This window comes from Chelmon rostratus, chromosome 2 (assembly GCF_017976325.1).
Source record: "Chelmon rostratus isolate fCheRos1 chromosome 2, fCheRos1.pri, whole genome shotgun sequence".
Lineage (NCBI taxonomy): Eukaryota > Metazoa > Chordata > Actinopteri > Chaetodontiformes > Chaetodontidae > Chelmon > Chelmon rostratus.
Genome location: NC_055659.1, coordinates 27,940,350 through 28,084,528, shown reverse-complemented (window position 1 = coordinate 28,084,528; position 144,179 = coordinate 27,940,350). Strand labels below are relative to the sequence as shown.

General features: G+C 42.4%; 1 protein-coding gene and 2 non-coding genes across 3 annotated transcripts; all 3 read right to left on the bottom strand.

Annotated features, from left to right (window-relative positions):
- Window positions 1–10,665: 10,665 nt before the first annotated feature.
- Window positions 10,666–10,738, bottom strand: trnar-ucg. The gene has a single exon. It is a non-coding gene; the product is annotated as a tRNA-Arg (tRNA).
- A 2,054-nt stretch (window positions 10,739–12,792) lies between these two features.
- trnar-ucg lies at window positions 12,793–12,865 on the bottom strand. The gene has a single exon. It is a non-coding gene; the product is annotated as a tRNA-Arg (tRNA).
- Window positions 12,866–41,513: 28,648 nt separating this feature from the next.
- epha8 (eph receptor A8) lies at window positions 41,514–139,696 on the bottom strand. Its single transcript, XM_041956049.1, has 20 exons — window positions 139,609–139,696; window positions 115,671–115,735; window positions 94,443–94,496; window positions 92,743–92,886; window positions 89,919–90,068; window positions 87,138–87,453; window positions 64,062–64,217; window positions 63,454–63,873; window positions 61,205–61,329; window positions 57,426–57,588; window positions 54,268–54,400; window positions 51,868–51,935; window positions 51,424–51,549; window positions 50,681–50,866; window positions 49,638–49,699; window positions 48,204–48,413; window positions 44,326–44,475; window positions 44,049–44,239; window positions 43,006–43,164; window positions 41,514–41,628 (listed from the first exon to the last, which is right to left on the bottom strand). Exons 1-20 carry the CDS (start codon window positions 139,694–139,696, stop codon window positions 41,514–41,516), a joined length of 3,081 nt encoding a protein of 1,026 aa, XP_041811983.1.
- Between the last annotated feature and the right edge of the window lie 4,483 nt (window positions 139,697–144,179).

Here is a 144,179-nt window from a genome sequence, read left to right as displayed (position 1 = left end):
CCGCTCTGACTGCAATGGACGCTCCGGTCCCTCCAAATTGGTTTTTTGTGGTAATCCGTGCCCTTGGCTGCAGCGAGCCCAGGCAGAGGGGGGTTTGTGTGGATTGGTATGATTATGGCTATCGGTAGCCCTAAACACTGGCTCCAGCCAAGGTGAATGACAAGCCCTTCGCTCGTCCCCTATTCGCATGAATGACCCCCTCCCCACCCCCCCAGTGCCAACCATTTTGCCACAGCCATGACAAAAAGGAGGAGGATGCAGAGGCCTAGCATTTAAGTGAGACAACTATTTGTTTGGTTGAGGAAGCATCACTTTTATTGTTGTAAACTGCTGTCATTTTTTTCTCTTTTTTCTTTTACTGTTGGGCTACATATTCAACTTTTTCCAAGCAGGTAAGTCACATTCAAAGCCATTTTCCAGAAAACTACTAATATTAATCTAAAGCAGTACTTCGACAGGTTGGGAAATTTCTCCCGAGAGGGACGTGAGACATTTAATATCAATCCCATGTCTGTGCATACAGAGCTGGAGCCAGGGAACGGCTGGAGGGACTGGAAACAGCTCGCCTGGGTCTGTCCTGACTCTTTGTTTGTCCAAAAAAACTTCCAGCACATCATGTTGTTACACTTCTGTTCATATGGACTAAACAAACAGTAAACATTGTGTAAATTAGACAGTCATCGGATGTAGGTGTCCATTTTTTAAATGTATATTTGGACAGAGGCAGGCGTTACGCCTATTAGCATATTAACTAATAAACTGGCAGACTACAGCTCCCAGTTTGACACACAGACAGGAGATTCTTATAAGGAAAGAAAATCAGTATATCCCCCACATGTTGGACCATTTCTTTAATGTGCTAATCAAAAACCATTACTCTTTCCTAGCTGAAAAATACACGATGTGGTGCCACAGCATGACTTTGCCTGCTTTAATGACAGCTGACCTAAATTTTTCATGCTTTAGTCGGCCGTGGTTGCAGGTGTAATTCAGAACTTTTATTGGATCTGATTCCCTGAATTCGTTTGACCTTGCAGCTGGCCTGTCGCTGGTCTGTGTTTCATTACAGACGACAGGTTCAGCCCAGCACATTGGAACAATATCGGACCGTTATTGAAAGTTGGTTATCGTCCAGTCACATCACAGGTGTCATCTGAAGTCATCTGATGGAGGTCCCTCCCTGACCACAGCTGGTCATATCCTTTTTAAGCGTTTGTAATTATGTTTCTACCAAAGGTCTGAGCGGAGAAATTAATCCAGTGTGGCGACGGTAAGCTTTTCTTCAGTCGGTAACAGCCTGTCAGTGTCAGCCACACCCTTCTGAAAGGCCCTGGCACGTGTTTGAATGAAACATTTGATGGTTAAACCTGTACAATTATAGGTGTCTGCTTCACATGTGTCATTTTACTAAACGTCTGATACAGAAAGAGCTGTCGCATGAAAAGTAATAGAATAGTTGAGCGCTGAATGTTGGAAACAGCCTTCAGAAACAATATATAAGATAAGTCTTTATCAGTGGAAGCCCATTGTCTCAAGAGGTTAAAAATTCAAAACAGAATGAATGCAAGGAGACAAAGAAGACTGTGAAGCAGCCTTCAAGAGGTTGAAAAAAATAAATGAATTCGACACTGAGAATTAAATGAGCTCTGAAGCTTGACGCAACAACAGCAATACTGCAGCAGACTGGGCGTGTGACAGACACAGTCCAGGGTTAGGAGTCTCTGCAGGGCTCTTAATGTCCCACTAGAAGAGGCTTCAGCTACATTATGCTCCAACAGGTGACGTGACAACACACCTCAAGCCTTATTTACTGTATGTTGCCTTTGTACAAACATTGCTCGTGGAGCTGTATCCTGCCACAACATTAAGCTTCATATCTTTACACTCAGCTTTGTCTTACATAAAAGTAGCTCACATGAATTTCAGAAGGATTCTCTCTGTCTGTCCGTCTTTTCATTGTATTTTACAACAAATCATAAATCATTTTTGCTCAAGAATGGTGATGTAGGTTGACCTGTCGAACAGCTTGGTTCAGAATATACTACAATAATTACAGGGGAAATTGCAGGGAAAATTCATGTTTCCCAGAAGATGTTTCTAATGATTTCTGTGACCCCATGACCTTTCCTCCTCTACATATCAGAATCTAGCGGAAAGATTGCCCATGAAGTTGGGGTCATTTATTCTCCACCAGTGGATAAACCTTTTCTGGTTTGGAAATGAGCTTCCCCTTCACATGACCATACCTGCCTCATGTCACCCGAACTGTCATCCTGTTTTCTACAATATCTGCACATCTGGCGGCTGTACAGTTAAGGTATAAGGTTAGGTTAAAACATTTGGTTAAGGTTAGGAAAAAATAGTGGTTTGTCGTAGGAAGTGAATTGTAGTCTTCCATATGAAAGTCATTTCACTTTTGCTTCCCACATTGGCACTGAATGTTCCCACTGGACGTAAATCCTGAGCTGAAGAATTGTCCAAATTGGAGGGACACTGTGCAGCAGCTCACTCCACCACTGTACAGCTTCATGGTAAACAAGTGCACATCCAGAGTGGAGTGATCTGTTTCCATGTGTTGTTTTTGTTGTTTAAACCCCAGCAGCCTGTTGAAGTTTTATCAGCTTTTCCTCCAGTGCATTTTGTTTTGTTTTTTTTCCGACAATGTACTCAAAAAGTGTCAACTGGGCACCACACACCACTGACTCTGCACAGAGGCTTTGAGTATTGGTGGTATCAACATCTGTACAAAGCTTCATCAACATTAAATTATCTCCTTTCACGTGTCCAGTTTTTCAGTTTGTCCGTGTTAAGAGGACATTATTCAATAAGCTCAACTTTGCACACCAGCTTATCTCATCGTTTAAAGCAGGCATCTCAAACCGGTTCCATAAAGGGCCGCGTGGCTGCAAGTTTTCATTCCAACCAAGGAGGAACACACCTGGCTGGAATCAATTAATCAGCTGATCTCAGTCTTCAGCTAATAACTAAGTGATCCCTTGATGTTGATTGGTCGGCCTGATGTGCTCCTCCTGGGTTGGAATGAAAACCTGCAGCCACGCGGCCCTTTATGGAACCGGTTTGAGATGCCTGGTTTAAAGGGTTTATTGCCATGAAGGTTGTGTAACACTGTGAAGGCTGCAACTGCTGCCACACAGCTGATATCAATGTCGTCAACCCTCCTACACTCACCTGAGTTTTCTTTACATTTAATTATTCATTTAGTTTACCTTTTTGACCTCATGACATCCACATTGCACATACAGACAGCAAATACATTAAGGATTACACATTTGGTTTCATACAACACATACATATTTATTTAGCATAAGTTGACAGTACAGTGGTTTCTATTTGTAGCACGCACATTTAGTTAGCTTCTGTACAGTCACATTGCGCTTTGTCTTTTTAGTTTGTCTTAAGTTCTAATGGTTTATTTCTTGGAGTTACCAGTGTTAAGGGTCTCACTGCTGCTGGAGGGACATCGGGCCAGACCTGAGCAAAAGGCACGACTGTGGGAGCAGAGCTGTTAAATGCAGGAAGTGGCCAATTGGGCTACACCAAGTGCCTGCAGCATCCGGGTGTGATTTTCGAATGTTTAGTTTAGGATTTTCTTTGTTTCTTCAATTTATAGTAGAGTCTTTGGTGATTTTGTTAAGATTAATTATCAAAATATCCTTACTGACAGACAAGTTGTCCTGTTGTGTTTTATTTGTAGTCTAGTTGGTAATGTCTTATCCCCTTCGTTTCACAATGGTCTGATCAGCCACTATATATGTTCCCCTTTGTGTGCAGCTCGTGAGGTCTATTACGTGTGTCAGGTCTGTTCTTGTGTTGGTTAGGTCAGTTAGGTCTATTTTGTCTTTATTTTGTTAGTTTGGTCTGTTCAGTTCTATTCAGTTAAGTTCTGTTCAGTTGACCTCTTTTATGGGCCCAGAACTTTATATATTGACATTTTCTTGTAAATAAATAATTTTTTCTTGGAAATCCACCTATGTCTCCTCATGCTTGCCTGCTTGGTCTCTCACAAACGCATTCACTCTTCCAAGGCGACAAACACCTTTCCAGTGTTGCCACTCTCAAAATCACACACTGTATACCTGTAGCTCCACTACTGTTAAGGTTCTTTAATGCTCATTAAGCATGTGATTCTTAACGTCACACTATAACCGTAAAAAGAAGTGCATCACTTTTGAGAGGCCAAGCTGCAGCTCTGCAGAGGTCAGACGTCCGTTCTCTCACCCTCCAGCCTTTTCCTGTAGTCACGGTCCCGAAGCCCCCTGCAGTACCTACCCAATCCCAATTCAACCCCTGGTTACTCCCCAATCCTGCCTGCAATATGGTATGGATCTCCTGGTGCAGTAATGTTATGCTACAATATGGCAGTTAGCTGGATGAACTCCCCATCAACCCTGTGTGTGTGTGTGTGTGTGCGCGCGTGTGCGTCTACCTTTCTGCGGCACTTTCAGGGGTGTCTGCCTGCCTTCGCCTCATCTCCGTCCCTCGCTCTGAGGAGACTTTGAATTAGTCTAATTATCATCGCCTGTGTCACGGAAACATGAGGAGGAAGGTGTCGTCCCCAGGAGGCCTTCTTAGATTTAACACCGTATGTGTGTGTGTGCGTGTGTATATTTTTATGATAATGTGTGTGTGTGCCAGAGTATCTTTTATGAATTGCCACAGCTGTGTTAGACAGCTGCTAGAGGGGCTGCATTCAGCGAGGGCGCCTCCCCTTTCGTTGCTGCTGAAAACATGCCCCCTCTTCCCATACACAAACAATTATAGGAACAGTCTATCGCACACACTCAGGGCTTCACATAATTACAGAGTTCAGCGCTTACATTTAAGAATATATGCAAATTCTTCCTGATCACCCTCGAGAACAGTTTGAGTAGATGATGGCAACTGGCGTTTGAGCACTTTCAAGTTTGTGTGTGTGTGTTTTCTTGTTGATGCTGGCTGACGTTATGAAGATCATTTCATCTTTAGCCTTGGGACATACAGTTCTGACAGGAGCCGGAGCGGGTGCGGAAGTGAAAATCCTCCCTCCCTTGTAGCAGTTGTGTGACATTAGCTGTGGGCAATGGTGGCTGCTGCACGTCAACACCAAAGGAGTTTTTCCCTCCCCGCTGTGATCTGTGTGCTGCAGACTCAGCAGATTGCTCTGTCATCTCATGACCCGTGAAAAGTTCATAATGCTCACAGTTCACAATACCCCAGCCGCTCGCACTGGACCCCATATGAAGGATAGAAGAGATAAACTCTCTCCCCGCGGTGGAGGTTTGCAGCTCTCTCGGTCTATGTGTTGCCGTTGAAGTGGATCGGCTGACAGCTACATTTAAGCTCCATTTAGAAGATAGTAGCGCGGGTAAGGGGCTGATGAAAAGGGCTTTTCATGTTTATGTGTGATTCAGTACTTTTAAACCAAGACCACGCCAATTTAAATAAGTCCTGAAAAGTACAAAAGCAGCATCCCATGTGCTACATTAACTTATAACATGCAAATGTGCTGAATGCAATATATCTTTCATTCGAGTGGTGTTTTGTGTGTCCAGGCCTGCATCTTCCTGCTGTACTGAAATGCTCTTCTCACTGATATATGGGATAATTGTTCGTTGTGGGCATCGCATGCTGGTGTGGCCTGAGAGTGACTTGGTCATGACATGAAATGCTACCAGCCACTGAGCAGGGACATTGTCAGCTTATGAAGTTGTTGTCAAACTGCATATTTGCACATCCTGCAGAAGTGGAGCAGCGTTAGTATTCATATGAGGTTGTGTTTCTAGGCATGTAAGTCCAACATTCACCTTTCTCCTCTCTGTCCACCACTTCTACAGAAACACATCTCACTCCAAAAATGTTCAAAAACAAGTTTCTTGCTTTGCCTGTTTGCTGCGGGTTTATTGAGTTTTTTTTTCTTTTTTTGTGAAAAGTTGCCTGCTAGAGATGAGGGAAATGAGAGTCTGCATGTTGTAAAACCAAGACAATGAGATACAAAGGGCTTAATTGCTCGGTAGAGCTGGGTATGATTCTCTGTTGGTTCAACCTGTTCTCATTCCCAGAGTGTCACATAACGATGCTTTATCAGATCACCCATACAGACACTGAAGGGTACGGTGTGCATGGCAGAGCATCTGTATTTGACATCCTGGGAATGAGACTAGGCTGGTTGGCTTATCACTGTGAATGAACCCTTTCATATTACGAGTATTCATTTCATCCATTGTTGACAAAGGCTAGAGAGTTAGACCGAACCTGAACCTTCTGCCTAAATGATAGAGAACCTGAAATGAGTTGTGATATTGTACTTGGGATAGGATCCAGGACCTGAATTTGTACAGAGCATATGTTCACCTCACAACAGGTAAGCCATTTTTCTAAAAATTGTCATTTGACTATAAAACAGTATTGCTGTCTTTTGGTCTAATGTAGAGCATGAGACCATGGATGTCATCATTTCCTGTGTTTCTGCATCTATTATATATCCCATCAGCCTGTGATCTCATTCTGTCTTGATCTGCTCTTTTACTAAACTTCTGGCATCCTTCTTCAACATTGTTCCCATTATCTTGCATAGAATCCTTAGGAAAAATGGATATATATTTTTGATCTGTATGGCTTTATTTCAACCCCCTTTTAAGTTCAGCTTTGAGAAGAAGCTTTTTTCTATAGCAGGCTGCTATTGTAGTAACAGCTGTTACAGCTATTTAAACCTGCCCTGATGGGTGGGAGGTGAAGTCGTCCCTGCTGCCCATCTCCACCCACAACCCATTTTGATGCCCTAATGATTTCCTCCATTGCAATAGTGAATGCTAGAGGGGAGATGTGCACCCTGCCATGATACCAATTTCCAGGTACTGCCATGCTGTGGTGAATTACATAGCTGTGAAGCATATCTGTATGTTTTGGAAACAGACTTTAACTAGATTTTTACTCTGAGGAAATCAATTGCAGGTCACTGGATTGTGTGAACTAAATGTGTTTTCCAGGTCCACATGTTAAATTTCAAATCTCTCCTCAGCTTCTTCAGTTGAATTTAAATTTCATGTCTGTCTGTTTTAAGCACAAAGAGAGGACTTTTTGCCTTTTCAACATTCTGTCAGTTAGTTAAGTACTTTAGATTTCATCTGTCATCACGCAGCACCTATCATTGTATGAACTGCCTGCATTAAAGCGTCGGGTTGTCCGTGTGTCACATGCTTCTTTCACGAGCTTCTATAAAGTGTCAAACATCTGGTGTGTTTGTGTATGAGCGAGACCTCCACTGCGCCCCGAGGCTGACCATGCTGTTGCACAGTTTCAGTTTTTGCTTTGGTTTTCGAGCATGTCTTCCAGGAGTCGTATGTCTCTGTGCTTTCACTCTGTATCTCTTGGTGATTTTCTGCTTTGTTGCTTGCAGAGTAGCACTTGTCCTTGGTGAAGAGTAGTTTGACAAATGTAAAAGGATGCCTGTAAAAATCCTTGCTCAGCCAATCATTTCTCATTGCTACCTGAAGTTTTCTGTCCTCTGCAGAACACAAGAATAATTCAGTTTACCTTTGGTACAGTGACACCTACTTCTCACTTTCTGTTATCTTCATCTGCTGTTTTTTTAGCACCGTGACCCTCAAAGTGTTCATGTAACTGCAAATCTTGATCATAGCCACTGCTGAATATCTGAATATCCAACAAGTCCAACTTTACTGCCAAACGGTTGTTTGCATTTGCAGGATTTGGGCAGATTTATGGAAGAGGACCCGCCTGGTAAATGTTAGAGAATGATTGAAGGCATGGTTAAGGTTTTATGGGAAAAGATGGCTGGCCGGGTTAAACGGTAGTCTGTAGTGTCTGTCACATTCTTTGTACTCCCAAACGTCCACTGTGACCATGTAATATACTGTCATCCTACATCTACCATTGCTGCGTATTTGGAGACTTTATTATACAAAAGATCAGCTGCGAGAAAAGGTCGTTTTGTGCATCTGAACAAATGAACAGTGCTGTCATCTTTTTGGCGAGGATGCCCTCAAAGTTCAGCTAAGTGCTAAGCTGCCAGAGGGTCTGCTCATCCCAACTCCTGCTTTGCTCATTGTTTGCTCTTTTTTTTTATTTTACAGAGAATTAAAACCTTTGTCCAGCTGTCATACAGCATGTAAATCACAAAGTGTGACTATAGAAGACTCATAATTCTACATAATTGAGACACCAAAAGTAAGTACTTTATTCTGTTGGTGTCACAGAATATGGCCAGCAATGGCCAGAAATTATGCAAGTGTTTAGGAGTTTTCAAATCATAACTGACAAGTTTAGCACTAATTTATCCAACATTTAGTGAATAAACTCCCAATGCAGAGAGAGAACTTACAAACCACAAAGGAACCTCATGTTTATCAGTCACGAAGAAGACCAGCCCTCGTTCATCAGCTCAGAGACGGCGCCCACGCACAAGGAACGGACAGTCTGACAGGGGCCATTTTGTTTACCGCACATAGATTTTATTAAATGTATAATTAACATTATCATGTTTTATAAACTATGACAGAGGGATACTGTCACCTGCACACAGGCATGCACAATCTCACACACATGCAACTATGTCCACAAACCACAGGTTGCAGTGCATTCAATACTTTACTGCAAGAGACAGTTCTATATAAAAAAATAAACCAATATACTGGGCCACCTTCACAGCTTACACAGCAAATAAAAGGATAAACAACATCCTTTCAGCCACATAAACAACTGATATGCATGATTACAAGCATATGCATGCTCATCCAGATCCACATCCATATCCACAATTACAAAAGTGCTAACTATGCCACTCATAAGGAGCATGGTGTGCAAAGCAGGAGAGACATTTTCTCAAGGTGCATAAATGGATTCATGAGCTCACCACCAGAACAGCTGGAGTTGTTGACTGTAAGGGCAGAATCTCCTCAACACAGCTACTTTCCATTGGTTTCACATTTTTCAGGTGAGATCCAGCCCAAAAGCTAGCTGCACAAGCTGACTCCTGTGACTGTGAGACATTGTACGTCTGTGATTGGTGATGTTCTTTGAGTTTGAGTTTTTGCTGGTTGAGACACTAAATGTGACTCAAGGTTTCAGAACCAACAGCTCACTCAGCATGGCCCTGAGTGCTGTGTGCTGTTCTGACAGGAGCCTTTCAAAGAGTCCACTTTTCTTGACAGTTATTGTTTCTGGGTTAGGGTGGATTTGGATGTTTATAATCAGAGAAGAGTAGAGGTTGTTGCACATAATAGCTATACATTGGACTGTACAGTCTTACAGTGGAGGAATGAATGAATGACCTGTGGTATCGCTACAATAGGAAGAACAAGAACAATAGAGGTGCAAATAAAGGTGCAAATAAGAACAAACGGAGCAATAAATTACAACTGTGAAAGTTTAAAGTGTCTTTTGTCCAGCAGTAGTGGATTTGGATGTTTGGATGTTTGTAATCAGAGGAAGAACAAAGGTTATTGCACATAGTAACTATACATTGGAGTTGTACAGTCTGACAGTGGTGGAAATGAAGGACCTGCGGTAGCGCTCCTTCCTGCACTGAGGGTGTCACAGTCGGCCACTGAAGGAGCTGCTCAGCTCCTCTACAGTGGGTGAGAGTTGTTGTCAATGATGGCTGTGAGCTTGGCCAACAGCCTCCTCTCACCCACCTCCTCCACAGAGTCCAGTGGGCAGCCCAGGACAGAGCTGGCCCTCCTGACCAGCTTGTTCAGTTTCTTCCTGTCCCGTTCTGTGCTGCCCGGGGCCCAGCAGACGACAGCTTCGAGGACAGCAGAGGCTACCACAGAGTCCACCACACTCCGAAGGACCTCAGTCTGCTCAGGAGGTGGAGGTGACTCTGGTCCCTCTTGTACAGGGCGTCTGTGTTGTGGGACCAGTCCAATTTATTGTTAATGTGAACGCCCAAGTACTTCAAACCATCCACCGTCTCAATGTCCTCCCCCTGGATGTTCACTGGTGAGTGTGGTAGTGTCCTCTTTCTGAAGTCAACCACCATCTCCTTTGATTTACTGGTGTTCAAGCACAGGTGGTTGCGCTCACACTAGTCCACAAAGTCCATAATGACTGACCGGTACTCCGGCTCCTTCCCTTCTGACACACAGCCCACGATGGCTGAGTCATCAGAGAACTTCTGAAGATGGCAGCTGACTGTGTTGTAGGTGAAGTCCGAGGTGTAGAAGCCCGAGAGGAAAGGTGAGAGGACGGTGCCCTGGGCTGCACCTGTGCTGCAGACTACCACCTCTGACTCACAGCTGCGCAGTCGCACCGACTGTGGACGGTCAGTGAGGTAGTCGATGGTCCAGGCAGCAACATGTCCATCTACTTCCCCCTCAGCAGTGCTGGTCTTATGGTGTTGAAAGCGCTGGAGAAGTCATAACCCTCACAACGCAGCTTATGGTCTCCAGATGGGTGAGCGCCCGTTGCAGCAGGTAGATGACGGCGTCCACTACCCTGATGTAGGCAAACTGCAGCGGGTCCAGGGTGGAACTCAGGTGGCTGAGGAGGAGCCTCTCCATGGTCTTCATGAGGTGGGAGGTGTTTTAGGAGAAGTTCAGAGGTCTTCCACAGGACGGGGACCTTCTCCAGGCTGAGTTTCAGGTTAAAGATTTGGTCCGCCAGTTGCCACAGCTGTCTCCTCACCTGGTCTGATGTGAAAACTCTCAACCACGAAGGGACTCGAACCCTCAATCTTCTGATCCGAAGTCAGACGCCTTATCCATTAGGCCACGCGGTCAGACAAACCCTTTCAAATGTGGTCTAGACCCTTTCAGCTGTTACAGCTTTTTATGGTGTTCTTTATTAATTTGCTGTGTACTGTGAATGAAATGCATGAATTGTTTGTTGTATTTATGAGTTGATTTGATGGCAAATGAGTTTCCCCAAATGGGATCAATAAAGCTGTTTAATCTGCTTTGTTGTTGGCCTTGGATGCGGTTGTTTCTATAACTACATGGAAATCAAAGCGTATACTGACTTGGTGTCTGTTTCGTTGGAATCGTTTTCAGGTGAGATCCAGCCCAAAAGCTAGCTGCACAAGCTGACTCCTGTGACTGTGAGACATTGTACGTCTGTGATTGGTGATGTTCTTTGAGTTGGTTTTTGCTGGTAGAGACACTAAATGTGACACAAGGTTTCAGAACCAACAGCTCACTCAGCATGGCCCTGAGTGCTGTGTGCTGTTCTGACAGGAGCCTTTCAAAGAGTCCACTTTTCTTGACAGTTATTGTTTCTGGGTTTGAAAATGTTCTGTTTCACAACAATAAATTCTGATTCCATAACTGCAGTGTTTGTCAAGTCCATGATTGGCTTAATGCCATTGCATCCAAAACTGTCTCTCCCTCTGGATCAAGCCCTTTAAGAGCAGTGGTCAGCGCAGTGTTGGAGGTGTGACTGCATCGTCACAAGTACGTTATCTAAGGTACTGAAACACAGTCACTTGCTCCAGCAGTGGTCAAGTTTTTTAATTAAGATTAGTTTAGATCAGACTTTATTGATCTCACAATGGAGGGGGGGGGGGGGGGGGGGGGGGGGGGGGGGGTATAAGAACAATAATGTTGCTAATAAGAACAATAGGAAAAACAAGAACAAGGTGCAAATAAGCAACAACGGAGTGTCACAGTCGGCCACTGAAGGAGCTGCTCAGCTCCTCTACAGTGGGTGAGAGTTGTTGTCCACGATGGCTGTGAGCTGGGGCCAACAGCCTCCTCTCACCCACCTCCTCCACAGAGTCCAGTGGGCAGCCCAGGACAGAGCTGGCCCTCCTGACCAGCTTGTTCAGTCTCTTCCTGTCCTGTTCTGTGCTGCCCGGGGCCCAGCAGACGACAGCTTCGAGGACAGCAGAGGCTACCACAGAGTCCACCACACTCCGAAGGACCTCAGTCTGCTCAGGAGGTGGAGGTGACTCTGGTCCCTCTTGTACAGGGCGTCTGTGTTGTGGGACCAGTCCAGTTTATTGTTAATGTGAACACCCAGGTACTTCAAACCATCCACCGTCTCAATGTCCACCCCCTGGATGTTCACTGGTGAGTGTGGTAGTGTCCTCTTTCTGAAGTCAACCACCATCTCCTTTGTTTTACTGTTGTTCAGGCACAGGTGGTTGCGCTCACACCAGTCCACAAAGTCCATAATGACTGACCGGTACTCCAGCTCCTTCCCCTCTGACACACAGCCCACGATGGCGGAGTCATCAGAGAACTTCTGAAGATGGCAGCTGTCCATGTTGTAGGTGAAGTCCGAGGTGTAGATGGTGAAGAGGAAAGGTGAGAGGACGGTGCCCTGGGCTGCACCTGTGCTGCAGACTACCACCTCTGACTCACAGCTGCGCAGTCGCACCTACTGTGGACGGTCAGTGAGGTAGTCGATGGTCCAGGCAGCAAAATGTCCATCTACTTCCCCCTCAGCAGTGCTGGTCTTATGGTGTTGAAAGCGCTGGAGAAGTCAAAGAACATAACCCTCAGAATGCAGCCGGCAGTCTCCAGATGGGTGAGCGCCCGTTCAGCAGGTAAATGACGGCGTCCTCTACCCCGATGTTGGGCCTGTAGGCAAACTGCAGTGGGTCCAGGGTGGAGCTCATCACGGAGCGGAGGTGGCTCAGGAGGCACCTCTCCATGGTCTTCATGAGGTGGGAGTTCAGGGCGTGTGTTGTTTTAGGAACCGGGACAAGAGGTCTTCCACAGGACGGGGACCTTCTCCAGGTTAAAGAGTTGGTCCTCAGCAGCCTGCAAGCCAAGATTTCCTCTGCTTCAGTTGCCACAGCTGTCTCCTCACCTGGTCTGATGTGAAAACTCTCAACCACGAAGGGACTCAAACCCTCAATCTTCTGATCCGAAGTCAGATGCCTTATCCATTAGGCCACGCGGTCAGACAAACCCTTTCAGATGTGGTCTAGATTCTTTCAGCTGATACAGCTTTTTATGGTGTTCTTTATTAATTTGCTGTGTACTGTGAATGAAATGCATGAATTGTTTGTTGTATTTATGAGTTGATTTGATGGCAAATGAGTTTCCCCAAATGGGATTAATAAAGCTGTTTAATCTGCTTTGTTGTTGGCCTTTGATCTGGTTGTTTCTTTAACTACAAGTAAATCAAAGCTTTTACTGACTTGGTGTCTGTTTCGTTGGAATCGTGGTCGATGTGGCAGTGTCACTGACTTTAGGTGTGTCCCAGAGCATGCAGAATCCTTCCTCCTCCTGCAGTTTGCCCACACGACCCACAGCAATTGACCCAAGTGTAAGCCCTGTTTAAAGCTCTACCTCTTCTCCTAGTAGCAACTTGTTAGCGTGGTCCAGCAGCATAAGCACCATAACACACGTTTTATTTACAAGGGAAATACAGACAGAAAACAAAGGGCTCAAACTATACCACAAATACTTGCAGCTAAGACATAATTTTACTGGAGATCCCCAGCACATATCTTGTGAACTGGATGAACAATGAACGCTAACCTTTGCTCTGACACCATCTGCAACAGCCCACTAGCCTCCGTGAGTAATTGTGCTCCGTGGCTCCCTGTAGCATCACTATGTGCAAAGAGTGATTTCATGTCCTCAACTGAACCATGAATGACAGCAACAGTTGCTGGATGCCCGGTCTACCTCTGGTCCAGCAAATGAACAAACATGAATGTCCTCTTTATAGTTGCAACGGGACGTGATGGGTACTCCTCAAGTCTCAACTTGAACGCTGACATTACCTTCACTGCCGCAGCTTGTGTGTCAGGATCAGGTGCAGTAGGAACTGAGCTAATACTCCCTGAATCATTAGCTTTGACTTGATTGTCACTGCTTTGTCTTAATGCCAATGTTGGTGCTGTTTCAAACCACTTTCTTATGTCCATATAATTAATTATAATTAAATGATGGCTAAGTTTTGCATCACTTTTTGCAGTAGTCTTTGTTTAGCTTCAAGAAAATGTCCACATCAACTTGTCATAGCATGGAGGTCATATAATGTGGACATTGTAGTTGTTTAAACTGTATAGAACGTGGCTTCCTAAGTTCCATTCAATGTGCGAAATAAACTAGTCATAGTCATAGTTGAAAGAAGTGGGAAGATGTTTTAATGGACATATCTTACATGCTCATTTAGGATTTTACCAACTGAGAGCATTACTGGAAGCGTAGTTTCAAGCATGGACTTCCTCAGCTGGGACTCAGATAAGCTCCCAGTCATGGAGTCATGGTATGATTCAGTGACAAACAACAAGCCGGCCGGCACAGAGCAGCTGCAGCACTGCTTTAGTCTCAGTTCTCTAATAGAAATGCTGACCAGCAATCTAAACAAACTGTGCAACTGCTGATCAATTAAATCAATTATCAGTGTCCTGAGCCAGCTATTAGAAATGACACTCACAGGGGATCTACATTCATTGCACTGTAATGGTAGAATAATGTCATTCATGATCAATATATTTGACTATATTGCAAAAACATATCAGTGAAGAGGTTTCATGCCAGTTACAATCGACCTTACAGTCTTATCAATCAGCTTCTGCACACAATGTATAACAGACAAACAGTGATTGGTGCATTGGTCAAGAGGCATTGTTGCAGTTCAATTAATAAGTGCTGAATTTAAGTTATATGCATAGCTATTACAAGAAATTAGCCCCAATCAAGTCTTGTCCCACATTCAGAGACCAGCAGTTATTTTTCTTCACACAAGAAAACATTCTGCCAGTGGGGTAATTAGATATTTCTCGTGCCTCCTTCACGTAAAGCTTTCACAGTGGGAAAATTGATTTTGTGCACAGAGCTCCTATTTGCATTTATAGACACCCTGTTAATTTCACAACATTTCAGGCCTGAATCAAACTGAATTTCAGAACAAAAGTCTAAAGTTTTACGCATGCAACATATGGCGAGGCTGCCACCACCTGACCTGCCTTTATGTCTGACATTTCTGTGTTCCATCACACTCTGCGGGTGAAAGGTGGGAGGGGAATTGGGAAAACTCCGACAGGAGGTTAGATGAGATCTGGAAGCTGCATGTCCACGTTGGCTGTGTACTTTTTCTCTCTGGCCTCACACTGTCTATTGTTTGAGTGGCAATATACTCAATTTGGTCCACTTTACTTATGTTTCACACAGACATACACACAGACGCCACTCCCACCCACGCGCCGACGCTGGCACACACACATACAGATGAGGCCGAGTCTCCTTTCCCTGCCTGCTCTCAAAGCCCTTGGCGCTGCTTGTTTACCCTTCACTGTGACAGCTGTGTGTGTGTGTGTGTGTGTCGATCTGAGGAAGGAGATATTGCGTGTCAAGTGCTCTCCAGGGCTAAACTATCATTTCTGAGTGTTATCACACCATCCTACTTCCCAGGGGCTGGCTGTCTTTCTCTCTGTCTCTCTCTATAATACACACACACACTCTCTCTCTCACACACACACAGGAGGAGCTCCAGACAGTGTTAGCCCAGTGAGGCGTGCAGTCAGAGAGGAGAAAAGAGACTGGAGTAACTTGACCAGTTGGTGAGCACACACACACACACTTCTTCAGACTGGAAAATCAGTCATGCAATGGTCCCATTCAGACACACAGTGCCGCAAGACCTTTCTGACCTGCAACTACCACAAAGAGTACAAGTTCAACTGTTAGACCCCTGAAGTCTGTGGACCAGTAATGTGTAGTATTCACTGCTGGTGACTCAAGAAACTGATGAGGACAAGAGAAAAACCAACACTAGGCGTTATGTTATTTTACATTAGTCGGCTACTTTCTCATCTCCAATGAAATGACATATGACATAATTTTATTCAATCCTGTTTCCAGATTTATACCATTTATGCCGAATGGAGAAGAAATAGTATTTATAAAGGTGTAGGTATTCAGGCATATCATGTAGATTACAACAAACTAACAACATACTAACATACTGTACATTTACCTGCCAGTTCATATATCAGCACTTCAACATTTATGAGACTCTGTGTTGCTGCTGTTGCTGTACTGACACAAATAGGGTCTCTATATAAGACTCTATATGACAAATGCAAAGCAGTCAATATTTGAATTATTGCACAGCTGTTGAATTATGCTGCATGAGATTTAGTGAGGTATACCTCGTAAACTGGTAACTGAGTGACAGCAAGAGAAAACACTTTGTTCAGCACAAAGAAGACATCCCACACACTCCTCAAACAGTCATTAGTTCACTTCAACCAATCATGCTCAATGGCGTTGTTGACTTCCTGGATGAACAGCTGCAGTTTCATGACCAGTGTGGCAGCATGTGCATCCTCCTCGGCGCATCCTTCTGCACACACATCACACATCTCATCAAAACCATCATCCAGGAATTTGGAGACCCATTTGGCTGCTTCACTCCTTCACAAGTGCAAGAAGCTGCATAGAGTTCAGTCAGACTCTTCTGCTGCTGCGCGGTGTGTGTCATCATGACCCAGAGGGATTTTTTAATGTCTACAGCTTTAAAGGAGAGAAGTAAAGTGAACATCCTACATGCTGTGCATCCCATGCAGCAGCCCATCGGCCATACTGGGATCCAGCTCTGGGTAAGTGAAGTGTAGCGGCAAGTTCGGCCGCCGCACGCCGCCAGCTCAGACAGCTGAGGCTGTGAGGCCTGAGGCTGCGCCAGCAGAGCAGAGCTCTCCATCCGTTCTCTGGTGGCGTCCTGCCGCTGCTGTGCACCCCAGACCAAATCCATTCTCGCTGTTAGCTTCAACAAGCTAACTGTTGCGTTGGTTAATGCAAGTAGCTACTGCTTGATAACAAAACATGACCTAAATAAAATGTACACTTTTTAGTGATAGGTTTAAATGTAGTTTGCTAGTTATAATATCTTTTTCTAACATCCTACAGTATGAAATGTATCTACCGCCAGTTCCATCATACTCATGTACAACACAATGGTAGAGAACTGAAGATGAAATCGGTAAATCATTGGGCCAATGACTGTCAATATTGTATTTTGGTTGTTGATTGGTTTGATAGGATATCCTCCAATGAAGCATCATTTTACATGTTTCAGCCAATAACAGATTAGCACGAAACAAATGAAAACTGAAAATCAGCCATTTCCCCTCTTCCCTGCCCTGCAGGTGTCGCTGTTGACCCAGAATTTTAATCACAATTTTAATAATCTACTTTTCCAAAGAAGAGATAAAAGTTTTTTTTTTTTTGATTTAGTAATAAGTTATTTCATCTAACTGGTCTTTTTTATACTTTCATCTCCCTCTGGCCTCTCAGAAACAGAGGAACAACTTGCTCTGCGTCTATGGACCAGCCTCCTCTGCTTCATACATAGGATGAAGTCGAGGAACTCAGCAAGAGTTCAGCTGAAGTTCTGAAGGCACATACTGATACCTTGTCAAATCGTTTTGCATTGTTACCCATTTTCTTTCTCCCATATTACACTGACCAATTCCCGGAACTACAGTCCTTATCACTGCTAACGTCCTTTGTTGACATGCTGAAGGACAACACACATCAGTTGACTGTCCTCCCAAGAAAAAATGACAGCAGCAGTCATTTCAGGAAATACCCCCAAACAACATATTTTTACAAGTGACAAGAAGTGGTGACTCTTCCCTCAGGAGTAGAGGAGAAAGCTGTACCATGTTGTTTCAGAGGCACAGAATCTCTCCAGGGAGGAAGTTTGAGTCAAGAGAATGTCGGCAGTCACTGGTTTCTTTCATCCATGACCACCATACCCTACCTTAACCCAGAGTTTATTACTATAACCATGACACTGAGGGTCACCCAACAGAGTCATTTCAACCCAGATAATGCAAAATAAATAAACTTAACCGTAGAGGTGTGGGATCAGAAAAAGGTTTCTTTTTGAAACACTCACGTGTGATGGCTTTGGAAGGATCAGATCAGTGATGTCGCCCTGTCTGCAGTGGCATCAGAAAAGAAAATGCTCACAGTATATGTGTTGTATTTTATTTAATTTGGAGGACTTGTTGATGTGTTGACGTGGGTCGTAGCGTCAGGATACGCCGCTGTCCCATTTCCCAGCTTTCCTGTGCACCCACTCTTTGCAGAAGCATCAATTGAATCAAGCTCCCTTCCTGTTCTGGAACATTTTTTTGTACACTTAAGACCCTGCACACTCATTTTATACCCATGCAGGTGATTTCATTTATTTTTGCTGATGAGCCCTCTTCTCTGGACTGTGTGGGCGTGTGCAGACTGTGATTGACTGATATTTTCCTCACTCCCCTCTTGGCTTTGTTGAATTGCAGGGGTGGGAAAAGTTACTCCTTTATCATTCGTATTGGTACATGGAGCACAGTGACCTCACATCCCATCCCATCAGCCCATCTGAGCAGAGACCTACTGAGCCAGAATAACTGAACACCTGTCTGTTTCGAATTTGACGCCTGTCAGAAGACTCAACAGCCTGCGATGACCCCTGTTATGTGTTGCTCTTGAAGATGTCAACTCCCCCGTGGAGTCACCAGCTTCTTTTTCACCTGTCAGCTTGGCGTTTCACAAGTCGAGGTTCAGGTCACTGTGATCCCACGACAGCTTCCCATCAGCAAACCAGCTGTCTTCAAATCTTTAAATTGGGAATAAACCCAGCTCTGCTCTTTTGTGGAGGGTGAGTGGTTGTGCAAATGCCACCAAAGCATGGCATGCTTAATGCAAAGAAAGAAAGAAAAGAAAAGCTTTCCATAAACGTTGGATAAGCAGTATTCATACTTGTGCATTAAGAAGTAATGGCGTAAATCTGAAGCACGACATCTATATATGTATATTTTCCTTCTGTCGCTCTCTATAACAAAGTAAATGAAATAATGTAAACACACTGCTGTTAGTGAGTAAAATGAATCTTGGACTATAAGTCAGTTCCAACAGGACCACCATGAAGCAGAAGTATAATTTTGGTTATATTCTTGGTTGAGAGGAAAAACCTCTTCAGCAGAGGAGATTCAAAACCGTCCTCTGAGTGTCATGCACGCCGACCTTTTGTTAAGTTTCCCATTGTGTGCTGTCTTTGTCTGGGTCGTCCTGTTTTATTTTGAAGGTTCATGTTATGTGTCTTTGGTTACTTTACTTCCTGTGTTTTCCCTCCCCTGTGATTGTCTGATTGTTTCCACCTGTGTGTCATTAGTGATCCCTCCTTGTGTATATAAGTCCATGTCTTCCCCCCTGTCTTTGTTGGGTCGTTGTCTGTGCTTCCATGCTGTCTGCGGTCCCTTGCCATAGCCGAATTTCAGTTCTTTATTAGACTGTTCTTTGGTTTTGTTTTATTTATTAGTAGTGTTATTTTCCTCTGAGTTTTCAGGAGTGATTTTTGTTTCTGTTTTGTTAAATTCTTAAGGTCTTTCATAGCCGTTTGTGTCTTCCTCCTTCGGGAGCGTTTTCTGTTCTTAATTTTATACATTGATAGTTGTTCTTAGTCTTGTCCCTAGCTCCGTTGTGTTGCGTGATTGTGTTATTCTACGTTCCTCGGTGTTGTCTTCATTCTCTGTGTGTGAACCCATTTACCCTAGTGTGTCTTATTCATAGTTCCCTGAGTTTTGGTTTACCCTGGTTTTCCTTGTGTTAAATAAAATTGTTAATCTATATCTACATCCCTTGTGTCTGAGTTTGGGTTCAACCCCTTAGTTTCCCTAAGTCCCCACTCTCCTGACACTGAGGCACAATAATAATTAAAAAATTGTTTCATACCCACCGAGGCCAACACAAATCTAATTCGCCCCTTCAATTCCTGTGTGTTTCAATGAAGAACTAAAGGAGTGGATGGTCCTCTGGAGCCTCCTGGCCTTACCATCTGTTAGTACATCACATCATTAGATGATGCCATGGACATTGCTTGTGTTTCTCAAACAGTTAACAGCAAGCGTGAAGCCCATGCCAACAGACGAAGGGGAGAGAAAGCATTACTGATTAACATTACGTTATCAGCATAACAGTCCACCCATTGTTCTGTGGTAAGAAGGCCTAATCCTGCTCTTAGCAGTCTGGAGGAGAGATGGAGGCTTTTGTGTTTTTCTATCCTGCCGGGTTTCTGGGCCTGATGAGTTTGCCCTTCGCATGTCTGCAACTTTCCCTTTCGCTGACAGTGACTCATCTGTGGCGTGCAGGATTGGAGTAATGCGAACACACACACGCGTGGGCCCAGACACCCATATGAAGTCACCGTCTAAACAGATAAAGTCACGGCGAGTGTGGGATCCCGACTGAAAGATGGTGTAGCTCGTTGTGGAAAACAACCAGGCATTCTGCTCAGCCTCGGACTGCCGCTGAGAAGCACAGATGCCACTGTTTGTCCAGGGATTGTGCGTGTGTGTGAGTGTTTGTTTGCAATTGCTCAGGAGTGCGGCTCTGTTTGAGATGTCCTTGAAATGTGTCCATGACCGCCAATTAGCACTGCCTTATTTGCCCATTGCAATGCCGACCCAATTAGCATCAAACCGATACCTGTTACAACCTGCCGTGAACCACTATGAGCCGCCGCCACACCTCTGCTCCGCCACTTAAGGCATCAAGACCCCAGGTCATTGCTGTTAAATGGCTGTCACCAGGCATTTAATTATACTGCTGCTACAGCTAATGGAATGGCTGCTACTCTGATTTGTAGAAAATAAAGTGGCATGGTTTCAGTTTTTTTTAATTTATCTCACCACGGTAATGGGGGGGCTCACCTTCCATTCATTTGTTAGTTTGGCCATCCACCCAACAGTGTCTCACATTGCACTGATCAGATTGTGAGGAAACTTGGAAAAATGATGCATCTCAGAGATTTGAAAAGTGACGGTGATTGATTGAAGGTGGACTGGCTGAAGAAAGCTGCGCTCACACACTCATTACTGGGAACTTGTGTATGTAGGTGTGTGTGTGTGTGTGTGTGTGTGTGTGTGTGTGTATGGTGAGGGTCAAGGCAAATGTTGGGGAAGGCATTTAGTTGTGATAGTTAAGGCTAGGGCCAGGGACTAGCAAATTCATTATGTCATTGGTGTCCTTATGGGGGTAGACTAGTCTGTGTGTGTGTGTGTGTGTGTTTATGTGTGTAATATTTCAACTGTCAGACACGACATGGAAGTCAGTCTAATCTGGGTTGATGCTGGGTTAAAGAGTGCTGCACGCAAGCTCAAGCCCAGATGTGTGCCTTTGTGTGTGTGTGTGTGTGTGTGCCCTTAAAACATGACATCATGACATGGAAGCCTGCCTCGGGGGTGACACAGGGTTAATGAACTATTTAGGAACACACACAAATACACACACACAGGCTCATCTTGACACATGGATGATCACGTCTTGCTCCGCACCTCTTCCTCTACTGCAACGTTCTTCGCTACTTCCTCAGCCTCCCGTCTATTCATCGATTAAAAATGCATGTATTCAAATTCTAGTGTGTGCACGTGTGTGTGTGTCGGGGGGGTATGACTCATTCCGTGACTGGGGCATGCTTTTGACCAGCAGAGAAAGGAGAGGAATGTTCATGAATGAAATATATTCCCCTATACAGAGGAGGTGAATGGAGGAACTTCACACTCAGACAGTGGCACGCTCACATGAGTCGTAGATACACGCAGACACAAGCAGCACAGCAGCGGAGCAATATGGGACATGACAATACTATATTATTATTAATTCAAAACAGAGCAGGATTGTTTTCATTCAGAGGACTAATCAGAAACAGACTGATATACATTTTTTAGATCTTTGTATCGCTCATTTTGTCATTTCTAAAAACAATAACAAAAAAAGTCAGATAATCAATGATATTAAAGTCTGACTTTGAAAGTTTGGTTTTGATAGCATCTTAATTCAGTGCTTTAATTGCTCAGATTTGAATATATGGCCAAGAAAAACGTGAACAAGACATGCAAAATCCAGTTGCCAGATGTCCACACAGGTCATGAAAGGAAAAACAAAGGCAATACGTAAAATTATTGCTCAGTGTGTCTGTTGTAAAGGTAAGGCCAGTCAGACCCACGGTTAGAAACACAGACACTGGCAGCAGCATGACGCACCAACAACCAAAGAGCAAAAAGACAAAAAAGAGCAACACATGTCACTTCACACTCTGCACACGACTGAGAAACAGAACTCATACTGTTCTCTGTGATGATTATGATGCACCATGTGATCAGAGCTGTCAGTTCTCAGTGACCTAGGAATGGGGTTTACCATAATGACCTCTGTTACACACACACACACACACACACACACACACACACTTGTACTTCTATCCTTGTATATTCCTTTTTTATTGTCTATTTGTTCTTTTTCTATGTCTCCTTTGTCTCCTTCTTTATTGTTGCTATTATTGCTATTTATTGTAACAAAGTTATTTTCAATTTCCCCAGGGTGGGATTGATAAAGTTCCATCTTATCTTATCTTATCTGAAGACCCATCTTAACCACCATTGTGTTGTTTGGTTTTACTTGTTCTTTCTTTGCTGCATTAAATAAGCAATTGCTCTGTTTGTGAACATTTCAAATGAATTCAAACATCTAACTGATATTATAAAACTCCCTGTTGAATCAGAGGGCAATCAGCTGGAATCGATTTGTGCTGTCTCTCTGACAGCGTGTCAGCAGAGCAGCCGAGGCAGCTTCAGTCCTCCATCTGCGCAGGATGCGTTCAGGCGCAGGGCTGAGTGTAGGTCAGCCACCTTTCGCAGCACTCAGGACCCAATGCACACTCACTGCAGTTGTGCACTTAAAACAGAAGAAAATTTGACTTGAAATGTGAAAATATGCAGACATTTCTATGCTGATAAGACGAGCGAGTGAAATGCAAGCCGTTATGTGGCGAGGTGTACAACTTACACTTGGTCACTTGACCCAGTGTTCACTTAAAACTATTAATCAGTGCTGCTTTAACCTTTTCTGTGAATGTCTGCTTGGCCCCAGGCAACTGTTTGAGGTTTTGTACAAGCAGCAGCGGATGTTAAAGTCATCCAATACAAGCACAAGCTACTGGCCATCAGCAGTTACACCGCTAAATAACTGGTATTGGCCTTCAAAGGCCCGTGTTGGTTGAACTCTAGTGAAGGCAGGAATCCTGCTGATGTTGGTCATTTTTATTTTGGGAGCGATTAGTCTCACCATTTGCATATTGGTAGCGCCTGATCTCCCTGGCACTCGTTCATTCATCCATATGCAATATATCTGGAGAGGAATAATTTTCCTTCTCTAGCTTCAGGCTGTTCAAAAAAAACACAACACCTCAAGAATGGTGTGGTGCTTCTGTTTAATGTATGAATTATATGCATGAAGCCTTTTTCTTTTTCTTTTTTTTTTTTTTTACAGTTGATTTGAATTCCAAATTAACTCAAGGATATGAAAGGAATGGGTCAACAAGGTCTGTGCTTTAAGAAAAGAGAGGCTTTAATGTGTTTCTTATTGATCTCCTGGGGTTCACTGTGGAAGAGAAGGTTAAAAAATACACACGATCAAACGGATCATGTGATCAACAGATGACTTGATAGCCTGCTACAGTTCATTGCCTGATATATGAAACGAAGTGGAGCCCAAGTTTAGGAAAGTATGTGTAAAACCCTGGGTTCCTTGCGCTGGTTCGCCAAATGCTTTGAATTATATGCCGCCTTGTTGCTTTTCTTTAATTTGATCAGAGTGAGTAAAGGGGTGAAAGACATACGAAACCTGTGCTAACCTTAGCTGTACTAGTGGTTAGTACTGTGGCAGTCCAATCATACGTGCACAGGAAACACGACATTGCTCATGCTCAAGTCTTCAGAGTCAGATATAGACACAGCTACATGCAGAGATAGTAGGCTCTACCACTTTTGGAAATTTTGACTTTCTCTAATAGTTTGACTTGCTTTCTCTTTCGGCTTAGTGTCCCATGATAGTGAACTGGTAATTAAAACACATTTGATTTAAAACAATGTGATTTTGAGTTGTATGAGAATTTTTATTTTATAATTCATAACTTCACATATTTTTTCCAACGTAAATAAAAGATGCTTAAAATTTGTAAATGAAATTCCAGTGTAGAGTTCGCTGAATAAATATTCAGCGCTAACATTTTAAAATTTTTCCTAAGAAACTTTCAAAATATACAAGTTGTTGAAAACCACTCATTCAGAATGAAACTGTTGAATCTGATTCCCTGCTCATCTGCCTTACAACAACGCTTTACTTTTGTGTGGTAAACTTTTTTCCTCATACTTGCACAACACAAAATCTGTCAGTTTAAAGAGAGTGTGATAATACAAACATAACTTGAAGAGGGTTAGAATACATAAAACATTTAAACTGTCAGCCCGTGTTTGAAAATGTGAATCAATCAATGTGAGAGTGAAGGAAAATCACTTCAATTTAATGGATCAAAAACCAACCAAAGCCACTGGTGGATAACAGTGTTTCAGCCTGCTCTAATACTGCAGTTCACCCTATAATAACTATTTACACGGAACAGGCCATTTTCTGTTATTCCCCTTAAATCACCCAAGTCTATACAAGCTTATTGATGTACTGTATCGCGTCCGTGCTCCGGCTCTGTGTGTCTGGGATGCTGCTCCACTTGGCGTGCTCGCTCTCTCCTCACTCTCTTCTCAGATAACAGCAGGGGTGCAGTCGCACACTGTGAACACAAACCATTGGCAAGATCTCTGGTTAAACTGGGACATTCCACACACTGCCATGCCAGACAAACACACACGCACACACACACACGCTACAGAGGCATGCTGATGCACATTCAAACATTCATACACCCGCAAACCTGCATGCGAGCTTGCATACATGACATGTTGAATGCTGACACAGGCACACTCCTTCGCTCTGCATCAAGTTTTCTTCTTCTGTGGTTGTTTGTTTGTATGGTATAGAGACTGTCTACCTGCCTCCAGAAAGAACATGAAACACACTTTGCATTGTATTTCCTCCTTTATTCCTCTTCATACTTAGTGTGTAAGAGTCTCTGTGTGTGCATTTTGATATGTGTGAGCAAACTGCTTTGTGTTTTCTGGTTTCAGTGCTCACCCACATGAAAAACCTTTTATCTTCAGTTGCAACATGGCCTGCTTTTATTTAAGCCTTTTATTGGATTCCAGCCCTTCTCTGCCTCCTTCTTTTCCTGTCTGTGCTCAGTCAGACTTCTGATGGAGATACATTACTTCACATGAGCCACAACTGATGGATATTTGGGTCATATTCCTATACTTTGATAGGTTTGATTACACACATATATTCTGCTAATAGTTAGATTACATGCATATGCTTACATTAATGATAGTTGGATCCTGATATGTTGATCTTATTCATATTTTCTGCTGATGGATTGTGTGACTGAATTATTAACAGAAATTCTACTTCTCCCGGTTAAGTTTTTCCTTTATTATTCATAGAAGTGATTTAGACGAGGAGTGATTCTTTGTGTGCAAAATATATCTAAGGCCAGTGTGACCTAGAACAGGAGGTTTTGAGATAGAAGCCTGGCATGGGAGACATCTTGGAGCCCTCGACTTAAGATAGAACAGGTTGGCGTAAGGGATAGGTGTGTCTCTAGATTTGTCCTTGCAAACAGGTTGCTGGGCTGGTGACATGGGATTCTCGAAGATGACCAAGCAGAGGAGAGAGAGCGCCCAGAGCCAATGAGAAGGAGCCGACGACTGTTTCAGCATTTCCTCATGTTCTGTCTATAAAAATACTGGGTCAGGGAGAGATAGTGTGTCAGACTTCATGAACTGACCCAACTCTGTTGTGGATCAGGGAGAGGTTAAGTCGAGACCAAGAGCTCTGTAACCTTGCACATTCTATTGATGTTAGAATAAAACTAAAAAAAGAAATTTTTTTGGGACTCAACAGCTTCTCCTATTGCTTCATTAAAAGGACCCAGAGGACCAGAGAGATTTTAGAGACTGTCCTCGACACTACCCCAAATCATTTATTAAATGTGCCTTGAAAATGCATGTGATGCCCACATTTATTTTGTGAGTAAAATTGAATAAAGCTTGTACTCCAATCAATTAACTTTCAAGACAAGTTTTAAGTAGAAGGATGGAAGCTCAAAAGTGCGTGCTAAACTGAATTATGCAGCATAAGCAACTGAGTAGCTTGCTGTTAAATTTGTGTGTGAAGTCTAAAAACCACAACTAACAAACCAAAAAACAAACTGAAATTGCTCAACTTTAAATGGCCTTCAGGAAATTAAAGAAAAGGGAGCTCAAACCACATGAATTTAGATGAAAAGCAAATATCACTGATCTATCAAAGCAAAAGAGATCAATGATATCAAATTTGTGGAATTGTGGAAAACAACATTAAGTATTCAGTAGTGATTAAATGTCACAATTAAGAACAAAATGTGGTCAATCCGGACAGCCCCCGCCCCCCCAAAAAAGAGAACAGCAATAGTAATTAGCAGCGATACATCCTCCATCTGTTCAAAAGCATATCTTTCGGCTGTGGTCAGTATGATGCACCACGTTCTCAGAGCTGATACAGAGTGCATTCAGCTCCACTCAGGTATTGGACCGATTGCCATAGGGAGCAATACAACAGGATCTGACCAAGTCCTGACCAAGCCCTGTGAAGACCACAAGACCATCAAAATGCTCTCACAGTCTAAGACGATGTGATGTTTACAGATAGCACTTCAGTGTGACCAAAGCCACTCTCAAACTGCTGTGCAGCGAACCAGGGCCAGTTGTAGAACCTGCCTTATTTTATTTAACACAACCTCTGATATGATTTAGTACATAAAGTTTCTCCTTTAAGCGAGCATCAAAGATTTTGTGATATTGTCTGCTTGCTCTGCAACTCCTCCACACTACATAACAAATCAGCTTGTTTTCCTCTACTCCAGCGCTAAATATGAAACATGCCATTCATTTCAATTCTGACCTAGAAATCCTCCTAAACTCGTCTTCGTATTCATTAGCCCCGTGCGTTCTTGCTGAGATCTTGTATTCCGCATTTGCATTCATTCCTCCTTCTCTGAGCTCCTTCTCTATCCTCTCCTCACCCTTCCTGTTTTTCCCCCCACTGGAAAGAGTTAGTTTAGTCAGGGCGACATGCCTTTGGCACTGCTTGAAAATCAGGTTTCCCATTAAGCCTTGGAAAGTTGAATCTGGGGGCAGGGTGTGTGAGTGTGTGTGTGTGTGTGTGTGTGAGTGTGTGTGTGTGTGCGGCGGTGGACTTTGTATTTTGGAGGTTCTTGGCAGAGAGAACCAGTTTAACGCCAGTAGCCTTTGAGCTGCTGTTTAACATATTGTTCACGGTCAAACATGATGTGCTCAGGTCTAGCAGAATTAAATGTATGTGTGTAATATACGAATAAACATGCCATCTTTGCTGATTTTAGTGTCTTTTTGTGACCACATTTGACAAAAAGTAGTGTAACAAACTGTCAAAGTGCATCATCAGGAACATAAAAACAGATCTCTTGAATAGGAGAACGCACAGACCACACATACTATATCCTTCGTGCATTATCTTTCACTGTAATAATGCTGAATTAACATCATTTAAAAGGTAAATTCAGGCAAAGTAGCTCTTTATCTTCACACAGAAGGCGCAAGTATTAAGATTTAACATTTCACCCTCTGGCAGTTTGAACCGATAAATGCTGTTATCAGCTCCTCCACGTCCAGCCTTTTAAATCTCTGCCGAGTTAAAATGACTGCAAGCACTGGCAGTCATAGATGACGCATTGTGAAATGACAGACAAGAGCAAGCCGTCTTCTCAATCCATCTCCCAGCTTTTCATTGCAATATTACGTCCCGGTTTATTGCATCGATTTTTGTTGCAGCTTAATCTTTCTGCCGGGTTGTGCCAACTTTTCACGTTTTTGAAGGTGTCCCCCCCTCCTTGTGTGCTTTCTACAATCCCCAAAGCAATCCCCTGTAACCTTTCCTCAAAATGCAAAAGAAAGGTTACGTCAGTGCGACTCTCTGGGTGTAATATACTTGCCATCTCACTTCAGTGCCAGTGTTTGCTGGACATTTTTGCTGTTCATTTAGCAAAACAACTTTGAAAGTCACCCCTTGTATTTTTTTTATTTTCCTCTCTTATTTTCCTTCCGCTGGCTTTGGGCATCTGAACTTCTCATCACACTAAGTGTGCTGTCAAGTTGGATTAGTCCATGAAGTTTAACTTGTGGGTATTTTTTATTACAGGAAAGGCACTCCAGGCTTACGTCTGACAAATAAACCTTGCTGAGTTGCAAGTTCAAAGTTTATCCATTTATTTTCTGCAGGCCGTTTCGCCCCCCGATTATTTCTCCTGAGTCTAAAGTTTTCTGCTGCAGCTTAACGATACACGTGTGGCATCGTCAATGGCAAGGCAACAGGAAAAGAAGGGTGAGGAAAGAGTGGGGTGACTGGGAGGTCGGCTCCTGCCGCTGCCTTGACGGGGGGAATGAAGAGAGAATGAGCAGGAAACAGGCAAACAACAACAAGGGGCCAGTTGTTTAACAAAATTAAGGACATCTTGTGAACTCACGGTGCCCAAGGCGCTGTTTGAAATAACGCTGCTATTGTTGCTTTGCTTTGGTACGTACCGAGCCTGTACGTCTAAATGTATTAAAAAATCAATAATTTTATGCTGGGCAATGCTGTACGATTTATTGATCTCATACGTCGCATTTTAATCGCCCTCTTCTGCATGGTCAAAACATCTGGCCTCTGTGCTCGAACTCTTTGATTGTGTGGGCGGGTGCTCACATAAACAGCAAAAGGAAACAACATAAAGAGTCTACAGCCATGCTAGCGGCTCTGTGAGGCTGTAACTCAGCCCAACAGGGCTTTGAGCCAAATGCTAACATTGGCATGCTGACATGTTCACAATGATAGTGCTCACATGCTGATGTTTAGGAAGTATAATATTCACCATGTCCACCTTAGTTAAGTGGGTCAGCATGCTAACACTTGCTAATTAGCACTGATATTAATCAGCACTACAGCTGAGGCCGTTGGGAATGTCATTAGTTTTGCAGGTATTTGGTGAGAAACCAAAGGCTTAGGAAAACAAAAATTTAGACCTGATGATGGAGTTAAATGAACAATAAGGGATCACCAAAGTTTATCTTGAGGATCCAAATTCTATGTAAATCCAATAGTTGTCAAGGCAGTTTGGACCAAAATGGTTAACAGACAGACCGACACAGCTGTTCCCAGAGGCTGAAAGCAAAGAATATTGACCTGCAGATGGCTGAAGGTGATGTGCTTTGCAGTGTTGTTCAGTTTAATTCACAGCAGAGTCTCAGTCAAGACTAAAGTTAGCCTCAACATGTAAATAATTGGAAATCACAGCAGAAATCCATCTGACTGTCCGACGGCTTGATGACTGACTGTTTGGTCAGTCAACCAGGTGTTGCTGCTTCTGTCAAACTGAACCTCAAATAAAAGAAAGTATGGCCCCACTTTACCGATCAATTTGGGAATAAAATTAGGCTTAATCCCCACATTATAGCCCATCTTTAGTTGTTGTGCACCTTTTATGCCAGAAGAGGGCAATGGATGCTAACAGGTTACGCTAGTACTGAGTGGAAGTAAAGATGAGAGCTCTGATCATGGTGGACAAGGTTGTAGAATTTTTAGGTGTACTTCGAAAAGAACTCAGCATACACAGCCCAAAGGTCCTGTTTGCTATTTTGCCGACACCAGTTTGAGTGTGAAATACTCAAACTTCACCGCTGTATGTATATATGTGTGTGTCTGTGTGTCACCACCCTATCTTCAAAACTCCCTCTTTCTGCAGCTCCTCTCCATGAACCTGCCCTCGTACCCTGCTGCGTCTCCACTTCCTGTTATCACTCCTTAACTTTTTCTACGCATCCTCTCTGCCCTTGACTCGGCCCCTATCTCCTCACCTCCAAACGCATTTGTCTCCTTCCCCCCTCCCTGGTTCAGCACTGCGCCTTTGGCTGCGTCGCAGGAAGACGAGTTTATCATCATCATTATCACCATGTTAATTCCAAAACCTTATCTTCCTAAATAAAGTGTGTGGTTTTGTCTCTTTGTGCTGACATCCTCAGGCTGCGCTTGAATGTAGCTTATTCCTATCTTGCTCCACTTAGCATTGAAATAAACTGGTTTTTGGGGACTAGCGCTAGCGTAGCTTGCATCAGCCCCGTGCAAGCTAATAGGGGTATCAGCACTTGCCTGCATCGGAGAACATCAAAGCGAGCAATTCCCTCTGAACACAGATTTTGAGTGCACACAGCGGGCACGCATGCAAAGCACACACTCAGGCGTGCACGTGCACACACAGGCTCGTGCACAGACGGGTGCATACAGCGGGCATGAGGGAAAGGGAAGCTTCTTGTTTTCACACGGCATTTCCATATATGTTAATAACAGTCTTGTTATTGTGCAGAAACAGCCGGTGGTGTGATGAAGTGATGAGCTGTCCTGGCTGCAGGGAGGAGGACAGACGGGGTTAGAAAACACTACAGTCTGTGCTTTTTTTTTTTTTTTTTTTCTTCAGGTGTTGATTTTGCTCCAAAGCGCACACACACACACACACGCAAACTGTACACACACACACAAACACACACAATTGATTTCCCGCCATTGTCCGTGTTAGTGCTGATATGAATGATGCGTTTGATGTGGAGCACGTTGAGGCGAATCATTGATGTTTCGGCTAACACCACATGATTACCCTGTGAATGGCTTCATTTGATGGCGCCTCCGAACAACCTGCATGGGAACTGGGTCACGAAATTTCAGACGTTCAAACAATCATACTCCAAAGCTAGATGAATTCGGTTTATTTGGAGCAAGCACAGCTTTTGACTGGCTAACTGATGTACTATCGTGTGTGACTGGAGCAATCGCTGCTCCTTTATCTGCACACCGCCGTGACAAACAAAACACATTAGGGCTATCAAAGTACTGTAATCGTGTTTGGTGAAGGAGCTTTTTTTTGCCCATTTGTTGTATAATTTGATTTGCTCGGTGAGTGGCCACGGAGTGCCGCTCATTATCCGCGGAATAATTCATAATGAATGATGTTTGTAATTTCTGCTTGGTTATAAAATCTCTTTGATGTCATGAAACAAATGGATTGAACAGACCGAGGTTAATATCTTTAACATGTATGTTTCTCTGCTGGTAGTGGCCCAGTCTCATCATGATTTAACACTAAACAATTTAAATCATGGCTGTCCAAGCCTGCCTTTGACTGGAGTGGATGCTCCAACAGGAAATCGCTTCAGCCAATTGAACCTTGGATTGGTGAATGTGGCTTTTGTCCTGGTTCAGGAACTGTGGCTTTTTCTTGGATTATGGAGGGTTTCATTGGAGCGTCTTTTAAGCATTTGTTCTTTCCAAAACTGGATAGAATTGCATCTGTATCCTCTGTGCTGGCAGAGACAAAACATCATGATTGCCGATTATCAATTTGATTTCAGCGTGCTGACAGATTGGACCAAGTTGGACCAGGTCTTGTTCAGTCTGGGTCAGGCGGTGCTGACAGTCGGGAGATAAAATATGGTGTTGAAGATTCTACTGTTTTGTCTTATTATCTCGTCTCTGCCTGCCGTTCTCGCAGGTTTCTCAACATGTATGTAATTTTAGGCAGTAATCAGGGCCACTGGCAACTGCGAGTGGAGACATAATGATAAAAACAAAATAGCAAATGACAGTGTGCTGTTCGTGAGGGAGTAGCTGTTATTTTCTTATTTGATGATCAGGTTCATCAGGTTTTAGGGCAGAGCCACAGATCACCTGAAAGTCAGCTCATTTCAATGAAAACCTCTCTCTGTGTGCACAGCTTACACCTTGCTGCCCTCATCTCTCCATCCACTACCTCGTCCAACCTTTGCCTTCTCCCTGTTTTCTGTACTACTAAGTCTAAGTCCTGTCTGAAACATAGTCATATTGTGTGCGTTGCTTGAAGTTTTTATCATGTGTGGGGTGTAGATTTCAATAATCCTAAAGTGTGTTACCAGTTTTAAGATTTTAATGGATAGAAATTAGATTAGAGGTTGCAGGTGTGAAGTTTGGCTGGTTGGCATTAGTCTGTTTCTTCTCCAAGTGAGTGACTATCATGTGGTATTGCTCACAGGTGGAACGACAGTGGGGCCCTGGACTCCACCGGCAGTAGATGGTGCAGGAAAGTATGTTGTAGGTTGTGCAGCTGTTGTGAGGGGCTGAGTTTGGAGGAAAAGCCAGTTGATCTTGACAGCTTAAACCCCAAACAGATGATTTGAAGTTCTTCTTACAGTATTATTCTGGTGTAGAACTGCTGTGAAGGTATCCAGCCTGATTGAGTCTCCGAACAAGCTGGGGGGATCAGACTGTATCCTCCAGCTGACCTGGGAACGCCTCGGGAGCCCCCAGGAGGAGTTGGAGGCTGTGACTGGAGAAGACGTCTGGACTCCGCTAATTAGTCTGCTGTCACTGCAACTTGGATAACAGCATGGATGGATGGATGAGTGGGTAGAAGGTGGTCAGATAAATGGCTGAACAAAGACAAACATACATACATACAGGATAAGGTATACACATCTCAAGGCAGTACAAAATAAGTGGAGAGCACAGCAACATAATGAATAGTGTGAACAACTGTGCTGCTGTATGATAGTGGTTATATCGTATATTTCATCCGTTGTGAATACACAGTGTTAAACTGGTGCAGCTTTAATTCTTGCATCGGTGTAGTTTTTATTCTGTGAATATCACAGCGCTGAAACTTCCCCTCTCAAGTTTGCTAAAGATCTTTTGATGAGTGCAGAGCTTCACATCTTCTCCTTGTTACTGCTACATGACATGAGCACAACCCAAACAACTCAGCAGGCGTCCTCTTTTTTTTTTTTTTACTGATTTAGAAATTGGGCTAGCTTCTCTGGGACGGTCAAGAGTTTATTCTCTCTGTTAAGGATTCTGTTTCTTATGTTTTATTGATTATCTACATTGACTGGTGTGCATCAAAGCTCAGTTTAGATAGATAGATAGATAGATAGATAGATAGATAGATAGATAGATAGATACTGTTTAAGTCATCTCTCAGAGATAGAAACAGTCTCTGACTTATATTTTGCACTGATCTGTAGTATACCAAATGTCATGGACTAATCATACTGTCATGGATGGACAGGTGCTTTCAGAGAAAACTGCTTTAAGTAAAGGCATTTTCCAATATTACCCACTTTAGCAACAGGAGTCAAGCACATCTGACATGTATGATGACGATCTTGAAGTCGATTTAACGACTTAATGATTCACTCTTAAAAGGTTCTCGGTAATTGAACTTGTGTTTCAGCTCAAGACTGCCAGGCAAACATGTCGTGTTTATTCAGTGAGAGAAATACTGTCCAGCAGCCGAGTCCGATTAAAATCTTTATGTCAATATAATGACTTAATGCAATTCATTCTGAGCAAACGCGTGAATAATTGGACTTGCAGCTTTAAATCTGTTACCATGTGGCAAACATTTACACAGTGATTATTATTCATTCGTCGGCACACATGCGTTACGTGGTAAACACTTATGCTGACACTTAGAGCTTTGGCCGAACGCGGTGATGAACAAAGCTGGTTTTGAGAGCGAGGAGAAGCTGCTGTGCCTGACCGGGCTCCATCCACATCCCTGTGACACAGCAACACAATCCAAACGGACGATGTGGAGTTTAAGTATCGTTTGAATTTATATATTTATATTTATTTTGTCAGTCTGTGTGTACCTCATGAATTATATATGGACTATTTAAAGAGCAGCACCATTAAGCCATGAATATATGCATACTATAATAGTGTTTGCACAAAACAGTGTGTAGAAAACTTACTGTTAGACTCACTGTCTGCTGTGATGACTGCTGAGAATGTGGCATCTTTGCTGGAGGATATACCAAATGAATTAAATTACTAGGGTCCTGACTATTATTATTATTATTGTTATTATTATTATTGTCTCATCCAGTAATATTTAGTTTAGTTCATGCATTGCTTGTTATATAAAACCAGTGTTCATTATTCCTCTGTTCATTTGTGCCATCTGACCCCTTTTATTCTCTATCAATATACACTTTTTCCATGTTTATTTAAAACTATTATTTTAATTATTCCTCTTTCAAATTATTGTTTATTGTTGATTATTATTCTTTCAAATAAACTAAAAGATGCACTTTGGAAGGTTTAAAAAAAATCGTCTATGTGCAAAATATATGCATTAGATTATTTTAAAAGACATGCCGCTTTTCTGATTTCATCAAAAATCTCATGAGGGAGTTGTCAGGTCACTGTACAGACCTGCTCCATATGGAAAGTGTCCTGAGACAACTTCAGTTGTGACTTGGAGCTATATGAATAAAACTGAATAGAATTAAATTGAATTGAATTTTAATGTTATTTCAAAGACTACACTGGATCTTAATATAAAGCAAGTGCAAAGTACACAATGAAATATAGTCACTGACATGCTGCTGAAGCGACGGTTACATGTGACACAGATATGTTTTCACCCAAACCCAGTTTAATGAGACATTAACTCTCAAAACCACGGCTAATGGAAACAGTGACAGTCTAAGCTGTACACTGTTAGTAACAGTAGCAGTGTTTGCTTCTCTGTCTTCTTTCTTGTCTCCATGCTGTCTGTTGTAATGAATTAGACGTCACCTCTTGTGTGGCAGTCCGCTGTGTTATCGTCTTGTTTTACTGGGCAGGATGTTGCTCAAAGGGAACAAACAGGCTGCGTCAGTCTTGATGAATCATGGCTGAAACCTCCTCATCACTTCACCGAGCAGTCACTCAGTACTGTAAGTTCACATGCACACGAGAAACCAGGCTACTCTGCGAGACGCTGTTGTGACCTGCTTAGTAAAATCCAGGTATACATACAACATTATATCAGAATTCAGATTCTGCCCACGTCTCTCACCTTATTTTGAAAGAATTACTTATTTTAAGAGCATTTCATAGGTACGAGAAGTTGTACCGAAATTTATATTATATATATATATATATTGTATTTTGATGGTGTGTGTGTGTATCATGCAGTGAGAGGACAGGCTCTGTAATGACACACAGTTTTCTCATTGCATGAACATGTCTGAATTTTGGAAATAATCTGTCAAATGAAGCTGAACTTTTGAAACTTTTTTAGACTTCCAAAGACTTCTTTATGAAAGAAATGTCAGACTGAATGAATGAATAATGAATAATTTTTGACAACATGGCTGTAACGCCAAGCGTAATGATCTTTCCTTTCATTCCACCACACCGCTGTCTCAATGAAGATTTTGACACCCTCGTCATGCACAGGCTCACTTGGAAAACCTGATTAGAAACCTGCTTTTACATCACTAAGAGATCTGTTTTCTCCTGGAGAAATCTGGTCTGGTCGTCACGTTTTTCTTATCTACTGATTACACCAAGCAGATTTCTTTTAGCAGGTTTATATTAATGTTGTCGATACAACGCTCGTTACAAAAAAAAAAAAAAAAAGATATGGAGTAATAAGTAAAAGTAGGGGCTGTACAAAGTAGATTCAGTAGTTCAAAAATAAAAATAATGAATAATGAAGGACAACACAGTCGTCAAACACACAAGTAAACAGAATAAAAACTAAACAGAAAGCAAAGCCGTGTTACAGGACAGTGCTTCTGAAATGACTGTGGTTTCTCACAGCTTCTTATTGACTGACTCGGTTTAGAGGGTGGGAACCACAACTGCAAAAGCTCGGTCACCTTTGGCCGGAAGCCTAGATTCTGGGACAGCCCGACGTTTTTGGTCAGAAGACCTCAGTGATGTCCCCGGGGACAGGGGACACGGTCACTCAGAAATATAAGGTGGGGCCAGAGCGTGGAGCGCTTTTTAGGTAATTAAAAGAATTTTAAAATCAGTTCTGCATTCTGTGGGTAACCAGTGCAGACTGGCCACCACTGGTGTAATGTGTGACCAAAGCTGTTTATTCACTGGAAGTCTAGCAGCCGAGGCACAGAAGAGCGACTCAGGGTGGAAAACAGTGAATACAGTAATTAAGATGGGAAATACCCCTTATACCCCACTACCCCTTTACATACCACGGCAAAAAGAAAAAAACCCACAGGAGCACAAATAGGGCCACTTTTTTATTCACAACAGATTTGAAATATGTTAATAGTAATGTCAGTCATTTTAATCATGTTGAATAAATAAAAGCATCTAAGCATCAACACTTTTGACAGCCTCAGTTTGCATGACACTGAGGAAATCTGCAGAAAGCAGACAGTAATGACTGGTAATCTGACCCAGGCCTAACCCCTGAGGGGAAAGTCTCGTTCTCTCTGGCACATCTCCATTAGTCATTTATTTTCCCGAGGAGGAAGCACAAAACACGCTGCACAAAATTCACTGCTTCCAATTTTTGTTGGTTTTTCGAGAAGGCAGGGTGGCCCCACACTGAACCGAGAGCTTTAGGCTTACTCACCAGTTTGCTTTTGAATGCGGAGTGTTCCCTTCCTCTTATAGCGCATAAATCACATTTTGTGTAGAACAGTGGCAGGTCAATCCAATAAAACCCAGCCAGTGATGAATTTGTACACCTTTTTTCCCATTGTGTCAAATGAAGTGTTCTAAAATAGTGAAGCTGAAAGATATTTTGTGTTTTGTTTTGGGAAAAGTCCCCTCACAGCAGTGTAAAAATAATAAAGCCCAAACTAAAAGCACCCGTAGCGGCAGGCAGCGTGAACTGACAGGGCGATCCCCAGCGACTGCTCCGTGCTCAGCTCTCTTGATTGTTTACTTGATGTAATACACTGGTGGAATTATAGCACTGCGAGCTACACGCATGCATTGTTCCAAGGTTGTTCACAGAGACTTCATTATGGCCGTGCAGAGATTTACGCCGATTTGAAAACTGGTTAATGAATTTGTATTGTCGCTATTTTACGATAGAAGCAAACTTGACAATAAATGCTTGAGCGTTTAAATCCTTGTGCATTGTCTGCCGCTCCCGCGTGATGCGGACCTGCTGCCAGGCGATAAGAAGCCGCCGCTGTCGTGATCAGCTCGGCCCTCGGTTCGCCCTAAACCGCGGGACATCCGGGGGACACAAACGCAGGCTCGCAGGGTGTCTGATTTCAGATACAAAGAGCAATTGCCGCCGCTCTCTGTGAAGTCAATCAGGGGACAGTGTAGATGGTCGTTAGTGATGGGCGGAACTCTGCATCGTCGTGGGGACAGGGCTGCGGCTGATAATTGGGCGTGGGATTCGGTGGCAACAAAGCAACACGGCCTTCGTAATGAGATTAATGATGTTGTGTTAGGTCTTGTTTCACCAAGGAGAGGATTATCTCCTAACAGCCCTCCTAAGGTGAAGGAAAGGACAATTACTCAGACACAGATTCATCAGGCCCATTCCCTATTCAGCCTGAGCTCCAAATGATGTTTCAGAGCTGGGTCAGGGCTCATTCCCACAGAAAAAAAAGCAATTTACTCAAAAACTCAGCAGTGAGCATTAAGGAAGTCAAAGTCAATTGTTTTCAACCTGAGTGTTGCAGAGTGAGTGTTATGGTGCTGCGGGGTTCAGATCGACTGCTGATCAAACACCTCAGGGTGAATATAAATATGCTTCTTGTATGTGACCAGGCAGACCGGCTAACGATGGATTTCTTTGTCAGAGATGAGTCCTGGATGAATTTCTTGAGCTCTGCTCTGTGTGAACACAGGAAAAATATTCATTACAAATGATCTTTGGAGCATGTGAGGCGATTGCTAAAATGATGCACCGCTCCTCAGGCAGGCCTGTCAGACGCCTTCAGGAAAGAAATTCCCATGCAGGCAGGTGTGGTGCATCAGCAGGTGAATGCAGGCTTTTTTTTTTTTTTTTTTGATAAACGGACATTATTCATTCACAGTTGACTTCTGGGTATGGTTGCAGTCTCAGCCCTGAACACATCAAGTGCTAAAGCTCTGCCACTGGTTTAAGAGTGGTTTAACTAGTTTCTGCCCCACTTTGTGAAAGACGCAGCACAGGTACTTTCAACAGTATCAATATTCTAAATGGTTCCTGCTAATGTATGACATAAAAAACAAAATGACATTTCTTGCTTTACCTGATTTTATTTGGCCTCCTGTCAGCAGAAGAGCTCCACGTCATTATGGTGAACACGCAATTCTCCACTCGCTCATCCAGCAGCAGCACGTTTGCATCCTCCTCACAAATATTCTCTCTTCTTTCAGAAAGATTTTAAGCTTGTTTGCTACTGCGTTCAGCTTACTGTGCTGACTGGTTGCTACCGTTGCATGTCTGCCATTTTGGTGCTTAGTAGAGAAGAGTTTTTTTTCTCCTGAAATCAGCAGCCTGCTGTTTCTAGATGCTGATTAGAACAGATCTTCCGGACCAAAAAACATCCAGCTTCAGAGTTAGATGGTTTGTCACCTTTCACATTACATGCAATCATTTGATCCTTGTTAACATAAAAAAGCATGAATTAGTGCAGGATTAATCAAACAAGGATTATTTGGTTTGTATCTCCCGTGAGGTCTGGAGTGTGCATACATCAAGAACAAAAAGCCAGTGGAAGCGCGGTGCAGCTCGTTCTTCTTTTAGAAACAGTCGGAAAATCACAGTTGCAGTCACACACAGACAAACGTTCCTTTATTGTGTATTTATGGACAGTTTGCACATTTATCATTAGCAACAAGGATGATTCATCAACTGTAATAAAACCTCTCAGAGTTGTATTATTTGGAAAACAAATGAATATGAATAAATAATGAACTGTGAATAAATCCGGTTGTTGTTTTTTTTTTCTTCCTTCCAGTGACTGAACTCGCTGTATACATTATAAATCAATTCATCTAGCAAAAACATATCCTAACTTTATAAAATATGGGTTTTCAGTTCAAGTCCAGTGTCTTCAAAAGCATCCTAAAGAAAAAAAAAAGAAATCGTTTGAGACCAGTCGTGAAATGCCACTATGATACATATTCAAGAAATCTCATGAGGTTCTTCTCTAATAGAAACTGACATCAATCATCTAGAGGAAAACCTACTGAGGTGCACAAGAAAAAGACATTCTCTTGATGGCACAGAGGGGGGTATAAATTAGGGCTGATTACGTACTTTTGAGAGCGTTTAGATATAAACATTCTACTTACACGTTCTCCTTCACCTTTTCATCAACACTGAGGCAAACAGTGCAATCACATTTAATCAGAAGTAACACTTTATTTTACAGTCTGTGTAGCTTATGTGCACCATGTTCCAGCATTCACACACACGACGTGTTCAGATATGCACTCGGGGGTACAGAATTATTGCACTGAATAGTATTAGTGCTGACGTTGATCCCAAAACATCCACTGAATTAAACAGGCTTCTGCCCTATTTCCCTCATAAATGCCAAGAGGATAAGAGGGCTTTAAGTGTAACACACCCTCCAAGCAGAATACTCAGAAGATGTTGAGACGACAACTTGGGTATAGTGGACTGTCCACCCTAATACAGGTATAATTTTGGTTGAAAGCTAAAAAGATGTACAGTATATATTTATATTGGGTTAATATCTAAGGAATTTTAAGGATTAATGTTCAAGGGGAAATTTAAGGAAATATAAAAATGTTGTACAACATTTTGCACATTTGGCAGTCATGGGCTACTTTAGGATAAAGTTTGCTCGGACTTCCTGGACCACATTGATATTAAGCAAACACCGGCCGCCATGTTACAGGACAGTCATTGTAAACAGGTGTTGTTTAGTGTTCAAACACATATTTTCTGCTGCCCTCTGACTGATTTCCCATTTATTTATAACCATATTTAGATATTTTAGCAGAGGTTAGCTGACAAATCAATCTGCTTAGCTAATTAGCATACTCCTGTTGTGCACCTAGCTTGCACACTCTATAATGTAGCAGAAGCTAGAGTTAGCATCTAGTCATCAGTTAACATTAAAACCAGCTGCGTGGCTTAAATGAGCTTGCTGCGGCTCCTTAACTAACAAACAAAGCAAAACCAAATGTTAGCTGATGTCAGTGTTGGCCGTCATACATGTCATGCCATTTTCAATATATATGGGATCTTCCAAATGCATTTCAAACAGGCCTTTAAGCTACATGAATATTTCTGTATCTGAAACGTATACATTAAAAGCATGTAGCCTGACATGCCTTGAGGCATATTTGTTGCAATATATTAAAAAAATATTTTTTTATGTAGATTTTTTTTTTTTTTGCAGTTTCGAATATATGTGATCTGGAGAAACACTACAACTGAAAAAGTTCACCAAAATAATCTAAACTCAAGGTCCACTTACTATCTTTTTCTTGACATTTCAACCACCTCTCATTCTTCACCAGCTCTTGAAGTTAGGTCACATGATGACAAATATACACCACCAAGTGGTAGTAAGTTAGCCTTTAGCTAAGATTAATTTATCAAACTACTTTTCCCAAGATAAAAAAAGGCTCTCACATCCAGAACTGAAATTGGTTGAAGTGTTGAAGTGCATTTAAAATATATTTGCTATACAGATAAACCTGGTTTGAAATGCATTTTAAATTGCAGTGCATTTGGAATAAATTTGAAATAAGAGGTATAACAAGAAATCCCCTCATATATTGAAAATACATCAGATGTAGTATTTATCACAATATTTAAAATTGGCAATCTTATTTTGTATGTATATTTAAACACATACTGTACGTAACTCGTATATCTTCTTTTCAGTTTGCTGTCATTGTGAGGAAAATTTGAAAAGAAATGTCATGAGCGAGCTACTCGCAGCACTAATGAACATTAGATGTCTGTTTCTCTGCCTGGGTTTTATATTCTATAGTTATTTGTGTCACAATTTTAAACGGATCACCACTGTGGCTCCAGATGTGGCTGAGGGGAGACTTGTGAAACGACTGCAAAGCCTTCCAACACAATGAGATTGTAGAATAAAGTGCACCGGAACTGAATCATACACATCTTCCAAGTACAGTAGTTGTGCGCCGCGCAGCTTCAAACTGGGCAGAGGGCTCTGGGGCTCTCCTGGGGTCATTCATCAAGGTTGGATGGCGGAGAAATGTGCCTGTTGTTGGTATTAATAGCCTGGGGTGAAATAGGTCTTCTCCGCTGTGGAGACGATCTGGCAACTCGGGTGAGCCCTGTCTCACTTTTCTCCACTTTTCTGACTCAAGCCTCATTCTGGGCCTCATTCTCCTCAAGCTGTTTCTGCAGGAGAGGCAGCGAGTGTCATGTGAAAGCACCCGCTCTCCTCACCCCCACCCGCTACGTCACTCCACATGCTCTTGCTATTGCCCGGTTCAGAAAATCATATTTCTCTGATAAATTCATGACTGATAAATTATCTTCTCTTTGTAGACAATAAAATTAAAATAATTTGTGGTAATTAAGGCAGTCTTTCCATTTATAAACAAGACATTTAAACTCAGAAAATGCAATCGGATAGGAAAAAAATGAAAGGTCGGACTTGTCCCAAAGAAGTCATGTTTACTTGTTCCATAGTTAAAACCTTTCACGTTTTGTTCTTCAGTTTCTTGAGGAAAAAGTCTTGTGAAGTTCTCGCATATTTTCTTCTCCTATTTATCATCTTAAATTCCACGGAGTCCCTTTTAGACCTTATAGAAGCCTGGGTTTCCAGATTTCAGCAGAAAGAAACCTCAGTGTCGCAGTTATACGTGCACAGACGGCACGCTCTTGTTGAGGACCTGCGCCCTCATCAGCTGGACGCTGGTCATGATCTTCTTCTGGTGGCCCATCAGCGTCACCCCGAGCCTCTGGATGTCCCTGCAGGATGCACACACCAACACAATAAATCAATAAATAAAGAGTTTTAGTGATCCGTGATGGCCTTTAAACTGTCACTGTGGGGAACACAGAGTCTTGACAGAAAATACTGTAACTTCTCAGATAATGGCCCCCGGGCCAGAGAGAACGAGGCCTTCATTCAGTACAGGCTTTACATCGTTTTCAGCCACAACAGGAAGCTATTTTCAGGGAACCCAGTACACTACCTGCTCAGCTTCAAACCGCAGACACACAGTTAGCAACTAGCTCGTGAACATAGTGGAGCATTTAGCAGGTAAGGAGCTAGATATTTCTCTCAGGAGTCGGTGGAGGCCAAAACCAGAGCTAAAAGAGAATCAATATTGGACTTAGATTGGTCAGGTGGCCAGAAACAGCACTCCAAATGGATATTATTATATTATTCCTTAACTGCTGGATTTGTAAAAGGCAACCAACAAATTGGACATATCACCTTCAAAAGGCGATAATGCTTGTTTCTACTGCCCCCAAGTGGCCTAAAAGATTAGTAATCGCAGTCAACATTGAACATGGTTTTCATCCTAACCACTCAGGACATCCATCCTGTACAGGTATTTCACACTAAAAGCTTTCCAGTGGCTCAAAGGACATAACCCTTGTCTGATAGTGATCAGTGTGAAGCTACCGACGGTGAAGCTGAAAAGCTCCTGCAGCTGTGGATTTCACATTAAAAGGCCAGCTTTTTTTTTTTTTTTTTTTTTTTTTCACAAAATCAGCAAAGTAAAATCAAATACTTATTTTATTGAATGTGACAGTAACAGCAGGGTGACTGATTGGTGAGTATGACATTATTCTGTTGTTACTCACCATGTAGGCAGGTAATTCCACCTCCCACAGCCCCATTTTACCTCCCTTTTAAACAGCCTTTATTTATTTGTGGCCTGCACGGATTATTATACTATTTGGTATTAGTTGGATATCAGCGTCATGAGGCACAACTCACAATTTGCTGCAAGAGCATCAAAGAAATTTCACAAGATAAGGGAAATGTGGTCATGTGTGCAAAGATAGTTGTGAGGACGGACTTGAAGGCTGATTGAAATAGAGATAAGCTGAGATCCTGACCCCTGGCTCAGGCATAAGAAAGGTACTGTTGGAGGATTTATTATGTTTGTGACTGAGTAATGGATGAAGCTCATTAGAAAGAACTGTGGAGGTGGTAATTAATGAAGAAAATGATCAACAGCCACTCAACCTGATTTTATCTCTGTTTTCTATTTGTACCTGGAGCAGTTTTATTACGGTCTAAGTGTGTAGAAGCTACAACTCCTCATCCTACTGATTCAACAGCTCACCACCCCCTCTGAGTTGTCACTCTCCATCATGGTCAGTGCTTACCCTTGGTTCATGCCTATGACGTGTCCCAGAGTGTGGTACCCCCCTGCTGCAAAGTGGTCCTTGTAGCGGCTCATCTTTATGGTGTCCAGCCACTCGTTTACTGAGTTACAGCTGCTGAAGTCTGGGATAGCTCTCTCCATCAGCGGAGGACTGCTTAAACTGCGGCCCAGAGAGAGACAGATGGCCACAGATAGACACAGAGAGAGAGGAAGATGAATGGGAAGACAGAAAGATTAGTTGGAGGGAGTCTGAAAACAAGAAAAGAGTCAAAAAGTGAGCAAGAGGCAGAGCGACCAGGGGAAAGGGGGGCTTTGAAATGCACTAGCAGCTGAGGCAGAAAATCAATAGCAGTTAAAATGATAGAGAAGAGGTGACTGCTGTGGTTGCAGGATGGCTGCTTTGGGTAGATTAATACAGGGAGAAATCCTTAACACTCCTCCTCCTCTCGCTCTTCCTCCCCTTACGACTTCTCTCACCTCACACACAGACGCACAGAGTCATGCACCACTGGCTGCGCAGGACCTGGGATCTGAACAGAGCAATTTACACAGGTCCAGTTCCAGCCCGGGCGTCCTCTCAAACTGCTCCCGCGTTCACCGCCGATCAATGTCAATATCACAGCTAGGCTTTTACTTAACGCACAACGCGTCTATCAGAGATGAGCTTATCGGAAAACGAACACGACCGCTCGCTTCGTCTGCCAGAGAACTTTGAGGGAAACTTCAGGCTGCAACTTTATCCCACTGCGCTCATGTTTGATAGCAGCTGGATGAGATTGGATTTACTCTGCCTCCCACACCAGGACGGTTACTTAGTAGCCTAACAGCCTGTCACCATATATTGTCCGGGAGATCATCTTCTCAGCCCCTCGCAGAGGTGTCTTGCTTTGATTTGCAGCCTAATCCGCTAATCACGTGAACCAATATTTGATTAAATGTTGGCGAACTGTCACGCCAAATTAAATCAAAAGACTCCTCGGCATGTGACACAATGCGCCCCTGTTGCTTCACTGTAAATATGGATCTATTCAGTGGCCCGCCCACCTGCAGAGCGTGTCCATAGACTTCAGGTTCTCTGGGTTGCGGATTAGCTTGTCAAGAACGGTGACTATCTGGCAAAAGCGCGGCCTCTCGTTGCGATCCTTCTGCCAGCAATCCAGCATGAGGGTGTGTAGAGCAGCGGGGCAGCCCATAGGAGCCGGCAGCCTGTAGCCCTCTTCCACAGACTTGATCACCTGCACATGTACAGGAAAATATGGATGAGACTGCAGTGCGATGAAACTGCACTGAAGGTCAGTTATGGTCACAACATTGCGCTCACATCTCTGTTGGTGAGGTTCCAGTATGGTCGCTCTCCATACGACATCACCTCCCACATGACCACGCCGTAGCTCCATACATCACTGGAGGAGGAGAACTTCCTGTAGGCGATGGCCTCCGGGGCTGTCCAGCGGATTGGGATTTTCCCGCCCTGTCAGGAACATAAAGAAGTTTGACAGATGTGTCAGACTTTCTGAGACAGAAGACACGTTGAGATTAGAGAATCAATGTCATGGTCACAGGTCTTTCTATATTCTGCATTTTTTTTTTAGTACAGTCAACAAATCTCAAGAAAAGACCAAAATCAACAAGTAGTCTTTCTATCTACAACCTGATATACTGCTCCACTGTTGTCCAAAAACTATTACAAACCCTAGTTTGTACAAACACTGTTGTGCTGGGTGACACGGTCCTTCATTAACATGAACACACACACAAACACACTGTAGTTGATTTTGACTCAATCCCACAAACACTATGAAAAAAAACTGAAAAAAGTCCCCAGCAAATGCACCATTCTCTCCATTTTGAGTAGTGTTTACTGAAAACTACAGTGCCCAGCTGTTTTCCTGACACACTGAGTCTTTTCCTGGGATTTGTTACCAGTAAGAAGAATGTAATAAATCAGTAATGCTGCCATTATCACTTAAATTCAGGTGGGAAAGGTGAAAAAGATGTGCAACTCCTCAGCCTCAACATTTACCTGGGAGTTAGACTTGAGAAAGGCACTTAGCCCGTAGCTGTTCAAACACACCTACATCTATAAGGCCAGGAATATGTCTGTTTGTATGTATGCACGTCTTTTCCATATCTCGAGAACAATTCAACCTATCTCCTTCACAGTGAGTATCACTGGGAATCCAAGGACACGAGGTGTCACATTTGGTGCAATTTGGACACCTTCAGTGTCAATAAACTTGCAGAAACAAGTGAACTGCAACAGCTTCAGGGCTGGTCAGTTCCTGCTAATGCAGGAATACAAGTTGATTTTAATTACAAAGTTGTCACAGGAAATGTGATGTGTTTATGAGTGAGACTGACACTGGCCGCCGTCATCTATCAAAAATGTATCTACAAACCAAGCCAATGGTCATTTTTGGCATTTTCAGTTTAAAAAGCAGAGAGTAATCGAACAACAAGGAGCAGCCGCAGTGAGCTGTCTGATGAAGAGCTGCAGGTGACAGACTGCAAACCAGGTAACCACCACCTTTCACTGCTCTGCTGTTTGCAGATGTGAAAGGGTTCGTTGTTTCATTTCATCCTCCATTTCTGTGGAAGATTTCAGCATCTTGTAGCTCATTATTTTGGTTTTATGGCATGTTGGAATTAAAAGCGGTGTACCACAGTCTAAAAACACCCCAATACAAGTAAGGGTACAGAAGTATTAATGTCAAAATTTAGTTACACAGTTTAAACTGTTATATGTAGAGTATGTGATGTTTTTTCTAGTGAGAGGGGATCATTTTAGTCTCTATCAGTGCATCACTTCATATGATGTTGTAATGTTTACAGTGTAAAATTGTAAAAATGTAAAAAACAGTTAAAGGAATGTACTGGTGTAAATGTGTCCTTTAACCCTCTGAAATGTAGTAACATCGTAGTAGAAAGTATATAAGGGAAATAGGTCAGCAAAGGAATACCTAAATGTGTAGGTACTTTCAACCCTGAGTAGATGTACATGAAAGCGTGAAGTTAAAGGACACTCTGTGGTTAAACGGTTAAATAGAGCCAGTGTGAGCATGCGTTGCAGGCCAAGACAGGAATAGACTTGCAAATGTTAGCAAGTATGTGAACTACTTAGATTATTCTTGATATAAAACTGACACTTAATTAGGTTGACAAATGGATACATCACTTATTAAACAAACAAAGCACTCCCTGTGGGTTATTTTAAACATCTGAAGGTTACTCTCAGAAAGTAGCCCATTATAGACACTTTATGTCTTGCTAAACATTAAAACCAGCAAAATGAGCCCGCTGGAATTCTCTAACCTTAACTCGTGATCGCAATACTTTCAGGTTCTTCAAAGTGACTTTGCTGTCAGGCAGCAGAGATTAGGCAGCTTTATTCACTTTATTCAGATTTCCAGGCAGCGATGTGAACTGTATTAATCTTCAGCCATTATCCGCCATTAATTCACGATGTGCTGTAATGATGCTATAGTGTCTGTAATATCACCATCTACAGTCCCCGTCCCCTTCAGAATGTCTCTGAGTGATGCACGTAATCACCTTGCTGTCTGTAATCTGATTGCTGTGCTTTAACAGACTGTAACAGACAAATGTGTCAAATGCCGATTTCCATCTGTGTGCTGTGAGCCGATAGCATCAGGCTCTGGAAGGAGCTGCCTTAGCCTTTTTAAGTTAAGGCTTAATAGATTTGTTCCCATCAGGCTGCAGGTTTATTATTGGGCCGCTCTCTACTGGAGCACTTACACAGAAAATTTTACATTTGCCATCTATTAAATACAGCTGTATTTGTATTGCTTTCGTGCGCTTATATTTGTTTTGATGCTACATTATTGGGCAGATTTCAGTAGAACTGTCTTCATATAGAAAGGTTACAGAAGGAAAATGTAACCTGATGGTTGTAATGACATTCAGCTCAGGGAGAGCTGAACTGTTTTAACATTTTGTTTTTTGGTGCTTTTGTTATCTTTGATGATCTATGAGCAGCCCTGATCTTAAATGATGTGTGAGGTCTGGAGTTTAACCCCTTGATGCCTGAATTTATTTAGAATTATATAAAAAAAATAATTCTTTGTGTTTTTGCTTTCAAATTGATCCTAAATTAAGAGGAGTTTGTTAATTTTTCTGCAGCACATACAATAGATATACATTTAGGTATGATGCAAATTAGCAACAACAGGCATTAATGCTTAAATGCAATAAAAATACTTTTTTTAAAAAAATTCATAAATGTGCATCATAAAAGCCGTTTTATTTATTTCATCAAAACAGCCACAAAATTGACTTACAACCATTACAGTGTAACAACAACACAAAGGATGTAGTTTTCACTTTGACCGGTCCGATGAGAAACCAGTGCTTGCAAAAGGTTCCTACGTGTGTGTTGAATATGCACAAAGCGGCATTAGAGGAATACATGTGCAATTCCGCTGCAATGTGGATTAAAGCGGTATGATGCGAATTCGCGACAATCAGCGTTAAGGGGGTAAAGCCTTAAAGATGGAGCACCCCTGCTTTTATACACAAAGTTCAGTTTGCTCATTTTAGGGAGCACTGCTCAGTTGCATAATGTGTTTGATTGCTTTTGAGGACATGTAAAGTCTGAGTAAATGACCCTGATGACATCTCAGCTTGAGCTTGAGGAATTGTTAACAAAAAGACAATGTTACAAACTGTGGATGGGGGGTTTACTAAGGATTCACCATTCAGATCCACTGGATCAGTATTGGTTCACATACTGACCTTGTGAAGTGTATTGTGTATCAGCCAGACAACACCGACTCAAATCAAAGCTACTGTTGTTACTCGTCAATGAATGCACGTTAATGTGAAGGTGGTGGGGGGCTGACAGTGCCATTCATGATGAACAGTTTCTGTACTTTCTGTCATCAGGTAAATTTGAATCATCGCGTGGATGAAGATAGATTTTATTACACGTTTAATAAAACTGGATAGAGGACACTGGCTAAAAACACAAGGACTGACAATTTGGACCACAATAACTGAAGACTTTAATTCATTTTAGGCTTGTGCATATTTTAAATTGTTGTTGTTTTCAGTCTCACAAGTGATTGCTGCTCCCTGACACCAACCATTTCTTATACACAACTGTGTCTGTGTGTGCATGTGTGTGTGTGCGTCTGCATGTGTGTGTGCTACATTAATGCTTGCCTCAATGTGAAAACTCACACTGGTGGTGTATGCAGCGTCTGGGTCGTCCTCCAGCACTCGGGACAGGCCAAAGTCAGACACCTTACACACCAGGTTGCTGTTGACCAGGATGTTGCGGGCAGCCAGGTCTCTATGGATGTAGCCCAGGTCAGACAGGTAGGTCATACCGGCCGCGATGCCGCGCAGCAACCCGACCAGCTGGATGATGGTGAACTGGCCATCGTGTCTCTACAGGAAAGCAGAAAAGAGACGGGAAAGAAAGATCAGGGAGGAGGAAGCGGAGAGAGAGAGAGTTTTAAGGGCGGATCAAAAAAACGTGATGGTATAGCAGCAGAAAAGATGAGGAGAGTGATAATAGAAGAGATTTTAATCAAGATAGAGAAGAGAGTAAAGATAAGAGAATAAAACATGACAGGGATTTGCTTTTAAGTAATAATCCCCAGTATTTTCATATAAGCAAATACTGGAGCTGTTTGACATTGTCGATGTAATACAATGTTAAATCAACTTATATCTTGTTAAAGAAAACTTTCACATTTGCTGCTCTAAACCACTGCTGCCTTTCTCCTGCAACAATACTCTGACAGACAGGAAGTGATGTTGCTCTCCTGTGGAAACCCTGTATCACCAGGTTGGGAGATTACAACGTTTTCACGCAAGTTGACGTGCTGAATGATCCAACCTCGGAGGAGGTTGGAAATCCACACAATTATCAAATCTTAAATGATCTTAAATCAAGGCTTTTTAAAAGTTGCTTAGAGGTTAACTTCAAGATACATTGCTTTCACTGGACATGGAGGATGAGCAGTTACAGCCGTCACAGCTTAAAAGTGGGGGAAAAGATCATCACTCACTGATTAAGTGAAAAAGGAAGGAAGCTCAGGTCCTTCAATGTGTGCAGCAAGATGTTGCAGATCTTTTACCGTCTGTTGCTGCAAGTGCAATTTTTTCCTTGCAGCCATCTGTCGGGGCAGCAGCATCAGAGCCACTGACACTAAGAAACTGAATAAAGTGATAAAGAAGGCTGGCTCTGAGCTGGGGACTGCTCTGGAGCTCCTACAGTCAGTTGCCGAGAGAAGGATGTTGCACAAACTGCTCAACATAATGGACAACACTTCACATCCCCTGCATGACCTACGAATCAGACAGCAGAGAGGTTCAGGTGAAGGCTTCTTCAGCTCTGCTGTAGTGAGGACGGCTACAGGAAGTCGTTCCTGCCCACTGCAGTAATGCTGCACAGTGACTCCCCTCTGTGCAAGAGAGGATACTTATCTTCTGAGGGAGCCACATTTAGCTTCTTATTTTTTATCCAGTACAGGACTTTCATTGCACACGTGCACATATTTTTAAAATGGTCTTTTCTTACTTACCTCAGGTGTTTTAACGGTGAAGAAAATCAGACAAAATTAAAAGGAAACGGAAGAAATAACCCTCAAAAGCTTCAATACCAACCCTGAGGAAGGAGTCCAGAGAGCCGTTCTCCATGTACTCTGTGATGATCATCACTGGTTTGCCTGAGGAAGCGAACAGAAACCTTCAGAACTCTTCCTATGCTGAACTGCATGTCTACAGGATACATACTGTACAGCGTGTACTTATTTTCACGCATGTTTAACAATGATTTAGTGCCTCTTCCTGAGGCCTCCATGCGTGTGCCCCTGTTCCACAAGGCATGCTAATTCTAAGCAGGGCTTCAGTATGTAGTCTGTAAAATTAGGTATGGTCAAAAGGTCAGTTTGGTCAGTACTGGGTCAGACTAAAAACTCAAAACAAAGTATTAAATCTTTACAAAGTCTTTTTTTTCTGTCTAAGTTTAATGCATGGTGGCAAAAGCGGCAAACTGCCAAAAACAGTATACTAGAAAAATGATTGAATAATACATACTGTATACAATTGTATTATGTAGTATAGAAGAATGGCACAACATGAGAAATCACCACCTCAGTACAAATTCAAATGAATACCAAATGCTCTGTGGAACTGAACGCATCTAAAACTGGTGAAAAACTCTCTTTGGCAGAAAGTCTTTCTCAATGAAGCACAAAAAGATGCTGCTTTTGAGTTTTTTAGTACTACAAAATGGGGTAGGTGTAAAACGACTGTAAGTATTCAAATAAGGTGAGTGAAATGTGTCTTGTTTGGTAAACAATCTTTAATGGTTCGGTTAGGTTGAGCTCCCTCGAAAAGGTCTTTGTCTCTTCATGAGCACAGAGCTACTCGAGGAGGCCTCTTCCTCTAAACTCTTCAGCTCCACCATCTAACTATCTTCAACAAACTGTGAGTGGACAGTCAAAAGAAGAGCTCTTGATCGCTAACTAAGGGGCAAAAGCTGTGACAGCTTTTTTAAAGCCTGTATGACAGATGATAGATGAAGCTTATGACATGCATGTAGCCTGAAAATGTATTTTTACTGTTAATTATCATGCTCACGCTCGTTAACATTGCAGATTTTTTGTGGTCAATCATCCTAATATATAGTTTTAGTGGCAGCGTACTCTGGGTCACCACTCCCTCCAGGCGGATGACGTTGGGATGGTCGAACTGGGCCATGATGGACGCCTCAGCCAGGAAGTCCCTCTTCTGCTTCTCTGTGTATCCCGCCTTCAGGGTCTTCAGGGCGACTGGGATGTCTCTTTTCCCCGGGAGTCTCATGCGTCCATAACACACCTCCCCAAACTCCCCTAAACACACACACACACACGATTTAAACACATCCAAGTATTCAGCTGTATTCAACATGTGCTGTGCTGACTTACTGTGCACCACCACCCCCCTCTTAAGCCATGGTTAGAAATGAGAATGTTTCTTATGTTAATTTGGTTAATTTGCTGCACTTATAGGCTGTCTGTCTACATGTATGTGCAAAGAAGAAAGCTAATCATCCATCAGCCTCTTTCTCATTAATTCTTATCTTGTGCGATTGCTGCTATTTTTCCTCCTCAGTTCTATACTTAACACTTCTGTGTATGTGTGCAGGAGTCATATCTAACACGGTATATTGTGGAGCTGACACAGTGTTAGTATTCGCTGCCTGTCTGAGGAGCTTTGATTGACAGTCCCACGCAACGCTCTGATTCCGCTCTGCCATCCTCCTCTCTGCTGCACACCACAGCCTTTACACCGGCCAATGATTTTAAGTTAGCTCAGCCAATGATTCTCACTGTGCGTGTGCGTGTGTGTGTGTGTGCGTGCGTGCCTCTGCAGGTGTGTGTGAGCACACACAAGTTCATGGTTTTACCTGAACCAATGATTTTCTCTATTTTGATCCTGGAAGCTTCAATTTCTCTGGCAAACTCGTGGACCGCCTGGCAGGGGTCCTCGTATGTGTGCGGGTCGATATAGAACCTTGCGTCGGGGAATGACACTAAGATAAACAACATTAGCATTTGGTCACATATCGGAGAATGAGAGCAACATCACATCTGAGCCCCTGTCACCGGTGTGTGGAGGGAAATCTTGATGAAAGGGAAGAAACGACTCGCAGAAAGAGGCAGACAGACAGAGGGAGAGAATAAACAGCATGCAGGGAATAAGGCCTGTGTGCCTCTCTAATCACTCAGCGAGCGATAAAAATTGTTTGCTTTAAGGATGAACTTCATCACATGGGGATGAAAATGCGACCTCTTCAAGGAATGCAATCTAATCAATTATTGGTAATAACTGAGGAATGGGCCAAACGTACCGTGACCGTTCTGGTAATGCATCTTCTCCTCATCAGAGTCCTGGAAGGCTTTGCTGTAGCCACAGTGTCTATACAAACCACACACACACAAAGGACGAACACACACACAGTCATCCAAACACACACACGGACACACATAAACATATGGCGGGATGAATACAGGACAATAGCGAAACATTTGTACCATCAAACTCTAGCCACAGCTCATAATTAGTAAATCAATAATTGCTCATAATGAATTATGGACTTCAACAGAGCTATTCATCACTTAGAACAACCAGGCAACCTGTTCACCCTGTTAATTAGGGTTTTCAGTGGAAACAAGGCAGAGGAGGGAACAGGTCAACAAACAGAAATGTTTAAATGGTCAGTTCATACATCACTAACAAAAGACATTTTAAATTTCTAATTACAATCGCAAATAATATAAGGGCTAACCAGAAATTATAACAACCATGAGGTTCCCTTTACAATAAACGTTAAGACATTACAAACATTTTTTCTATGGGTATGCTTCTGTGTTTTCAAGTTAAAATAATTAACATCACTAATCATATTAAGAAGGCACAATACACACATCTCAGGAGGGGAGACACGGGACAAAATAAATAAATAAGGGTTTAACACCTCGTTCACACATTGGTTTTTCGGTTGTTGTTTTTTTTTTTTTTGATGAGCTAGCTACTGATTGGCACTGTGGTCCTCTATGCGCTGCAAACGCTGCCTGTGCTGGAGGAGCTGTAAGCTGCTCTTTAGTGGAGGCTCTTAGTAGTAATCTCAGTCATTGAAATAATGCAACGGTTGGCTAATTTCAGCGACATGTCTAAAAGACACTTTTGCTTCCGTCTGTATAGTTACTTTAAAACCTGGCAAGGCTGGTGCAACATCCACACAGACAGTTTGAATAACTGTGTCCTTTCTGCTTAATTTACTGACGTGTTGAAGTGAAAGTTAACAACAAAGTAAAAACAAAGTTCTGTAGGTGACAAAAGTGTTGCTAAATTGAATAAGTTTTGGCAAATTGCCTCATAAAGTGATGAAATGAAGACATAAAAGTAATCCATAAATCATTCATTTTATCATTACTGTACACCTGCAGACTAGTACTGTATTTTATTTGGTTGTATTAGATATTTTTTAAAATATTTATAATTGCATTGGATTGTATTCTAATCCTATATTTGAACTTCTACAATATGTTATATCTTATTTCTCAAATTCTCATTTTTCCTTGCTTCCTCTTTTTATACATGTAGTTTGGACATTGTTGGGGAGCCTGAGAATTAAGAATGTCATAGCCAATGACTGCGTCACTGTAATTGTTGTGCATATGACAACTTAAGTACTTGAAACGAATGTGCATTATCTTGAGTGACAGCTGCACACTATAACATTAGCCAAAGTGCTGTATCTCATTAATAAAGATCAGAACGTCATTTAGTCAGTATAGCAGAACCGTTTGAGGTGATCAACGCACGGCTCTAAGGTATTTTTTTCATTATGATACAGGTAAACGGTAAAACTGCCCCTGGTGGTTTCTGTCATAAGGAGTTGTTGGTATTTCCTCACCAGTTTAATAGTGAGTTGGCCAGAGGCCCATCTTCCTCGTTGTTCATGTATTCCTTAAAAAGGAGCATTTAAATGCTACACTCCACCATCAGCGATGCCTCTGCTTTTCAACCCTCCATCTCAGTAGCATCAGACATACCAGAGTTTGCAGCCAGGACAACATTATTTTGCCTGGATAACATCTTTAAGTCTTTTTGTTCTCCTCAAACAGAATGGAAGAGAACTTCATATGCACTGAATTATGAATTAATTAAGTGCAATGAAATTAATTATTCGGTGCAGTACTACAGAGATGTAAGTTGAAGACATCAAAAGGGAGAAAGGGGGGGCTGATGGGATAAGTAGGAGCATTTGGCTTGCAAGCTACTGGACATGAATCAACATAATTAAATCCACTATGAGGTGCAAATTGCGAGCTAGGAAATTAGCTAAATAACAGAGTGAGAGTGAAGACAGGGAGGGCTGAGGAGATGAGAGAAGCTAAAGCATTAGCTTCCAAGACTCCTTTCTTCTCATCGTCCTTATTACTGATAGGAAGGCGTGCAGATTATCTCTGTGTCCGATATTCTAAACATTCAACATAACAAAGGGGATTGCAGGTATTTTAGCTTCTCCGACAAAGACTTAAATGATATCCTTTCCTGTTTTTTAGAGAACATTTTTAGGTTAGAAGAGCTTCACTCACATTACAACCTCACTTTCATTTTACTTGCAGTCAACACAGCATGTGAACAAAGCAGGGAGAAATACAGTGCACACTAGGTTTTGATCACAGGCAACAGTACACAAAGAGAGGCACGGTAGAGTAGTGTAAGAAAGTGTTCCACACACAGCAGCGATGGGTAGTGTGGTAAAGTGTAGCCTTGCCGTTTCCTGCAGATGATGATGGCCAGAAAGGTGACCAGGCCGAACACCAAGGCCATGCAGATCCAAATGATGGTCATGGTGTTGTAGCGCAGAGGAGCTGAAAACACACACAAACACACTGTGTTAAAAGGTGCCACCAATAGTCAAGAGTTAGCAGCTTACTCTAACACACACACTGACGCTCGCTGGCAAACACAGGCGGCAGGTAGAGTGTTATTGGGCAAACAAGATAAACAAGAAACTGGAGCTTCATTAAAGAGCTCAGCGTTTTCTAATTACCTCATGTTTGCATTTTGGAAGTTTGCCCGTGACAATACAGGTAGGAAATATTCAGCTAATGCTGTTGCCCACTTTGAAAGACTGAACGTAATCCCAGACCCATGAGTGATTAAGCCTCCACCTTAAAGTGCACTGTGTTAAAAACCTACATGCATGCACATGTACACGTGCATAAGCCATAGCAGTCACATATGTCTGGACACGCCACTGAATACAGACAGAGGGCAGGGTCTCTGCACGTGAATACACCACCACACACCTCTAGTGCGTCTCCAGTGATGATTGAGATTGAGACACTGCAGAGTATACCTTTATCGTGCAGCATATTGTAATAATGAGCCCAAATAAAATGATTACGTGTGCCATGTTTACATTTTTGCAAAGCAATCCAACTGCTTGTGCTAACACACCCTTAAACATGGGTTTGTACACCTCATGTAGCCCAGCACTGCAGAAGCCTGGGTTCAGGCATCCAGCTTGGCTCGGCTTTATAACACACAACGGGCACTGATGGTGAGTGGGAAGCCAGTGAGGGGTGAGTCACTCTTTTTTGCCCTCGAAACACTTACTATTTGGTGGAAGCAGTCAAGATGAGTTGGCAAAGTGTGGCTCCTGATGCTAAAAAGGTTTCAGTAAGACTAAACATATCAACTTCCTGCATGCAAAAAGTTGTTTTATGTATTTCATTTTGATTAAATTATGTGCAGGTTATTACAGTCACATTTTTCTATTTCTATATGCAGTATTTACAGTGAGTGCTGTTCTAAGAACAAACATCTCTTATTCACATTCAGAACCAACTGACCCACTCAGAGCTTTGTACCTGACAGGCTAAAGAATAGAGAAGTCATCGTCTGTGCTACAGCTAGAAGCCACTCTGCAGCAAAGTGGCAACACGAGTGGATGAGACTGACACAGCTGTTCAACATACGGAAATAAGCAAAGAAATTTCTTGGATTGACACACAGGCTTTAATCCCTTGACGCAGATTGTCGTGAATTCACATCATACCGCTTTAATCCACATTGCAGCTAAATCGTGCATGCATTCCTCTGATGCCGCTTTGTGCATATTCAACACACACCTAGGAACCTTTTGCAAGCACTGGTTTCTCGTCGGACCGGTCAAAGTGAAAGAACCCCTGTTCTAATTGTTGTTACAATGTAATGGTTGTAAGCCAATTTTGTGGCTGATTTGATGAAATAAATGAATTTGGAATACACAAAAAAGATGTTTTTACTGCATTTAAGCATTGAAAAAAGTGGACATATACTGTTTGTTTGAACCCTATTCTAGTTGGTGAACCTACCTAAATTTATATCTACTGTATGTGCTACAGAAAAATTAACAAACTCCTCTTAATTTAGGATCAATTTGAAAGCAAAAACACAAAGAATTAATTTTTTAATATGATTCTAAATAAAGTCAGGCGTCAAGGGGTTAAGTAAAACACTCAGAGCTGTTGCAACAGCAGCTGAAGGTGCCAGAAAACGGCGAACATGATATCAGACTCAGTCATGGTGTAACAGTCTACATCCACACAAGCAGCTCTTTGAGACTGTACTAAGGTGAAGTGGAGCTTCAGTTAAATATCACCATGGTAACAGTCTCACAATGACAATGCTAGCATGCTGATGTTTAGCAAGTATAATGCACAAAAGAGGCTGATTAGAATGTCATCAGTTTTGCAGGTGTTTGCTCTGAAACCAAAGCACTGGACACGCTGAGATTTGGCCTTATGGTGGCACTAGATGGAAGGCCAGGGGATCACCAAGGTTGTCATAATTCATCCGAAGGAGGGGGGTGTGAGTGTGTGAAGCACATTTCATGGCAATCCATCCAATAGTTTTCAAAATATTTCACTCCAATCACCAAAAGTAGTCAGTAGGTCTCGTTCTATGGAGACCATGAGAGTCATGATTACAAGGTTTACCAGTTAGATATTTTAGTCTGGACAAAAGTGGCGGACTGACCTCCTGACAGACAGACCAAACTACACTGATGATTTGATTATCTGGTTATTCCTAAGCGGGTTATTGTTAAGTCTCACACAGGCTTGGGTGCAACTCAGCGCTGAGAAATTGCATCATTGGTTGCAGTTGGCTAACGAACACGACGAAAAAGGCTACTCAGTCTGTTTTTCCTAAAGTTTAGGACTTATTGATTACTCAGCATGTAGGCTCGTGGGATCTGTGCAGTCCTCCTGTTTTCAGAGTCTGAAAGTGAATCAGTATCAAGAGGAGGAGGGTCGGGGTCCAGTGAGCAGCAGAATGAAGGGAGACTATTAGTCAATGAAACAGCGCTGGGACTCCTACCAGGCAGGAGGTTTAGCTCTGCAGACCCAGAGTCTGCTCTGCACGTTATCTGCCAAATCCCCTATCAGGAAAGAAAAATGTTCCAATAAAAGGCTTTTTTTAGTTATTCCTAACTTTCAGTGTTACTTGCCTCAGGTGGACAGACCCATGAAGACTTGTAGCCCACCCAGCACTGTGCGCAGCTGTTTGAAGCTGGGAAAGGCTGCAGTTTTGCTGACGGGGGTGACCCTCTAACAACGCACAGATCAATGGAACAGAGGGATGGACTGAGGCGGTTATCGCCCTCGCTGACACCCAGGCCTCTTTAGCCCTGGACCACGCAGTCTGGCCTGGCTTTGAGAAGCTCTCTGTGCCAAATGTTTTAACACAACAAACTGTTTTCTTACTGGACTTTTTCCACTGTGTTCATCATCATACAACTGCTAAAGGGTTCCTGTGGCTGAGGGCAGGCAAGAGGTTTTAAGCAGCATGTCAGTGATACAGTAAGCCCTCTGTTTCCCTGTTTCTTAGACCCTAACACACACACACCTGCTTTCCCAGTCTGGATCTCCACGTTCTGGCTGAAACGTCCGCAGCCTGCTGACGTTCTGGCTCGGACCTGAAAGATGTACTTGGTGCCCGGCTTCAGCCCTGACACTCGGGCGCTGGTATTTTTAGACTTCAGAGTGGAGTAGCTGTGCTCTTCATTATCCTGTGAGAGAAAAAGCCACACACACAAAGCTTAGGTTAGAGGAAATTTGCACGCTGGTCAGCCTATGAGCTCACTGCGATTCATCATGAATCCATATAATAGGTTATTGATGGCGGTTTATAGTATTTAATGCAAACTGCAGATTGATAGTTGAAGTTGTGAACACAACATTGTTTCAGTATACCATCACTTTAAAGTTGATATGGAGAAGTTGTTAGCAAAAAGTTGCTCACTTACACATCCAGCAGACACAGAGTAACATTATCATTCATGCAGAGCCATGTCTCTGACCAACTGGTGAATTCAACTCCAATTTCACTCTCTTTTAGCTGTTTTTAGTCTCTGCCTGAAGGGAACGTTGTTTTTTGAACTGCTAAATGCTCCACTGTGTTCATCTCTGTCACTCTGCTGTTAGTTAGTGCTGAGCAGGTAGTGTACTGTGGCTTTTTGGAGGTTTTTTTCACTGAAAAATATGTTGTGAGAGCAGTGAGAGTGAACCAAAACAGTAAAGTTGTGGACTGAACAAATGGAGCTGAACAATGAGCTGCAACTCTAAAGCTGAGGGGAAGCAGGTTTTACAGGTTTTCACATTATCAACTGACACAATGTCATTTTAAAAGTATCAATTATTGTTGCTTTAAGTAACCATATAATAATGCACTGCTCCATAATGTGAAGGGCTGAGTGGGAAGATGATTTGAACCTTGTCAGCTGGGAGAGAATCTGCTGTTTACACTGAGCTACACATTCAATATTTGTGGCTGTATTAGGACGTTGTGGCTAATTTTGCTAATCAATGAGCAGAACTGCTTTATGGCATTATTAGATTTTAATGGGATTTTTGCATCTTGGAAGACGTAACTTGACCCGTCAGCAGGTGATAAACTGGGTTGGAGGTTGCCGGAGCTCCGTCCTGCCTCTTCGATCATATCCATTATCGGCAACTTATTGTGTAAAATGCCTGTTTTCAGGCTGCGTCTCACACTACCAAAACAATGTCATGTCAAATAAAAGCAACTCTTTGATACAAAAATATACTTTTAATGCAGATTATAGGGAGATAATATTATAATATTATAACTTTGATCAAATGTTGATCCTACCAATGCAGTCCTTCACTTCATAGACTGTAATGTGGAGTTTTGCACAAGCATCAGTACAGATGTTCTGCTTGGTGACGGACTTGCCCACAACTACTTCGGTCCTTTAATGATGGGATACCTGCAGTCATCACACAACAGCAAGACTGATTCTGTCTCCAAGATGAGAGACACACATGGCACAGCATTGTTAACTTCATTATTGATTTAAATCTCCCGACACTGCGACAGGATCAGTCTGGATCTCACAGGAATTAATACTTGTGTTTTTTTACACATCAGACTGGTGAGCTGTTACACACGCCGATTCTAAGTTTAATGATTATCTGGAATAAAGCAGCAGGTCTCTGGGTGAATCTATTTCTTTTTTAGTTTTGCTACAGTCCATTTTTTTTTTATTACTACTTAATATTATGCAATTTGAATTGCAGGAGTGGTGTTGCTACACAAATTGATCCTTCTAATTGTTAAAATAAATAATAACAAAATAAGGTAAGAAATAATCACATTTTATTGTAGTGTAAGTTAATTGTTGCCTCAGTCCACAAAGACATCTATTTTATGCATGGATAGAAATTTCATTGTTTTTTAAACCATTCATTTAATAAATTGTATTATTGAATCCGTAATTAATTATGTACTCTAATACATCACCCAAACTGATATTTGGGTGATGTATTATTGTGCTGAAACACATCTCCTTTCCTAAAATAACAAACACTTCCTCACTTCCCTGGAATGGTATCTGGCCATGTAAAAAGTTAAGATTCATTTTGTCTGTCGTCACCACCCCCCACTGCTTATCGGTATCGTTTTCTCATTTTGGAGATAATAGCAGTGGCTTCCTCGACATACTCTGTGTTACAGCTTCAGCACGGAGCAAATGATCAACTGGGGAAACATGAATATTTTACTGTCACTTAACTAGCAGTTCAACAAAATTTAAATTCTTTGTGTGTTACAAAGGAGAGAATTTCTTTCCTCAGTCTCAACGTGATTGTAATGTGTGTTTATAGTCCAAATGTACCGCCACTGATTATAATGCTATCAGTCAAAATGCTTATAGTTTAAGATCATTTTCAACAATGAATTTTCTGACGCAGTGCCATTTGTTTCAGGAGATTTTGAAAATAGAGTACATCAAGATCTTGAAACAAGGAGGAAAACGGCAGATCGTGCTAGATCTTAAATTATTCTAAATGAACACAACCTTGTCTGTCAGTCAAATGTAATTGGCAGGTAATTTACCTGAGGCATGTTTTGATCTGCTTCTCTCATCCAGAATAATGACAGGCACTTAGATGAGTGTTTGTCTTATTTCCATGTTTCTTTCAGATAATAGGTTCCTTTATGACGCATCACGTGTTCAAAAATAAATTCTCAAGCCTATCACGCCTATCTGCCATGCAAAGCTTTCTTTTGTATGTACACAGTCATTAAAGAAGGGGATGCATTTGTAGTTCTGAGGCACTGTGCTCTCTTTTTGGAACTCTCAGTGACCAATAATGTTCAGCATTATCGTCATCGTCGTCATCGCGATATACCTTCGGCAGCATCGTTGCAAACTGAATTCACAGGTACTTTATAAGTGTGGAGATAAATAAGTTCAGCAATAATAAGAGGTGCAAGGTGCATCCAAACAGAAGAATAAGTGAATCATTCATGTGTCCTTAGAAAGGCTAAGAGCCTAATTATGAAGAAGTGCTCGGTGCAGAAATAAGAGCCTTTTTTTGTCTTCATTATCATCCTCAGCGAGTGTGCTGCAGCAGCGGCCACCACCCTCGCTGTGACGCATTGTTGTTTAGTACAGTGGTATCGAAACCTTAAGGAAGCACATTGCTGACTTGTCCACTTGAAATCCCCCACAGGCGTCTCGCCCCCTGCGCGAGGCCAGATTAAGACACCAGCGCGGGAGACGAGTTAATCCTTCAGCACTCCCCACACCATCCTGCTTGTTTGGCTATGAGACTGCCTGTTCCCCGGCTGCTCCCTCCGCAATTAGCTGATTTCTATCATTGCGCACGCATGCATCCACCCGCCCAAACACACATGCATATGCACATTCACACACTCGCAGCAATTAGCTTGTCATGAGGCTTATGCGCCCGCCAGCCGCTTGCTGTCACTGTCACTTTTGCTAAGTTGGAATCTACACCGTCTCATCCTCCGTCTTGCTCTCCCTCTCTCGACCCCTATTTCCTTTCAATTAGCTGAGCTGCCAGCAGGATCTTTTTCTTGGATTAAGTTATCCAGAGTCCATCCAGCCACCACTGCATTCACAATATCTTGGCTCAGCTTAGTCACAGGCCTTTGAAGACAATGAGCTTATGTTCTCCAGGTAGAGACTGTAATACTTTTCTTCCTCTCATACGTGCCTGCATAGTTTCATGCTAGTTGTTTTTTGGAAATAAACAGAATATGTTGACACAACCCGAAAGCAAATGACTGCTGTGTTTGGGTTTTTGCTTCCTAAGTGCAGTTCTTGATAGGTACAGCAGTCGCAGTTGTAGTAGTACCTTTTCATAGTATTTGATGTCATACTCCAGGATTACTCCGTTGGGCTGGTCGGGTTCATGCCACAGCAGAGTCACACTGTTCTGACTGGTGTTCTCCTGGCGGATCGCTAACACTTCAGAGGGCGCTGCACAAGACACAGGAGAGATCATTGCTTTGTCAGTTCAAGATGTGGTTCCTCAGTGATCAACATATATAATGAGGTGATGAGATTACCCTGACGTTAAGTGTTGTGTACAAAGGAACTACCACCACTATGGATACTTTTTGGTTACACTGAGGTATAAAATCTGCTTAAGGTAAGAGAAAGGGTGTGGTTATGGTCGAAAGAAACCAATGTTGACTGTTGGCAGGAATGGAGAAGTTCCTCCCTGCGACATTTTGTAAAGCTGTAAAAGCATCATGCTACTTTTCACTCTTTTTGAGACATAATTTGCATGGCCAGAAGAAGTCCTTGTCAGGTAAACACAGCCATTTCAACAAGTAGTCAATGCTGTCATTGTAAGTCAGGACAGTCTCTTCAGACTGGCCTTGGTGCACTGTGGAGCTCTCGTCTGAACATTAAACAAGCTCTGGCACAGCGTGACAACACCTGGAAGTACAGTGAAATCACGTGGAAAGAGGATCTAATTGGCACCAAAGTGAAGTCTAGCAGAAGGTCAACAAAATCAGTCCCTGAGCACTTGGTACATCATGGTCACATAGAGTTTTCTGCACAAAGTTCAGGAGAACTTTTTAACAATAACCTTATTGTAACCTTATGCAAAATAATTGTTTCAATCCAGTATTCCCTGAGACAGCGGCAGCCACTGCCATGGTGCATGTGTAGATTTAACATTCGCTCCAGCGAAGGAGAGCAGAGAAAAGTATTGGATTGTAATCGTGAAAATGAATTTGAATATGTAACCCACTTCTGGGTAACACGTAAAAAATAAAGTTTGGGTTTTTCTTAAGGAACCCTTTGTGACTCAATCACGGATAATGTCATGGGACAACGACCACACTGACCTCTTGTCTGTCCAGCATTTTATCTTATATGCTGGACTCAATGACCTCCCATTGTTTCTGTTCTAGTCTAATGTCTACAGGAAACTCTGTGTGAGTTATTCTCTACGGTTGCTACTGCCTTTCATGGCAGGCCATGCTGGGAGTCACTAACCACAAATCAACACAGAGTTGCTCTTTCAACACAAAACCCCAGAATGCACCGAAAGTATGAATCAATCAATTTATCGGCTGTGTTCTCACAATTCCAGTGTATTCAGACTGCTGGGAACAGCAGGAGGGACAGAAATAATCTGCTCTGAAAAAAAGACTTTTAAAAGTGGAAAAATGGTAAACTTGCAGGTTAGACTTCAACTAATTAATGACATGGTTATTACAACTGACTACTCTAATCAGAATGCAGATAAGTCGAATAGAATTTGTTGTGTTTATAGAGTCAGTGTGGAGGGAGGAAGTGTTCCTCCAACTCGTCCTGATGGAAAGCAAAGTGTGTGTGCCACAACCTACTTTTCATTATCGGCACAACATGGTCTATTTCTTATTTATTTTATTATTATCTTATATATATACAGGCTTGTTTTTGTGCAATTCCTCTTCTTATGGATAACTTGTAATGAAAGTTTCAAGGTCAGATTTGAACCCAGGACATCACAGTAACCTGGTATGAACAGCACATCCTTTCTTATTCAGCCATTGTCCTGTCTAAATGTTTTTAGCCCTTTTTCCCACTACAGGAACCAACAACCCGTAACCTGGAGCTTCCTATAATCTGAACTTCTAGGAACCAAAGGCTGTGGTGCCACGTTCTGCATACCGACACACATCCTCATATCTAAATGACTGAATAGGTCGATTGCCAGTGACTCTCAAAACCACATATATGAGAGCTACAAAAACAACATCCATCGCTGTTGGAGAGTACCAGTGACTGGTATGTACATAGTCTGATTAAGAATCATCTAGAGTCAGAATATAGCAAAGCACATTTCTTTGCAGTGCTTGTATCACAGGTCCTGCTCTGATGCCACGTTGCTTTGCAAACACATTGATTTCCATCCCTCAGAGAATACCTGGAACTTGGGTTTAGTAACACTTCCTGACCAGTGCTCAAATATATTCAAGGTAAAACAAAAGCAGAACCCAGGACAGGGGACACAGAATAAGTTCTGGGTGATTAAGCTCCATAGTGGAAAAGACCTGTGTGCCTTCACAGTGAGAAGCTGTATGTCATTGTTCTGAACCCTACCTGCCTGGTTCGTTGTGATGTTGACTATGGCATAAGGCGTGGGCTCGTTGCTCAGGTGCGTCACTGCATTCATGGCCAGGATGCGGAAGGAGTAGTTGGTGTGAGCCACCAGGTTGAGCACCGTCACCCAGGGCTCTGTCAACCCGCTCTGGCGGGGAATAAAACGAACCGCTGCGGTCCCCGAGCGCTCCACCATCCCTCCTCCCCCGGCCCCGATGCTGGCCCCTGCCTTCCCACCGCCAGCGCCTCCCGGGAAGGATGCGCAGTTCTCGCAGGGCCCTCCTTCCCCGGAGCATTTCTGACACAACACACTGTACTGCAGGTCGCTGCGACCTCCGGTATCCAGAGGGCGATCCCACTCTAAATTCACGGACGTCCCATTGACTGAGGAGATGACGCTCACTGGAGCAGATGGAGGGCCTGGAGAAAAGAAAGATGGAGGTTTGAGTTCATTCACAGGTTTGATCTCTGCCTAAAAAAGTAAATTGGATTTTTGAGGCATAGATAAGTTGGGCACATCTTTCCACACTCGCTGTGTGTCGGGTGTGTGCGAGTGTCTTCCTGCCTATGGGCTCAGATGATCTTGTGTACCGTGTGTTTGTGCTTACGGGAGCATGGAGCTGCTGGTGGGTCATCTGCCGCTCGATAGTAGTTGGAGTCGCAGGGGCAGGAGAGGGCAGCTCTGGTCTCTGAGTGGCTGTGTTGAGGACATTTACCACACAGGCCATCACCTGCCACCGGCTTATAGAAACCCACCTCACAGGCTGCAGAGAGAAAATAAATAGAGTAAATAGAGAGCTTGCAGGGAAGGGCTGTGCACCCCCATAATCACTCAGACCATGATAAAATTGAGCGAGTGCAGCCAGAAAGGCATGAATCACACTCCTATAGCAAGCTGTGCATATGAACGCAGCTTTAACTTTTTCAAAACTGTGTCATATCCTCCAAAGCATTCATTTTAGGACATAACACCCCACCTCCCGAATCCCCCCGCCCTCCCCTCGCACCCCTCCTCCAAATCTATGTATAATTACAGGCCTTGTAACCGTAGAGACCGCGGAGCAGGGGAGATGAAAGTCATACTTCTTTCTGCTCAGATTTGGGCTGAAAAGGCTCTGCACTGTTGATACTCCCAGTGAGACCCTCAGAATCCAGACCGTGTTTCAACCTTATTCAGCTCCTCTGATACATATTCACTTTTAACTCTGCACTGATTAATAATGGAGGGAGCTCTGATAAATATATTCTCTTTCCAAGCGGTTAATAGGCTTCTGCTATGGTAAATGGGGCAGGAGTAAACCTTGCATACACTCAGAAAGCAGCTGCAGACACCGGCGTGCTTGTATTTGCCCTCTCTCACAGAGTAATTTATGCTTTCCCAGAATGCTGAGTGTTAGTTTACGAATGCAGTGTTTTTCTAACCTTTCCTTGTTAAGTTTATAGAAGACCATTTTAGGTGCTTAGACTTCAAAGGTGCTGAAAGAACCATGAAATTGGATAACCAACATGAGTGAAATTATAGCAAAGTGAATCGTTAGAATGTATTCTGGATTACTGGCTGACACGTTTGAAAAGAAATAAAACCTTCCCATGCTTGTACCTGAAAAGCACACATGCAAATATTCACCATGGCTGGAAACAGAAACACACACACACACACCCTAGATGTGCAAATCTACCATGTGATTAGATTTTATGACATCCTGCATAACGGTGTTTAATTTGATAGGCTGAGTTATTTACCTCCACTTTATTTCCAGTGAATTGTTCATTTGAACATGCTGTAGTTATCATCCTCATGAAGCTGTTTTGACATGACAAATGTGACTATTTAAACCGTTCAGTGTGTGACGCTTCACATTATCCTTGAAGGATGTACTTCCACTGAATGGAGAAGATGCTACTGCATCCACCCACACATGGTTCCTCACACGGCCAGTTGTGTTTATTGGTGTGTCCGGCCGGAGCACCGCTGCCAGCAGTCGGGCCCTGACGTCTGTGGCTGTGGGAAGTCAGCCCACATTATGCGTGAATTAGACTTGACAGACGTTTGCAACTGAAATAGAAATGAAAATGGAAAAGAAAGAAAAACAAAGTTGATGGATAAAACACTGCATTATTTGCCTCCGAAATTAAAATAAATGAAGTAAACATGAATTCTTCAGATTCAGAGGCCAGTTTTTATTAGACGCTCTGGGGGGAGAGGGGCATTATCTTCACTCCTGTGCAAACTGAAGAAAACCAAATTCAAACAGAAAACATTCTTTAGTAAAAAAGAAAGAAAGTGACACTGAAATATGACATTTTCAAACTGATTACAAAATGCAAAGCTATGAGTTTTTTTGCATAAAGAGAAGTGAGCACTGTTTTTACGTGGACGTGTGAAGTTGTCAGAGCCACCTGAATGTCTCTGAGCGTGATCCTGATCCTGATCCTTTTTTGTGTTGCGCCTCTCCTGACTTCCTGTGGTCAAACATCCCTCTCACATCTCTGACACAACCAGAAGCCACCACGAGATACAAATCTAAAATCACAGCAGTGGGCTTTGATACTGTCATTCATTTTATATTGTACTTACATTGTTACAGTTAATTAACTTCAACACTCTCCATTTAGAAACATGTTTTTCTGATTAAAACTCTCACTATTCAGTTTGTTTTCGATAAAGAGTTTGTTTAAAAAGTCTGCTAGTCAGTGCAAATTTTAGTAACTAAGTGACTTTTGAGTTAATGATGTATGAGCACAAGAGTTTCAGAGTTGTGTTGAAGCCAGTCGTGGTTCAAACAGTAAATACAAGTATGAGAGTACAAAAATGAACATTTTTTTAATGACTTTTCAATTTTAAACTGATTCATCTGCAATGAGTAAGATGAGGAAGACTTTTATGCAAATGCACCATTGCACAACAGGGCCTCCCCTCGTTAGCTAGACTTCATAATTCAATCTCCATCACTTATGATTCAGCATTTAATGCGCCATGACTTCTTATGGTTGTCAGCACCGCTTGTGGAAATGTCTGTTTCTCTCTGCCTGTCCTCCGTGCTGACGATACATGCTTTCATGACGAGCAGACGTGTAGACGTGGACAGACAGGAAGAGGCTGGGAGAGACTCTCTGCTCCTTGTTGTGTGGTTGTCATAGGAATGCTGCCTCTCATGATGCAACCAAAAAAGTGAATCAGTTAGTGGGCCTACATTATTCATGTCATGAAAGTGCTCTAACATTTCTATGAGAAGCCGAGGACAATTAAAGGCTGGAAACGGTGAAAACCTCTGCTGAAATATGGCTCTTATGAAGAAGGAATAGATCGACACACACACACACACACACACACACAATGCTTGATCCACCTCTGTTCCTTTCTCTGGATGTGAAAGAAAGATCTTTAACTTTTTGTGTTGGTATTGCGTGTTTTCTGCATATTATTTTTAATGGATTTCATGGTGATTGCAGGCATTTGACTAATTGATTCTTATTTTTGAGTGCCATTGTGGAAAATTAAGCAACGTGACTCAGTGACACTCCGGATTCTCTGCCTTTTCAAACCGGCGACACTAGAAAGATTTGCAGTTCGAGGACACAAACCAGAGCTGGGAAGTCTGAGCCGAGCCAGTAGCTGTGAAATGAAAGCAGCGAGGAGAAAACTGCAGAAAAGATTTTACCAGCTCAGCTTTCCTTCCACTGATTACCAATGAAATACTGTGTTGAGACAAAAATATCTGGACTTCATTTACAGACATCAGCCTGACAAACAAACCTAGAGGGAGCTGCAGGGCTTGCAGGCCACATTTTGACTATATCGTCCATGAGATCTGCTTAAAAGCTGATAATTACGCCCGACTGTGCTAGTTATTCACTACTGTACTGTATGTTAGTGACCAGTGTCTTCAAAGAAAGTTTTCTCCATGCTGCACACTTCCTAACTGACTGCTGAGAGCATCAGCACTGGCATTAACAGAACAAACAAAAACACTTCGTGTTCATTATTGTTAGCATTGTTAGCCACGCATTCACACACCACAGAAATACGTTCAATTAGCTATTAATGAATCACATACAGTATTTATAGCTGTTAATTGTTGACAGCTTAATCCACATAGAAACAGTGTTCCAGTTTTAATTGGCTGAATCACATATATTTGTGCTAATATTGTCTTATTTAGATCTAACTTTCCTACATGGAATCATAGCCAGGAGGCTGAAGTGAGCGTTTTTTTCCACTTAGCTGTTCATAATTATGGCCTTTATTTTGAGCATGGCATGAACGTGCTTTAGCGCTATTGTTCAATACTACGAGCAGCTGTTGCTAGCTAGCTTGTGAAATCTGAATTTAACACAATAGAATCAGGTTGACAAAAGTCCTTTGAACACCACAGACACAGTTTGTATTCAGAGTCATACAACTTCTTGTCAGTTTCATCAGTTCCATCAGCACATATTGTTAGCTCCATTTACTCGCTCAGATGACATCTAAGCCAGCCGATTGAAATTCTGGTTATCCAGCTTTGTACAAGGGTAATTTCTGAACGTGCAGACATGAATCAGTTTGACCTCCACTTCTGAATTTTACAGTTTTTTCTTTCGGCTGTGTTAAGTGATTAGAATTGAGTGTAACTGACACTCAGGTGGTGGAGAGCGGGGGGGCCTGGGTTATCTCCCTGTTTGCATTTGTCTTTAGAAGTCAACTCTCAAGAAAGTCTTAATAAGAGACGGGTGCTCTCACAAGTTAACTTAACATCTTTGGTGAAAAACCCACAGTGGAAAAACACAGTATTTGATGCACATTGTTTTTATTTGGTTGGCTCTTTTTAAATGTCTCTTTTTATTCTCTTCAGTATTTCATAGCTATCTGCAGTGCCACATGCTGAAGCTTCAGTGCATCGGTGTAAATGTCTTAATCTTTCAGCAACATTAAGCACGAGGAAGCTGAGCCTTTTATTGATTTGCGTTCCGTTTATCGGGGGTCGAAGCTGCAGCATTTAAAGCTGTGAAAATGACAACGGAGAATTAACTTTACCTCTCAAAATATGCAACACATTACATAAACACACCCACACATGCACCTGCACAAGTGCTGATAATGTAAAACACAGAGCAGATGCTCAGATATGTCCACACACACACACACACACACACACAGAGACATGCACACACCTACACACACATTACAGTATATGTATCACTAGTGATAAGCAGACTGGGGGCGATAGTGCTCTTTTCTTTCACTGTCAGAGCCCCCACAGGAGCCTGAAAATATTTCTATTTGCGATATTTATCCCAGACTGTTTTCTCTTCCTCCTTTTTATCCCGTTAATCCCTCCATCCCTTGATGTTTTTTGTGAAGCCCCTGAGTTGAAAAGCAGGTCACGATAAACATCGGAACAGCTCGTTCATCAAGGAGAGAGGCGGCGAGCGCTTTGAAGTCTCTGACAGATTCACCAGGAGTTCTCCACACATTCGCTCATGGACACACACACATGCAAAGGTTATGATAATGCAAAACACACACAAGCATACACGCGGGGCGTCTGATGCAGCCACAGTAACCACATGCAACATGAATTTATCAGGTGAATATGCAAAGGCAGAGGGAAGGCAGTTCTCTGTCAAGACCAGCCGCGATAACCTTTCACTCTGCTTCTAATGTGCTGCTCATTCGGTGCTCTGGACAGAGAAAACCTCAACACAGGAAAGCAAACGATCAAAATATTATCATTAGCATTAAAGGTGAGTCAAAAGACAGAGACCAGTAGATTCTGGGCTGACAAGCCAGGCTTTGGACTAAGGTCATTTTTCTCCTGGTTTTCCCATTATATTTAATGCAATGTACTCAAAAAGGAATGTGTGGAGCATTAAATGTCAATAAATCACATTAATGTTCAAGACCTTGGTAGAATTAATTATCACAATGCTTTGTTCGCTCTCACCTACAGTGCCGTCACCCTCGCTGCATGTGCCTGCAACGCAGGCTATCCACTGATATTTAGTGAGTAATGATAACGCAGCATTTGAACTTCACTACACTGTTTACATGACCAGAAGCCATGTCAATCCTGCCCAAACCTGCTACGACACATCGACACTGACGCTCGTCTCTGCGCAGATATCACACAAAATATCACAGCACGCTGTGTAAAAGAGTACAGTCAAGGGAGGCACTCTTTTGATTGTTCACACGGACATCACTTTACTCATCATGGGCAGTACTGAGCCTGTGAAAACAGAATGTCATCTGCAGCCTGTGTGCAGAAAATAACCCTAATGATGTCGACACACTTATCTCTGTTTGGGATCGAGGCTTCAAATCTTTCACAAAAGACTGCTTTACTGTCTAAACATGGCTCATGGATTCTGATAGACGTGGGTGTTTACTAAGCGAGGGAGAATATGATGAAAGACGCTACTGAGTTGCATTATGGGAAGTGTAGGACCCAGGCTGGCTTGATGAGGATAAGGATATCATGGATCCAGCAATGGACACTGATGTTTGACAATACTACATGTAGGTGCATCCTTAGCTCCAGTGTTGCTGTAATTTAAAGAACCAGCGTGTATGATTTAGGGTCAGAATATGGGAGAAATCTTATGTTTTCATTCGTGTATAATCGCCTGAAAATAAGAATTGCTGAAGCTGGATCAGGAGCAGGTCCTTTTCCATGAAATCCACCATGTTGAATTGCCATTTCACACTAACCCAGAATGGACAAACCGAACACTGGCTCTATGCAGTGTCTTTTGCATTTTTCGCAGCTACAGTAGGTTCTCCTACATGCTTGGAAAGTGAGGGGTCACTTCAGTTGGTTGCAGTTACATCCAGATGTTGCTTAATCGCACACACTGGTCCTTTAAGAGAATCAGTGAGCCTGCTCACTTTGCTTTGTCTTGCACAATTTGTGTGTCACTAACTAAAAATGGTGAAGTTGGAGACAGTTGGAGAGCGGAATTACACAGGAATTAATGCAAAAGTAAGTTCCATGTTTCAACAAAATCACATTTTGTTGAACAGCAGGTGACACATCAACACAATAAGACATTACCGATTTAAAAACTGTGACACGCTGCAAAACATTTTTCAGCAGCTTTCCTGAAAAAGAACATATTTTTTTATGTTTTTAACATTTAAAATGACTGTATCATAGAGTTTATAATACTGATGAGCAGACAAGTTTTCAGAGGTTAGGATATGATATGGCTGAAAGTGGAGGATGAGAGAAAACGTGATGGAAATAGAAGGAGAAGGGAGGTGAAGTGTGGAGAGACACGTCCTCCTCTGCTCAGTCGCTCTCCTTTAGGTAAAATGTTTACAGAATGTGTAAGTTGGTAAATACGTGTGTCTTTGCATGTGTGTGTGCTCATATGTGGCTGTTTGTGTGTTGCCCGGCGTGTCAGTACCTGTCAATGTAGTGCACTCGCTACAGGAGAATTTGCATTACAATGAATCTTAATAGCCGTGTGTGGCATTGTGTGCTGACCTTGATTTATTCCCTGTATAAGTGGGTAAATAAATACGTTGGAAAAAAAAGGGGGGGTTTGCTGGAGAAAGCACATCATTGTCCCACACGTGAGGAGACTGAGGGAGGAGGGGGGTTCAGGGGAGGGGAGTGTGGTCTTAAGTGCAACCTGCTGGCTGGTGAAAGCTCAAATTCAACGTTCAGCGCTGGCTCCGAGCCCGCTCCGCTTCAAGGATACATTTTAGTAAACCTAAAATCTAGAGAAAACACAAAAAAATGCATTTCTTTATTGAAAACAAAAATAAGCACAGAAAAAAACAGATCTGCTCATCTTCTGTGGATACAGTTAAAAGGAGTGAAGCAACATGTGGATTGTGGAGTGAAAATGGTTGATGAATTATGTTAAAAATAGTACCACACTGAGGCCTTACTTGCTGAGATGTATTAGTCTGATGATGGTGTTGCGCCCATAAATGAACTGTACTCGGCTGTTTTGACTCCATTTGTCTTTTTTTTTTTCTTAATGGCTTTCCAGTGGAGGTTGTGCTTTTTCAGTCCATTTTCTTTAACTTACCATGAGGCTGATAAAAACAAAATCTCCACAAGTCACTTTTGTCACGCCCCCTGCCAACCCTAAGTCTATGTTTTTCACCTGTTCTGTCCGGTTCATATCACTAGCTCTCTTGCCGGTTCACACCCTGCCACTCCCTCCTGCCCTGCAGCACCCCACCTCATTCCCCTCACCTGTATTATCCCACCTCACTCCAATCACCTTCAGCTCGATGCCTCATTATTCCCACAGTATTTATACTTGTCCAGTTTCATGCACCCCCTGCCAGATTGTCTAGTGTGTTTTACCTAGCTAGATACCTGCTTTACCTGACCTGTTTGTTTGACCCCTTTTGTTTGATTCCTGGACTTCAGATCTCCCTGCCCTGTCGGATTTGCTTGACCTTTGAATGCCTGACTCTCCTGAAGTAAACGGAGCTTTCTTGCTACAGAGTCTGCTTCTGTGTCTTGCATTTGGGTTCTAGCCTGCCACTCATCCAGAGATATTACATCTTTTCTCTTAGTGCAGTTTTGGGTTGTTTGAAAGCTCTTAAATTGTACACAAAGGTGCTAATAAGAAAATGTCTTGCTTTTCTTTTGTCCCCATTTTTAGAATTGTTTTTGAGGCACTGTGTCGATGCTGGGCCCAGATGTCACTTGCTGCCAGAGCTGTAGTAAAGACCACTTAAGTGACAAGTCCTAGTGCAAGCAAATGAAATAAAAGTAGAAAAGAGTCCACAAATTCAATTTAAGAAATTGCTGTCTTACAGTTAAAGCTGAGGGTCAGCTGAAATCACCCAGTACAATCTGTTGGATTTAGAAATGTTCACAAGTGATTGCAACAGAAAACCAGTTGGCCGAAATGTTGTATTAATTGTTAAAATTGCTATTGCAATTAGAAAAACCACTACAATGTGATTCCAAAAAGGTTGGGATCCTGTATCAAACATGAGTAAAACAGAATGTGATAACTTGACTCTTGACTTGACTCTTATACTCTTGACAAATACTCAACTGAAGAGACAAAATACTTCATGTTTGACCTCATCACCTTCATCATTCATTATTGAAAATATCTGCTTATTCTGAATTGAATGCAGCAACGTGTTTCAAACAAGTCGGGACAGGAGCAACAAAACACTGGGAAAGTTGTGGAAAGCTGCAAAAACACCTGTTTGGATCATTCCACAGGTAAACAGGTTGATTGGTAACAGGTGATAGTATCATGATTGGGTATGAAAGGAGCATCCTGGAAAGACTCAGTCGCTCACAAGCGAGGATGGAGCGAGGTTCACCACTTTGTGAACACATGATTGGATAAAGGATGTTACTACTTGGGCTCAGGAACACTTAAACTGTTGTTGGAAAACACATTTGTTTGCAAATGTTTGCCCAATGATGGACCCACTACCCATCCCAAAACCCACAAGGCCAGGCTACAGGTACAGAAAAAGCACACTGCTGTAATGACTGCCGCCATTGAATCCTAAATCCTGAGGTGTAAAATCGTCCAATATGTACATAAATCCTAACCTAACCTAAATACAGTATATTGGCCTGAAATGATCACGCAAAACATTCCATATAATATTAAAGAACTTCTGCCTGTCTGTGTGGAGCTGACAGTAAGGCAGGCTCTCTGGTCTGCTACACGAGCAGCCAGCAACGCTGGGCAGGAAAGGTAAAAAAAAAAAATAGACCAAAACAAGTTTAAGTCAAACCACCCATGAAACCAGGCCAAGTGCCAGATTATAGAAACACGTCTGGAGATGGGACTCAAGCTGAACTTGAGATCTACAGTCCTGGTTGTTAGACAGAATTCACACAATATGTGATGTTTCAGTTTCCTTTACCTACTCATGGTGAATATTTCAGTTTATGCTATTTAACCAATTCACATCACCTCGTATGTGCCACAATATTTTTGTCATGGAAACATCTACTAAGCAGGTTATATAGATTCTTTAATGAACTGGATATGGTTATACTACTATGTGCTGCATCAATCAGTAACAGTGGGTCGAAACAGACATTTATAGATAAAGTATCACAAGTGTGTACTTTAAAATATATCCTGAACATTATGTGTAAACAGGAGCAGATCTAAAAGTTCTAGACGTGCTTCAGGAACATCTCCAGTCCAGATGTCCTAGACCTCGCACAGCAACGACCTTGTAAGAAAGTAAGCGCGCTCCAAAATCCAGTGACAAAGTTAGCCAAAGGCTCCTTAACTGTTTCCCTGGGGAGCACATGAAGCCACTAACGAGCCGCTGAAGCTGTCTGAGTGATGGATGAACGTGTCGGTGAGATCAGCTATGGAAATGGGACACTCACCGTCCATATTGCCCCCCCCCCTTCATCACCAGTCCAGATACTAACTGCTGGATTGTGTCTCAGCCCAACGTACACTTTAAATGAAGGTGTCCCCTTCCAATTTGATGTAAACCTGATTTACTCAGTGTTATGTCCGGGTGCATGGAGATAGATGACCTTGGGGATAGATTGATGGGGCTGCTGAAGGATCCTTTAAGGAGGATGAATAGATGGGTTCAGCTTGTTTGTGGTGGGGTCAGAGGACAACACAGGACAACACAGGAAGAGACTGCGATCAATATTAGGAAAAAATTCATTACGAATGTTTGTCGCATATAAAAGTGTCTCGTGGCATTCTGGGAGAATCAGGACAAGGCCATGGTCAAACTGGTATTAACATCCATCACACAAATGCTGAAACTTCTAACTTCTCTGTTAGAATAAGAGTCAAACTTTCACAAACTTGTTTATAATTTTAAGGAAAAAAAAATCCTATTCAGTGTCCTCACATTCAATATCATAATAAATCCAATATGCAACTGATTAATAATTAATGTACAGTACATCAATCTGACAGAGAGGACTTACTGATGGAGCAGGAAATGTGTGATGATGGCCCTAAGAATGAGGCTAGATAGAAACTAGAAAATGAGACAAAGTTTGAAGATAGATGTAGATAGATTGCATCTCTTTATAATTACGAAGCATCAGAAACATGACCACCTTACACAAAACTCAAAGAGTCACCTTGAAAAATGGCAAATTTGAAACTGTCCAGGTGAAAAAGCACTTGTTTATCCCACTGGGCACCTGGGTTACCTCTGGCAATATGATCACAGCACAATCTTAAAGTAATCTATCACACAATTAGATGACCTTGTTGACAAAATCTGTTTGAACAAAGAGAAAAATAGACCTGTGTGTAGGATTTAGTGCTGAGGGGGGAGAGCCTCAGCCACCACTTTTTACAGCCCTGTGGACCCTGAATGCAGCACACATTTGCAGATGACATCACTTTAATGCATCAGTAGATGCAGAGTGTTATGCTTTCCAAGAAGAAATAAGAAGAAATTAACTAAGGATTACTTTTTGTTGAAGTACAGGACAAGTCAGCATGTCGAAGTTAGTTTGTGGGGACGAAATTGCAGTGATGAAAAAGTGTGAGTTGTGAGTAACTGTGAGTAGCATCATCACCATCACTACCAGCTAACATCAGACTCCTCACCAAAGAGAAGCAATTCCTGCAATCGCAGACGTTAGTGTGATATGAGTTCAACAGGCATGGCATAGCATGGCCCTTGATGGATAAAAGCTGAAAATATCCATTGAGAGGAAAAAAGATTGTCCACCACTGATTTAGTGACATCAAGTGGTGAGGTTGCAGATTACAACCGACTGAATACCTCTCGCCTTACCCCTCCCTTACCGAGCGTGTAGGAGGACCATTGGTGGCTGTGAAAGGCCCTCTGTGTTTGGTTTCTCACTGGGCTATAAAAACATGGAATTGCAATATGGTGGACTCCTTGGACGACGACCTCCTCCCGCTCTAGATATTATGAGCTCATTCTGAGGTAACAATCTTAATAAACTAGTACTTTAACATTTCAACAGTTCTCTACTTTAAATTCAACAAGATCAAAATAGTTATCAGTTTTTATAGATAAAATTAGTGTTTTCCAAATTTTAAATTAATACTGTTATTACTGAAAGAAAAACAAGTCTTTGAGTGGGCATAACTATGTATGTGTTTGATTGACAGCTGAGCAGGCAGGGTCACAGGAATATGGAGATAATAAATGTCTGCTGGTAACTGTTACTTACACACACGGGACAGACTTGTAACATTTAGCACCTAAACTGAACAACGTTGAGGTTTGCAGTTTCTAACTAGCCTGCAAAATTGCATTAGCAGCACTTGTCCCGCAGTGGATGTTTGATTGGTAGCTTAATCAGCAACAACAGATGCAATATAAGATAAGTGACCAAACTAGTAGGCAATGAGGAAACATTAGCTAGGAAGCTAATGTGCACTGCAGTTCAGAGCCTGAGGCTTTTCTGTGTTGAGTCACGGCTACCTGGCTGTTAATCAGCGTCAGCCAATAACAGAATGGTGACAGTTACATTCAGAGCTGCACTAATCTGTATTTTCATTTAAACAATGGATAAAATGACTCTGTGCACCAGCAGGTCCCCCCAGCTCTGTGGGGGTCTTTGAGCTCATTGTTTTCGTTGTACAGCTTTCATGTTTACTGTTTGACGCTCACTGCTCCCAACAACCTTATTTCCAGCACGAGCAGGCAGCAGTTTAAAAAGGTCTAAAAATCTGCTTTATGCTACCTGACATACAGATAGGGACCAGCTGGTGAGCATAATGGAGCGTTTAGCAGCTATAGGGACAGATATTTCCCAGGAGTTAGTGGCGATCAAAACAGAACTGAAAGGAGGGTTAATATTGGACTTAAATCCATCAGGTGGACTGACACTCTACTCCGAATGAAGGCTGTGTCTGCTGGATGGATAAATAAGAACCATCAAAGTGGCCAAAAATACAGAAAGTTCTCCCATTTGGTTATTTCTGCTTTGAGAATTACACACAGAACTCATCCGAATGGTGTTTTTGTCATTTTATCGATCTAGCAATATGTTCTTCTATATAGTGTATGTCATAGTTACATGGATGCTAGTTTTGTGTGTGTTTGTATCTCATAGACATTCATAAGTACATAGATATGTTGTTCATGGTGCAGACACTCGAGCTGTCTGAATTTCTGTCTGCCTGAAGAGCACTGATATGAGAGAAAGTAAGACAAATAACAAGGACGGCGTCAATGTCTTCAGTGCATACACAGTCCTGCCTCTCCCTGCCTCCCTGTTGGCCTCCCTGCTGCGTTCAAATCAATTCCATCAATGAAGCCATCACAAAGGGAACATTACCGTAGTGTTTTCCTGTGAAAAAGGCCTGGTAATTACAAATCAAACGAGACAAATACATCCCGGTTAATGAGCGTTAAACGGATGTTAATTATCCGATTGAATGGCTGTCACCATTAAACTGTGTCTGATGGAGGGAGTGGGAGGAGGAGGGGGAGGAGGAGAGCGGCGAGAGGGTCGAGGGGAAGGGTAGCTCAAAAAAGACAAGCACTCTGAAAGGCATATTAGCAGCAGATTGAGAAGATCAGACAGTGTGAAGCGCGTGTGTCGGAAATGGAAGCCGGAGGGGAAAGGCGTGGGGAGAGGCAGCGGGGGAGGCAAGGGACAGGGCGGGGGAGGGAGGGAGGCTAAACTTTTCCCTTTTTCAGACATTAGCAATCGCTGTGATGCATCAGAGGGGAAATTAATCAACTGTTTTTGATTATTTATATATTTGAAAAGGACAAAGTGTACGGGGAGAGAGCTGCAGAGAGGCAGGAGTCACACTGTGCTAATATGGTCACAGCCGGTCTGCCAGGCAGCTCCAGTCATAACATATCCGTCTGAGAAGAGAGAAAAAAAGAAAAAGTTCACACACTTAACATTCAAAACAAGGTACAAGTCCTCTCTGATTCATCAAGCGGCTCACATAACGAGGAGGGAGTATACATTTGGATTAGGGAGTACACACAGAACAACTTCGGAACTCGTGTTTTGGGATAAAGGTTTGGAGTCGACCAAACCTCGGCTCAAACAATCACTCCTCACAGGATTCTAGAAATTCCTCTCACGAATTAAGGATGCAGATCACCAGGACAACGCAAGGAGATGAGGGGCGAGTGCACGGAGCTGAGCAGGGTTTAGACACGTCTCAACCGCTGATTAACTTACATCTGCAACTGTGACCTGCAGTTCTACTAAAGTCGACACATGTTTCACTGCTCCGGGTCAAACGGAGATTCATCGTCTTGCTTTTGCTCCATCACTGTTTTCCATGTCAAATAAACAAACAGGGCTCAATCGAGGAGGCTAATGAACAAGATAAGACTATAATTGTATCTAACGATGCTGGTTAAAAACTCTAGCATCGCATTTATCCCAACTTTTTTAAACTTTTTTTCTCACCAGTCTCACTTCCATGTTAGCTCAGAAACAGACAGCATATTTCCTGAGAATATGATGTGTGAATCATGCAGCAGTAAAACTGCCAGAATTTTAGGTTAAAATGGCCAAAAAAAAAAAAAAAAAAAAAACCCAAAGCAGAATGTCGCAAGTTGCATCCAATAATGACAACAGACTAGACCCCTAGCAGGTTATTACAGCCCAGGATGCAGTAGAAGCTGTTGATGAATACCTTTGTGTTGTAGTCTCAACTTTAATTCTGGCAAATTTAAATGAGCATAAACAGACAAAGTGCAGCATTTCCAAGATAAAGTATTTGACTTATTAGTTGGCGTGAAAAGGAGAGTCAATTAAATGTTCAACTGACATTTGAGCAGACTGCGTTAGAGCACACTCTGGTTTTCAATAAGAAATCTTCCATAGCCCAGACTTCTAATATTTCTGTAGTCTGAGTTTTATTTATCCAAGCAATCAGTTGACATTGATGGAAGAGAAATTTAGTCTCCCTACCAACGATGTCACAACTGCTCCCTCTATTCTAAATGCCAACATCATTACAATTCACGACACACGCATAGCCACACATACATTCAACCATCCACATCCATACAAAGTCCGCTCCCTTCAGCGGAGGCCTGGAAGAGGGAGAAGTAAATTACAGCGCCCTGTGTGCACATCAGTTTAACTCAACAAGAAGTCAGGGCAGAAAATCATTTGAAAAAATGCCCGCAGTCCCTTCAGACGGAGGCTGCCAGCTTCTCAGTGATCTGCTATCATGTTGCCTGTCTCTTTACTGTCAGCACTAATAGCTCTTAGACACTGGACTGGGACATGGGTGGCTACCGCTGGCCAAGGGTGGCACACACTCAATCAATAATTCACCCGGCAGCTCTCGGCCTTTTGTGTGTGTGTTTTCGCTGCTGAATTAAGCATTCATATGGGCTGCACATAAGAGGATTTGTTTGTGAGAGTGTGTCTTTGTGTAGCTGGTAACATGGGTATGCAAGTGTGTGGGTGTGTGTGTGTGTGTGTGTGTGTGTGTGTGTCAGCAAAGTCGCTTTGTGTACTGGTGTGTAGCCCTTTGCACCTGCTGTGGAGATAGGGCTTCGGCCAATCACAACAAAGATTGGAGGAAAGTTTGAGTGACACAACAGTGCTGTGTCTGGCTGAGATATGATTCATTCTGTTATCACTCGGGCTCTCGCTCTCTTTCTCACACACACACACACACACACACAGTCATGATGGCTTAACAGCATTAAAATGTTTAATAATACCATCTCTTCTCATCCGCACTTTCTGTTCCTCTATCCTCTTTCTTTTCCTCACTTCCTGCTCTCCTTTCCTCTCGCCTCTTCTTTCCCCATCTCCTTCTTTCCTCTCCTTATTCCCATCCCTGCTCTCCCCTCCCCTTCTCTCCTCTCTCCTTTCTTCTGCTTCTCCTCTCCTCTCTCCTTCCCTTTTCTCCTCTCCTCTCCTCCCCTCTCTTCTATCCTCCTCCTCACACTGACCAATCAAAATCCGCGGTCATACGCCAACAAGGCCCAAACAGACACACAAAAAGACTAATTAGTCCTGGCACGGTAACAGCGAATCCCTCAGCACCGACGTCCACACACTCTAACAAACAGATGCACATTGCTAACACCCACACATGTGGACACACACACACGCTCCCAGTGCACAGCACGAGGCCACAGCAGCTGTGATAGCTGTTGTTTTGTGCTTTTGTAAAGTTTTTGTTTCGCCACAGCAGCATGGTTGACATCGCTCTGTGGCGATAACCTCGTGTGTGTGTGTGTGTACAGTGCGAACATGACGGGTATTTGTCAGCTTGGAAGGAAAATCATCCAGTGTTATGAAGTATGATTAGAATAATCAGAATTAGAACGACGGACTAATGATTGTACTCACAAGTCAGTACATTCAAGGGAAGTATGGCAAAAAATGCCTATAAAGTTTAATAGTATAATTTACAGGTTGGCAACAACTAAGTTAAGCATGAAAATCAAACTGGACTGCATTCACTCTGATTTCGTCTGATCCTCAGAAAAAACCTTATCATCCTGTCTGATCATCAGGGTGCTTGTGTTTTCTTCGTAACAATGTAGAGGCAAACCACTCTGAACGCCTACTTTGCTGAGTCCGGTGTTATCACAACCAGCAGACTAGTGAAAACTAGTTTACATTAAATAGTAATAAAATATAATTTCATTCCAGAGAAAAAATGACTGTACTTCCTCAGTTCCAATGTTGACGGCTGTCTCTGGTGAAATGGTGTTAGAGGATTCCCATTTGAATGCACGTGAGCTTGTGCCGGTCAGTGTAAAGTGATATGTGTGTGTGTGTGTGTGTGTGTGAGTGTGTGTGTGTGCGCTCACGCCGGGCTGCTTTCCCGCCCGGAGGCTGTGAGTGTGGGTGTGTTTCTGGAGCCTCGGTGTCATTTGCCTCCAAACAGTAACAGTGTAGTTGATCAGCACGTTGTTTACAAACCGCCAGGAGGATGGAACTAATTTGATCGCTTCGTATTCCCCCGTCTCTGCCTCTCCGGAGACCGTTTCAATTTGAGCCCCTTATACGTTCTCGATAGCAGGCCGCCACAAGTTGATTCTGACAGCAATTATGAATATCGTGTTCCACTCAAGTGGTCGTGAGCCGGGGAATAATGAAGTTCTCACCAAATCATCTGTTCCCCAAATCACTTAACTGCATCTTCATTAGGAACTTTGCAGCCTGGAGGAAATCATAGTGGGACTTGTCTGAAGATGTAGCTGCTACACGGTGCTCAGTACATAAAGTATTAGATTTATGTTCTCAGTTTCGCCTTGAACTCCACAACTGAAATCACATCAGTTGTAAATGCAGCTGTCTGTGGGTGTTTCATGATGGTTTTGCATTGTTCAAGTGGGTACAGAATCTTTACATTGAAATCAATGTTCACTGATAGCTGACATTTTCTACCCGTGCTAATTTGCCCATTTTAGCGCTAACATATGACACATATCTGACCAGTCAGAATAAAACAGCATGTTAAACAACACTAGCCCTAACCCTCATCATCATCTCACTGAGGATTTTGATCATCCATTTCAACTGCTTTCATCTCACGCTTCAACAGTTGAACTGATTTCTGTGCTTATTGATTAAATTACAGTTCCTACATGGCTCAGACTCTGACATTTCAGCTGCTCTCACCTCTTACTCTTCATCTGTCAGCTCCGCTACTTTCAGTGTTTACATACAAACTGAGCTGAGTTCAGGGTTTAACTTGAAACAATCAGTTCAGCGGCTTTCAGCTTACAGTGCAGCATGACACTGACTGACGGTTCAGCTGCTTTCAGCTCCGACACCTCAGCTGATACCTGAAGTCCTAAACTGACACTTCAACTGCTTTAAGTGCTGCAAGCTAAACGGCAACTGTCTCTCATTGTAAGATATTTTAACCTGTTTACTGTATTTGCACATGCAATTTTTAGCATCAGCGACCACTTTATTTTCCATTTAAAATTTCACATTTTCTAGTTTGTCTATTTTTTGATAAAAACTATTTTTTTTTCATTTTTGCTTGAAAATTAGTATTTTCTATAAATTGAATTATTGATCAATAAACTGTTAGCAGTAACAGCAGCAGTTGAGATTTTCTGAATATTTTAGCTATTTCTTACATTAACTTATAAAGAACCTAGCAGAATAATGAAAAGATTAAGTAAAATGTGCAGTAGAAATGAAAAATCACAATGTTTTTAGCTGTTTTCAAGAGGAAAATTACACCTTTACAAGGGTGGACAGCATTAACTGCACTAACCTAATATCTAATGCTGTTACAGTGGTCAGGCCTATTTTCCACAGAGTGTCAGCTGTTTTCACCTGTGGAGACCTGTGGGACCCAGGGCCAATGAGGGTGCTTCACCCTGTCAAAGTTGGCCGGGCACACTCTGTCCCTGGAGTTTAAATGACCTGTGTGTGTGTGTGTGTGTGTGTGTGTGTGTGTGTGTGTGTGTGTGTGTGTGTTCATACGAGTGTCTCCACCTCTGCATACGCACATCATGTGTTTGAAGGGGAAAATACCAAAAGTGAGGAGGAGTGACAGCAGAGAGGACAGAGACGCTGACAGGCTGAAGAAAAGACAAAGCCCTCAGCTCCTGTGTGTGTGTGTGTGTGTGTGTGTGTGTGTGTGTGTGTGTGATGAAATAAATATGCTGTATAATGGAGGAATATTAAATCCTCCTTGTCGCCTGCTGCTGTCTTCCTCTGATATTTCTCTTCGGCGCCACATTGACAGATAACGATCACATTATGTGGCAGAGTGTCACACCTTTTCTCTTCTCGACGCCTCACCTCTCTCATTTGACCTATTCTCGATTCTTTCATTTCTTTTCTTTTCTTCCTCCTCTCCTCTCGTGGTGTTCGTGCTGCTTGTCGTTCTCCCTCCCAGCCTTTGCCTTCACTCTTTAAGCCTTCTTCCTCCTGTCTCTGACTGACAGGGGGGCCTGTTTGCTTAGAGCAGAGGCAAAGAGGCTCTGAACAATCCCACAATCCCTCAGTGACTGGGAGAGCCAATAATTGCTGTCTGCTTAAGAGGGAGCAGTGACAAATTACATGACCTGCCACGGTTTGATAACACACATCATTTCAAGGCTAAAACTGAATGACGGGGACATCCCCCCAGTTTTAGATCAGGAGATTTAGATCATGATCTAAGAATGATGTTGCCAGTAATGTTGTTTTAATGTGTCTTGAATCAATCTTTCCAAGGAAATCAAATAATCAAAATTTCCAAATAGAACAACAATAGAACACACAGCTCACAGCACTGCTCATCATTGTGATCATTTTATATGATTTTGCCTTCCTTTGCTCTTTTGTGTAATTAGAAAAATGTTCTCACTAATGTTGTGATCGCTTCAGCTACAGCAACAGTGTGCAGCCACACAGTGCCATCCAAAAATACCTGAGCTCTGGATCCAAAAAAAAAAAAAGAAAGAAAAGAAAAGAAAAGTAAAGCAAAAAATATTATGGAGCATAGATAATCCTTTCAGATTCGAATGTTATAAGACAGAAGAAATAACCTCTCTTTTGTACAGCTGGCTCTGACTGACACAGCAATTTCCTAAATCTCATTATTTGCTCCGGTCATGATTTTATCTTTACAAAGGGATCAAACATATCTGAAGGCCAAAATAATCTATGATGATAAACACGTGGAACAGCCAAATAGGATATTGTAAGCACTATGGAATAGAAAACAAGCCTGAACAGTAGGTTGGATGAAACCAGTTCAATTAAAATTAGTCATGCAAAAAAAAAAAAAAAACCCTAAAGCATTCATTTGCATATTAGTTAGTTGTTATACTGTTTCATTGATACATTTCTAGTTTTCAAACATCTGTAAATGTAAATGTACAATTTTGTTGGACCACACTAGTGTGGATATTGATATTGCAAACATTTGTGGTTCAATATAAAACTTTATAGTATGGTAAATACTGTTTTTTTCATTGAAAGTAAGAAAAGAATACATTTGTTAATATTAGTTCAGTAATATAATGTATGAATATATAATATAATTTTAACATGCGAACATGCTGTTGAAGCAGATTTTTTTTTTAAGCAAAATTTTGAACGCAGAACAACTAAGGCCATTATTTCCAAACTGTATTTTAATGAATGCTTATTTGGGCATAAATTTGTTGGAGAGAAATATAAAACAGTTGAAACAGAGCTTTTGCGGCTCTAAATTCACAAAACATCTGGTGTATTTGTATTTGATGAAAATAATGAGTATTTTGTGCAGCATAAGAATCATGGAGTCGAGTATTTTACTCGACCCTTGAAGGTCCTTGTGGGGTAAAAAAAAAAAAAGTGGGAAACTGCATGTTAAGGGGTTAATGCAGTTGTTTTAGGTGAAATAGTTCCAGTGTGTGAACAAACACACCATACATCATATGAAAGGATCAGAGGCACAGTGCAGTTAGAGTAGGAGGACAGGCTGTGGTCCATTGACTGAGCGGAGGAGTGAGCTAACCCACATGTGCGAGTACAACCCCTCTCTCTCGTGTGTGTGTGTGTGTGTGTGTCAGGCTTGGATGGGCCGGCTGAGCTGAGTCGTTGTGACCAGCCTAAGTGTGTGTGGCTTATATCAGTGTGTCCTCGATCGCTCTCACTGTATGGGGCACTTTAGTCCATTCTTAACTGGCAATGGGAGGCACGCACACACACAGAGACACACACATACACATACAGTACACACCTGCACACATATATGCAACACTACACACACACATACACACACACACACACACACACACACACACACAGACTCAGTGTTTTGATGTAAACTCAAGTGGACGAGGGGTCCAGTCAACCACTCCACCAGTCTTTCTCCCTCCATCCTCCTCTCTTTTTTCCTCCGTCTTTCATTGCTTCACTCCCTGTGACACTTTTAACGGCATGTCACGCAACCCTGTGTTCACACACCCGCACACACACACACGCACACTCACACACACACACACCATGCCGTGCTCTCAGCCAAAGCTCTCCACCTTTGTCGGGGGAGAACCACTTAAGCACGCTCATATACACACACATATTCACGCACATTCATGTCTGATTTCTCTCTCTCTGCACACACACACACACACACACACACACACACACACAAGCCTTCACCACTTAAGCCGTCTTCCTTTCACCATCTCGTGCCCTCCCCTCCTCTCCGTGTCTTGTCTGGTCTCGTGTGTGCGTGACTGTGGCTGGCTTTGGCGAGGGTGAATTAGCACGGCGACCCAGTTTGGTGCCAGAAGAGACAAGACGTCAGTGGAGGATATATTGAAGAGCTCCCCCTCCCCCCCGCTTCCACTTTCTGCTCCAGCTGCCATGATGTAATGGTAAATAAAATACATGGTAAAAATATCACCTCCAGCTGAGGATTATCATAAGGAAAATGAATTCTATTTCCGGACGCTTTAATGCTCCTTTTCTCCTTTAAAGATCCTATCTCTACAACCTCAGATACTTTCCATCAGCGTGTTGCATTCAAATCATCCTGAAAATGTGGATGAAAATCATTCCACAAACAAAACATGACTCAAGGTGATTTTTCCCTCCACCCTTTTCTCTGCGTTCTTTATGGGCTCTGTTTTGCATTTCTGTGCTCATGCTAATTGCCTGCAACTAATTACAGGGAGTCTGTAAGTGGCTCTCTGAACTGGACACACACACACATGCACATACACTCCACTTCCTACACTTTAAAACACATTTTGACAAGGAGCCCTCACTGTGTCGAGCCAACAGGGTGTTTGCCGCTGGCCTCAGATTAGTAAGACACAACAGTGTGTGTGTGTGTGTGTGTGTGTGAGTGTGTAGGTGTCTGGAGGAGAAAGAGGGGCAAGAGGATGATGGAGGGGAGGAGGGGGGATGCAAGCGAACCGGTGTTGCGTGTCTCATTCGGCTCGTTTAGCTGACAAACTGCTTTTAGCGTTTAATTATCCATCACTCTGTGATTAATAGGTTTTAATTACTGTAACCCATGGCAACCCGAAATATGCACAGGTCTCTGCGTGAGGTCAGCCTATCAAAGCCCCATGAAAACATCAAAAAAGACAAAAACAAACAGAATGAAAAACAAGAGAGGAGCGAAGATTTTCTCATCTCAGATGTCTCACTCATTATTCATCATCGCTGGCTGAATGAGGGCTTCAGCTCAGACAGACACACAGATATTTATTCACAATTTAACTACTTGAGAAAAGTGTTCGGCCTGAGAGAAAGCTTTTGACCAGACCTTGAACTTCTTCATTTATTTTTCTGTAACTCAATCCACAGCCAGAGCTTCAAACAGACTTTTTGATTCACTGAAAAGGTTAGAACCTTTCCAAATTCATGTGATGCTTCGAAGGCTCTTTGCATTCTCCAGACATTTCTGCTGATGCTCTGAGGAACGTTTCAGATGCTTAAATAAATGGACAAGCCTGATGCTTACATGATTTTTTTTCTTTGAGAAAATAAATTTTCTAAGTGGAAAAGAGGATGGGAGAGTTGATAAAAGAAAAGGAATCAGTGTTTTTCAGTATCCTCAGCAGACCAGACGGCTGGTGGCGTTCACACTCTGTCTGGATGCACTGCTTCACCTCACGTCTGGACAGGTAAGTGTTCACACTGGCTTTTTAAGAACAAACCATGTGACTGACAGGTAACTCATTCACTGGTCGGTGATATGCCTCAGTAAAATAGTTTTTTATGTGACTCTGTGTTAACTGAGGATGCAATGACTTCAAATACATGATTCCAATGAGCTCATAATGTGGATACAGAAACAGGTAACAGATACAAAAAGAGCTATCATGGCCTGTTTTTTGTCAAAAGCTTCCCTTTTTTTTTGTCACTGATACTTCGAGCAGCTTCAGATTCATCGGGCTGTCTGCCTTTCTATCTTTATAGAGGCCAGCACAACGTCCAGTTTTTGCCGAGCATCGTGGAATACGGCCGATACACATTAACCTCCTGCTCTATTTCCACCCAGACAATTAACAATTTTTTTTTTTTTATCTGGGGTTTAAATATAATAATTATTTTATTATTTTGATTATTTTAGGTACACGATGAAAGTATGATGTTATTCATTTAGCTAAACTTATTGATATATATGTAGGACTAAATGGTAGTAGAAAATTTAATGCAAAAATTGCAACAGACAAAACTGATGTAAACAGTAATGTAACATATTTGCATAATCTGAAATCAGATATGAAAGCAGATTTTTACGTCTGTTTTTGTATTAGTCTTGTAATACATCACTAATGTTAACGACTTAACAGCCCCATTTTAGCCAGTGCTGTCTATGAGATTACCTCAAGATACTTCCCACTTCAATAAAATCATCAGCACTATGTGGACCCATCAGGAAAAAAGTTTGTTCTGAAAGTGTGTCATAGTACACTACTGTGCCTTAAGCATTCATTTATCCTGTTTTATAGGTAAACAGGAAATTATGAGGATCAATTCAGTGAGGAGACACATTGCAGCTAGATGATTATGAATATAACTTGAGTTAGACCTGCTCTGTTTCAGTCTGGTTCAGATAAAATCATGCAGTGTGTGGAGGCTTTTCTTTGTTTTTGTGCAGAGTTTTAGGAATTTTATGCCTTTAGGGAGAGAGGGGAAGGAAATCAGGGGGAGAAGGAAAACAATCTGGACACACTGAGGATGCCTGTCATTCTCATTAAGAATATTCCAAACATGTTTGATATTTCTGACTGGAACTTTCACTGTAAATGAAAAAAAGTCAAGCTGCGATGTGCTGGGAGTGAGACAGTAACTTCATAACTCACTTACCCACACAGGAGTCTCTGTGTTCTTCGAATCCGGCAGAGCACACACACCGGCCGATGGGCACCAGCCACTCGCCCTCAGCACTGCAGTACATCTTCGGCGTGTCCCTCTCCTCTGCGTGATCCACACACTGACCCCTGACCTCCACCAGAGAGGACGAGTCGGCGCCCGTCACCACATCTGTGAACACCGCCAGGTTACGGCTCACGCCCACGCAGCGTTTGTAGTACACCCGCACGGAGGTGAGGGCGATGCAGGCGCCGATGTCCTGGAAGGCCAAATAGAAGCCTCGTCTGTTGAGAGGGCCCACGCCTCGCACCTGGAGAGGAGGGAAAAGGTTTGACACTTCAGCTCATCATGAGAGTGTTAACAATCTGTTTCTGTATCTGTAGCTTGAACATTAGCACAAACACAGCCACACTGCTAATTTTCATTTGCTAATGTCGTTTGCACTTGTTTGGTAATATCTTGGCTCCAACAGACGCCATTTACAACGAGGTGGGTGGAGCGGCGCAGCTGTGCCTCTCTTCATGCAGTTGGAACAATGCAGTGAAGTTTGGTCCTAGAAATTATGCTCGCACCAACACAGTGTGATGCCGACTCGCTTTTATTTCTTTGATTATTTAAACGGCCTTTACAAATGTCACATTTCACATATTTACTAAAATCTGTATTTTACATGACTACAGGCGACATGTGTTTGGAGTTTTTGCACAGTGCTCCGATGTCTTCTTCACGCTGACAGCTCCACAGTGGCTGCCTCAGTGGGTCCTGAACAGCCTTAGTTTCATCTCTGGACTGGTGTTTGGTGTTGTGCTTTACCACACCTGTAACGGGCTGATTCGTGTTGCTATGGTTATTTGGCAGATCTAGTGTGTGTTCATGAATGTATATGCAGCTGGTTGTATTTTGTGACTGATGGCCTTGGCATAAAGGCTTGTTATTGTGCTGTATATTCCAGTACAATAGCAAGCCTTTAAACATTTCAGCTAAATACTTGATACTGGACTAAATGAACAAACACAGGACACACAGCCAGATCAGAATATGACAAATTAGGGAAGATCTTTTGTTGTTTATTAGCAAGCAAATCCACTGATCGCACTGCTTCCATTGGAATGAAATGAAATTGCTGCAAAATTGAATAGTTTAAAATGCAGACAGAGCCTACATGCAAAGCACATGCAACCACTGCACAGCGGCTCTATCGTTAATGATTCATTTAGTAATTAGTAACAATAACTTGTATCCTACAGGTGAAAGAGGAAGCTGATGTACACCAATCACCTTTTAAAGGAGCAGGCTCGACATGCCCAAACAGCATTGCTGCTGCTCAATTAGTGGCTCTGTTTACAAACTGATTTGATGGATTAAATAGATTTTTCACTGTCAAACTGACTCACCATGCTCCTAATACATCAACACTGTGTGTTAATTAGACAGCTAATTATGAGTTTTGCAGATCTTTCTGAGCTATTATGTGGATCTTTTTGTTGCTTTTATGTAAAATTGCCAGGAATTAAACATATGTTGTGTAACTGTTGTCATTTACGCTGTTTTATCAGTTGTGTTGTATTCTGTTGAATTTATTATTATTATGTTAGGTAGATGATTGTGCTAAAAGAAAATAAGTTCAACGGAATACAAAATAACATCTAAAAATCAGCTTCCCTACCATCCCAACAGGTTTCCATGACGAAAGGCAGACAAACTCAACACTAAGGTTCCTGTACAGTTGTGTGATAGGACGCCTCTGTTTGGCTTCAGGTTGGCTGGGACTTTCCTGTTTTCATGTACATGTTTATCCGTGTATGTTTGAGCCAGAGGAACTGCACCCGAACAGTCTGGAGAAGCAACTGTACAAGTCAGCACAGCTCAACAGCTGAAAAGTCGGTTTATTTACCGACGTGTGGGTGTATATTTAGAACGCCTAAAGAGCTTGACAGCATTTTAGGAATAGGTCCAGCTTTACATTATGTAAACACAACAATCCGTTACAAATTGCATTACTTGGCCCATATTTCATAGTGTGTGCGTGTGTGTGTGTGTGTGTGTGTGTGTGAGAGAGAGAGAGAGAGAGAAAGAATGATACCAAAGTATTACTTTCAGGGATGAGGTTAGTGGTATTCTGTATTTTATTTCAGTTAACAAATCTCATGAAAATATTCAAACTAACATGTTTCTTTTGTCTGTGGACAAACGAGATGTCTCATCAGTTTAGAGGTAGCATATAATATCTCTGCCAATTCACAGTTCATTCAGTAAAACACACTTATTTTATACTGAAAGTAAACGTTGTGTGTTGAGCTAATAAATCACTGCAGACAGCAGCCACTGTGAAGCAGCTTATTTGACAACCTCACCATGTTCACCTTTTTTGCACTACAGTAGGACCAACAGAGGAAAAGATTAAAGTACACAAGACTACAACCTAATTCACCTCAAGATTAATGTGCAGCAAATTTACGGACAGCTTGCAGTGAATTATCCCATGTTTTCATTTCTTCATCTTTGTAACAATGTAAGATATCAATGAAATAATAGCTCCACCATCCAGAATCAAATGTGGAGCTGTTATCAACATCACAGTATTTCCCAGGGTACTGAGCCGAGCCCTGCTGCTTGTTTTCTTTTGCAGACCTGCAGAAGCGAGCGCTGAGTGACGAGGCTGGGAGAGGCTCTCTAGGGCTGGGGATGTTTTCAACTTGCCTTGAACTGCTGTGGAGGTGTACGTGCTAAGAACTGGAATAAACCCAAAACCCAGAATAGTGCCGTTGCTCTTACCTCAGTGTTGAGTTTAAGTCTGCGGACTCCCAGGTCCACCCCCGTGAAGCTCTCATCAGCAGCGATGGTGTCGATCTTAATGAACTGGTTCTCCCGTATGGCTGAGCCGACTGCTCTGTCAGACTCGTAGTAGTACAGGTTGAAGGTTTCCTGCAGAGCAAACAACGTAGTTTCAGTACTGTGTGTGTTTATTGTGTTACTAAGGACTGAAACCACCTGTCTCACTGAAGATACACTGAAACAAAAAAAACCAACATCGCTGGTTTTGACCTCTAGCTGCAGGTAGCCTATACACACACACACACACACACACACACACACATAGGTATATATATATATATATCCATTCTGATGATGTAGTTAGAATTTGCTACCATCTAAAACCTTTTCTCAAACACATCTTTCATACTCGTTATTTGTGAGTCGCTTTCTCCAGCAGTTGGACTCTTTTCCATTCTATGAAATCTGTGTTTTTTCACCCTTTTGTTATTTGCTTTAGTGTTGTGATTCTCAGATAAATCTCATCTCCACTAAGGCCTGTTGGGGGTTTTCTCATCAGAATATGTTCTGCTTTTAAACACAGAGTATTTTTTACAAAAACAAAAATGTGTTCAATAATTTGTATGAATAAAAGATATGGACAGCTTTGGACATAATATCTGAGGTCAAGAAATATGTTTATTTTTCAAGTGAACTCTCCAAAAGAAGGAATTGGTGTTGTTGTGAATTTCATTAAGCATCTTTTTCCATTCTTCATCTGTTATTTGTGCTCCCAACTCTTCTTTTCACTTTATCTTCATAACACTGAGTGCTGTTTCTTCTTTCCTTTGTAAGATCTTATATACATGCCCACTGTACTGAGTTTTCCATCGTAATTATTCATGATATATTTCAATTTTCATGAATGAATATCTGTTTACTGCTTAGATAACTTCTTATTTGCAAGTATCCATAAAACTGATGATTTGGTGCATTATAAAGTTTAGAAATATTCTCATTTTAATATCAGCCCGTGTATTAAAGACACTTACTGAATGATTTTTTTTATTTCCACAGAATATTACTGAACCCAGTGATTTTACAAATTCCATTTCAATTCCCTTCCATTTTGGATTTGCTGTGTCACTCATCCACATCACGAAATGTTTAATCTCAGCAGCATAAAAACTGTTGGACCAAAAACAAAAATCTGGAAAGTGTCGTCATTTTGATAGATTTCATCTTTTCAGAGATGGACAGATTTAACAGAACAGATTTCTGTTCAGCTCTTCTGTAACCTGACTGAACAGTTTTGAATGGATCATTTCAAACAACATTTTTTGTAATTATAATCCCCAAGTATTTCAATGTAGTGCACTCCCATTTAAAGCTATATTTTCAAATGTCCTCTTATTGTCATAAAAAACACAGTTTTAATAGTACCTGTGTAGATCACACACCAGACTTGCTGCCAGTTTGTCCCAGTGGCCATACTGTAAATACTGCAGTGAAAAACTCCCTGAGGCTCAAAGAGCATTTTCCCCATAGACCCTGACAATAAGAAAGATATCTCAACAAGGTCAGCTTTTCTCTTTGTATTATTGATTTTTAAACCATGGAAATTTTCTATTTGTAAAACTTTCCAAGAGCATAGAAAAGTGACTTTGAAGTCATCCCAGTGTGGAATCTCTGGGCCAGGGGGGAAGCATTAATGCACATGTTCAGTGTGCTCAACATGGAAGCAAAGCAGGGAGTTTGGCTCATGTGCTGGACACTTTGCAAGCACTTCTCACTCCAGTGAATGGGCGCCACTGTGGAGTCCGATACCGGTACAGTATCTGTGGCATTATGCTAATAGCTAATAGCAGCTAATGTAGCCTGGAGATTTTTCTCATTTTCTCTCATTTTACTTGTAGTTTCACTTGAGGACATTGATCAGACTTCGCTCAGCTTTCTTTGGAGCCACTAAAGGCGTTATACATTTTCACATACGCAGCAGTGCTCCCCAACACCTGAAAACAGACTTTGATGTGCAAAACTCTGCAGAGTTCTCCAAGTATGTCTGTCTGTCATTAACAGTCATGACCAAATAGACAACAATCAGTATCAAAAACATCTGAAAGGATTATTTATTAGGAGTTTAACACATGACAGCTAATCAGACTCATCAGGATGGTCATACCCATATATGACTACACACCAACTTGAAAATGCCAATTTGATTAGTGGAGTTTCCCTTTAACGAAACTCCTAAACTGCCTCAACTGAAGCATTAGCTTATCCTTTCATGTGACAAAAAGCTGGAAAAAAAGCATGTCTAATAAAAGCTATTATTTCCAGTTCATAAATCTCTTCTTGTATAAACTAAACTACACTGAGAACTTCAAGGCTTTTTCAACTTCTAAAACTTTTTTTTGGTCAGTTTCACATCTGCTTTCTCCAAAAGGTCTGCTGGGTCTATATTTGGTCATTAAACTGAACTAATGAAGCAGCCTCAGAGCTGCTCCGGCTTCTCATTTTCTCAGCTTTTGAATGGTGATAATTATTTATGCCTAATATACTGCAAGGCTTTGCCTAAGTGCACAAGTGTTAGCATGCAGAGCTATCTGCCAGACACAGACACACATTTTTTGGCACCACTGCTCTTTTCACATATCACGTCAGGGAAATTGGAAAATCAAGAAAAAGTAGTAAAGTTGAGTAGAGTTTAAATTGACTCCATCTTTGATGTGATTTTTAAAAGCTAACTGTGCACTCTAACATCACATTAGGTGTATTTAGGAACTCTATTGTACAGCTGTGCCCCCCCCCCCCCCATCCCGCCTCCTCTCTGCCTGAGTGTTACCTTGCAGGTGCCCAGCACTCCTGGCATGCTGTTGCAGTCTCTCAGGGTGAACTTGACCTCGATGTAGATCCTCCTGGCTCCCTCTCGAGGGATCCAGACCGTCCTCAGCCAGTTGTTCTGGCTGGGGCTCATCACGTTACAGACCTGAATCGGAGTTTAGTTAATTCACAGTTAAATGTTATTATCAGCAACTCGAGCATCAGCATACATCCTCAATGAAAACAAACATCACAGTCAATAAAGGAACTCTGTGTGGCTTTTTTCTCTTCATCATTTCACCCCCCCGCCCTCCCCCGTGTGCTGCTCTATTTCTTTCGAGGAGCAGAGCAGTAGTAGCTCTTTCCAACAGCTCATATATATTCAGATCAGGAGGCCTGAGCTGACATGATGATGAACCTGCACTCTGAATGGTGGACTGACTGGTGTGTGTCTCCTGGTTTCCGTCATGATGCAGTTTAACATACAGTGTTTTTCACCCAAACTTTCCACAGTGACACACTACGTGACCTTCAGTGACGTGGCAGACAGGCCCGTTCGGTTACTCGCTGATGGTAGAAAGATCTACAAAGCATCAGCAAGGCTGGTTTAGCCTTTCAGAAATGCACAGGTTACTCGGCCCGTCCATCCACTTGGCTGGCTGGATATTATCAGCTTCACAGCAAATGTCATGTCTGGGCCACAATTAAAAACCACCACTTGGTGAATGTTTTATGGGTTGATTCCATTTAAATGTAACTACTTTTATTATATTGGGAAAGCAATGAAATCACTGGGAAATAAAAGTTATTTCAATCAATTAATATGCAGGTTAATCTATAACTTAGCTTGTCAAAATGTCAGAAAACATTAAAATGCCAGCTATAGTTTCCTTGCTTATTTTGTCAAAACAACAATCCCAACGTCAAAGGTATTAAAGTGACTAATCTGAGAAAAAGCTTGAATATGAACATCTAAGAAGCTGGACCCACTGGATCTTTGGAGTTTTAATCTGTTATCATTATTGTTTCGATTAATTTCATGTCTATTGACTCATCTGTCAATCCACTAATCATTTCATCTTTATACCAGACAATATAATCCGACTATGAACTCCAAATAAACAGTTTTCAGAGACTTTATTTTTTGTGTCTGGCCAAAATTTCCTGGAGGAACTTGGACTCACGCCCTCAGTATTTCTAAAATCCTGGCTCCAGTATGTGATATGATTATACTGGATGGCAAAGAGAGCAGCAGAAATGAGTGTCTGCACAGCAGTGCCGAAACCCAGGAATTGAGATGGGATTTCTGGCCAAATACACTCCCTGCAAACTGCAAACACTGGGCATTTTTAGCATGTGTGTTCCTGTGTGTGTTCATGTGAGCTGAAGAATATCTATTGTACTGAAACCAAACCACCGTCTCAAACCACAACCGTCTTACATGCTGACGTACAACTATGAAAAATTACTAATTTAAGTTGTCCTGACTTTTGTGCAATAGCAGGAATTGTTGCATAATCTTTATACCATCATTATTTAATATAAGTTATTACTATAATATCTAACAAACACATGTAAGAAAATAACTGTTTGTGTTGTAAAATCAGACTTAGTTAATGTTCCCCTGGGACCAAAGTGACATAGTCCACTGAAGTTCTACTAATAACTCATTCTAATAAAACATTCAACCCCAGGACACATTGAGAACATTACATTACACACCTGGTACGTGTGGATAGGACTGAAGTATTCGTCCATCTCATTAATGGCATCCCACTGTGCAGAGAGAGAGGGGGAAACATTGTTAGGTCAGTCACATGGTCATAGGTCTCCATATGCAGCAAATCATTCAGCTGCCTCCCTCGCCACATCGAAAGATTATTGGTTTTGACTTGAAATGAAACGCGATGATTCCCATCACACAGACCGTACGAATCTCTCTGAAGACAAGAAATATGGTTCAAGCTTCCAGGTGACTGGTGGTGATTTCACACCTTATGACCGAGTTGGAGTGATTGACAAATAGCTTTATTCATTTTCTCATGTTCTTTGTCTAAAAGCCTCATGTTAAAATCTCAATGAACACTGTTAAACTGGAAGTAATGCTGGTTTTAAATGAGCTGATCTCTCCGCAGGCAACGGTTAGCACATGCAATCATGTGTTCTACATTTCAGCATGTTGGAATTCACTTAATGTAATTCCAACAGGAGACATTTTCCAGTAATGAGATGCCCCTCATGTATGTGATTAGATTTACATTGTTTACGGAATGACGCCAGCAGCCAATAATAGAATTACGAGGAAGATCATGAAGTGAAATGTTAGTATTCCTAAAAGTCTTAATGCGCTAGCATGTTACATCCCCCTTCACCTACTGCTGTGCCTCCTGCACCAGGAGGAAGCTCAATCACAGGAAGCAGTGCGTTCTGCTGAGAGATTTAAGATGTACCCAAAGACGTCTATCTACAGATGGGCAGGAAAATGACAGAAAACGCCCAGATTTCGTGTATTACGACGCACAGGAATATTACATTCAAAATTTGGATAAAATTTGAAAATAATCTTCCTTCAACGTGTGGATCTCGGTGCCACGCACCACACCACTCAGTCTATTTTTGCTCCAGTGTTCACAAACAGAGCGAGTGTAAACAAGGTATCTACATATGCAAGCATTTGCATTTCATTTTGCAAAGATACATTTGAAACTGTATAGTGAGCTGTCACTTTAACTGTCAGGCCCCGGATAAACACTCAGATCAGTCTATCTGACTGTCTTTTCAGATTTCAATCACTTTAGGAACAAACTACATACATGCATGCTCGACTTTGTCAACCCTCTTAATGCTCTTTACTTTGGGACAATGTAAAGGTCATCTCAACACCTACTGGATGGATTGACGTGACATTTCGACATTCACAGCCCTCAGAGGATGTGTCATCCTGACTGGTGACTTTACTGTGACTTTTCCTGTAGTGCTACCATTAGGTTGACATTTGTAGTTCGGAGTAAGAAGTCTCATCAACTATTGGATGGATTGCCAGAAGAAGACATTAACGTTCCCTTCAGGATGAACTGTAACAACTTTTTTTATGAAGTGCCATCATCAGGTCAAATTTTGAAATTGTCCATATTGGTGTAAAACTAATGAAGTTGTCCTGACAAATAATTAGAACAGACAAAAATGTCAGAGGTTATAAAAGTGTGATTTGCCTTTTCAGGTCCGGTGTGGAGGATTTAGTCATATGTGGCGAGGTTGCAGATTGTAACCAATTAAACACCCCATCACAAAGGTCCTCTCTAGTGCCAGCATTTGGTTTGTCCATTCCGTGCTACTGCAGAAACAATAGTTCATTCTAAGGTAAAGAAAACACAGTATTATATTCCACGTCTGATCCCTCTAAATCCTACACACTGGACCTTTAACATGTTGCAGTCCCATCTGGTGAAGTTGCCTGCTTCACTCATCAACAGCTTACTGCCACACAGAATCACTTCACACCTTCTACTTATGGTTTTCATTGTCAGTGCAAATCCAGTTGCACAGTTATATGGTACATTAGAAGGAACCCACCACAGCTCAGTCATAGAGGACATAAGGATGTTCTGTCAACTGGTTTATTCATGGTAACATGGAGACTCAATTGCAGGGTGTCATGAGTTCACACAAACAGCTTAACCCAAACTGCAGGGCCTCAGCTGGATTTTGAGAGCAGCTTCCTTCCCTCTCTACTCCTGTTAAAACAGGATATTTGCAAGTAGAGGTCATTCAGTGATTGTAATAATCAATCGGATGGCAGTTACCAAAAGAAACAAAGATTTATTTGATGAAAGGGAAAGTTGAGTGACAGTCTCACTGTGATGCTCTCATGGTTGGAATTTTCATGCAGGTCCACTGGTGCAAGACACTGAACCCAAAAAGTGCTGCACAGTGACCACCAGCAGGACAAACAGGGTTGACCTTTCCTCAGGACCCCAACCAAACCCTTTTCACACCCTGCCAATGTTCAAGTCTGAACAGGATACTGAGCACTTTGAAAACAGGAAATCTTTAAAAAGCCGAGAGGAATTGCAGTTAGAGCGCCTTTAGCTTCTGTGATGTGCTGTGAAATAGATTATGTGGCAGGTAATGTTTCAAGTTGTCCAGGGACTTAATTGGACCGCTCAAAGGTGGGCGTTGTTTAGCAAGCATCAGTGAGTTGGAGCTGCAGAGGACCGCCGGCCCTCACCTACACTTCCCTCACCAATGTTGTTGCATCAGAAGGTGGTGGACGAGGCAGAAATTCATAAACTACAGCGAGACAATGCTCTTTTGGAAATGTAAACAATGCTTACATGAGCTTTAAATCAGTGATACTGCTCTACTCAGCTCAACAACCCACAAAGTAATGGTCAAGAGCAGCTATCTTCATGTATACTCACCCATGTGCAGGATGAGTCACAGGATGTTTCAATGGAAAAGGCAAGATTTTCACATAGTAATACACAAAAATGACCTTTGGTGGCATATCTTTAGATTTAGATCTTGAACACTGAGTCTGTGAAAAATGTGTACTGTCTTCTGCAGCTCTGGAGGGGATTTCTTAACTTTGAAAACATAATCTCAGATTGGGTTTAAAACGTACACTGGGGTTGGTATTTGAAGGTGTGGGAACAGTCTAATGAGAGATAATACCGACTTGCATTTTAGGAATTGTACAGTGTTTTTGGATCTTGATCCAAACCAGGGACTAGAAGTCAGGATGCCTCAGTCTCGGCTGTCTCTCACAATCCCAAACTCTGTGGAAGTGCAGAACTAAATCACTAGAGCTCCCCTTTAAAGACAATGCCATTAAATTGTGGTTTGAGGGGCGGCAAGGCAGCATTTTACCTGTTGCCCCAAAAACACTCAGACCAGCCCTGTTTGTTAATGTACAGCAGGCTGGTGCAGGAAAAGAGAATGGTGCTCATTTCCTGGAAGAAAAACAATAATGAAAAAGAAATATCTCAGTGGATTTCAAAATATATGACTTCTTCCTCCTCTTCCAAGAGAAAAGCAATTCTCCCAATCTCCCTCCTTCAGATGAGCTGCAGCGAGGATTACAGGTGGAGGTGTGCCGGGTGCTGAAAATTGGTCTTCATTAGCTCTGAAACTGGTGCTCTCTTGACTCGTGGTCACATTTCAACCTTCAACAATATCCTGCACTGATTTTTTTTTTCTAAGTGTAAGCATAGTCAATTTGTATGCATGTACGAATGAAGACATGCATGTGTGTTTAACCCAGGCATTACCCATGATCCTCCTGGGCTGCGGATCCTTGTGCGAGCGGCAGAATAATTGAAAGGGAAGGTGTCAACCCCGGGAAGCTCCGGGCCGCGCCCAGCTGAACTCGGCCCCGGATAAGACAACTGGGCTTTGCATGGAAGCCCTCCAACTTGGCTCCTCACTCCCCCCGCTCTCCCCTCACTCCCTCAACACACAGACACTCCCCAAGGCGCCACCAGCCACAAAACTCTGGGATAATTAAGATGTAGGAAGTCTCACCCATCTCACCCTTCCCTCTCTGCCTCATCCTCTCATCTTTATCAGCTAAATTGAAACCGTCCTTGAACTTGTGAAGACCTCGGCTAATTAGTGGGGTGTATAACCTCTCTATCTCCCTCATTATTCCCGACTTGCCATCACTGCACTCTCAACCACTCCTATTTTTTCTTTTCCTGGGAAATCTTGGACTTTTTTCCCTCCTTGCAATTTTCTCCGGGAGCGAAAAAATCACAGCAGCTGAAGGCAGATTGTCTGGAGGTTGGTGGCTGTACACTACGGCGAGCAGAGAGGGGATGAGATTGGACGAGAGCAGTAGTTGTTTAGTCGTGTAAATAATGGAAATCTTCTCTGCTCGTCCTCAGCAGACAGCCAGAGGGAAGAAGAAGAAGAAGAAGTCAGAGAGATTCAGAGGGGCATGTTTATCTTCTGAGAGCACGATAACAGAGTTCGCTATCGTGGCAACAACAGAAACGCAGTGCGCCACAGAGCGGCCCACTGACAATGCAGCGTGGGCGTGCGCCGATACGCGTGTTTGTCAGACAGAGGGAGGGGGAAGCACGACAGAGAGAGAGACTGAGCGAGAGGGAGAAATTAATTGGCTGTAAATTGCACATCTGTTTCCTGCTTGTCAACTCATTGGATCTCTCATCAGGAGAAATCAAATGTGGCAGACAGAGAGCAACACACATTAACATGTACACACAGTGCATGTGTTGTACGAACTGCCTGCACACACTAAACTAAAATGTCTGGCAACTCCACACTGAGTCAATGTCCAGAAACACGACCTCACAGCATTTGTCAAACACCGGCTGTTTTAATCATGTCCAAAATCAAAAGGTGAGGCTCACAGGACTCCTGCACTGTCACTGATAACTTTAATATTTGTTCAACTTTAACTGTAGTCCATCAAGTGTGAGCAGCACGGCTGTTCTCCAATATACCACACTGGACTCCCCAAACTTTTTCTAGCTTTCTTTATGTACATCTTGCTGTGAGTGTTTGACTTATAAACCAATATAAATACAAGGGACCAACTTACTGGCACTGTTCTGGAGCTTTCAGCCACATCTCATTTTCATCACTAGCAGATGAGTTTGCTTTGACATTAATTGCTGCAAAGTCAGGAGAGGCTGACATTGCTACAAAATACTCTGTACTATACACATGCAAATGGCCCTCATCTCCTTACACTAAACTTTTGACTGCACCTTTAATTAGATGTTTGGAATCATCAGGCACCCGGTGGAGTTATGATTCAGTTCAGTGTTTCTCCACTGAATGCATTGTTTGTGTCCATGATGGCTAACAAATGCGCTATGAGGATGCGCTCCATTCTCATAAGAGCTGATTATTTTAAACCCTATACTGTCCTCATCCATGTTTGCCAGCTTCGTTTTCTTCTTCACTGCCCTTGGCATTGTTAGATATCTTGCAGCGTTAGCACCAGTTGCCAGTAGAAAACTGCAAAATTGTGAGCAGGAATGTAGCTCATCACCTGTGTGCTCATGCATGCAGAATAGTGTTGTGACGTTTACGAACAAACTGGTTCTTTTGAACGGCTCGTTAACATGAACGATGGGAACCGAGTCGCAGCTGGGAACCGATCTTTTTTTTTTTTCCAGGTTACATGGGGAGGAGCGCTACCCAGCTGCGCGGTGCTTATTAGATATGCAAATAGTATCACGCCACCTTGTGCATGCTGCCTTCACCTGAGTGCGCCAGTAACAAAAAAAAAGCAAAGCACTGTCAAAGCAGAGTGATATGGCGCCACTCTGTGGAATATTTACAATTAATCCAGATCAGACTTTCAAATCTAATCCACATATGTCAAGTAACGTTATAATCAATATTTCAGAATAATTCAAACTCATATTGGTGGGATATCTGAATTCATTCCTCCCAGTGGTTATTTCCAAGATAAAACGAGTTAAGGCCAGACTGCCTTCTTAAAACTAGATAAATATAAAAATGAGCCAAATGAGCCAGTTTTTTGAACAGCTCTTTGAAAGGAACGGCTCACCAAGATCCGGCTCCCCTCAAAGAGCCATAAATCCCATCTGTAATGCTCTGCTTTCCCCATCTTCTCGCTCTCCCAATAGGAAGAGATCCATGAAGAGGAAGTGTAGATAAGGTGGGGATGTGGCCAGCTAGAGTCTCTCTTTGGGACCATGTGGCCTGTTCAGGTGAGTTTGTGTTGTAAGATACAGAGTTGGCTTGTTTTGTTCTTTTTTGGTTGTTTTCCTGTTTTGTTTGCTTCTTGAAGGAAATGTTAGAAGAGGCTGCTAAATCTAGCTGTGGATTAGGCCTCCACCTTCAGCACCCTCTAAACTTTCCACCCCCTACCCGAACAAGGGTTTGTATCCAATCCCTACTTTCATCTTTTGACTCTACCTCTTCACTTTCTACCCTCTACCCGAACCAGGGTTTGTATTCCCACTCTGCTTTTATTGGTGCAGTTGGTGAGAGGCAGGGGTAGATGATGGTAGTGCGGCAATTGGCAGTTACTTGTGGCATCTAGGCATGTGGTAGCATTGTAGCAGCTAACAATAGCTAAAGCGGTGGTAGTATGATTGTATCTTAGCAGTTAGTATTGGCATCTAGCAGTTAACATTAACAGTATAGGTGAATCTAGCTTTATTGTCTCCTTCTGTTCCTCTTAGCAGGTAGCAGTTGGCATTTAGCATTAGCATTAGCTAAATGGTAGCATCAGAACTGTATTGTCTTCCTCTGTTCTTCTTAGCTGTTAGCATTAGCATTAGCTAAATGGTAGCATGGCCATGGTACTGGCCACTACCTGGAGCATCTTCTAAACAGGCCTGGGTCAGTTGTCAGTTTTGTAAAAAGTATATAATATCATATTATATATGGATCCAATTTCCATTTTAACTGGCCGAACAGGTTTGTAAGCGCCCTTTAGAAGGATGGAGGTGCTTCTGATATGGACAGGACACTGTAGACAGGACAGCAGGTGTTCACTTCACCGGCTGCTCAGGTTGAAATGTGACGTCACAAGCCACATGTGCCAATAAGAATGGCAGGGCTGTAGGTTGTCCCGGCCACACAGGTGCAACAACGTTAACAGAGTGAGGGAGATGAGTCGGGGTCTAATCGAACACAGTCAGTGCGGCTGTGTGGGTGTACGCTGGGTGTGGTGGGCCTTCTCTCCTCTCCATTACATTCTTGTAAGTCACTGTTGTGAACAGCAGTATGAAGCAGCACCACAGCAAACAGAGGAGACAGACAGGGGGGAGCGTGATAAGCTCAGCGTTCCCGGATCTAAATCTGAGCCTTTGATGTTGTGACTCATCTGTACCTCAGTCCACTGATCCCCCCAGAATGCCCCGAGTGAGCTGAAATTACACTGATATCATCACTTCATTACATAAAACACAAACAAAGACAAAAGCTGTAAATCCATCCTGTTGATTGTTTCTTCACATTTACTGCTAATTGTGTTTCCTTCTGGGGTCACGCAGCCAAACGCCTCAGCCCCTCCTGACTCTTTGTGGCAATTAGCACACGTCTGATCCACGTTCCTCGATTTCTCTGATTCCGCACGCTCCCTTTCTCGCTTTAATCTCAGTCTCTTTTGTTTTATTCAGCCCGTTTAGCGTTTCCACTTGGACAAAGGAGTTGCCATCGGAGTCGCCTCGAGATCAGAGAAGCTGTTGTTAAGCAGAATGAAAGTGTTTTTTGAACGCAGTCGCCTCTCAAGCATTGAAATCTCGGGGTCTGCTCTCTTACGAGACTGAGGCCCTGTAGCATGAAATCAATTTCAGTCTATTCATAACGTATGATATGAAAGAGAGTAGATGCCAAAAAAGATGAAAGAGAGAATGAAAGATTGATTAACAAATATATAGAGAGAACTGACTGAAAAGAGAGATGATTATGTGCTGCTGGTGTGAGGGACAATAGAGAGGGAGTTGCCTGTTTAAGGCTCTATTCATCATTGTTGTTTCTGAGGAAGCTGAAGGCAGCTGTGGGTGTACAGTAAGCACACACGTTCTTGCAGGGAGTCCGGCGTGCTGGTGGAAACTGTTTCCTGTTCAAATTTCACAACGTACATGTCACATTTCTAACAAGGTTTGCCCCAAGGCTTTCCAGACCACACAAACTCTTGCTGCAATTACTAATATTTTTATGAAAAATAAGGAAGGAGGCAAATAAGATCCCCAAGTTACAGTGTGCTTGTGTGATTAATCACATTTCCATAGAATTTGAATGCGTGTGTTGTGTGTTTACAGCAGACAGCGCTGAAAAACAGTGGAGTAACAAATCTGACCTGTTGCCTTTCAAATTGCTGGTGCATACTATACTTCATTATCATTTCCACTGTATTTATGAAAACCAAATCGAAATGAAAACGGCAACAGAACATCTCGTATGATTGACAGGGCCGGGGTGAAGATGTTACAGCTGCTGTTGAATTATGTGCAGAAATCTTTGAATTTTTGCGTCTTTGAATTGTTTTCATGTGAGTGTTTTATATATATGGGTGGGTGATGCTTGAGTGTGAGGAACTGGCTAATTGGCTTATTAAAAACAAGACTAATAAATATAAAAACGATAGCTCTCTTGGGCTGCAATCATTTTACAAATACTTCGGGTAGGCTTATGTATATTCTGTCAAACAACATAAAAATAGTTTTTGTGAAATAACTTTTTAAAGATAAACTACAAAAGTATGTACAAGTGAGAAGAGTCAGCCTTGTTTTGGGCCACTGAATGGTGCTTGAAACCAAACGGTTTCTCTTGATACACATTGATAGAAACACAGTGGCTGCCTGGATTACATTCACTGGCATCATTTTCTCCGGTCCACACAGTGCTGGGTGCAGACAGAAGGTGAAGGCGGGTGGTTGAAGGTGTTCAGATGTAGGATTTAAACATCAGAGACCTGGCTTTGCACCCTGCGTCCCCCCTCAGGTTTTTTAGTTTAGGCTCCTTCAGTAAAAAAACCCAACACGTCTAAATGTCTAAAACAACATCATAAGTCAACATTGGCTTTTTCAGTGTTTAACCAAAATGACAATCTTTCCCCAACCATAACCATAAGAGTTTCCCTCGTCACTAACATCATTAACATTACCTTTCTCTCAAGATGCTGCTGCAAATTAGTAGGGGTTCCTTCTCATTATGAGTCAGTGGCCTTTACTGTGCTCTAATCACATCAGCACAGGAAATAGAAATCTATTCTATTTACTTTAAACCGCTGCCTTTGGAGCCCTTACACTTCATTGGGACTCTGGACTTAATATCTGCTTTTTTTAACTTTTCTCTTTTCATTTTGGAAAAATGATGAGACCTTTGCAGAATGACACATTTTAACATTTAAGTGACAAAACCTCTGGAGGGTATCAGACTAATGAGTGTTGTTTATCGGGAGCAAAGAAGAAAGAGTTATTGTAGAGCCACAGAGTCGGCAAAGGGAGGAGGTCAGGATGGATGGAAACAAAGTCCTTATTTAAACCCAAACTGTGATTGCTCCCTAACCCTAAGCAAGTCAGTTTTGAGCCTAAACGGACCCAAACCTTAGCTATAGCACAGTTTGCAACAGTTTGTTCTGCTGATACCTACATCAGATTAGAAGCAAACATATAAACCAGCATCAGAGGTCTTTCTTGACATTGAAAAGTATCACATGGTGGTCAGAAGGTCCTCATAGAGAGAAATTTCACAGTTACCATGGAGATGGATGTGTTGGGTCATGTGATGTGGTTAGTGCCAGAAAAAGTTATTTTATGCGCCTTGAATCCTATTCTGAAGGTCAAGAATGAACTTTAAGGCTTATTTTTAGATGACAAGTGCTGTGAATGAAGTTATTACAGCTGCTGAGCTCACATGTCAACAGATCTACCTCCACAACGAGTGATCCAGCTCCATCCTCTGATGAACACAGTGTGAGCTGGAGATTCCACCGGGCACGGCGGCGCCGCTTTCCAGCTATGACCCGGTAGAAGTGGATCGTTTGGCCTGCCTGTTTTTGTTGACTTGCTCAGATTTAGCTGATTTGGCCATTTTCCTTAATATGGGTTAATGTAGTGAAATGTTTTCTTGTTTTGTCTGCTTTACTTGTGTTAATGGTTGATTGAGTTCCTGCCTGGCACGATCAGGTGCATATTCTCCACGGAGCAGTGCCGAGAGGCGCTTCTGAAACACCTGGTAGAATTACAAACTGTCTAAATGGACGTGATCAACTGCAGCTACCACGTTCCAGCCGTGCCCGGTGGAATTTAGGGCCGATACAGTTGAAAGCTCTAGTAATAGCTAGTAATTAGACCCTGAGTTGGCATTGTTTTGTTAGACTGATTAGAATAAATTCCAATAGAAAATATTCTTATTACTATTTGATTACTTTACCTGTGCTTATACCCTCAGAGAAAATGATTTATATTCAGTCATATCAAAATGTGACAATACATTTCTGTGAGAGCAAGAAGTTTGATGCAGTACCCAGCAGACTTCAGCACGTAATGATCAGATTATGGGACAATCCAGCTGCTTGTAATCCATTACCACCACTCACTCTCTCCCCGTCTTTAAAGCATGCAGAAGCTGCAGACATCACGCATGTTTTAGGGACAGAGGCGTCAAAAGAAAGACAAGACAAAGCCAGAGACTGGTGTCTTTGAAAGATCTCATTTCAGATTAGTATGTTTGATGGAGGTTTCTTGAGAACTCATAGACAGAGAGAGAGTGACGGAGAGGGACAGAAAGAGGATGATGAAGATAGAGAGAGTCGGTGGGCTGTGATGGCTGTGTAACACACAGTGTGTGTGTGTGTGTGTGTGTGTGTGTGTGTTTGCTGGTGGCATTTCCAGGCTTAATGCTGGCCTGTATGTGAAGTAACAGGTCTGCATATTAACTCAGTGGAAATATCAGGCTCTGCCCAACACCTTTCTGCCTCTCATACTATCAGCCACACAACCAGAACGACTTAATAACTTTGCTTCTATATGTGTGTGCGTGCATGTGTGTGTGTGTGTGTGTGTGTGTGTGTGTGTGTGGTGTCTGTCTGTCTGTGGGCTCTTTGACAGCGATAACCTTTCTGGAATAGGAGTGTTAATTGCACTGGTCTGGGATCAGTGGGGGAGATGGTGTAATTGCTATCTATTCTGAGATGCAGTTTTTACAGGATACAGGCAGGATGTGTATGTGTGCGCACGCGCTTGTGTGTGTGTGTGTGTGCAGTTGTATGCAAAAAGATGAAAACATCCTAACAAAGAGGAATAAAAAAATATATATTTGCTGCCATTTAAATCAAATTTAAGTAAGTTGAGGTTTTTGTGTGTGTGTGTCTGTGTGTGTGTGTGTGTACTGTGTGTGGTGTCGGTATCATCATAGAGGTTTTTCTGCCAAATATCCAGTGTAGCCGAGTTTACAACAGAGAGCAACATCAGCGTCTGTTCATGGCCTCTGTTCACCTCTCCTGCCTCCAGCGCTGTCAGCTGGGAGTGTTTGGGGAATGTCCTATTCCATTTTGGTTTCAAAGAATTGTGTTTTTTCATATTATCCACCTGCTTCTGCAGGGGACCATGGCCAAGAAACAGAGGTACATGTATCGAGATCCATTCATTGAACAGTTTTAGAGCGAGTGATAGGGGTCTGAACCAAACTCTTCCTCATCAACAGCCTGTTGCACCAGCTGCCATTCAAGAAATTAACACTTAACAGGAAGTGTAAAGGCAACAATAACTGTTTCATTGTAACTAGTTAATTTCACACTAACTTAACACTCCAATCAAGGGACAATTGCAACTTGGATGTTATTTTCATAGTCTTGTCATAGTCTTCATAGTCTAGTCTTCTCATTTCTATTTGCCCTATCAGATATGATAACATTAAAATTGTCAAAACAATAATACAGCTGCAACGCTACGACAAAGCCTGACTGAGCTGGAAAAATGGTTGTTAACAAGCAAACAGTTTAGCCAGATCATTTGAAACACTCCATCTACAGGAAATAATGAAAACCCAGTAAGCACAGTCAGTCAACATTACAGTAGAAAGTTGACCTGTCACATGTGATGAATGTTCAAAAGAGATAGTTTGACTAAAAAGCTTACTCTTCCACAAAGGTTTGGCTAACCTGGAGGTCTGATCAAAGCAATCCAACTGTCATCATGCACATTCTCAGAGTGATGACTGAATGATGTATTCATCCTGCTGCATTTGGGTAATATGGGAAAATACATCTTACACCCATCTGACAGAAAGACAGAGACCTGGATGTCTAAAAATAGGCAAGGTAATATATGGCAGGATGTCTAAAGTAGCTAATGTAGCTAGCTACGTTTTGTTTGCATCAAGGAGCCCTCTGCAGTCAACACTCAACAGTTAGGAGTTTCTGTTACAGAGTGTCACTGACATGATCGTATTGTATGAATGCCACATCAAATCATGGCAACCCTGTTTTAAAATGACAGCTGCTGTAGTGCATAATAACATCGGTTTTCAGATAATATGAATATAGCAGGTGTTCTGGTGTGAAGTCAAAAAGTGATCGTCTGCCAAACACTGATTCTGCCGCCCAGGGTACGTCTGTAGCTGCTTTTATCTGGATCAAATCGTCGTAACGTGCAATTATACATGCATTCTTATTACAGAATAAGCACAGTTGTGGCCAAAGAAGTGTTTGTAGTTGATGGCGTAATCAGGCATGTCACCAACGTGATTATAGACAATACTATACTATTGTTTCCAATGCTTATATGTGTTTAATAAGCATAATGTGAAATGATCTCTTTTGCAATTATCCTTGTGACTCTGCATTATTTCACCTGCTGGATTGTATCCAATCACTTCTACCAGTTTAAACTTCTTTAAAACTTTTTTCTAATCACTTTTTGGCAGACCGTCACTTTCTGGCACGACACTGGTTTCCTCCCACAGTCCACTGACATGCAGGTTAAGTTCACTGGCAACTACAGGTGTGAATGTCTAAATGTGCTGGCCTTGAGACTGGTGACATGTCCATGATGTGCTCTCAGCCATGGTGCATTGGAATAAGCTCCAGCCTGCCGCAGTCCTTGATGTTGTGACTAACATCAATGTTCAAACAAGGCTCTAATGGAACTTGCAAGTATCGTAGCAGACGCAACAGCCTACAAGACTCTAAAAGCTTCCAAGAAGCTGCAATAGAGAGCGATGGCTCCACACTTGAAGCCCATTTCAGATCATTTCATTCCAAACAGATAATCCCTGCTGCGTCTGTTAAAGCCGACAGCAGAATAGAGCTGTCTGTCAAACCCCATCGAGGCTGAGGTGGTCTGTCTGCCTCGAATCTCTCATTCAAACACCTGGTTCCCCTCTGTGGACGGCAGCGCTGATCAGGAAATCCAATCCTGGATCATGCTGGCTTCAGCTTCCTTTGGGGAAGCTCTGGCACAAGATCTTTCAAATCAAGACGTCCCATCTGCATAACGAGGCTACCATCCACTAGCCCGCCTGCATCCACACACACTCCTCTGCTGCTCTTACAGATGCCACACTGGGCCCCCCCAGAGATCCAGCACCTGCAGCACACCCTCGCCTTCACCCGCCGTGTTTATTAAGTGAGATGGTTCCAAAGAGCAGCTGCGGAGGTGTATTAGCACCACCGGCAGCCAGCGGCAGCTGTGCTGTGTCGGCCATGCCGCCGTCTCGTGGGAGCTTGTACGGCCAATTACACCACAGTGGACGGTCATTGGGAGGGCAACGGAGGAAGTTGAAGAACTAGCTGAAGGTGTGTAATCAGGCCTGGAGGATGCTGCTGCTGATAGCAGCAGAAATGCACCCAGAGAAAAATGTCACTAACATTTGTGGGCTTCTTGCTTGAAAAAGTTTCAATTTCAAATCTGAGCTTTTTAAGAATTCACAAATTATGACTAAAAACTATTACTATTAAGTTAAATGAGCTGTTTACTGTTATCAAAACTGATCAATTAACCATTGGAATAGAAATATTGTCCTTCATTTTCAGTTTTCTAGCAAAATGAAGTAAAATAAAGTAGAAAGTGAGGTCAAAGACACTGCTCTGTATGTATAGCAGTGCCTCAGTGTTTCATTGTTGTTTCATTGCTTTGTTTCCAACTGTTATATGACTTTTCTCTTCACCCCCAAAACTTTAAATTGCATCCTCTCCGCCTTACAAAATTCGAATTAGACAGTTTCGTTTCCTGTGAAATGATAAGAAAAAACAATCAGTGTCTATGGTCACTGTTCTCTTCAACCTTGTGGGATAAAGTCAGAATAGAGTGAATGCTCCCACCTAGAGAAAACATCTGGAGCAGCTTGTTCATCATGTGCACTGACAACACATAACGACAATTAAAAACACAGCACGTGTGTGCAGGGAGACAGACACATGAATACAGTGTCATATGAACACACTCATGCCTCGCTTTCAGAAAGATACAAGTTCGGACTCATTAGCTGCTAAATGCTCCACTGAGTTCTCCGGCTAGTCGCGCTCTGAGTCTGTCTGCTGTTTGGTGCTGAGCAGGTAGAGTGTGGTGGGTTTATCAGAGCTCTTTCTCTGAGCCATGAGGGTGAAAGTAAATTTTCAGCTCGGACAGCTTAACAATGAGCTGAAAATTGTTTAGAGATAAGTTTCTATGGCCTTATCACATGTGATTATATGGTAACACTAAACTGTTGCTCACAGTAACTTTAAGGTTTAAAATGGCAAATCCCATCGGCCATACAGATTGCCTCCAAGCGGTAGCTGGAACCATTAATGACTACATTCAGTTACTTGGAATCAATACTTTAAATAACTCTCTTCAACAATTCCTTCTTTCACCGTGCATTAGAGATAATATCTGTTAAATCCCTTTGTTTTATGTTGTTGTGGTGTGAAGGCAGCGTGTGTCTGCCTGAATGACGATTATTTTTCCCGATCATAGATACAGTCCATTCTGCTCCACTGAGTGTTGATGCTGGAGATGTTTTAATGGACCAAACACATAATTTCTCGTCTAGCCAATCCATGGCAGCCTATAAGGGGCTTGTGCCAATACGGGATATTGTGTACCCCGGGATAGGGTTAGGGTTTTCACCCGAACACTATCGATGGGTTACTGTGTGCTAACAGAATATTGAACTGGGGGACAAAGATACACTCGGCCTAAAATATAACTATATTGCCATCCAGCTGTTCTGCACTGTAGCTCACCAGCAAGACGTCTGCAGGTTCAAGATTGGCCTGTTCAGCCATCAGAAGATAAAACTCATTTTACAGATGGTACGGATTATGCAAAAAAAAAAAAAAAAATTGTGTGTGTGTGTGTGTGTGCGTGTCTGTATGTTTGTGTGTGAGACAGAATGGAAGAAGTGGAGAGAATGGAAGTAACAGGGAGTTGCTGAAATAGTCAGTAATCGAAACAGACTGTGGACTTTTGACACTTCGGCTCATCACTTGCTCATCCACATCATGGCTTCCACAACCCACGTTAATCATCACACACACACACACACACACACACACACAGACACAGTACTGTCAGCTGTATTGATTGTGGGGTGGCCGGTGGATGAACCTGTCATGGCCAACATAGATTGGACTGGAGGATAATGAAGTCTTCCTGCCCTATCTGACAAGCACCGTGAGAGAGAGAGAGTAAGAGGGAGAGAAACAGAGAAACATGCTCCTGGGACAGCCCACGGGCGTCCAAACCGTTGCCTGAATAAATTGGATGGAGAGAAGCCCCTTGAGTCTAAGACGTGATCTGTCATGATGTCATCTAAACGAGACTTGCATAGAGGGAGAGGTCAGGGTGCTAATAAAGACCTAGGCTGCACGCACGCACACACACACACATACACGCACATGCACGCACACACACGCACCATCAGTTGTACAGTAAGTGCAAGCTGACAGTCTTCAGCTACTTTCCTGGAAACATTTTAATCCAGCTGTAGCATTGCTAAAAAATTCTGCTTCCCTTTCTCCCTCTCTGCCTCCGTCCTTCCATCCATCCCTCCATCTTGGTAGGAGTACCAGCTCACACCTTGGTGATGTCTCAACCTCTTTTTTTCTCTCTCATGGAAGTTGTGTGTTGTTTGCATGTTGGTCAGGGATGTACTGCCTTGGGTATTGTTATGTATGATAGAATAAGAGTATAGCTATTCTATATTTTTCTTATTGTCAACAAATCCCATGTAAAGCCTAAAACTAACATCTCTACCCTGCCTGTTGTTCTCAGGCTCAAGCCAATTCCTAAATCTTTAAAAATGGGTCACATATGTAGTTTAATCTTTAGAAAAGGCTATAACAGATGGTTACTGTAGTTTTTAGCAAAAATTACTCAAACAGAGGGAAATAGTTCATATGTTTAGGATTACTTTCGGCCACGGATTAATACAATCACTGTAGAATTAGCCTAAAACCTAACCCAAAGAAAAACTGAAAGCTGTTCGTGAACCATTTGGAGTTGCACGGTTTTTGGTTTCTTTTGAAATGTAGCACTCTGAACTTTTATCCCCGGCAGTCAGAATCACGGTAAGTGCTACAGGCGCTGAGCAATAGAGGTTTGAACACATTGAGGCAGAGGGTTTTTATTTCCGCCTTTTTTGCAAATATACACCTGCAGATGACTATATCTGGGTCTTATTAGCTGGAAAACACAATGACTTGCATGACTTAGCTTACCCTAGTCCAAGTTCAATAAAAAATGATAACAATACCACAGAAAATGAACATTTTGTCTTTCTAACAATACGTCGAGGTGTTCTTTATGAGAGTCATCTAGATAAGTATCTATATTTATATTTAGGCAATCTATATTGAGAGCATCTATATCCATATTTGAGGTGTCTAAATCATCTATTTGGGTTATATATTTGTCAGAGGAGACTTGGAAGATTAGAATGAAAACTAAAAAGACTGCATAAAACAGCTTTCTGTGGATTATTATAGTGTTTTGTACAAAATATTCTACTGGATTGGCTCTGGACCTGTGCCAGTGTAACCAGACCATTTTGTCGGACTGTTATTGATCAGTGGATTACAACTTCATTAGTGAGTGGCCTTAATTGTGTAATTGTTTATTTGTTGTTGCCTTTGATTGCACCTGCTGTTGTGGTTGTGTCTTGAAATGGTTTTCATCAATTGAGTCTCAAGAATCTTATCTTTCCAACGATGTCTGGCATGAGTAGAAACTTGAATGTAGTGTTTGTGTCAATAGACAGTGAGACCACTGAACAGCTCTCTTAAGAGCAAAGTGACATTAGCATTTATTTAGTGTCATGACTCCCTCCACCAAATAAGTATGAATTTAATAATCACTCTCCTTTTAGCTCTATTTTTGTCTCCACCAACTCCTGACAAATATATATGTCTGCTTAGCTGCTTTAGCTGCTGTTTGGTGCAGAGCAGGTAGTGCACAGTGGGTTTATTGCAGGGTTGTTGTTGGAATTCAGGTGGATGGGGGCAGTGACGCTTCCTGCTGAAAGATGCTGTAACACTCCATCGGCCCACATAGTCTGATGATAATCCTCCGTGGCTTTATCGCTATGACTGACTGCTTTCATATTACACTTAAGCATTCAATCAATTTTTAATATCAAAATATTGATTAGTCCAGCTTCAAAGATAGTGTACAGTATGCCTAAATGCAAAGGGAGCAAGGAAGAAGCAGCAGACAGACAGGGTTCCTCTGTCTGAAAATGACTTCACGTTCTGGAAACACACTGTCAATTTTAATCCATCTTCCTCCAGCGTGGACCTGACACTCATTCCTCTTGTGTTCCCTGTGTGCAACCACTCCAGTTGTCCTCTCTCCCTCTCACCGTTACCTTAACTCGCTCGCTCGCTCACAGTGGCATGTGTGTCCCCTCCCGAACACCATTTCAATGTAAAAATGACATCGTCGAACCTGCCGGACAATAGCAGAGCCAGGTTCAATGCATTTCTTCTATCGCATTTTATTTCACATGATACTGCAGAATCCAAGCTCCTCGTCTGTTTTGTGGCTCAAACACAGTGTGACACACACAATTCACTCCCAGCGCCCAACGATGACAGCTTTGCGTGACATAATCGTCAGGCGACAGAAATCTTTTCCTTCCACTGCAGTTGTATTTTCACCACCTAAGACCATCAAAGAGCTGCTGCTGCTGCTGCCCGGAGCAGAGGGCAGCTGAAAAACTGATGCTGCCAGCATGGCACATTCATAACACTGTAAACTGTCACGATGGCAAAAAATGACCTTATATGTGTACAATGTGTGTGAGAGTGTGTGTGTGTGTGTGTGTGTGAGAGAGAGAGTTAGAAACTGTCAAAACATTCATTTATCAAAGAGCCCATGGGGTCTCAGCAATGTTTTTCTCTCTCTCTCTGCACATGCACACACACACACACACACACACGCACACACACACATATACAGAAATATACTGTCTGAGGCTCCTTGCATATTGAAAAATATGTAAGGTGTCACTTGTAGTTAGAAACCCACAGAGAGTTATCTCTGGGGCCCTATGAAATCTGCTTGAATTTTTTCCAGATTCCGTATTTTCCATTTTAATTTTTCTGAATTATTTTTTTTTACGATTTCAGCACATTTTGTCCAATTATCTGAGCTGATTTTTTATTCTCAGGCAGAGACCAAATTAGAATTAAAAGGAGAGTCAACGAATCAACTTGTGTTTAAGTCAGAGTTCACAGTTCATTGGAACACAACTCAAAATAAATGCTGATGTTGCTCCATGTGTGCTGGATATGAAGTCAGGGTCCCTTTTGTGTAGACTGTTCAAAGCAATTATTAATGCACTAAAATGAGACTTTAGCAGTCTGAGCTAGCCGAAATGAAGTTGTGGAAGTTGTGTGAATGGCTATTGCCAGCGTTGGGTCCCAGCAGCAAACCTACGTGTGAACCTATGTGTCCCGCTGCCACAGCTCAGCAAGGAAATACTGTCCATGGAAAACAAGAGCATCTCCCACTGCAAAGACAGAAAGCTACCCACACATATAAAAAGATACATACTCAATTTTGCAAACTCAGCTTGCTGAAGCCTCAAATGAGCTTTAGCTGAACATTAAAATGCATTTCTGTGCAGAATGAGGACAGTGAATTTTATCCCCATCCTTTGCAGTAGTAGACAGAAATGATCACTGTAACCTCTTTCAGTGAACAATTTTATATTGTTATATAAAACAGATCTTAACATCCATCAGATACTTTCACGTTCTTGTTCACTGCTTGAAGTTGAAGTGCACACTTAATGTGTCCTTTTAGTAAAAGCCCTGAAAATGTCTCTGCCAGCGCAAACAGTAGGGTTCAAACCATCAGGCACTGGCACTTTTCTGGCTTCCAGTCGGCGCGGCTGACAGAAGCGGGCCCACAGCATTAAAGGGCTGCTGCTGGTCTGATAGCTCTGCTGAGGAATCGGTTTGAATGCATCATTATCAAGCTCAAAACATGCCCAGCCTACAGTGGCACTTGCTGCTGTGAGTAAATCAAACCTCCTACTTGGATGACAGCAGCTGCTTCAGTGTGGTGACTTTCGCTGGACTAGCGGAGCTCTTCCTAACAAACCATATGTACCCGGATAACTGACAGAATATACACTATCGCTGTCTGCCGTCACAATGGAAGCAATCTTAATTCTGTGTATGATCAGTGTTGTATTTTTGAATGAGGTGCTCAGTAATCTGTAAAGTGACTATTTCCTCTTGACTTGGCAGATGCACTGAATGCTGGAAATGCTGCTGATCTCAGGCAGCTTGCGAACACTCTTCAGAGGTTACTTACATTTTCTCTCAAGTCCGTATTTCACATAATCTTACATGGAAGTGTTTTGTGCTCATGTGCTTACTGGATTACACTATTTATGCTGTTTCTTTCACTGTTAAACACACGAGAGGATGATGAGTTATTGGGGAGCATCACAAACAATCTTAATCTTAATCTCATTTTGAGTGTAAACTATTAAGGAGAAAAACAGGTGAACATGTTACCCTGCAAAATGTATTAAAGTGAAAGAAATAAGCAGTAAATATCAACACTAATAACTTTTGTGATCAAGTTGTGCCGCAGCTTTGTGGTCATATATGCAACACACTCCCAGGAGATTTTGTGTTAGACAGCATTAGAAACAGCGACATTCACAGTAAGTGTTGAAAAGATTTGTCATTTTAAATAGTGCTCAAGGAACCGCTGATACGACTCTACCCGCAACACCTCAATCAAAAGAACTAAGATCAGACTACACTGACAGCTACTGCGCTCCTGGCTTTAAGGACAGGTCTTGGCAGAGGAAGAGGAGGGTGGGGGTATGTCACTTTAAAAAACTGGCTGACAAGAAGAAGAGAACAAAACATCACACAGCTTGTTTCACCTTCCTCAGATCCTTGCCATTCAGCACAAGATGCAAACCTTATGTAACCTGACCATAATGCCACGAAGCTGAGCTCCAGCTCCAAATGCTTTCAATCAAAACGTTTCATGTGCAAGAGCTCAGTGAGAAAAACGTCTGCCATCAAGTTAGGAGTGATATTTCTGGCATATTGAACCAATTAAATGAAACACCACGGGCCGAGTTTATGTAATCTAGATGTTATAACAGGGGCCTGTCAGGATGGAGGAGATTCGCTTCTCACGCTGATTTTACACAGAAGGAGTCATTTCGCTCAAAACTCTAATCCAATTCTTCCAGCTCTTTTCTCGGGACTTGAAAGACAATCCATCTGTTCCTCCTGGCCGACGTTCAATCACACCGCCTTCTGTCGCGTGGGCCGGAGGTGAGTTAAATGTTTCTACCACTTCACTGACAGCCGGGGGAGTCGGGGACACGGTGGCATCTCGCTGCTATAAAGATCACGGCTGGAGTCCTAATTCATCACCCCAGGCATCATCATGTGGCATTACAATATGCTAATGTAGCGACGCCGTGCCCTCGCTGTCACCTCGTTCTCTCCCTTTCATCTCTCTCCCTCTTCCCTCCAACTCCCTCTCCTGTTCCTCTCCCTGGGGGCTAGGCCCTTCCCCCCCTTCTGTGATTTTGCACCTTTCTGCCAATATGTGGATATGAGGGGGCTGGAAGTGATGTCGCAGCTGATGTTGGAATTAGGTGAGCGTTGCGTGTAGTTGTCTGGCTGCAACAGACGAACATGTAATTAGCCTGTGGTGTCAGCGTTACAACCAGATCCCGTTTAATAAGCGCAGGTTCCCCCTGAACTGGAAAATCACCGCCGCACATGCCTTCAGATGGGATAAAAATGGGGATACCTTTGCAACAGGTTTTGCTTTGTGGTGGAAATTTGTGCAATAGTCCAATAAGGATTACCCCGATGACGCTGATTCCAGGTAGATCTGACATCTGTAGTCTTCCTCATTTTGGCATCAGGAGTGAATGTTTTGTTTTCTGTTTAAATCTATAATTGTCCTGTGCTGTGAGAATGTTCTCTGATAACCTCCTCAGTGGATATTGTGTTCTTACCCCATGTGACGGATACGTTAGCCAGCCCCAGTCTCCCGTAATCGTCGTCGTGTCCAGTAGATTCACTGCAGAGGAAGAACAAAACAACAACAGAGGAGGTAAGTGATGAACTTTAAATGATTGTTTGTTCCCATCCTCCCCCATCCATCCTGTCCTTCATCACCATCCTGTGCGTGCACCGGCACCCGACAGAGTCACGCACATGCACGCATACACCTGTCTGACAGGTGTGACTGATGAGGCGGGACGGTCGTCACGGCAACTCTGAGCCGGGTGTCACAGCGTGTGATGTCACCTTGACCTGATTCACCCTCAGAGCCCTCGGAGCTGGGACCTCTGTGGTCCAGGCTCAGAATAGAACAGGAAACAGAACCTTTGCTGTTAAACATGCAGCGTAATATGGCACAGAGTCTCTGGGGCGACTGGCGGGCAGTCAAAATCTATAATCTAAAATACATATGGAAATGTAAAATATCTGCTGATTTAAGTCAGGATCAGAGTGCAACTCAGCTTTTTTTTCATAAATGTTCACCTTGAAACCCTTGTATATATGAAGACTGTGGAATATGAAGCCTGTGATAATTAGTCATGTGATCCATGTACTTATCACACCTGAGAGTGCTTATGTAATTTTGCTGAGTGGACCTGAGGAAGCTACAGGTGAAACCAGATGTGGTCACAGTAAACTCATTTCAGTGTGCGGTGGTTCATTTTGACGATCTCCTTTTTTCCTTCTTGAAACCTGTGACCAACAGCTCAACATATATACATTTCAAATGATTTCAAGCTGGCTACAAAAGATCAAGAGTATAGAACAACAATAATGGGTGAATGAAAACAACATTTAAAAAAGACTTGAGCATACAGACGGTAAAATAAATCAGCAAAAACCTGCCAAAAATTCAGACACCATCATGTCACCCAGCAGCCTGTAGCCACGCGCTGTAATTCAAAATAATAAATACTGAGACCTCGCTTGAACAATTTTATATTCACTGTATTGCTGAATGTGTCACTAGCAGCTACACCTACATATTATCTAGTCATTTTTCAAAGCTGATTTATTTTCAAAAAGACAAATTAAACCCAAATTGCTTCCAGCTAGCTTTGTTAGCATAGATTACTATTAGCTTCATGAGACTGAGGTTAGCATTTAAATGAAAGTTTTATGATAAAAATGCAGATATGACAGACAGGCCCCTTCAGACAAACACAAAATGAATCACTTGCATGATTTTGGTGACTGGAATGTTTGTGCGATCATATTTCTTCAGTCCAAACAGCCACTGAGCGCAGACATTAGCTGTAGCAAGCTAGCAAAGTGCACACTGACAGTGCTTTGCTAGCTGTAGTGTCTGTTTCAGTTTCCTCCTGTTTCCTCTCATCTCTGTGTACTTACGTAGTCCTGGGTCGGGCGCAAACTTTTCACTTAGGTTGATACATGTTTATCTCATGTAGCCTGTGTTTACGCTGCCCAGAGCTAGCTCCTGTCTGTTTGCGCCCACTCACATCTTCCATTGACTTCGTTTGAAATCTCGCCGCATCTAAAATTCACCTCGCATTTCGCCTGAACACACCTTTAGATGTGAGAGGCAGGATATGACAAGGAAGACGGATGGACAGATGAGGAAAATGTGGATGAAGAACTTCGTGAACCTCTTATTCTACCCACTGGCAGTGTCCATATCTATCTAGCAGGTGTGTGTGTGTGTGTGTGTCTACCCTTCAACACTTCCAGCTAATATGATCTCTGCCCCAGGGCTGCTTGTCAAGCAGCCAAGTGATGTTCCTCACATTAGAATGAGTTTAACAAAACACTTCACACTTCTTAGCTTTCCATCTCTCATCCTTCATCTTTCGGTCTGACACTCGCTCTCTTCCCGTCTCTCCTGCATGTCAAAGCTACAATATGTAACGTTTATGCCTCGAAGCAGGAAGTGAACTGCGAGGCCTGGCGTCCTCCCCCTTAGCTGGCCGCGTTCGTGTCTGTGTGCTTTTCACTCATGCTGCTGAGTTTTCTGACACGCACTCAGAGATTATACAGCATCGCTCTGTGGTCACTGGAAAATGCTGCAAATGGGAAGTTTAAGAAATATTTGACATTTGATGGTAAAGGTAAATATTTAGTGTTTTGTACTTAATTAGTCCAGAGACAAAAAAACGCCACCTACAGAAAATCAAACGCCAACGAAACAAGAAGCACCCACACAGTCGGAGTGACTGGTGATGAAAACATCACAGTGATGAGTGCTTCCATGGTACTCTTGCACAGGTGCTTTCACTTCTGCCTGATTAGACCGCCTCTCCGGAGTGTGTGAGCACGCTGTGCCTGGCTGACATCTGATTTTCAGGATAACCTTTATTGCACCTTTCTAGGATGAGACAACAACATGTGCACAATTCTTTGAAAGATGTGTTTATACATTTTGGCCAGTAGAAAGAAGAAGAACTACAGAGCAGGCTCAAAGATAGACACCCTAGCATATGATAATGGGATGGTTAGTAATTTATTGCAGACATTTGCCTACTTACACATCCAGTAAGGAGTTTTCTCACCAATATTCACTCTTCTTTTAGCTCTGTTTTGGTCTCCATCAACTGAGCTGCTTACTATTTTGGCTGCTGTTTGGTACGGTGGAGTGTGCAGTAGGTTTATCAGAGCTTCTGTGCTGAAAAATTAGTGGACCGACCTGTGCAGAACTGTCTGATAATCCTGTGTTGATTCAATGTTAATACAATGGATACTAATAAACTAAGCTAAGCTAATAGTGGAGCTTTACACACTTAAAGTTTGGTGACTTTACAAACTCCCAGCATAGCTCTGCTCATCTTCAGCCTGAAAAAAGATCTAATTAGCCAGAATAATTGAAAACACTGTGGGCATAAATGACGCCCAAAGACGGAGGTGCAGATCACTTTATTAAAAGCATACCAAGCTGTCTGGCTCTTTCGTGGCTCCAAATAGCAGGAGTCAGCCATTCTGAAAATAATGAACTTCAACAGCGAGAGCTCTTGTAACGTGACAGTAAACGGCACACAGGATGCATGTTTTTACCAACCTGTGCAGAAGCTCAGAGAAGAGGTGAGATCTAATTTGGGTAAGACCAACACTAAACACGGCTTGCTTGCTGCTGGTTCGGAGAGAGTTTTGTGTTTTCCTCTGAAGTGTCAATTTGTCACTTCCTGTGGGTCAAGAAGTGTCTACACCCACAATTTATCGAGGCAAATAGGATGCGTATAGAGTACACTCTTGTCCAATGCAGCTCCTCTTCCTGATTTAGGCTAATAAAACAGGAATATTTTTCCATAAAAATCTTGCCAAGTGGAACCTCATGATCTTCTAATTTCTCTCTGCGAAGACTGTTGCTTCCCACACAAACACACACACACACACACACACATGCAAACGCTCACGTGTTGCAATTAGCTGGTGTGTCACTCCTCCTAATTTGAGCACTGGGCCGCTGAGGAGGGCAGTGGGTCAGAACACATAGACAGATGGCAGTGCCACCGTCCTCTCATCCCTCCCCCATCTACCAGCCTTCTCTCTGCCTCTCCCTCCCTCAGGGCGCCGACATCCCGTCGTCTCGTATTGATGATGCAATGGCCCCTCGCACTCTAGCCAAGGTCACAAATGGATGCCGCCAATTACACTCCTCTGAGTGCTCTTCGTCGGCCCACCAAAGTGACATAATGAAAGCAGCGTACTGGCGCAAGTGGATTTAATAATTTTTCAACGCACCAAGGGAATTTTGCTCTGCTATGCTGTTATTATTAAAGGGCAAAAAAAAAGGACAAATATATCCCCTCCCTGAATCCGCCAAACATGAGGCTGTGTGTTATCACCACAGCAGACCGTGTGAAGATTCGCGAGCCTTTCCCAGTGGTATTCATTTATTTTCCACTCAAAAGAGAAATCCCTCTGTCTTTGAAGGTGCTGGGAGTCATTTATCTAATTTGCTCTAGCTCTCTGAATTATGACTTGTATACAAGCGATAGGGTTTAGTGGCATGTCTGGTGCTTTGCTTTAATGTGACAGAAACTGTGCGCATGAAACAGAGGACAGGCGGTAATTAGCGCTTTGTTTTTCCTCCCTTCGCACTTCGTCTCATCATAGAGGCAGGAAAGCAGGAGTGAAGCCCTGTTCTCTGCATCCCACCTCCACCTTCATGGACAGGCTTTCTGTTCGTGTTGCTGACTTCTTCAAGCTAATTTTCAGATGGCGTCATGACAGCGAGCTGCAGAAGCGCTTCACAGATGAAGTCACGGGACAAGCCTTGTTTTTCCTGACTGACCTTCACGACACCTTGGTGAGAGCTCGCTCTAAAGCCAGAGGCTCCTGCAACACGACAAGAATCTGCAGCAGTGAAGAGGTTAACGCTGTTTGGCGGTGGGGGCGGGTGGAGGGACCGAGCGCTTCTCCTCCAGGACTCCGGGCTTGAAATTGAGTTTGTTCCTGTTTCACAGCGTTCTGTTCATAACAGAAACTCAAACCACCAATAGCAGCCCGCCACACGTCCCCACACCGCCACCTCCACCAATTTCTCTCTCGCCCTCTCCACCCTGCACTCCTCCACATCTTGGAGAGCGCCAAATGAAAAAGCTGTCCGCCGACTTGAGAGCTTGTTTTTGCTCGCTCAGAGACGCGCCACATATTTCCCAGGGCGGTGGTCAACTTTTCCCTCCCATTACTTTTCCCTCCCCTCCCCACGACTCAATCTGGCCAGTAGGTTAGCGGGTATGTGGACGCCCGCGGCCTGGACATTCATGTCGCGGCATGTATCAAATCAGCCAGGCCTGCCAATGCTGTTGAACCGCAGTGACGCACACACACACACACACACACACACACACACACATGCACTCCACCTGTCCCTATCAGTGGTCATGGCAGGCTGAAAGAGGGAGTGCATGTGTCTGAAGTCAACATGGAAGAATTATGGGCTGTCTAGGAAGAAGTGGAGTTGCCTGCAGGGCCTGCGGTGACTTCCTACAGCCGACAACAACAATGTCGTCTGAAAAAAATGCGCACACACACACGCGCACACACACACAACACAGTGAAGGGGGGACTATAGAAGGAGGAAATGGCAGAATGGAGCAGATGCTCAAAATCTCATTTCCACCCCAGAAGACATGGCCATACATTTCAAGGGAAAAAGTGCAGCCATTATTCTACACCAAGTGTCTAAACACACACAACAACACGCACACACAGTGTATATATACATACATACACAGACAGGAGCCAACATGTGACCGCAATCAAAAATGTGCATTGTACCGTTTTTTGGAAAAGAAATAGCACACTGACAAGCATGTGCTCAGCAAATGTGTGCACACATGTACAATACACAAACATAGGCGGCTAACACATATATCGTATGTACGTACACACACACACACACACACACACACACACACACTGATGGCACAGCTCTTGGGCCAGACAGGGACGATGACAGCTGTGTAATTATCTCATCAACACCTCCCTTCTCTAACAAGCTTCTCCTTCTCTTCTCTCTCTTCTCACCGCCTGTAAAGCTCCTCATCAGCGCCGCGACCAGAGGAGACGATAAAAGCCTTCACAGAGATGAGAGGAGCGCCACCAAAACACAAAACCCTCCCTCTCTCTCTCTCTCTCTCTTATTTTCACACACATACGCTCAAACACACACACACACACACACTCACGCACACACACACACACACACACAGACAGCCATTTTCTTTCCTTTCTAGTTTTGTTTTGCATTTGCTCCACAGTCCTAACGCCAATTCCCCACTCTCCAATTACGAGAGTAAGTCCACATAAATTACTACCTCTCAGAAAAAGAAAAAAAAACACTCTCAGCCTTTGTTCATTCAAGGCGGCGACTAACCAATACAAAATGACTCGAAATAATTGTTTTCATCACCCCCCTCCTCCTCACAGATGCAACTTTCTTTTTCACGTTTTTTTCAGCACTAATGCTGATGATGGCTGGTGATAGGTTTAGAGAAGTGTGCCGAACTAAATTAGACATGTGAAATGAAATGTGGAATAGAATTACAGTAAGGGTGTTCAGTGACTCCTTTGATTTGCAAATTGTTAATTTGGCGCCTGTGAGCAAATAGAGGAGGAAGGAGCACAGAGGTAGTGGATCATGTTATTGCTGCGCACAAGGACACTCAAGTACACAAGCATGGCGGCTGCTTAAAGCAAGCCCCTTCAAGTTTTTTCACATCCAAACCATAAAACAGGAAAGGCACTAACATGATTGTTTGGGTATTACCGTGCTACATGATGAACTTGATGAAAAGTGTAATTGTCATTTTGGATAATAAGTATGTCACTGATTAGAAATAAATACATTCATCCTGACTTTACAAAGAACATATATAAAGCTGTAGCCAGGATTCATCCTACCAACCAAACAATGTTCAATTTTCTGTGTATTTAAAAAATAAAAATAAAAACAATTTGGTTTCCATGTGATTAAATGTATCTTAAAATGTGTGTGTCTCCACCCTGGCTGCATTTAGTTATTCCAAAATTTTTATAACAATTAGATTTTAATTCTGTACATTGCATACATTTTTCATAAGCATAAACACAAGGCCAAACAAATCAATTATTTATTTCATAATAAAATAAATCATCTCATTCAGACGGACCAAGTTTCCCTAAAGAGTCTGTTTTGTTCTTGACAGAAACCGTTTCTAAAGTGGCTCTTGGAAAGTTTACTCAGCCAGTAATCCCTTTAATTTTACAGAGTAGAGAACAGAACTGTGCGGCTTTCTGCGATGACAAGTGGGCTGTAAATAAACCACAACACACGAGAGCTGCAGCTGCTTTCTCACACCCTGACATATGTCATTTATGCCAGCTTTATTCTGGTAATTTACTTATTTACCACGACATTATGATGATAAGTATCCCTTATACAGTATTTTTTGTTGGAAACCAGATGAACTGATAAAAATGTTCTCATTGTGAAATCTAAAGAATATTTGTTTATTAATAAACATTTTCTGCAATTTCCCAGCTTGGGATAAATAAAGTATATCTATCTATCTATCTATCTATCTATCTATCTATCTATCTATCTAAATGTGCTTATCTGTACTTACAACTACATTATCATGTGCCATAACTAATTTGAGCTAATAAAGACTTTTTATATTGGCTTTAAAGGCATAGCTTTTCTAGATTTACAGTGGGGAAAAAATATGACCTCATTAAGTTTTTAAAAGAACAAGTTTAAACAGAGCTAAACTTCTTCATGCAATCCAATGCACAGGTTTGAAACAAAGTTAGCCCAGTCAATGCATTGTTGTTTCTCCCTTTAGTGTAAAGTTCACTTCACTCTCCTCTGTCATAGATCACCTCCGTCTCATCAGTGATGAGTGTTCACTCACAGTGTGTGTGTGTGTGTGTGTGTGTGTGTGTGTGTGTGTGTGTGTTTGAGAGAGCTGCTCTGACAAATTTATTCACGAGTACCCACTTCTATTCATCACTAATCTCAGCACGACAAAACACTATCCAGTCCATCTTTGTGTATTCTAATAACATTCTGCTGCAGATCGAGAGGCAGAGACGGTCGATGCAGATTACAGACACGCAGGTTTCCTTCATGTCCCCTGCCAACAGATACATGATGTAAAGCAAAAATGGCTGATCAACAACAATGTGATCATCATAACGAGACGCATTGTTTTAACCAGGCTGAACCAGAAGGCAAAGACGACGGAGCGCTCAGCCGGCCACGTCTGTCAGACATGGTGACAGAGTCCTTGACATCGCATCCAGGCGGCTTGTTACACTTGGTTGAGAGTGTCGACAAACAATTAATAGTTTTTGTAGAGAAAAAAATGACTTTCTTGCTGATGTCATGAATTACAAACAATGTCAAAATACTTCTGTTGTTCCTTTCCTCCTCCTCAACCCCGTGTCATTGCTTTCCATGGAAGATCTAAATCTTTAACAACAAGAAACACAGAAATGCAGTGTCTGTGCGTTTAAAACTGCTGGCCGCTGTAGTTTTTGGGAATTTGTTGGGTACTTTCAGTGATGGATCAGTACACATGTGGTTCTCCAGTGATCATTTCAGCTAGCAGGACATGAGCATGGAACACTGAATCAAAATATGAACATGAATTTTACAATTACTGAAAGGCCACTCTTCTTATTTTGGATAACATTAGGATCTATCCATCAACTATCTATATTGGCTTATCCTGCCCAGGCTTGTAAGAGGCTGAAACCTATCCCAGCAGACGTTCCAGGTTTGTTAAAAGTGCATGCAAATCAGGGCTGTCTCTGCTCTGGTCCAGAAGGAGGCGGTCACACACCCGAAGCTGTTCGATGACTGATGCTGAGAAAAGGCCGAAAGAAGAATAACTTCTGCACTTGAGCAGTTTAGTTACAACAGACAACTGTCGCTGCTCCCTCCCCAGTCAGACTGAAGACAGAGAGAATGAGATCTCATTAGGCTACCGTGTCATTCCAGTGAAACTTTAGCTGCTGCTGTCATTGGATAGACCCTGTAGTGGCTACTTCCACACAGGAAGTGAAACGATGCATTTACAACTTACAGCCTCATCGACTTTCCATCTGTCTCACATGTTTCTTGCATGCATTAACAATAAACTTTTTGGAGATCAGCTATCTAGCTAGTACAAGTTATGGGTTATGAGTGAAATAGAGCCGTTGTAGACAGTTAGATTGATGAAAATAGAAGCTTTAATGGTTTTGTGTGAGACAATTTAAAACATGGCTGAAACCCTTCCTGTGTAAACACGCCATACGGGTAAATGAGGTGTAAAAGTCTCTAACTCACGCTATGGAGATGCAGCATGGAATACTGAAGCCAGCAATGTAGCAGGAGCACATGATGAAAACTTTAAAACTGAAAAAAAAAAGGGAATTTCTTCAATCAATCAGCCTCTCTTCAGAAAGCTCAATATATTTATTATTTCTAACACAGGTCCTTGGCATCTGTGTATATTTGTTTTCTTTGCTCTCACTTGATTTTTCCACAGATCCTAATCCTAATTTGACATTTTCTACACGACAATACAAGGTTTATTCTCATGAAAAACATTTCTGTTTGTTTTATTTGTCTCAGTTACCTCTGCTGGAGTTCATACCACACTTCTATGTATCTAACTTAAAATGTCAAACTAAAAGTGTGGTTTGGTTTGTTGTGTTGCATCTCTATGGTAACATCTTTTCATCTTTGCCGTCGACACTCTTTCTTTCTTTTTTTCTTGAAGTATCCTCTTAGTATTTGTTGCAGCAGTGGCCCATTTTCCCCACAGGGATCATTAAAACTTCATCTCGTTACCTCTACACCTACACTAACCTTCTTCCCTCCTCCTCCTCCTCGTCTCATCTTTCTCCAAACTCTCCCTGAAGTTTTTCTCCCCAGAGGCTCTTCTTTTCTCCCCGCGTCTCCATTGTGGTGTAAGCATTTTGTCCTTGGTGCAGAGAAAGCGGTGCAGACGGATGGCGAGAGAAGACTGCTAGGAGACTTATTATGACACTCTGATGCAGACGTCCCTTTAAGAAAACACTGTTCTCAACTTTTCATCTTCTTCTGAACTCGCCGCTGTTTGAATGGTGAGTGCAGGGAATGAGATTTTAGAGGTTTCGAGTGGTAAACGGAGCCAAAAACTGCAAACAGCATTAACCAGCCACAAGCACATGAACACACACACACTCACACACAAACAAACACAAAGAAGCCTGGCTTCATTTTGTTCATTCTAATGGTAAAATGGTTTCATTTAAATCACTTCAATAACCTCAGGGTCCACGAAGGTAAAATGATCTGATATTTTACAAAAGAAAAAAAGAAAACCAAAGTATAAATGCAAATTTGTGTATCAGAACTTCTCAAAAGTCATTAATCATCTAAATACCCCTCACATTTATCTTGTAACCCTTTGGAGGAGCCCAACCCATACGCCAGGTACCTCCGGACTAAACTACTAAACTATATATTGACTATTGATAATTACAGTGCTTTTTACTTCTAATACTTCAGTAATTTAATCTACGCAGGACTGACTGGCCTGACCTGACTTGTTGTGGAGAGTGTTTATATTGCTGCACTTACTTGAAGGATCTGAGCATGTCTTCCATCTCTGGTTTTGATAAGCACTCATGGTAAACTTGGCAACTATATCTACACCATGCTGCCATATCGAGGACCTAACTGAACATGGTTAAAGCGCAGATAGAAAGGTGACAATGTTCTTACACACAAAGAGAAACATTTAGTACTGAAAGACGTCACTGTGATTCATCTGGAAATGTCGGGAAATTAGCAATTCAATAATGAATGAGTCCACATTTTGTCAAAAAGTGATGCCTGGTGCAGTCTCCAGCTGCTTTCGAGTCCTTTTAGTAAAAAAAATTCCAAACACATTGTATATCTTACAAATCAAATCTAACATTGAACACATGTGAAAATGTAAAGACTGCGAATGGGCACCATTGAACGCAGCAGGGCCCCCTCGGGACTCCAGCGCACAGGGAACAGGGACTGAAGACTTGATTTGTTAGGTGTACTAAACTGTTTCTGGCATTATCCCACAGTAATAGGACTCTGTCACATGCTTGATACTTTTTTGATGAAATCGTTACCTGACTCATACATTTTTAATTCGATGATTTTGCCAGATCAATGCTTTGGGAGACAACAAGCGTAGCACAGAATTCTAATGTTTCAGTTTACTGATCTATCAGCATCAAACCAAAATGGGAAGAATTTTATACCATATTGTCTTTGTATATATTTCACTAATGATCTAATTAGAAACATGAGAAGTTTCTGGTTTTGTGGAACATGTTTGTTGCACTAAAATATTTTTGGTTGTGCATGTCAGCTCGATCCAGAAATGGCACTTACATTGCTACATGCATCCATCCAACATCTGGTGTCTGCTGTTCCTGTAACCTACAGGTATTTTTACACTGGAGATGCATGCGTATGGAGCACACGTCATCATCACTGCCAGGGCATCCAAAATTGTTATGGAAATGAAGCTTGGAAGTGTGCAGCACGCAACTTTTTCCATAATATCAGCAGAAAATGCACTAGAGACAGCGCTTTTCTCCAAAAAGAAAAGAAAACAGAAAGAAAGAAAACAAAAAAACAACAAATTCCCAGGAGAATATACTGTAAACACGGCCCACTTTAGCCCTTTCCAAAATTACAAGATTGGGTCAGAAAGAGTGGGCAGCGGAGTGTCTGCTCCTCTGCTGGAGTGGTGTCGAAATGATTCAGTTTACACTGGCCAGCGCGCCCCGCCACAATCCCTCATATCTTATTTTAGCAGGTGCTCCCAGGCTGGAGCATGGGACCCCGCTTTGTATATCCCCGCAAGGCATCGTGTTTGCTGCATGATGGAGGGTGGAGGATGCTCAGGGCCAGCGAGGCTCATCCTTTCCCACGGGAGAGGAGTGAATAGCAGGCTATACTGCTGCCTAGGCCTGCCTGGCTTCCCCTGGGAATACATCCAGAGAGGTATAGACGTAGTGGAGGAGGGGCACCACGAGCTATTTATAGAGCAGGTAAAGAGGAGAGGTGAGGAACGAATGAGGAGAGGAGTGAGAAAAGAAGAAAACAAGAAGAGGAGAAACGGAAGAGTCTGAAAACATGTGTGAGTGTGACGTTCGCAGCCGACAGCGTCCACAGAGATCTGGGTTGACGTTGTCTGCAGCACCTGCTGAACAGAATGGAGCCGCTGACTTTTAGTGTGGCCTGCTGGTGCAAAAGCTAACAAAGTATGCCTCAACTTATTGATTTATGGTAGAGAGAGTTCACGCAGAGGTTAGCTGAGCTCAACCGAAAGGGAGCGAAACAGAACAGAGAGAATAGTTGAGTCAAGACGACAGTGATATTTTATCAATGCAGACTCCACTTGGAGCCCAGCGATCTTTGTGATGTTTCTATACAAGCCCAGTTCTGCCTCTGCCTTCCTCTTTAATAAATAAAATTGCTTGTATTCTTTATTTATTTTCCCACTCTGTGGATGTTCCAGCCGTAGGCCCCCGCGCTGTCAGCCTGTCTCAGCCCTCGTGCACCATGTATGTCTCTATTTCACACTGATGCCCTTTAATCATTTTCATCATTTCAGTGTGCTGACATTTTCACATATAGCGCTCTTATCATCCCTGGCTTATGCTTAATGATGAATGGTGATAATTACTGTCAGTCAGTGCTTCTAACCATGGTCACATCACGATTTCTGCTCTGGAGTGTGCATGTTTAAATGGAGAGAGGGGTCTACAATATCCCTGACTAGGTATCACAATAAGATGGGCCACATATTGCACCATGCACCGCCATGACACCATTAAATGAAAAATCTCAAGTAACACATAAAGTACGAGTGGTACACTAGTGATGTCATACAAAGCAGTGGTCTCTAACCTTCAGGCATGACACGATGCTTGGCCAAGAAACATTTATATACCAGACTTCAAGAAAAAAACAAAAAACTAAATACAATTATGTGATTTACAGAGCTATTATAGGCTATTTGTGCAGTAATTACCTTGACTTGGCGCAGTGTTTCTTTCCTGTCAAGCCCAGAACAACATGATCCTGATTTCACACTGCAGTAGGTCTTCCTTAGGTGATGAAATCAGTCAGCATCCATTTAGCCTCATGAAGCAGTACTCCTAACAGTGTTAAACTAGCATGCTAGCATGAGCACAAGCACAAATATCACGAGTTTGAGAGATGAGTAGAGATTCTTCAGGGGAGGCGGGTCTAATGTGTCTGTTATAATGCACAAAAATCTGACCTCTGTTAGAGCTGTTGTGCCACAGCCAATCTCTAATCCAGAAATACCCTCTAGAGCACCAAAGGTGTATTAATCCATGGTAGAAAATAGTCCCCAGTGCTCGAGTAATGTTTTGCTAAAACTACAGCGTCCTGCTGTTTCTGGAAATGACTTGCTCTTTTTTTAATTATGACTTATGAAGTATTCATTTTAAAGTATTTAGTATTTCCGTAGGAATGAATGGGCTCATTGACTGAAGACCGGGTAGGGAGTTAGAAATCACTGAGAGACAGCAGATCCAAGAAGGAAAGCAAATGTTTAGTGATGAAGGCTTGTTACGAGCTATTAATATACAGCTTTTAATGTGTACATGAAAAGAAAACAAGCATAATTCTAATCATTAACAAAACTAACGAACTGATGCAGGCAAGTCTTTCACCTCTGTTATGTTTTCTGACCCATTTGTCTCATTTTTAGTTAGCAGTATATCTGAAAAACCTGCAACATGAAATGAAATGGAAAATCTACATTCTGTTAAATTATGCAATTAATTGCCAGATAATTTTCACTATTTCCGTAATGCGGATGCAAATTCAGATTTATATAATTAAGTATATTTTAGATTACCTTTATGTATGAAAATACATAAAGGTAAGGAAATTACAAATTCAGGAGATCATTTCCTCTTGATGGAGGCATCTGTGAGTTTCCTAGATTAGCAGCTACTTCACAAGCATCTGCATGTTCATCCACTGTGCAGTGATTTCTAGCAGAGCTCAACCTTCCATCACCCTCCAGCTTCCTCTGCTATGAACACAAGTAGCCTTTGTTCCTTCCATTTTAGCCAACTCTCCATGAGCTACAACAAAACGTTATCATTAAGCACCAAGTCAGTAATCCCCTGGGAATAACACATGTGATTAATGACTCTTCTCTCCTCGCCAAAGTCTTGATGTACTCTTTTAAGTGTTCACATGCATGTGAAAGACATATTGTCTTTCTCCTGTGTGTGTGTGTGTGTGTGTGTGTGTGTGTGTGCAGCCCAGTCAGGGTAGCGTCCTGATGCCGTCCGCCTGAATGAGCGCCGTCATGCAGCCACCAGCTGTCCATGCAGTGACACCGCAACGCCACGCAGAGACTGAGGATGAAAACGCCAGCGACAAACACTGAGGGACACGACTCAGAATCAAAGCATGAATAGAAACACTCCGCGTGATGACATGCTGCTGTATTCATGTGTTCGTTTTCCCCACAGAATGACGTGTCGGAGTGCGGAAAGTTGCAGTGCAGAGCTTTTCCTCCTCTGTCATCACAACCAAGCAAAGTCCCAAACCTCGCAGGGATACACAAGCTTTGTTGTTAATCCACTTTGAGCGCGAGTAGATGAATGAATTTGGCTGCGCGCATTTAAAACGTCCGGGTATGAACAGAAGGCAGAAGACGGCAGAGAACAGAGAGGAGAATAAACGGGAGTTTGGACTCCCTGCTTTGACTCCGCTTGTGGGTTAGCCGCTGCTGAATCGCTCAATTAAACATCAGTGGAAGGGCTGTCTGTAAGATCTTCATCTTGTCTGTTTGATTTTAGTCTTCCTCTTTTTGGGCTCCACTGTTGCACTATTGGATGATAGCTATTTAATCCATATTAATGGCTTTTTCTCAGTTGTGTGTAATTTTCTGGCAACTTTCCAGCATCAACCATCATATCGTTCATCTTCAAGTCTGCTCTCCGTGTTTTACGGGACCTCGCATATGCACGGCTGCCGTGATTAGTCGTTGTATCCATTCACAGTGATAAAACACAGATGTAGCGGCGCTAAAAGAGAGGAGAAAGCAGTAACAGATAAAATAAATCACTCGCGGGTGGCATAATGGCTTGGCAGTCTAGGAGACTGTGCTGTAAACGCGGAATTACAGCTTCTCCCTCTTCAACAGCCAACTTTTTCTAACCTTTGTGAGTTATTTTAACTGTAAGACATCATATCACTAAAGGATCTCGAAGCACTCTTCACGTCTTGGCCTGTGCTCTGGATGTGTCTGAGGGTAATGATGAATTTGCCGTAAAATGGTGATAGTACACTGTCACACTGAGGAGGTCAGGACGGGCAAAGGTTCTTTAAGGCTTCATTCACTGCACAAACAGTCCTGTCCTTCGACGACGGGCGGGTGTTTCTTACTCTACCTTTTTTTTTTTAACATTAAACACTTCGGCAGGAGGTAACTCACAGGCTAGGCACTGATGCAAGACATTGAAAGAGACTTTTACAAACCTTTTGCCAAAATACCCATCATTTGATTTATTCTTTATTCTTCCTTTTTGCTTTCTCCTCTATCTGTGAGCGTGAGTTCGACATTATAAACTCTTCTGTTCCCTTTAGACTAATACTTATACCAGGCATTAATATCATCCCTGAAGAGATAACTCGGTTAGATGGAGTGTTTGCCTGAGTGTGTGTGTCTGTGTGTGCGTGAGCGAGCACATGAACACATGCATGTGTGCCCGTGTGCATCTGTTTGCATTGTGTGCACACAGGCGTCCAGATTTTCATCAGATGAGAAATGAGTTATCTGGCCCACCCACCCCCCCTCCCTTGCCACATATTAATTACATCAGGTCTGTGATATATGGACAGATTACTGAGTGTAAAACACATTATTTCCTTATGGAAACAGGCGCCAGGAGAGATCCATCAGCCTGCATCACAGTCGGTTTGGGGCTCACTGCATCATACGTGAGCATCCGGCTTACCTGCCACCATCAGAGGGGGAATCTATCCTGCGGCGCACCATCTGAATACACGCCTGTGCTCACCAGAGAAACGTCTAAAACAGCATATGATTAAGTTTACCTGACAACCACCTCTTCTGACTGCTGTCTCTCTGAGCAGAACCTCTTTCCCTCTTAGCAAGGACCTTGTTGGACCACGAAAGTAAATTATTTTGACACAGTAACAGTGGCGGAATGAAAGATTTTCACGGAGGCTCAGACCAGTTTTTACTTTGGGAAAGCGTGCTAGCATGAGCATGAGTCATGCTCAGTTTTGGGTGACTTCCTTATTTACTCACTCAAGCAATGAGCAACAAGCTCACAGCATTACAAGTACACCAGGGAATCATATATGAGGAGCATTTCTCATGTATAGCCATCGACTGATGAAATCATTTGTGATGCTGTAATTAAAGTGAGACTTTGCAGCGTGGAAAGGGACCACAAGCAGGAAACAACCAACATGTCAGGTGACCGCACACTTGCACTTCCTGTTGCACCTTTGTGATAAAACTATTGAAGTGTTTTATCTTAACAAACAAATGGTGACTGATCAGATAGCGGCCAGTTGGCTTACCAAGGTTTAGTCTGAGATGGCTGCGGACGCCGCTCACCACGCCTTGGCTCCGCCACTGTTCACGTCCTGCCTCCTATCAACCGTACATGTTGGTTTGATTTAGCCCAAAGCCTCAACCAAGCACTTCTAAACCTAACCAACGCAACAAGACGCTGTCCTGCCAAAAGGGAAGTCAGATCAGAAAATGCGGCTGTGAGGAACTGTTGTGTTAAGCCACGACGAACAACCTGTGGTTCAGTCTGGAGGACTCGTTGATGAATTCACACACTGTGGTCTCAGCTTGTTGCTGTCTGAGCCGCCGTGACTCAGAGGAAACATTCCTCACAAAGTGAGCTGAGTACAAACTCTGAGTTTGACCTTATTAGTTGGCTGGTTCTTTGTTCCCGCAGCTATTGGAACAGGTTGGCAGGTTTGCCAGCATTTATCAGAGCATATTAGACCTTCACTGGGCTTCTATTAAACTTAATGAACATTTAAATCCTTTAATGGAAAGAAGGGAATTGAGAGCGGCAAATTATCAGCTAGACGCTCTCCGCCGGTGTTGATAAAGACACCCGCCGATGGAAGTTGAAGAGACGCATTTAAGACAGCAGCCTCCTCCTCTTTCCCCCTCTTCATCTCACTTTGTTCTCACCCTGTGACTGTCTCGCTCACGCCTTCTCTCTCTCCTTCTCTCTCTCTCTCTTTGGCCATATATCCCTCCATCACGCAGACTCTCTTTTGTTTCTAACACTTGCTGCGTTCCCCTGTCTGTCTGTAACAGAGGAGAGGGGGCTGCTGCTGCAAAGCCAGGCCTCCGTCATTCATCAGTCCCCATGAAGGCAACATCATAGAAATCTCTCTCCAGGAGGGATGTGCTAACACAGCCACAACACCAGCCCATTACAGAGTTGTCAAGCGTCGCCTGCAACCTTCTCCCCCCGTTTCTCATTCTTTTGCCTTATCCTCAGCCATCCCAGTGAGGGATCTTCTGCCCCACATCCGAGCAGAGCGGAGAAACATAAATTACCCAATGATACAGCTCCGATCAGAGAGCATAGCAGAGCGGGCCCAAGGGCTGCTGAACTCTGGCCAGCCCAGCATCAGGTCCTGCTAATGGGTGGAAAGGGCTCAAGAGAGGCCCCTGCTTTCTGAGGCCTCGCCTGCTTCTGGCCGCAGCTCGGGAGGACTGGCAGACCTGACTGTATTGATCTGGTAGCTCCTATATTCCTGTCGACAGCTGGCTAACAAGGCTGATGTCTCAATAAAGACCGATGCCTTGGGGAGAAAAGGGGGAGCAGCCAGCCAGCCGACAGCAACCTCTGTTAAAACAAACCAGCAGACAGAGGGAGGGAAAGGTTCACGCCCTCTCTGGTTATTTAATGTGCTCCCACAATGCTGCACATACAGGCTTTCCCCCCTCAGGATGAGACTGGAAACTGTTGCTATTGAGCTGAAACTGAGAACGGGTCAAGAGCCAAGGAAAAATACAGCTTCAATAATTACTGACGTGACAGGTGAGGCCTGAATTTTCTTTTATTACTTTCAGTGTGGTGCAAAGAAGTAAACTGCACTTATTTGCTGGCAAAGCGCAATTAATAAGCCTCACGCTTAAACAACGATTTCATAGTTTCAAGGTGAAATCACGAATAATTAATGCAGAGCTCTGTCAGGACAGACTTGTCCCACCTGCTACCTCCTCTCTCCTAATGTTCTTCTATCTCGTATTGACCAGGAACTGACAGCTCTAAGTGATTGAGCAAAACAAACAAAGCAAGCGAGTGTGCATGTGAGAGAAACACGCTGACAGATGATGAGGCTGCCGATCTATTTCAATGCACGAGACATGAGGATATAGTCCGGCAGCTGTGCGTGGCGAGGAGGTGGAAACAGGCGGCTCCCAGTCAATAGAAGGCGTGAGGAGCCGAGCTACGAGACGCCGTGAAGGGAAACGTCTTTCCCTGTCGGCCAACCTGCCGAAGTGTCTCTGAGCAGCACAGTAAGGAATACACACTTCAACGCAAATGCAGCGCTACAGCTTCAATGCTTTTTTTTCTCTGTTTTCTGTGAGAGAAAGGGCTCACTTCCAAGCTATTAATCGACAAATTCTTATGTATTTTTCTGGTGTAATGTTACTAAACATGCGGCGGGTATTCTATTGACTGAGGAGAGATCAATACAAACTGCAGCGTCTGAGCTGACTGTAGCACTGATCAAAATCAAAAGCCTCAGTGTTTTTTTTTTCACAGACAAAAATTTGTCTTTGCTTTTTATTGCACAAAGAGAAACTGCAGCTCCCAGCTGTGTGGCTCTTTTCAACTTTTCCCTCTTCATTTCCTGTTTTCTCTGCAATTTCGGTGCCTCTACATCACGTTCAAATCTGAAAGTAATTAAAAAAAAAAAACGGAAAAATCTCATCGTGCCCTGCCTCTGTCTCTTTCCCCGTTGGTTCTCCTGCAGCAGAGGTATGTGGTAATAATCATCCACCTACAGTTTGCTCATTAGCAGCGAGTCCTGCTCACTGCATGGGTCTTTTCATGTTCCTCAGTACTGACAACAACCTGGAGGAACGCGCTCTATCCTCGCCGGGAATGCGACGGTGTGAAACAGCATGCAGGAGTTGAATAGGGGACGGTGCCCGCAGACAGGAGGGGCTGCTCAGGGAAACCACCACCTCCGTACAGCCGAATGATTCAGTACGCACACACATTCACAGCAAATGTGGGAGCCACGGATACAGCAAGGTTTGCTCTTCATTTCTTGCTCCCTGTGTGTGTTTGGCCTACAACGATTTTTCTGAAGGCTGGTTCAAATGCTGATAAGCCGTATTTTTGGGCCAATAACTTTAATATGGCCATTTTCAACCCTCAAAATAACAGACTCAGTGTTTCCCCTCTGAAATGTTTCCTTGAAAACATTATTTGTGCACCAGATAGCTCTTGTTCCAAGGACTCTTGCTGCTGTGGTGATGTTTAGAGTTTATAGCCTCCTAGAACTTCAACCAAAGAAAGTTCTGTTTTTTTGTAAGGAAAAGAGTCTAAAACAAAAACTTGTGGGTGTATATCACAAGGAAAATACGACCTACAGAGACCCAAAATGTCCAAAAATTGCATTAATTTATAACATATTCTGAAATAAAGGATCATGTGAGTAAATGTGAATGAAATCTAATTATTAACAGTGGTCATGTGGAGACGGAAAGTGTTCAAAAAATAAATAAAAGTATAAAACAAATTAATGGTATAAATGGACTGTATTTATATAGCACATTTCGAGTGTGACGACCACTTAAAGCACTTTTACAACACATATATTGATGTGAATTACAATTATTAACAGTGGTAATATGGAAACACAAAGTCTGAAATAAATACTTTAAAACTTTATGAAAATTTTCAACACACATATTGAAATACGCTGAATACACACAGTTTGTATATATAACCATGAAATTGTGAAATCAGTTTTTTTTATTACTCAGCTCAACACTATGACATGAGTATAATCCCACTAATATATAATGTTGCTTTGTCTGAATCAGCACAGAGAGCTGGCTCTGCCCTGTCTGTGTTCATGTCGATGAAAATTGGTATGATGAAGTAAAACAGTCATCAGGAAAAATGGTGTTTGAACTTAGGGGGGGTTAAATAAAAGCTGGAATGAAATAAAAATGCCCTGAAATTTTCCTAATGTTTCATTATGAGCCAAAATGTAAAAATGTTTTGGATTATTTCACAATTTCATGGTTATATTTTTACATGTTTATTCATCCGATGATTTATTTCATAAAGTCTGAATAGTTTAATTTTGAACACAGTTAGTCTCCACAATACCAATGGTAATGCTAAAAATGAATTAACACTCAACTGACTCCATCAGTCGCACGTTGTTTCATGAATAGGAGGCTGAATTACATTGTGGTTGTCATACATTGTCACACCCTCCCACTGGAACTTCAAAAAAATCAGCATTACACATTTTTAGTAGTTATTTTTATGGATTTTATAAAAATAGGGAAAGAGAAAGACAGGCGGCGTGTGTAAAATAATGCTGGTGAAACTGCAGTTTTATCAATATTGCATTTTTACTAAATTTTCATTTGACTATGTATTTCCAAATTTGGTTGGAATTCGCTAAAAGTTTTAGACAAGGTGAAGGAGTGAGTGTTAAGGAAATTCTCCTTGAAATAAATAAACCATTTAAAAATATGCTTGATTACCTGTAAAATGTAAGTTACACAGGTGTCAGCAGATCTGAACTCATACATGGGACATGATGGTTTTCACGGGACAGTGACAGTATGCATCTCAGAGAGCTCTTTTTCACTGTTCCTCTTTAGACTTTGTGAAAACGAGGTTTTCCACTTAAATAAATACTGTTTAATAACAGTATGAATGATGCTCGCTATGAACTTAAACACGGAAAGTAAAGCTTTACATCAGCTTTTCAGGTGCTAAACGTCCCTGCAAATGAAATATAAGCTCAGCTCCACAAGATCCCTGCTGGTCCGTTACTGGTTCCAGCCGCTTCTATTTTTCCTGTTTCTGGGGAGAAAAAAACAGCATCTGATTCTGTAATAATTACTGCGTCTCAATGGATTCACTGCAAGATTCCTTATTTCACGTGTTCTGATGGAAAAATAAGCAAACGCGGAATGAGATGTCAAAATATTAAGACTAGCTTTCCCTTTGTCTCATTCCTCCCCCCATCCACTCACACACACACACACACACACACTTACACAGCACTCCAGCACAAGGAAACAAATGACAGGGTTTGAAGGACACTTGAGTTATGATGTGGACAGGATTGAATGCTCACATGAGTAAGTATTGGTAGTGGATATTTGTTTGTGGATACGCGAGATGAATATGACTGCAAACATAAACAGTGAACAAAACCAAAATGGCTGGCCACGGCTCCTGCTCGTATGTCTAACATATGTACGCGGCTCAGTCGCGGCGTCCGTCTTTGCGAGTGCTCTTGAGTGTTATGTGTGTCTGTAGCAGTGCGTGTGTGTATGAGTGTGTTGTCAAGTGCAGCTCTGCATGGATGTGTGAGTAGTTACCTGTTCTTCCACCAATTTAATTTCCAGCTCTTCATTCATTCCAAAGGTTATCTCTTCCATGTACACGTAATATTTGTAATTGCCCTGGAGTTGGACCGCAGCCAAACCAGAGCGAAGAAGAGAAATTAAATTTTCAGCACTATCATTTTTAAACGCAATCAGATTTCGTTTAAACATCAACTATTTGCTTGGGCTTAATTACTATTTTGCCCCTAATCACATCCAAAGTAGAATGAAAGCAGTGGTTACTTTTTCTGCAGAATGTTGAAAAATTGATTTGTTTTCCTTGTGTTTATTTAGATTAATTAGTGTGCAGGATAAGAGCAAAATCTAATCTTGGGCAACGTTATATTCACAACTCTCTGGTGACCTTTTTCTTGGAGTGAAAACATCTTTCTAGGATAAACCGGTGGAATAGAAATCAGCTGATTCATTCACATTGATTGAAATGTTAAATAACTAAATAGGACCAACTATATTTTCAAGCTGCACAGTTTTCATCTCATGACAATACACATAAAAGAGCTCGATGGAGGCCCAGGAAACCACTCGAAGGCTTTGCTCACAACTTTCCAACACTTTGTTTAGAGCCTGTGGTTGTCTAATCCAGCCGTCAATCTGAAAGGACTCTGATCAAACAGTTCAAAGTGTTCCACAAGTGTGAATATATTCTGTTCAGGTTCGCATTGACAACTTCTCATCACCTGTAGGATAATAAGAGCATTTTCAGTGGATTTTAGTTTCACATGATGGACTCATTAATGTTTTATGGGGAACTACCAAACCTAAAACACTGAATTTTCTTCATTTTAGGAAATTGCTTTGGTTCAAAATGAGCAGATTTAAACTGTTGGTGCATCAGAGGCGCATGACATACAACCAGACTGACTGACTGGTTGCAGCTGAGGAACTTTGTTGCATGTCACATCCCTCTGTCTTACCCACCTTTCCTGTCTATAAACTGTCAACTATTAATTGATGGTAAGAAAAAATGATCTTTAAAAACACTAAATACAGTAAATATTGAAAATGTAACCAGCTTCATTCTATTTGCATATTACATAGTGGAGCATTTTGGATCCAAAATGGGCCTCACAGTCTGCATTAAATGCATTCATATATATGTATGATCTACGGACATTAATTAACAAATAACATGATTATATTGAGTGAAAATTGTTTGTATAGAGGACACTATTTTATTGTCATTTTTAGATAGTGACTGATTAATACGGCAACACGGCCAATAAAATCCATCCTGCAGTTTCCATCCGTGGGACCACTGACCTGCAGACATGTGATGGACATAAAACTCTTTTATTTCACACCTGGATGCAGATGGTTCAGGTGAGCACTGTAGTCAGTGTGGAGTGGGATAAAGAATCCAAATTCAGTAAGTTTAGAGTAGGTGACAGGACAGAAATAACACGCGTATTATTACACTTTATTTATCTGATCGCACTGAATCATTAATCAGAAAAGGGCAACGATCATCACAGGAGAGGTTGAATGAATTTGAATAGCAAAGACACGGGAGCGGGAAAGAGGCGGACGCTTGACATGGAAGTCAATAAGTGAAATTAGAGTCCAAACAGGAGCAGCGGGGAGGAAAAAGAAATAAAGCCTGACATGCAAACAACACACGATGCTAATGGCGGGTTGTAAATGTGGTCGCCACCGAGGCGACACACATGAGGACGTCTCGTCTGTCTGCCTGCTCGGCAGTCCCCGCTTCCTGCTCTGTCTGCTCCGAGGCGGCCCGACTCTCCCATCGCGACTTTACACAGCTTAATGCGGGATAAGTGGCTGCCCTCACCTCTCCACTGCTGAGGTGATTCCACCGGAACCAAAGCACTGATCTCCCTCGCTTTTTTCCCACTATCTCATCCTCTTCTTCTTCTGCTGCTGCTTTTTTTTCCCTGCAGTGGTTAGCTGAATGTTTCCGTCGGGGGCCAAGAAGGCCCTAACAGTCGAATCACTGCTGTCACTCAGCCTCCTGAGACCAGACCTATGTCAAGGACCCTGTCACACACATACAGACACACACACACACACACACAAAGAAGGGCACCAGGGGACTTTGTGGTGTGTGTGGCATTAGTTGAACAAGTGACAACAACAGTTTTCCGTCTCGTGGTAGAAAGATGAAGGACAGGAGGATGGAAGTAAACAAACCCAGGCTGGGCTTAAGGGAGCAAAGTGTGACAAGAACACACACACACACACACACACACACACACACACATCGTTTAGGAAACTCAAAAGGAAATACACAAGCAGGAATCACAAGGATGTTCACCTCAGATCACGTATAGGACGGAAACAGCATAGGCACACACACTCACACACACTTTCACGTCACTGCCTAACCCTACAGCAGACACATGCGCTGTTACTGCAGCTGACACGCAACCCGGGCAAATATGAGCAATGTCAAAACGAGTTCACACACACATACACACACACACACACACACACACACAAACACATCACCCAGATTTCCTTGAGTTGTTGTGCAGAGCAAACTTTGATGTCATGCCCCGGGTTATGTGTTGTGTGCTGTGTGGTTATATTTGTTGCTGTGTGTGTGTGTGTGTCTGTGTGTGTCATGTGCGGGTCGCGTTGGCTTGTTGTCAGTGTGTTTTCCAGGAGCTCCACATGTATGAAGTTAATCCCCCCGTCAGAGAATATGCATTGTTTAACTCTGTCTATGCAAATGAGCACACACTGCCAGACACACACACACACACACACACACATACACTCTTACCTTCATTGCTGTTAGTTCCTGCGGTGCCCAGAGCCTGTAGTGATATAGTCCATAGCAGCATCGCAGCCAGCCCCGGATCTGAAGCCATGGTGTTCTCCCTCACACCCCGCCAGTCTCCCTCTGCCTCTCTCTCCCTCTCTCCTCTCTTACTCCCTCGCCCTCACTCTCCCTCTCTGCCACTCGCTGCCTCTCTCTCCTCTCCTTCTTCTTCTTCTGTGTCCCAGGGTTGAAGCGAGAGCGAGAGCCGGCGCTGAGGAGAGTGTGAGTGTGTGTGTGAGTGTGAGGGCTGCGAGCTCATTGGGTTGGAGTTAGAGCCTGCCTCTGTGGCTCGCTTTAGTCTGCCGGCTGCCTCACGCACACACACACATACATACATACACTTTGGGCAGGCAGCCGGAGGGGGGGAGGGACCGGCGCGTCTGTCAAAGACTCACCAGCCAATTAGAGCACGGGATCAGCCGGCGCTGCACGCTAAATGCTCTCTGTGTTGCCACACCCTCCCGTCCTACCTACCTGTCCAACTCTCACTTTCTGTTTATCTCTCTGGGTCATGAGCTGGCACACTGCATCTCTCTCCCTCTCTCTCTCCCTCTCTCTCTCTGTTATTTACCCTCATTTGTCATTGGCTCGCTTCTCCCACACACACTCTCTCACCTACCCAGTGGCAAATATCTGACTGATGGGATGAACTGAAAGCAGCAGCATGTCTGCGAGGCTCAAGGACAATGATCGGCTATCGATCTCCTGTATTGTATTCATAAAGCTATTATCTACAGTATGTCCAGGTGCAGCAGAGTGTGTCCTCACATGGTTTTGTGTGTGTGTGTGTGTGTGTGTGTGTGTGTGTCCGTTATTCAAGGACTATGATCATGTATTGATTCATGTGATGGTGGGGAACTGAAAATGTGCCAGATCACAGCACCTGTCCAGATCAATTGGTTTTTCAGTCAGGTCATGCTGCAACACAAAACAAAACACACACACACACACACACACACACACTGCTACAAAGTAAGATGAGCTGTGTTGAAGTGAAATCATTAAAAAACAACAATGGTTTATAAAGCTGATTGGAAAAGATTTGTTGTCAATGTTATTTGTATTAAATGTTAAACTAATGGGAAAGCAATACTACCACAGTTGCCACCTCGGGGTCCATCTCCCCGCTGCTCTGTTGTCCTGATGAAAATCATGTGAAAATCATGTGACTCCACAACAGCCACTAAATGGACCTTGAGGTGAGATTGTTTTGTCAGCTGCTGCTTCAATCTCAACAATACTGTACCGTACAGTTATCATGCTCCTTATGGCCACTGCTGCCTCTATTTAGAGTGATAACAACTCAGACTGCTGCTGCTGATGTGAATAACAGTGTCTTTAAACTTAGATTATTTCTTCAACTGAAACGACAACTACCACTGCAACTGTGACTGCTAGTGTTACTACTACAACTACACTAATGCTAATAACATCGTAATAATACCCATACTAATAATGTATAATGTATGAACTTTTACTTTGTACCACCATAATAACCACTGCTACTAACATGACTACCACAATTATGAGTCACAATGATATGAATAATGATATTTACTACAGTATTATTTATTTAACTGCAACTACTACTACTACTACTACTACTACCAATAATAATAATAATAATAATAATAATAATAATAATAATAATAATAATGTGCTTTTGTTACTGTTATCAATACTACTATGATTGAGTGTTATTTGTATTTAGTTGACACTGCTTGCAATTAATACTGATACGACTACAGCAACTGCTAAAATAGCAATAATTATATAATGTAATAACTTGATAATAACTGTAATAAATGTAATAACTGACCAATTATATATTACTAGGTATTACTAGTAGTAGTAGTAGTAGTAGTAATATTAATAATAACAATAATAATAATAATAATAATAAGAAGAAGAAGAAGAAGAAGAAGAAGAATGCTTTTTGTTATTAAGGCGAATAACCCTACATCTACTACTAAGAACTGTTATTTTTTTTGTACTTTGTGTGTGCTACTACAATTGTTACTATTACTGTAATTAGTAGTAAAAGTAGTAAAACTAATAAAACAAAGTAATCATTTACAAAAAGAATACTACTAATATTACTAAGAATAATACTAATAAATATAGTATTTTATGTAATTGGTCTGCTGCTGCTGCTGCTACTACTACTACTACTAGCAATAATAAAAATAATAATTATAATTATAATAATGTTATCTGGCATACTTAGGTTTTATAATAGCATTCCCAATTGTTCAAAGTGTTTATTAATTTTAAAGACTTTTTGAATACAAGTTATCGATGTTACTGTATGTTCTTTTGCTCATGAGGATTTATAGTTTCTTTACCAGCACACCCCTGTGCACCACGGCCAGCCGCTGCATCAAGCTGTAGCTCTGGTCTAATGTGTACAGGGTGAGTGTGTCACAGTCCTGCTCAGAGCTCTGCCAGCGCTGGTGCCGTGCTGAGTTTCCAAACTCAACTGTACGCCCTGTAAGCCCCAGGACATGGCAGCACAACACTGTCACCGCTCGGCTGCCATCACGACGAGGCTGCTGCTCCTGCTGAAGCATAGCTGCCAGGTCCGCTTGATTTACCTCGCACACACACACCACAAGACGAAAAGGAGTTCTGCTCATCCTCCAAAATATTTAAGACTATAAGTGAGAAATGTCCCTGGATATTGAGTGCGAGCATACATGCAGCTGGCCTGCTAAATGAGGGAGGTGGAGGGTTAGTTGAGATGAGTGTCAAGCCAAATTGAGGCAGCGCTGCGCCTGCCAAACCCCGTCCTCCGCCCCCTCTCAGACCCGGAGACACAGGGGTTTCTGTGTGAGTTTATAATGCTTCCTCCACAACATGTATAGGGGAGCCTTGTGCCTACGTGCAATGTCTCGATAAAGCGTGGAGCAAGCAAGACACACGCATAAACACACAAAAGCGAGGGTCACGCATCATTTTTTCGGGCGTATTCTCTGTCGCTGTCTTGTCCCTGATCTGCAGTGTGTGTGTTCATGTGTGAGGCTCCGTTGCTTTACCACTAGGCTGCACTGTCAGTCTGCCTGTCTAATAGGCTGCACGCCTGTGAGGACAACAACACTGTCATCTTCACCCCGACGCTCCGATCTTTCAAGTGCAGAGGAGAAAATGCTCTCTGAACCCTTAAACATTAAACAAAAAAACACTGATTCCTGTCAATGTCTCTGAAGTAAACGCATGACCAGAGGGATTTGAAGAAAGGGATGCTTTGTAAGGAGCAGGCTGACAAAGGGAGTTCAAACACGGACAAATTAAGCCTATACCCTTCTTATTACTAGCATAACATGGGAAGAAAACAACTATTTTCCATTAAGATGTACACCCTGGAATTCTAGCCATAAAATATAGATACAAAATATTTGTTCTGTGTTTTTACACCCAAACATGATCCCTTTTATTGTATTACATTGAACCAGAAAATAGATCTGTATCCCCAGAAACATCACACAGGGTTGCTGTCTCAGTCACCTTTCGCATCTCTGGTAATTGATTTTCTGTGCAGAGACACATCAGTGTGACATCTCAGTTTAGGCAGCTGCGTAAAGTCTTCTCTCATTTCTGACTACGGAAGGTGGTAGAAAATTTCAAGCGCTCAAAACAAGAGGTCCAAGAGTGTGTGAATGACGGCGCTCTGAGGCACAGCTCTTATAAGAAAAATCATGCCTCAGAATATAAACATGAATATAAATGCAAACACAAAGAAGAGTAATACTGACACTGTAGGGTCATTTTGTCCTTTTACCATAATTAAAGCAGGGCGAGGGAGAGAAATGTGTGATAGATGTAATATTACATACACAGACTGAACCTACACACACACACACACACACATAGAGGCAGGCTCATTAAAATGGCTCCCCACAGCTCTCTGCTCTCACAGTGAGTCTTAGGGAAGCCTTGTTGTTGTAGGCTACACTCAAACAATATATGCATCTTCCATAATGCGAAACATTTACTAAGACCCTACCAATGCAGCAACAAAGTGAGGAGTCCCCTGCATGTGTCTGTGTGTGTGTGTGTGTGTGTAAGACCTCCTTGTGACGGGAATCTAAATAAGTCCACTTGGGTTTACCTGGGGGCGTTCTGTGGGCAGCAGTTGGCATTAAAACCTTAAGGTGTGTGGCTGTATACATGACTGTACGTGTGTCTGAAAGTGTGTGTATGTGTGTGAGCAAGCAGATGGCGGGGGTCAGTGCGTGCCTACTGTTGTGGGGCCTGTTGGTGTGTGTTGGCTAAATATAGCGCAGCAGTGACAGAGCTGCTCAGAGCACAGTCGCTGACTCTGTCGCCACTCTCGCTTTAATTCTTTGATCAGTTCAGCTCCGTTCATTTCACCTCAGCATAATCGAGTCACTTCAAAGCAAGTGAATGCATTTCAGGTAAATTCATTTCAACCATAAACTATCCAGCCACAGAATGACACGTAAAGATGTCATTTCACCCGACAGCTGGTATCATCACCAATTAAAATAATAATTGCTTCTTATCAGCATTTT

Bases quoted from the DNA above. Each gene is read 5' to 3' on its own strand.
- epha8 (XM_041956049.1), bottom strand. From the start codon at position 139,696: ATGGCTTCAGATCCGGGGCTGGCTGCGATGCTGCTATGGACTATATCA. The intron at 90,069-92,742 runs GTAACACTCAGG...TTTGCTCTGCAG, and splicing joins GAGTGCTGGGCACCTGCAAG to GAAACCTTCAACCTGTACTA. The intron at 54,401-57,425 runs GTGTGTGTGTGT...GTGTGTTTTCAG, and splicing joins GATCCAGACTGGGAAAGCAG to CTCCTCTGCGCTACAACACC.